The 136,481-nt window shown below is 44.3% G+C and overlaps 1 protein-coding gene across 3 annotated transcripts; it reads right to left on the bottom strand.

The window, feature by feature from the left end:
• Positions 1-18,869: 18,869 nt before the first annotated feature.
• ZNF831 (zinc finger protein 831) lies at positions 18,870-130,804 on the bottom strand. Of its 3 annotated transcripts, XM_065523359.2 has the most exons (7): positions 130,470-130,804; positions 115,366-123,934; positions 83,298-87,029; positions 82,051-82,187; positions 70,934-71,085; positions 24,817-24,977; positions 18,870-24,053 (listed from the first exon to the last, which is right to left on the bottom strand). In XM_065523359.2, the coding sequence occupies exons 3-7, from the start codon at positions 86,991-86,993 to the stop codon at positions 23,208-23,210; spliced, it is 4,992 nt and encodes a 1,663-aa protein (XP_065379431.1). In that variant the 5' UTR covers positions 86,994-87,029; positions 115,366-123,934; positions 130,470-130,804; the 3' UTR covers positions 18,870-23,207. The 3 variants fall into 3 exon arrangements, with proteins under 3 accessions (XP_065379431.1, XP_073859351.1, XP_015285506.3); XM_074003250.1 differs by having other exon boundaries at positions 115,366-130,804; XM_015430020.4 differs by lacking the exon at positions 115,366-123,934.
• Between the last annotated feature and the right edge of the window lie 5,677 nt (positions 130,805-136,481).

Below are 136,481 nucleotides of genomic sequence, written 5' to 3'. Positions count from 1 at the left end.
CTGTACTCCAGCCCAGGCAACAGAGCAACACTCCACCTCAAAAAACAAACAAACAAACAGCAACAAAAAAAACCTGTCAATGTCATCAAGACCAAGACAAGTCTGAGAAAATTGTCACAGATCAAAGAGGCCCAAGGAGACAACTAAATGTAAGGTGGTGTCCTGGATGGGACCCTGGACCAGAGAAGGACATTAGGAAAAAGCAAGTGCTGTTTGAATCAGCCATGGAGTTCAGTTAATAGTAATGTGCCGTTGTTCGCTCTGCGGCTGTGGCAGACGCACTACAGGAATGTAAGATGACGTACATACAGGAAGAGAGGAACCTGTGTGAGAGGCTTACAGGAACTCCCTGTACTTTCCTTGCAACTTTTCTGTAACTCTAAAGTGACTTTAAAGTTAAAAATTTATTTAAGTAAAAACATTTGCTAAAAAAAGAAAAAATAACCTTCTAAGGCAGCTACCATTGTTTTTCGCAATTGATGGGTAAGGAAACTGTCCAGGTGAGTTCAGAATCATTGTCTCCTAAGCTGATGATCATTCTAGTAACTTCTGGGACCCTGCTCTGAGGCTCCTGTTTACACCAGCGCTCCTGAGAATTAGATCATGAAAGATATCCAAGGGATAGTTTCTCTGCTCAGAATAATGAGTGACCCAAATTGCTGGGAGGGGAGAGAGGGAAGGACCTTGTGAGGTCTGGCTATGAAAGTCTGACACCGTAATTGAATCATTCGAACACTCCCAGGGAAAAAATGTCTGGAGATTGATTTAGAGGGGCATTTGGAGACCTCCTTAGAACCCCTGTAAGTCTTGGATGTCTGAGTGGGATGAAAAATGGTTCCAATTCAGTGGGGCCCAGGAGGCAGGAAATCGTCGGGCATAACCTCTAATGCCATAAAGACACCAAACTTTCCGTCCCTCCTAAAAGTCAAAGGACCACAGCTGCTTCCAATCAAGGAAAGCAAACTATCCAGGGCACCACATTCTCACACATTCCCACTGCTGGCCCTTCAAGCACGGTTCCTTCGTACACCCAGTGCAGGGAAAAAAACACATCCTTTCAAGATCCCTGGCCCATCTTCCTCCCTTTCTTCTCCTCACTTCGATAACGCTGTTGCATTCCTCATAGTGGGCAGAGGGAGGGTTCCCCAAGTCCTCGGATGCCTCTGGCATCACACACAGGGACTTCACGAAAGGTCTCCTTCGTCCCAGTGCTCACCTCTGCCAGCTGGATTTCCCCATAACATTCAGCCTTATAAACTCCCATGCTATCCAGATATGCAGTGGACTGCAAGGCAGGTGTCTCTGCGTTTAACCTTCCCAGCATCTGTTCTCCCTGCCTCCCAGAGCAACTAGGTCAACACTACATCCCCCATGAGCTGGCTCTCATCTCTGAGGTTCTCATAGAAAACGTCCCACCTCCGCTGTCCAGTCCCAGTTTATTCACAGTCCTAGTGAATGCTGGACTCAGGGAGAGGGAATATGAACCAAGCATATTTGACTTGGATTTTCCACTAACAAACAAGAGTCCTGAGTGCTCCACGACCAAAGGGTAAGTCCCCTATGATGTCTCCCAGATTACCTGTGTGGCTGCAGGTCAGTACCCGTTGCACAGCTTTAGCAAAGTGCCTGCCTCTTTCGTTCCCTGAAGTGCCCCATGTAGACCAATTACAGGACCATGTTGCTTAGAATACCACCTTCTTCCCATAAACTCACCACCAGCTGTTTGATAAACATTCTTCTCACTATGTACTTCTACACTCAAACACATTATTGTTTCTCCCTTATTTCTACAAAAATGCAAATATCTGGGCTGGGCACAGTGGTTCACACCTGTAATCCCAACAATTTGGGAGGCTGAGGTGGAAGGATCACTTGAGCCCAGGAGTTTAAGACCAGCCTGGGCAACATAGCAAGACTCCATCCCTACAAAAAAAAATGTTTAATTAGCTGGGCATGGTGGTGCACACCTGTGGTCCCAGCCACTCAGGAGGCTGAGGTAGGAGGATCACTTGAGCCTAGGAGGTCAAGGCTGCGGTGAGTTGTGATGGCATCACTGCACTCCAGCCTCTGAGCAATAGAGCAAGACTTTGTCTCAAAAAAAAAAAAAATGCAGACATCTTATTAACACTTGTATACACTTTTCTTTTTGGACCCAGTCACCCTTCTGTGCCATACTTATGGATTTACTTGTTCTTTTGAACACTGCAGAGTATCCCATTGAATTAACACACCATGGCTTATCTAACATTGACCTTTGGATGGACATTTATATTGTTCCCACTCAGTCACTGTTATAAACAGTGCTGCATCTTCCTACAAAAGTCTCCACACACTTGTTTCTGTAGGACAAGTGTCTAGAAGTGGATGGGCGTATTACCTGAAAGGGAGAATGTGCAGTACCTCCCTGGCGACAGACCTCAAGTGGCTCCAGTATCACTCACCTTGACCCAGGGTCTCCGTGGTCACTCCCCGCTGGGACTTTGTAGCTTGCCCTGTGAACACAGAGCTCACATTCAGTGGGCACCTCAGCGTGTCAGGCTCTCTGATGCTTCTTTGCCTCTAGAACTTCGTGTGTGTTTAACTCTGTGAAGGACGTGCAATTATAACCCCATTTTACAGATGTGGAACTGAAGGTCTGGGAAGGTAGGTAATTTTCCCAAAATCACATAGATGATACACGGAAAAATACAGACTCAGCTCCCTTCCTGCCTAACTCTGGAGCCTGAGCCCATCACCCCCACTGTCCCCCCGTCAGCTGTGTGCCTTGGAGCTGGTTCCACTGTCACAGTCCCCTCCACTTCCATGAACTCTGTTAATGCCACCTCCAAAACTTGATTAGAAATCAGAGGAATTGGCTGGGTGCGGTGGCTCGCACCTGTAATCCCAGCACTTTGGGAGGCTGACATGGGTAGATCACTTGAGGTCAGGAGCTAGAGACTAGCCTGGCCAACATGGCGAAACCCTGTCTCTACTAAACATACAAAAATTAGCTGGGCATGGTAGCGGGTGCTCCCAGCTACTTGGGAGGCTGAGGCAGGAGAATTCTTGAACTTAGGAGGCGGAGGTTGCAGTGAGCCGAGATCGCGCCACTGCACTCCAGCCTGGGAGACAGACCAAGACAAGAAAGAAAGAAAGAAAGAAAGAAAGAAAGAAAGAAAGAAAGAAAGAAAGAAAGAAAGAAAGAAAGAAAGAAAGAAAGAAAGGGAGGGAGGGAGGGAGGGAGGGAGGGAGGGAGAAAGAGAGAGAGAGAGAGAGGGAGGGAAGGGAGGGAAGGGAGGGAAGGGAGGGAAGGGAGGGAAGGGAGGGAAGGGAAGGAAGGGAAGGAAGGGAAGGAAGGGAAGGAAGGGAAGGAAGGGAGAAAGAAAGAAAAGAAAGAAAGAAAGGAGGGAGGGAGGGGGGAGGGAGGGAGGAAAGGAAGGAAGGAAGGAAGGGAGGACAGAAAGAAAGACAGAAATCAGAGGAATTGGCATGGGGTTGGATGTGAAGGTTTTTTTTGTTTTTTTTTTTCATCTGGTTTGAGTTATGAAATCAGGGTCATATTGATATTTTTCATGCTGTACTCAGATGACAGTGATTATTTTCTTTTATTCATTTATTTTCTTTTTGTATCAGCTTCAGTCATGAAATCCTCCTCAGTACAACCTTCCTGATCTTCCTAAAATTGCACAGGATGAGAAGGATTTGCTGTTTCCTAAGCAAGTCGGCTCCGTGGGGGTGGGTCAGACACTTCGACGGTCTTTGTCTTTTGGTCTATTTTGTCTGCAAACTTTCGGCTCCACAGAGAAAACACATTTCTGCAACACTCCCATAAACTCTTTCACAAACTGGATGCCTCTGAAGCCAAATAAAAGCAAGTTGTGCCCTCCCGGACTGTGAGAAACATGTTCCCAGCCACTGGTTCTGACAATGAAACATAAAGAGAAAACATGAAAGATTTCAAGGCAAACTTGGCTTTACTCTCCCTCACTTTTGTTTCTTCCCTGTGGCTTTCTTTAAACACTTTTCTTAGGATTTCTAAGCTGCTGAGTGTCAGGAAGGATGAGCAGGCCCTCACAGGAAGGACCAGTGAACACTGGACCTTCTTGTGGCTCGCTAGTGTCATCCTGCAGCACGCCTAAGAGGAAGTGGGAGATGCTATGCATCAGATTGAAGGGTGGGAGGAGCATTCTACATCCAGAAAGTAGCCACACCACCTTTGCCTGGGAGGTACTGAAGATTCAGCAAAAACATCAAGGACATAACACAAAACAGGCTCACCCATTAATCTCCCTCCCCCACATCCCCCAGGTTTAAAACTTGACCTTCTGGAGTGTCGGCAAACTGAGAAATCCAGCGGACTCCCATGCATGAGGACTCCGGAGATGACCACAATGCCGTGACCAGCAGTGGAGGCAGCTTGGGGGATGGACGAGGCTAAGCAGGTAAACCCTGCCTGCTGAGTAGCACACACGAGTTAGAAGTCAGGAGTTGCCTAAGGTGAAAACCTAGCAACGCATTGGGTTTTAACAACATAGGGCTTGAAAAATATGAAGAAATAGGCAAGATATATAACAAGACCATGTATGTCAATAAAAAATACATGCCAAAAATGTATCTATGGTGACAGACGTCAGAAAACGGTTACTTCTGGATGGCGGAGATAGTAACGGACTGATGGGGCATGAGAGACATTTCCGGGTGCTGGATGTCTTCTGTGTCCTGATCTGGTTGGTGGCTGTGAATATAGATATATGTGAGCTCCATCAAGAGATACGCTTAATATTTGTATATCTATGTGTATATGCATACAAAGCAATGATTCACATTTTCCAAAAATGAAAACAAATGATTAATGCATCTGTATGGTGGTCAGTGGGGCAGAGGGGAAAGGGAGTGGAGTAGGATATTAATGGGGACAGATAGATGGATGACTGGATGGATGGATACATGGGTGGATGGATAAATTGACAGATAAAGCTAGTTGGTGGAGATGGATAATGTTACCATTCTTGACCCAGCATAGCTGGCAGGGTTCTAAGTTGCAGCCATCAGAACTGACTCTGGCTAGCTTAAACATTGAAGGAATGGATCAGCAGGACATCAATGAGCACACAGAACTGACAAAAATGTTGGTTCATTGGACTCAGAAAGCAAGCCAGTTCCAAGGAAGCTGAGTTGCCACAGAGACCATGAATCTGGACATGGCAGTTGGCTCTTCTACTGCACACTCAGAACTCCACTGCCATGTCACGAGCAGGCTCCAGTGGTCCTGAAGTCTTTACCTGTCACTCCCAAGATTCCAAGTCCTCACTGAGAGTATCAGATTGGCCAAGCAAAGACAGGTGGTTGAGCCATTGCCACAGGGAGGCAGAGAAGGAACAAGAGCCTCTACTGCCCCTTGGCTCTGGTAGGGACTGACACACTAAGGGGATATCCCCCAAAGAGGATAAGTGTGCCCCACTGCTCTGACAGAGCTGGGAAAGGAAGACTGGAGGGGCGCAGGTCCTGGGTTAGGCTGTAAGGCCAGCAAAACCAAATACACTTGTCAAACGTGAAGCACCAAGCAACTCTGCCAGAAGAAAAACCAGGGAGATGAAGAAAAGTGTGGTGTAGACTCAGAGTATGTGATGCTTTCAGGCATTTGTTGCACATAGGATGACCAATTATCCTGGTTTGCCTGGGACTTGGAAGTGGCAGATCCCAGGACACTGGACTTTCCATGCTAAAAGTGGGAAGTCCTAAGCAAACCAGGACAGATGGGTCCCCTCACTGTAGTGAATAGCTCCATCCAATTAAGGAAAAGAATGAAGCTCACAGAAGACTCTGCTTGGATCACTCCCCAAAACTAGGCCTGCACCTCTTGATTCTTCAGGGTGAATTCTCAAAAAGTTTGACATCGTTTGGGAATGCAATTTTAAAAATCATTGAATATTAATGACTTCTCTTCCCAGGTACTTCTGATTAAATCTGGAGTGGTTCTCCATAATTTGGGGCGTGATGGTGAGGAAGTAAAATCTCTGTGCTGTCCTGCTGGCTCCAGCCAGAGCAAAAACTCCATTCCACACAGTTAACAGAGTAAAATCCATGGAGTATAGAACAGGGCCTTGTAAATTGCAAAGCATTGTGCAAATATAAGTAAGTTATCATCATCCTGGCTTGTGAGGGTCTCTTGTGGTATTGATGATCTTTTATATGACAAAGAGCTATGCTTTTTTGCGCTGAATTAATAATTCACTGATGCTAATAAAACAAAGAAATCCAGCTGCCCGTGTCTTAAAAACAATCTCATTTCTTCCCATGAATTCTAATGTGGTTTTCTTCTTCTTTTTTTTTTTTTTTTTCCTTTTTAACGGGCACATGGGAAGAGGTAAGTTGCAAAGTCTGTGGAGTATTTTGAGCTGAAAAGAGTAAATGGTATATGGATTTTTTTTTTAAAGAGTGGGAAACACTCCTGTTTCTGCTTGACGTCCTGGTGTAGTCCCAGATGCAAGCCATTTCAATCAACTCCTCACCTTTTTGGTCACATGAGATAAAGCAGGAGAGGTCTACGCTGAAGTCACATTTTCCACATTCTCCCTGTACCTGCTTTCTTTGTTGTCTGCAAATGTGCATGACAGTTTGGCCTCACCACAAGGTGAGGAGAGCTGCCCTGATAGCCAGGGGATTCTAATGGTTTCTAGGTGATCAGACAGACAGACATGGTCTTCCTCTGTGAGTGGCTGCAGCCCCTGTAGCTGCTTTAGAATGAAACTTAGGCAATCAAGGAAATGTTCAGATTATGAGTGGCTCTTTCCAAAGCCCTGTACATGGATTTCAAAGAGTTATGCCAGTACCTTCGGTAGGAAGTGAACTGACCGTCACAGAATGGGGTGATATCACCTTCATCACAGAAGGACGTCCAGCTGCTCACATCTGCCCAGAGCCTCCTGTGGCCAGCACTGCTCTGGGTTCTCAGCGTGAACCGTGGTATGGTGGTGGGGACACAGACCCTGAGGACAGCCAGCTGGGTCTCAATGCCAGCTCTGCTACCCTTAATTGCGTAGCCTTGGGCAAGCTCCTTAGATGTTTGTGCCTATATTTCCTCATCTATAAAATGGGAATGAAAATAGTACTTACCCTTGAGGGTTGTGGTGAGGAGCAAGTGACTTAATTCAGGTGTGCTCAAGGTGTGACCTGAGGTCCCCTAGACCCTGTCAGGGAGTTTGGCTCACAATTGGCACAATAATGCTAAGATGTAATTGGCCTTTTATGCTCAGATTCTCTTAGGAGCTCAGAGCGGAGTTTTTGAGAGACTACATGAAATGTGATTTATAACAGACATGAAAGAAGATATGCAGAACGTGGAAAACAATGCCCCTATTTTTACTAAATCCTTGTTCTGAAAAGTGTTTTTTTATTTTAAAGCATGTAATAGGTTTATTATTGTTATATTTTAATGAATTAACAAGTGGTTTCAAATGTTTTCAGTTTTAATTTATAACACAATAAATATGGGTAGCTATTTTGTAATAGAGACTGTGTAACAGGAACTCTTTGGGGTTGTCAATCACTTTTAAGGTATCAAAGAGCAGAACTGCCCCCTAAATCATGAATAAACACTCTAGGTTCAATCAGAAGCAGCTGGGGAAAGAAGTCATTAATATCTAACAGTAGATGCAAAGCACTCAGAACAGTGCTAAACAGTAGGCCTTAGTATTTCATTTAATGCAATAAACCTGAGAGATGATTATTCCTGTCCCCATCGTATAGAAGGAGAAACTGAGGCATGGAGACGTTGCAAAGCTAGACAGATTCAGAGCAGAGCCAGACTCAAGTCCAGGTCTGTCTGAATACAAAGCCTGAGTGTTTAGTCAGAGATAGAATTGATTCTAATTCAATCCATTTTTTTAATCTGGTGGCTAGTTGACTATTAGTCTGCATATATGAGGCCTCTGAAAGGCTTGCTGAATGAATAAGTGAATGTGCGAGAGTTCCAGCTTAGGCAATAGAATTCAGCAGACCTTATTTTGTGCCGACACTGGGACTGAAATACACTTTGGGGACATGTCTTTATTGACCTCTAGGACTCCGATGTCCAGCACAGGCTGGACTCACAGTAGCTACTCAATATGCAAATAAGCAAGACAAAGTTGTTTTTTTTTTTTTTCAAATTTTGGGGGGTGGGGGTCTCTTCTCCATGAAAGTAAAAGTATTTCTTGTTAAAGAAAAATCTCAATAATTCTTATATCAACCCCAACACAAAAATCTTGTCTTTTGTTTGAACACTAGAGGAAAAACCTCTGGAAGCTTAACAAAGGAGGATCTTGCAACACTCTATGCTAAAGAATTCCCATGAATTAGGAGCATTCCTTGCTTATGCTACCCCTAATCTTATCTTGACATTTAATGAACTCCTGAAATATCATTTAAGGCCCCACACAATCCACCTTTTGTCCCTCTGAGTTTCAGGTAGAAAATGGTTGAATACATCCAGAGGTATTTCATATTCAAGGCAGATCTGAAATCCATTCAGGCCAGGGCTATTGCAAATGCTTTGCAGGAAGAAAAAGCACATGTGCTTCAAAGAAAGCAGACAAGGTGGGGCCCTCACAGATTAGGGCTTTACCTCCTGCCCATGGCACTCACACCCTGTTCTCTAATTGCATTTTTTACAGGGTGGTGTGGTTCTGCTCAAGTACATACACACATGGGGTACAGCTCCTGGTCTGCATGCTTTCTCCTCTCTAGTACACCAGGTAGTCATTTGAAATTCATATGTATGTAATTGAAAGCTACATTTCCTCTCACTGCACATGCAACCACCAGGCGTGACCACAGTGGTGATTAATAATATAGCTTCCCCTACCCCCCAGCTCCTAGGTTTAGGATAGAAGTCAATTAAATTTCCACCTTTATGTTCTCTGCTGCTCCAAAGCATATTATGTTATTCAATCTGTCAGTAATTTCCAACAATCTGGTTAAAGAATCAGAGCACAATCTGTAGGGGTTTTTTTTTCCTGCTCCATCCTCCTTGTAGGCTCTTTCTCTCCCAGACGAAATAGTAATGAAATCTGCACAACGACATTCTGATTCTTCAGCATTCCTTGCATGTCCCCAGGTCTAGGGGTCTCTCTTGACAGAGGACTGCTTCTTCTCCAGCTCTGTCATTATGGCAGATGTGTTCCATGGGAGGGGACAGCAGCTTGACTTTCTTTGCCACTTGTGAAAATTGAGTTGTCACAGCCCAGGGAGTCCAAGATCACTTATAATCTCCCCTGCTGGGAAGCGTTTAGCTGTAGGTCAGCTGTACAGGCCAATGCAGGTACCAGGACAGCTGGGACAACAAATGCATCTTTGTTACGCGCCGGCTTCATGCTGCCTTTGAACCACTGGGGGTTTAAGATGTTAAATGCCCTTCATTTGCACCAGTTTCCTTAATTAAAGACCAGTAGGCACCTTCTGTTCCCAGCCTCCAAGCCTGAAGTGTTATCTTCTGAAGACACTTTCAGGACAGGACATTTTGAGGTGCTTTTCCCTGATGTGCTCCTTCTTGGTCATGGACCTTTTTCATAAGAACAAAATAAAAGACATCTCGTAGACACCAACCCAGGAATTGGGTTTTTAATGGGATGATCTCTGTCGGGGAGAGCTCAGCTACTAATCGAAAAGGTCAAGCTTTTCAAACTTCATGTTAAATAAGGACTGCAACTGATGAACAAAACAAAGCAGGCCCAGCAGGTGAGGCATTCTGAGTGGAGCCCAAGCAAGACTGCAAAATTGTTACAGCCTGTTCTTCCTCAAGACAGAAGCGGTGTGTTTTTCAAATGCTCCGCCACCATTCTCTCGGTATGAAGAGCGAGTGAGAGACAAGAAGATGGGGGTAGAGAGTGGCGGGGAGAAACACCAGATAAGAATCAAAGTTTCTAAAATTTTATCAGATCCCAAGTCCTTTAAATTCTCTTCCTCAAACAGTTTGGAAATTTCTCAAAGAACTTAAAGCAAAACTACCACTTGACCCAGCAATCCCATTACTGGGTGGATACCCAAAGGAACATAAATCATCCCACCATAAAGGCACGTGCATGCATATGTTCATCACAGCATGATTCACGGTAGCAAAGACATGGAATCAACCTAGATGCCCATCGACAGTAGACTGGATAAAAAATATGTGGTACATATACACCATGGAATACTACGCAGCCATAGAAAAGAATGAAATCATGTCCTTTGCAGCAATACAGATGGAGCTAGAGGCTATTATCCTAAGCAAATTAACACAGGAACAGAAAACCAAATACTACATGCTCTCACTTGTAAGTGGGAGCTAAACACTGAGTCCACATGGACACAAAAAAAGGAACAATAGACACCAGAGTTTTTTGAGAGTGGAGAGTGGAAGGAGGGTGAGGATCGAAAAACTACCTATCAAGTACTCTGCTCATTACCTGGGTGACAAAATAATCTGTACCCCAAACCCCCATGACACACAATTTACCCATGTAACAAACCTGCACATGTATCCCCTGAATCTGAAGTAAAAGTTGGAAACAAAAATTTAAAAAGAAAAAAATAGAAAATCAGAAGGGAATTAAAACATTTCACTGCAAAAAACCAACACAGGTTGGGTGCAGTGGCTCAAGCCTGTAATCTCGGCACTTTGGAAGGCCAAGGCAAGAGGAGTTCGAGACCAGCCTGGGCAACACAGGGAGACACTTTCAGTACAAAAAAAAATTAAATAAAAAAATAGGTGGGTGTGGTGGTACATGCCTGTCGTACCAGCTACTCAGGAGGCTGAGGTGAGAAGATAGCTTGAGCCCAGGAGATTGAGGCTGTAATGAGTTATGATCACACCACTGCATTCTAGCCTGGGCGACAGAGGGAGACACTCTCTTAAAAAAAAAAAAAAATATATATATATATATATATTTATTTATTTATTTTATATATATATAAATTTATATTTATATATATTTATATATATATTTATATTTATATATATTTATTTATTTATATAATATATATTATATATATTTATATATATTTATATAATATATATTATATATATTTATATATATGTTTATATTAATATATATTTATAAATATATATTTATTTTATATATATATAAATATATATATATACACACAACACAAGAGAGATAGTAATGCAGGAAATCAGGGACAAAAAAAGCTATAAGGCATATAGAAAACAAAGCACAAAATGGTAGATTTTATTGGTAATTACTTTAAATGTAAATGAATAAACACTCCAATCAAAGAGATTGACAAAGTGCATTAAAAACATGATCTACCTATATGTTGTCTACAAGAGACTCACTTTAGATCCAAAGACACAAATAGATTGAAAGCGAAAGGATATTTGTACATCCATGTTCACAGCATTACTCACAATCATGAAAATGAAGATCAACTCAATTGCCCATCAACAGATGAATGGTAAAATGCAGTATATACAAACAATGGTATATTATTGAATTTTTAAAAGAAAGGAAGTTCTGACATATGCTATAACATGGATGAACCTTGAGAACATTATGCTAAGTGAAATAATCTAGTCATAAAAAGACAAATTCTATATGACACCATTTATATAAGGGACCTAGAGTGGTCAAATTCTTAGTGACAGAAAGTAGAATGGGGATTTCCAGGGAAATAATTTAAACAACTCTCCAACCCCTCCTTCCTGAAAGGAAAGGGAGGTCAACCCTTTCTGAAAGGAGGGACTGGGGAGTGTGTGGAATACTGTACAGCTCACACTGAATGAAGCTATTTTAATCTTAGTTAGCTCCCATTTTCAAGAACAATACAAATCTTGTAGGTAGGAGTGTACATTTAAATTTTAAACTAACTTTCTAGCTTTCTGGTCCCAGAAGAACCTCATTCCTAGATCTCCAGACACAGTGTAGATTTTTTGGTCCCAGGGTTTAGGATGAAACTCCTGAGCTCTTGAAATCCCCAGATCTCGTCTCATCTCTTCCTTCTCTCCCCTCCCCACTATCCCTGGGCCACCCCCATTGTCAAGCCAATTCCTCCAACTCAAAGCTCCCTCCACCTGGAAAACCCATTTCTCTTTCATCCTAATTCATTCCTCAGAGTTCAGCCTAAACATTCCCTGATTCTGTTGGTTCCTGGTTCCCCCAATTATCTTCTCTCATCTCACTTGGTGTGGTCACTTTCTAGTGTGTATCAAGTTGTAAATAAATAATGTATAATATTTTGTTTAATGACATCTTCTCCATCAGGTTGTGCCTGGCAGATGGCAGACACAAAATAAATATATGTTGGATGCATGGATGGGACAAAAGAAAGAAGGAAGGAAGGAAGGAAGAAGGAGGGAAGGGAAGGAGGGAGTGAGGAAGGAAGGAAGGAAGGAAGAATGGAGGGAATAAAGAAAGAAAATAAGGAAGAAAAGGAGGGAGGGAGAATGAAAGGAAGGTAGGAAGGAAGGAAAGAAGGAGGGAAGGAATGAAGGGAGAAAGGAAGAAAGAAAGGAAGAATTGAGGAAAGAAAGGAAGAAAGAAGGAGGAAAAAGAGGGAGGGAGGGAGGAAGAAAGGAAGAAGGAAAGGAAGGAAGGAAAGAAGGAAGGAAAAGAGGGAGGGAGGAAGAAAGGAAGAAGGAAAGGAAGGAAGGAAAGAAGGAAGGAAAAGAGGGAGGGAGGAAGAAAGGAAGGAAGGAAGGAAGGAAGGAAGGAAGGAAGGAAGGAAGGAAGGAAGGAAGGGTTGGTTCAGTCCTCAACGGAGCCTCACAGTAGTGAATGCTGTGATATGTCACCCAGAGCCCCTTTAGTGAAAGATTGTCAGCAAGCAGCCTTCAGCAATCTGTCCCTTTAGAGCTTGCTTCAGTTGCAGAGAGCTGCCTCCCCCAAGGTCACAACTTGCTCAGGTAGCCCCAGGCAGCCCACATCCAGTGACTGAAGAATGGAGGGGTCTAAACTCCTGGTCTAGCCAACTTTAAAGGCCCATTCTAGCTGCAGAGCATGGGTTGGCCAAGGGCACTGTTGCCTGTATCCACTTCCTCCTCTACACAGATATGGATGCCCATGGTAACTCCCTAATAAACCCCTGGCACACCGAGCTCCATTTCAGAGCCTACTTCCCAGAGAACTCAACCTGAAATACTCACAATCCCTAGTAATCTAAGGCCCTCTCCTTGCAAATGGGTGGCCCCCAAAGCTTAGGATAAACCAATCACAGAGAACTCGGGTTCCCAGGGGGATAAACACCAAGTGATATTCCCAGCTGCACTTCTAAGTTGAGTCAAAACAGTTTTTGCAAAAACCTCAGGAAAAAAAAAAAATGGCCTTTCTAGAGCTACTGTTGGAATCAGTAATGAGACATCTAGAAGTTTCTTTCACATGACTGAAAGTAATTTTAAGAGTAGAAAAAGTCACAGAAAGTGTAGCCTGGTGCCTGGCAACATACTAAATATTCAATAAATGTTCGTTGCAACAATGAAAGCTTCTTTTTTCTTATTCTCAGTTTCTCCCCTAAGAATTTAAAACTAGAAGAAGATTATAAGACTAACACATTCAGCCCCATGCAGTTATTTTCTCCAAATCACTTGTTTTTAGCACAAAAGGGATAACTATCTGTGATGTATTTTTCCATTATTTTCTTTGTGCAGGAGGTTTTTAAATTAATTTATTCTCTTTCTGCATCAGGTTGTCTTACAATTGAAGATGTGAAGTGTTTGTCTTCCAAAGGCTTTCTGGTGATGTCTTTTTTTGCTGTTAACGTCTTCTTTGTCTATGCCTGTGATCCCTGCCAAATTGCCCATGGAACAGTAACTCAAGTGCATAAATTATGAGACCACATAGGCACCAGGCACATCTATTCGAGTCTAAATGTCTTAGGAGAGAAGTTTTCTTTTTGGAAAACAAACACAATCAAACCTTGATTAACTGGAACATTTGGGGGATGAGCAGTCTAGATAATTTGATTTTCTGGGTAATTTTCAGTTAACCAAAAAGTCATCAAAGTTTTCAAACCCTGATACAGAAAATCTTGATAAAAATGTTCTTCTTTCCACTTCTGGCAAAGGCGGTAGAGCATAATGGAAAATTTTGGAAGCAGAAGGTGGTGGTGTCATGGCAAAAATGTTGGACTTTAGGGGTGAAGTCCTGGTGTCAGTCACCACTTTGCCTCTGACTCAAGCTCGGGCAAAACCCTCTGGTCCTTGGTTTCCCCTAAAAGGAAGAAGGTGCAAACCAACGCTCTGGATTTTCTCAATGTGGTGCCCAGCATTGATGTTCATTATTTTTCGTTCCAGTTGGCTACAGAAGTTTGTAGAGCATTTGGGTTGCATCTACTTTCACAGTAAAATCCTATCCTTCCCTATGTAAATATTTCCTTAGTGTCTACTCAGTGTTCAAGTGTGCTTAGGAATGGTAAAGCAATAAACAGCATCTATTCCCATAGACATGTCATCCTTTCTCCTGGCTCTTTCTCCTTGAGGTGGAATGGAGCAGGGCAGGGGGAAGATTTTGGGATTTGATTAAATTATCACCAATTAATGTTGTGCTGTGTGTAGGCTCTAGAAACATGTCCTAATGGAGCTGGGAAGAAATACTGGACTGTGGGCCCTGGACTCTGCCTGTGGTCCTGCCAGGGTACGTCTTTCTCTCCACTCCAGTCTCATCATTAGCATGAGGGCTGAGCTGTTTCTGGGGCCGGCACTACACTGTCACCCTAATGCCCAAGACCAGAGCTTCTCAACCTCAGCACCACTGCACTACATACTGGATGCGTCTTTGTTACGGCAACTGCCTTGTGTTATGCACTGCAGGATGCTGAGCAGAATCCCTGCCCTCTGCATACAGACGCCTGGGAAATAAAATTGCCCCCTCTGAGAACCACTGCCTTAAAGCATGATATCTTAATCTTTCTTGGGAAAAAGAATTTGGGGATAACATCAGGCATCAAATATTTGATGGTTTCTCCCAAGGAAGTTAGGCCTCAAATAGTGTCCACCTGGGTTTCTTTGCTATGTGGGATCGAAGACGCATTCATTTCCTTTATGCTGAGGTGCCTGGAAATTACCTTCTAGCAAAAGTAGTCCCAAGTTACCATGTTCAGGTGGAGAAGACACTGACACGGATTGAAGCTACCAGGAGGATAATAAAAACTATAAGCACAAGACTAGTGGGAAGCATCTTTCAAGCTTCTGTGCTCCACGTAAGGAGAAATGAGGCTGCTGGCATGAAACAGAGGAGGAGACGCATCTTAATGCATAGGATGATTTCTTCTTCTCTACTGAGGACAATTTTTAAACATTTTATTTGCATTAAGCGTTTTGAATTAGGGTAAAGATACACTTTCTAACATTCCCTTAACATTCTTCACCCTTACCACCATCTGATATTATGTAGTTTACATATGTGTCTGCCTGACTCCTGAAATACTTCCTCTCCCGCCCCCAAATAAAAGCTCCATGGATTCTGTGTCTTTTTCACTCTTATATCCTCATGTGCCTGCTACAGACTTAAGCACCCAACAAATATTGGCTGAACTAACAAGATGGAGTAAGTAATGGGAAACAGTTGCTAAATTCTGAAGTGGATGAATAATGCCATTGTTCATCTCTGATAATGAGATGGATCTTCATAAGGAAAGGGGTTGGGGCCAGGTGCGGTGGCACGCCTGTAATCCCAGCACCTTGGGAGGCCGAGGCAGATGGATCACTTCAGGTCAGGAGTTCGAGACCAGCCTGACCAAAACATTATGTGATTATTCATTTGAGACCAAAATCCTTTGATTTGAAATGTCAATTATTTAACTGTACAGTTTGACCAAAGAAACTTATCCAAGAAACCCACAATTCTACTTGTGGTCATCAGTTCTATCGTCTTGGAGAAAAAATGGAGACAGAGCTCTGCTCAAAAAGGAGCTAGAACAACTAGAGAACTTAACTGCAAATATACCGTTTAGGTTAGCTCGATGTTTCCCCAAGTGCACTGGGTAATATGAAGATGATATTTAACTGGCACATGAACAATTTTTAATAGTTTTACATTTTCATGCATATTCAAAAATATACTTAACTAGAAAATTCAACGAGTTTTCATAGACATTATTGCTTAGGACAATAATTGCTTCTTTAACACAGAGATAATTTAAATAAAAGTATTAAATAAACAACATACCCACATGTGGCTTCTTGATACATATGACAAAAAGCGTTAAGATGGTTCTCAAATGACTGAAGTTTGGAACAAATAGATTAATTATAATAATTGCGATTACAGTTTGATGAGTTCGGAAAAAAGCTATTAAGAGCCATCAGTTAGTATATCTGTTCCTTCCATATCCTCAATCCCACTTTTCCCTCCAATGAATTGTGCCCCATTGACTTCATGTGTCTTCAAGAAGTATGTAAATAGACTAATAATATTGTGTTGCACTGTAAAAGTAAGTCTACTTATTCTTGCAAGGAGTACATAAATCACCTATATAAGAAGCTATGATTTTGGTTTAAGGACATGGTGAAACCCCATCTCTACTGAAAATACAAAAATTAGCCCGGTGTGGTGGTGTGCGCCTGTAATCCCAGCTACTCGGGAGGTTGAGGCAGGAGAATTGCTTGAACCAGGGAGGTGGAGGTTGCAGTGAGCTGAGATTGCACCACTGCACTCCAGCCTGGGCGACAGAGTGAGACTCCATCTAAAAAAAAAAAAAAGAAGGAGTTGGGCTATATTATTTATCTTAGACTATTTTTTTCATCCCTGTTTACTCTCGGCGAGCCATTTTCATTTGTTTACTCAGTAAAAGTGCACTAATGCCTGTTATGAGCCAGGCACTCTTCCAGCAGCTATGAAAACCAGGATAAAGACACCATGGGCTCTGCCTCCAAGGAGCTCCCTTTTGGGCCATATATGTAGTCATCTCATTTCCTAACTCATCGGCCCTAGTCCACCCAGTTATTTTAACAAGGGGAGGACTTTTGAGGAAGTTTTCAATGTGTTCTCTCTCTCTCTCTCTCTCTGTGTGTGTGTGTGTGTGTGAGGTTCTCTGTGTGTGTGTGTGTGTATGTGTAAAGGATTCCTTCAGGCAAATATGTCCAACTAGAGTATTCGTATTCGTGGTTTACACATCATGTAGAAAAAGCAAGGCTAGATATCTGACCTTTCACGTATGATGGAGCCAGCAGGCCTCAATCCTGCTGTGTTATACCCCATTGCACGCAATATGTGCACAGAAGGCAACCAGATCTCTGCGGCCACAGGCAGAGCTGGGCCACTCTTTCCCAGGTGCTGCAGGTACAAAACCTCTCACTCCCAATAGGAATGAGATATCCATTCACTCATACCTTACACAGAAAAATAAGTCACCTATTTCTGGGCTGAAATAGCCATGGACTAATCCCAAGATGCTCAACGGTAGAGGCTGTTGAATTTGCCTCTGGCAGAAACTGAAGGAAAGCGAAGGCAGACTGAATCTGTCACCACTGGAAACAAAGGTCCCAGACGCCACTGAGCAACTCTGCATACACAGCCCAAAGATCAACAAGCTGACACTAAAGAGACTTGAAAGGTGCTCTCTGTGGTTCTTAGTACGGCCAAATCAATTTTCCTCACAGTTAGAAGTATGGAAGCAGTTATTTCAGCAGAACTTACAGCAGTGCTTGTAGCTGGGCATGAATTCCTAACTATGCATTCCTATATATCATTTCTGTACTCACTGACTAATCAGCCAACACTCAAAACACCAAAACAAACAAAAAAAATGTTTATGCAACAAAACATTATGTGATTATTCCTTTGAGACCAAAATCCTTTGATTTGAAATGTCAATTATTTAACTATACAGTTTGATCAAAGACCCTTATCCAATAATCCCACAATTCTGTTTGTGGTCACCAGTTCTATTGTATTGGAGAAAAAATGGAGACAGAGCTCTGCTTAACAGGAGCTAGAATAACTAGAGAACCTAACAGCAAACATACTGTTTAGGTTATCTCGATGTTTCCCCAAGTCCACTGGGTACACCACTGGTAATATGAAGTTGATATTTAACCGACACATGAACAATTTTTAATAGTTTTACTATATTTTAATGCATATTTGAAAATATACTTAACTAGAAAATTCAACAAGTTTTCATAGACATTATTGCTTAGGGCAATAATTGCTTCTTTAACACAGAGATAATTTAAATAAAAGTATTAAGTAAAAAATATACCCATACGTGACATCTTGATACATATAGCAAAAAGCATTAAGATGGTTCTCAAATGACTGAAGTTTGGAACAAACAGATTAATTATAATAATTGCGATTACAGTTTGATGAGTTTGGAAAAAAGCTATTAAGAGCCATCAGTTAGTATATCTGTTCCTTCCATATCCTCAATCCCACTTTTCCCTCCAATGAATTGCGCCCCACTGACTTCAAGTGTCTTCAAGAAATATGTAAATAGACTAATAATATTGTGTTGGGCTATAAAAGTAAGTCTACTTATTCTTGCAAGGAGTACATAAATCACCCTCATAACAAGCTATGATTTTGATTTAAGGATGTTTTCTCTGTTAATGAGTAATGCTAAATGTCCAGAAAACATCAATTCCAAGGGAAAAAGGTTCTAGATTATTGCACTGTGGGATCGTGCCCTCCTGTGGCTTCAAAGTTTCGCTACATTTAAGAATTTAAAATTAGATTCCTCAGTTACGGACTATAAAATATGGCAGATAATGACAAACAAGCTATATGTGAAAAGGAAGCATCACAAGAAAATGAGATCATTGGACATGACCTAATCCCTTTGTTGAGTGGAATGGGATACCAATACGGCCGACGAGGCATTGGGTCAATGATTAGGAATAATCAGATGTCCCATTCGTAAAGGATATGGTTTGCAATGGTTTTAGTTAAAATGTTAACAAATCACATGAGACATTTGCATTTTAAGTTTTATTTTTATCAAAACAAAATAATTTAACCATATAAAGAAATTTCAACAACCAACCCAGAAGCCAATCAATTCCCTGATTGTGAACAAGCAATTGAGTAGTAAATCCTGAACAGTCGACCACATATAAAAGACATTCCGTCATCCTCTAGTGCTCCAAGTAGCAGAGGCTGATGTTTTTCCCTGGTTCCTGTTCTTCCAATGGTGAAGTAATGTGCTCGACTGTTCCTATACTTCTTCAGACCAAATTATGTATAAGTGCAAAGCATGGATGAAAAGAATCATACAGTGTATAAATCTAGCACATAATATTTTCTAGGTCCTGACTCTTATATTTAATGGGTTCTGAAAAATAAGGACAAGAAATTGTGCTTAAGTATTGAGAAATGTCGTGTTTCGAAAGCCAAAGTGCCTCCCTACATGAACTATGGGAATAACAACTGAAGTGAGGAAAACTACACAAGCCCAGTTTGCTGCAATAGTAGAAATATGATCACCCATAGAGCCGGGCAGGCCATTTTCTCCTCACCATATTAAATTATGTCTGGGGAGTTGAGCAGCAGCACATTCCGATAATGATGACAGTTTCCATAACTATAAAAATCTGCTGCACCAGACAAATTTTGTGCAAAATGCAAATTTCTGTGCTGGGGGAAAAAAAATGAATAATGTGATCATTCTAAGTAATGAATGTAAATGCAAGGAAATACTTTTTGGCATGAGACTGCAAATTTTTTATCTTTCATGCCAAGAACTGTGGTCACAGTGCGCTTCTACAAGGTTCCTCTTCCGGTCTCAGCTTTAGAAGAGTGATTTCAGGAAGAAAAAGTCTGACTTACCCTAGGTTACCACCATGCTATTGGCAGTGTTTTCATTAAAATTCAGAGACACTCTCCTCCATCTTTTTTTTAATCACTTGGCAAATGAACCATAGGTTCTCCTGGTTACTGTGAGATGTGAACCAAAGGGGTTATTAGCTTTGTCTCATATCTCAAGGGTTAAGCCTAACAGGAGAGATGAGCTGTTTTTCAATGTGTTTTACAAGAAGGAGGATTCCAGTTGTCCACTAAAAATCACATGACTGAGTCACTTAACAATGTAGGTTGCCAAGGAGGGGAGGATTGAACCCTCTTCCCTCCATACATCTTTAACAGCAAGATTTAGCTGGGTGTAGGTACAGGTGGAGAGAGAAACTTGGTGAGTCTTGAACATCATGGGGAAATGTCACTTTTGAGATTGGCAAAAAAAAAATTCAGTGCCCTTTCCTTAGGTCATGACAGCGTCCCTGTAACTACTCTCTGTGGAAGAAACTGAGGCATCAGTTGGTTAAGATCCTTACCTAAAGATACAATAAAATTAACACGGGAAAATTAGCACTGGGGAAAGAAGGAAATCCCTGATCTTTAAACTCTGGTTGCTTTGTTCTAAAATAAATTTGTTTTTCCTTAACCATCATGCAGTACACACTTGCAGAGTATACAACTGCGGTAGTTATCAATTGATAATACTGACATTTTATTTTCATTAACCCAAACTGGGTTCTAGGTTGTTGATGTTACCCTTAAAATGTATTCTTATAATTGTATTTCGCTTTAAGAAACCCAAAGGAAAATTAAGATTTATAAAATCAGAGATTGTTCATTGCTTTATAAAAAGATTCTTCATTAAAAAAAAAAAAAAATCTTTACCTTAGGATGCTTTTCAAGAGCCAGCTCCCTTAAGGTCATTCAAAATACATTTTTAATTTTAAAAAATCCATTGAAATACAGCTTTTTCACAAATTCATGTTGATATAAAGTAAGGTACACTTGTAAACACTGCCAGCCACTAGCCAAAGACCAGCAAAGCAAGGTGGTTTGGCTACCTGTTCTACCTTTGTAAGAGATACAGGGAGTTAGAGATGAAATCAATATTCTGCCATATGTGACAGCCGGCAACGGTGGCTCCTAGAAGGACACAGCTTCCACCATTATCCTGAAGTTGGTGCTATTTGGAGCTATGACTTACTGATTTACAGCCAGTGATCCCGTTCATGCCACAGTAGCCACCCAGAAAGGAGGGGTCTAGAAGACAGATTTTTTCCCCTGACCAGTGCCTCCTAAGACAAAGGAGCCAGTTCAGCCTACAGATAGGTTTTCTCCATTCTTACCGGAGAGTTCTGGTTTTGCTTTTAATTTTTTGAACTATGAGTCACATGTATAGGTTGGATGATTGCACCCTAAAATCTGGAACTCTGGGGAAAAATTAGATGGAGCTTCTTCAGGTTCAGGTTCTTCACAGCAATAATTGGTGGAAGGTGTTTGCATTTCAGTTCCTCACTGTCCCCACCCAAACTTCTTGCATGCAAGGCCCCCGTGGCAACGGTTCCCCATGGGGAATATCTTCAAGCCATTGAGTCCACGCATTTTAAGGAGAGAGCAGCTTCTCTATCAACCATTCTCAGAAAAATTGGAACCTGGAGATACATTCATCTTGTCCAACTCTCTTATTCTTACTTAGGGAAACTGAGGTACAGAGAGACTCTTAACCAAGATTTCCCAGCTAAAGTCAGGACTTCAATCTCCATCCAAGGCTCAGACCATTTGCCTACACTGCCTCTCTCATTATAGTGGCATGAATCATTCAAAAAGGGAGATAATCACCACATCACTTTTGTTGGGTTTAAAAAGTACACTAAGTGAATGTCCAACATCCTTTTTACCTCCCTTCTTATGTTTTTCTTGGCTGGGCCTGAAATCCTTGGATATTTATGAGTGCATATGAAATGGTCACAAATATATACTAAGTAACCAGGGAAGCTGGTCTGGCATTGAAGTTTTCTATGAATAACACCAAAATTGGAAAATTCACATGAAGATACTTGAAATTTGACCATACTTAGTCACAGGCACAGACTGACGAAAGTGTATTCGTATGTGTGAGATGCTCTGCATTGCCGTGTCTTTGAAGTACAAGATGTCACATGAACATCATTACATCAAAGTTAAACCAAAAGAGCTCAGCTATAAATTTCAAATTGTACAAAATCATACCAAAAGCAAGTATAAAATTTTATTGAAATACAGCAATGTAAACCTCTTTAAGTTTCTCCTCTCCCATGGAAGGATGGGGAGAGGAAGGCAGTGGGTCTGAGGCTTTGCTCACTGGGCTGGTTGATGCAGACCTGCTGTTTTCTTCTGCACAGGGGCGCACTGGCTTGGAATACTGGAGAATTTTATCTGTGCAGTTCTGACGTGCACAATACAGAAGCTGATTTAATTTGACAGCAAAGTAACACTAAGCCCCGAAAATAAAATTACTGAGATGTAAAACAGCGTCAAAACTCCAATTAGTTTTGTATCCTTGAAGCTTCTGAAGGAAATCTAAAAGGCTCCCGTCACGATGAGCAGGCATCAGTTTAAGCTGTACAGATTACTAAAATGTAACCCTCTAATTGAAACTGCTCAGAGCACAATATGACAAAAAGAATCAGAGGAAAATAAGTGAATTTTTCCCTCTTAAAAATGACTCATTACAGACAGACAGTTCTATTAACTTTTAACACAATGTTCCTTTGCAAAAACTAGAAAAACCAACGGTCTCAGAGATCTCCACAGCAAAGGCACCAGGCACAAGAGCATGTACTTGCGTCATCTGACCATAAATAAGCATTGACCATTTGTGCAACATTTAAAAGTAATCAGCATTTCACCGGATCATAGGCATTTTGAAGTGTATTTACAACTCCACTAAGGACGTGAATACTCTGAACAAGCTTCAGTTTTTTAATGTATCCGAATTTTGTCTCCAAAATGAACAGAAGTATCTTTGTGCCCAGTTCACACCCCTGTCTCTTTGTCAAGCTACTCCAATTATCCCAAGTATGCTCTCTACCTTGGAAGCAAACCCTCAGTTTACTAACGGAGAAAGCCAGTTGCCTCGACTGTGTGGGATCCACTTGTGAAGAAACGTGTTGATTGTGGCTTTCTTGGTTAGTGCCATTTGATTGCAGAGAGGCAGTGGGGGACAGGTGCAGAAGAGGAGGCTGGGAGTCAAGGCCCAGTCACTGTGCACGTTGACCATTTCCGGAGTTTGCTTCCTTGCCATGTCTGCCCTGCCTGGCACCATGTGAACATAAGCAGAGCACTCCCAAGGAGAGCTGGGGAACACTGTGGCTGAGTTGGGGGTCAGGAGTTGGTTGGAGTTGGCTTGTAAATAACTCAAAATGGCTTTCCTAATCTGTAGGTGTTTCACAGATAGAGTTTAGTTCTTCCGCCAGTCTGACAACATTTACTTGTGAAGCGTCAACAGTCTTTGACCAAAGATACCATCTTTCTCTGGAAGCTTCATATTTCTATAACCAATCGGTCTTCATCGTCGCTGCTGGTATCACTGAACTCCACACGAGTTTGCTTTCTCATTCCTTCCAGACTCCTCTTCTTGAGGGATTTAGAAGGGGCTTCAGGAATTTCTATGGGCTGCTCTGGCTTAGAAGGAACCACAGAATCCTTCCGAGTGATTAATTCAGATACCTGACGTTTCCTACCGTCACTTCCTAAAGAGGGGCAGGGGACGGCCATTTCCCCACACCCATACTGGCCTCTGGAAGGAAAAAATGTCTTATGTCTCTCTTCCTTTTGGTGTGAACTAGCTGAACTTGGTCTTGAAGCTGGTATTTCAAGATGAGTTTTTTCAGTTGACCCCAATGGAACCGAATCTGAAATTCTTTGTCCAGATGAAGGTCTCCCTGGCAAGAGGGTCTGTGCTCTGCCCTCTCCTGTGGCTTTGCTGTCCGGGGAGCTTGGTATCAGAGTCCTCCCTGCAGTCTGGCTGTGGTCTTGTGGTTCAGCACTGTGAATTTCCTGGGCTATGTGATCTGTTCTCGCTGGCAGAGATATACAAATGGCAGACACAGAGGTAGCAATGTCGTGGCGGGGAAAAGTTCCTTTGGACCCAAAGGAAGAAGGCCCTTGAGCATCTGAGAAAATGCATGGTTTGGGATCTGTTGAGACTGGATCCTGGAAGGCCGGCAGCTGAGTCTCCAGCAACCCAAGGTCAAGACTTTTGCCAGCGGGTAGAAGAGCGTCATTAACCACTGCCAGGTAGGTGTCAGATTGCAGAGAGAATCCTGATGTGGCAGCAGTGCTGTGAGCAGTACAGTCACTGTGCTCACTGGCAGATGGAGAAATATCCTACAACAAAGTGCAAAGAGAAAAAATAGGGGGAAAAAAGGTTAATTGGTACAAAGAAAAATGTGGTCAGAAACGTGGTCCTCAATGAAAACAGGTCTTGAGGTCTTAATGATTCTTTACCAAGCGTGAACTTCAATATGACACCCTCAATAAGTTTCCATTAATAACTAATTGGTGCATTAACTCGAATAAAGCTCCCGATTGATATAAAATAGGTTGCTGAGATCCTGTGCTTTTATCTGGCTTTGTGAAAAACAGAACTGCTCAATCATCTAACCAGTTCTCAGCTTCCTTTTTTAAGTCACTACTGCTCATGAAGCGGATGTACTATTTTATAGGACTGTGTATTGAAGGTTTTTGCTTGTTTGTTTTTGTTTTTTTCCAGATGAGTGTTTTTCCAAGTGTGGTCTGGATACATATCTTAGTGGTTTTCAACACGCAGCCCCACAATCTGTCTGGGGGGCTTCATGTTGCAGTGGCACCTGTCAGCCATCTCTCTATTCAGGTGTGCAGTAATAACATACTTGGGTTTTTTAAAGAAACCATCGGAAATCATCCCAATGTTTGCACTACCAAAGCTGCTCAGTCATTTGATACAGAATGTTTTGACTTATTTGTTTGTCTTAATGGGCTTTCTGTGAGGCGAATCTTCATAAGGTGATCCGAGCAAGTTCTGCCACACTGAACAAGAGCAACAACAAGAAGCAGAGCTATAAATCTAGACCAGCAATAGGTAGGGGCAGTTCAAAATCATCACGCCCACCTTCACAGTTCGTTTGTCCATTTCCCTGACAGTCCTTGAACTTGTGCCAAGAGAGAGGGTTCCTGAGGTTTGTCTGCAGTCACCTTCCTTCTTCTCTTCCTTCCCACAACAAGGAGGTGATTCTGTGGTGGCATGAGATGGCTCCTCTTGCAGATTCAGACCTGAAAGGGGAGAGGCACATTTACGTACATCTGGAATTATAAAATTAGCAAAGAGTAATTTCCTGGGAGGTGGTCCATGACTTCATGATCGCCTCTGAGCTCATTAACCCTCATCTCACAGGGTGTGTGCAAGAACTCAATTTATCTCCAACCAATTCACGCTTGGTCAAATAAAATATATCCACTCTATGAAAAAAGGAAATGGCCAAACCAGTTCTCAAAGGAGAAAAATCCCTGAATGATACATATCATAAAATATATCTATATTTCATGTTGCTTCTTCTCATCAGAGTTGTATTCCTGGTCATGTCTGTTTAGGTAAATTTTAGATCAGCTTGAATTCTCTGGACATATTACAAAGTGGTCAGAATAGACATTTCAATCGATGTATAGTGGGAACTTAGAAATAAACCATGTCTTAATTCCCACTAGAGTGCTGGGCAGCAAGGGATGAGGTTGGCTTTTGTGATGCTGTTGTTTTGTTGTGGTGGTTATTGTTGTGATTGTGGAAAGAAAGAAGGGCCCTGACAATATCTGCAAAACAGCATTTCTTGTACCTGTCTTTCCCTCGTCCTTCACCTGCACTAATGACCTGGCAGACCAGTCAAAAGGATCACAAAATTTCAGAGAGGGCAGGTTCCATCATGATATGAGATCAGGGAAATATCTTAAAACGACTGTGTCACTAGAGAAGAAGCACTAGACCCACTTTTAAATTTGCTTTCATTTTGATGAAAGGTACACATGTGCAGTCTGAAAAGTCAAGCCTAACTATGTATTAAGAAAAACAGCAACCCCTGCCAACCCATCCATCTTTTCCCATTTGGGAGTCTTTTGACTTTTATCTCCTTCATGTCTAATAACATTGTTATAGGACTATATCTGGTGGAAGTAGTAGCTGTGACTTCTCATGGGGAGAGAGGAGGGTTTCCCTCTTCTTCCAGCTCCCCCACTCTTCAACCTTCATGACCCCACACACAAGCACACATTCCGCCTCTCTATCTTCTCAACAGTTCTCTAACACTGATGGCCTGTTTTCATTTAGACGAATATTCCGTGTTTATTGTGTGTGTGTGTGTGTGTATATACATATACACATATATATATATATATATAATCTATTATTATATTTTACCTGTCAGCACTGAATCATGTAGTATACTATGATTATGTTGCCTTTCTTGCCAAAACTGCTTTCCCTGGAATTATTTTACTTTTTAAAAATTTCGCTGAGTTTTCTATGGACTTATTTCTAAAATCATTTTCCAACCGCCTCTCCAATTGTCTGGGGTTTCATTTCATTCCCTGAGAAACGTTTCCTTGAAACTTTCTGATTTGCTCCAAGTGGACCATGTTTCTCTACAGCATGGCTGTGCCCTCAGGGTCTCCCTTCATCCCTGCCGTGCTGATTCTCTTCACCTTTTTCCTGGTTCCTGAACCTCTACAACTTCTTTTTTCTTGGTTTACTCTCCTGCTTTCCTAACACAAAACTTCTAGTAGTTTCATGAGAAAGGGTACATGAAGTATAAGTCTTTAGATGTAATTGGCAGCTTGGCTGGGTATGACATTTTGAATCAGAAATCATTTCCCTTTAGGGTTGCAGACATGGTTCTATTGTGTTCTAGTTGTTGAGAAGTCTGGAGACAATATGACTTATGATTCATGATCCTTTGGATGAAATCTTTTTGTTTGTCGCTCTCTGGAATCCCCGAGGCTCTTCCTTATTTCTGGTGTTACCACAGTCTGGGTCTATCTTCATTCATTGTCTGGGCACTCAATCAATTCTTTCAACCTGAATCATGTCCTCAGGTTTTAGAAAAATGTGGTTCTGTTTTTATTTCCTTTTTCTTTCTCATGTACAATGCATTGTTTTGAAATATATACACATTGTAGGTTGACTAAATTAGCTTATTATTAATAACATACGTATTAGCCCATATGCTTATTTTTTTGGCAAGAACACTTAAAATATACTCTTAGCAATTTTTAAGAATACAAAACATTGTTATTAACTATAGTTACCATGTTGTACAATATAACTCTTAAATGTACCTGTTATTTCTGATTTTTTTTCCCTTCTGTTTTGTCTTTTCTCTCTTTCTAGAACTGCCCTTATTGGGTTATTGGATCTCCTAGTATAATCTTCTAGTTTTCTTATCTTTTCGCTCTGATGTTCTATTTCTTGGTCTTTTTGTTTCACTTTCAGGGGAATTTCCTCAACTTTATATTCCAATGAGTTTCTATTTCTGCTATATGCTTTTAATTTCTAAGAGTTCTTTCCCATGTTCTTTTTTTATAGCATCTGTTCTTATTTCATGGCTCTAACATCCTCTCTTTTACCCCCAGCAATGTTAATAATGGTTTGTTGTTGTTGTTGTTGAAGTCCATAGTCCCTCTTCCAAAATTCCTTTGTTTCCATTAGTTTATTTTTATTTCTCTCTAGGTTAGTGGCTTTCCTGAGAAATACAGCAATCTTAGCTGCTTATGTTTAGGAAATGGGCACGAAAAGGCTGACTTGGTGTTCTTTACAAGTGTAATCTGTCAACCATGGGCCCTACTGTTAGGTTATGTGGTTGCTCTGTTTCAGTGGGAACCCTGAAGTAGTTATCTGCAGGTCTCCATGTGTGCTGGTCAGCTTCTACAGGAAGAGTCCTTGGGTCTCCTGACTGTAAAATAGAAGCCAGGCTGCTGGCATTCTGAAGTCAAAATTAGAGAAGAGATTCTGGGGGCTCATATGCAGTATTCACATTTGCTCAAACCCCATTTTCGATCTAGTCCCCTCACTCCCCTGCTGAACTAATTACGCCAAGTGTCCCCCAGCATTTTGTATGCTGTCCAGAGACTAAGCCCCTAGACTTCCACAAGGGTGAAGGAAGTTACCAAGCTAGAAACGGGGTGGGATTTGAAGTCTGATTGCTTCTTAGTCTTTCAATCAATCTTGTTTTCAGCCTCACCTGGTACCATGAATGTCTGAGTTGTGGGGAGTTTTCCCACTGTTAAATCAGGATTCCATTCCTTGGGGTCAGCTACATCAGTTCCCATTCAGACTCTGCACTCCAGCTTTCAAACTAGTGGCATCATTTCTTCTCCAAGTCGTTTCTCCTTGTGAGCTTATACATTACAAACACCTTTAATTACTAACCTCTTGTGAGTTGTTAGAGAAAAGTAGAGGTAAATAAATATGTTCCATCCTCCATCTTAAACCAAAAGAACAGTTCCACTTCTTATATCTAAAGGGGTAAGTTACTAGATTACCAAGTGTGCTAATCCTGAGCAAATCAACTTTGAAAATCCGTAGAGAAGTGCACAGTTTGGGAAAGAAAGCAATGCTTTTTTCTTCCACACAATCTTTCTTGACCCTCCCGTGTACTCTGGTAGTCTAATGGCACACAATGAGGCTTTTGTTATTCCATTCACCTGTTCAACAACCACATCCTGGGCCCCTTCAATGACCCAGGCACCATGCTCCACCTTGAAGAGTCTGAGAAGAACAAAACAAAGATGGCGCTGACCCTCAAGAGCTTCTACTGTAATGGGGAAAGAGAAGCAAAGACAAGGAAGCAGACACATATTGTGATGGGGTCACAAAGGAAACACATCGAGGAGGGGGGTATTACCGAGAGTGAAAATGAGGTATTACAGGCAGTAACGATTAACAGGAGGCTATTCCAGAGACTAATGAGAAATGGAGGGAAGCATACTACAGAGTCACGATAAGCAGGGGGTAGTAAAGAGAGTAATGAGGGGGCTTATTCCAAAGAGTAACTGGGGACGACTTTTATATAGTCAAGGAAGACTTCTCAGAAAGGCGACATCAGAAATGAGACCTTCAGAGTGAGAAAGAACAAGTCCACGAAGGATGTTCTAGACAAAAGAAGGAACAATACAGAGACCTTAAAGGGGAAAGCAGCTTGGGGGAGCAAGGGACTCATGGGGGGCCAATGTGGAAGGAAAGTCATGAATGAAGAGGCAGGGGCAAGATGATGTGGGGGAAGTCAACAGGGACTCAGATCTTGCAGAGTACAAGTGACTGTGGTAAGAAGTTTAAATTTTGAAGCCAAACTTGGGAGAGAGGTGAATAGAGGTGGGAAAAACAGATACAAGCTTACTAGGATAATCTAGGGGCCAGATGAGATGGCTTGACTAGAGCACCAGAAGTAAAAAGGGAAAAAAGAGGTGGATTCAAGGTACTTTTTCATTCTCACCCATGAAAAATTACCAAAAATTAATGGTGATGATATGCATTTCCTTAGCCTCATCGTTCACCAAGCACAAGCGCTCACTCTAAGTGAATTAAGCTCTGTCCCCACAGTGACAAAACAACCAGGCAATTCATTCAATTCAATGAAGAAGTAAAACCAATCAGTGTAGAGAAAATAATCAGATTGGCCAAATGTCTTCCCAACAGGTTGTTTTGATTTTTAAGCTTAAGCAGAAAGGTCATGTACACATTTGACCAATAACTTCTGACTCATCTATGAAAGCAAAGGAAGAAAATCCACTGATCTGATTTGTTTTTGACCCTACAGTCTACAGAGAAAAGTGAGTTATCTTTAATAATTGTGAAAAATGCCCAAATAATGTCACTGAAGTGTGTTAAACTGATTTGGATTATTGAGGAAGGACACTAACTTGCTTTTAAATGAATGGCCCTTTTCAAAAAGTAAGTAGTTCCCTGGCCAAATTTTAAATCACAGAATGTGATTCCGTTTCGGCTTCAGCATCATACTATATGAATCACTTCCTACATCTTCAGAAATTACAAACTCCACTGTCTTAATGCAATCTTCAGAAATTCAATCGCTCTTACACAATTATGTGACTTTTATTAGAGAGACCATCTCTCATCACAGCTCTCTGTGCCGTGCTCTTCCTTCCCTGATTAAAGGCTGTGTTTTTAATAATTTCCCTCAGAAATAATCGCCACATTTAGAGGAAGAGGCCGCTTAAAGTGTTACAGCAATTTTAAATGTGGCCATCTTGAAAAGGCTATAGGAAACTGTAAAATACTTAGAAAGAAAATGAAATAAATAAACAACATGATGAAACTTACAACATGACTGTAGACATCTTTAATGCCAAACCTTCTTCCAGCTGCCTAATGTCTAAGCCATACTAAAATGCTATAAATATACTGCTCAAATATCATTAACTAAAAATGTAAGTAATTTGATATATGTCTTTTGGTTTGTCCCAATACACCAAAACTCCATGAATTTGGATTCCAAAGACTGAATTATTATTTTTAAAAAGGGCTAAAAATGAGTCTACAAAATCAACCTTCTAAGCAAACTGCAAATATGAACAAGAACATAGGAGTAATTTCCTAGACTATTAATTGATCTGTGATTAAATTGTTTAGAAGCATCCCTGGAATTAAAAGATCCACAATGTGCTAGCAATTACTTAAAGAAAGCTGGGCAGATCTCTAAAAGTAATCACTTTGTGGATAGTTAATTATTCAAATATTTTTAAGCCTGTTTTCGAGCCTACGTTATTGAGCCTAAATATTTACTGGGCACCGAGCACAGCCAACAACTGTGCCAAGGACTATGCTAAACACAGGGCATTTGTTCCCTGGAAAATGAGGCAGACACACCCACATGATAATTCTAGTTCATTGGGGGAGAAATTCAGTAAGCAAATAATTATATAAAAAATTCACCAAGCAAATGTGGTAAACAGCATGAAAGAAAAAGCATGAAGGTACTAGGTGGCCATGATATAGGACCCCAACCCAACATCTATCTATGGAAAAGAGTAAAACCATGCGCACAGTCAATCATCTGACATCGCCCCTGTTCTGGACGGCTTTCTAAGTCTGAATCATCTATTCATGTAATTATTCAACCAATTTTCTTTAAGTCTCTGTCGCATACCTGACGTTATGCTAAAGTTTAACAGTAAATTCATTTGTTTCTGCAATCCTATTACATTTTTTGTTTATGAAGCCTCTTTAGGAAAAAAAAATGGCTAAAAATGATGGAAGAAAGAGGTTTTATTCCTCTCAGGCAGAGAGAACGGGAGACATCGGATGTCAATGCCAATCAAAAAATAATCAGAAGTTAGTGGGCGGTAAGCAGTGAGAAGCAGCCCCGACTTCAGCTGCACAGGCAGGGAGGGTTGTGGGAGAGGACCAGAAAGATGGATTTATCAAGTACAGCCTCGGGTATTTCTGCACTATCCTAATGCAATCTTTTGAAAGTTTGCCTCTAAGTAATCATAAACAAATCTTTTATTTCAGCAACCATTTTTCTTAGTAATTCTCATCTCTTTTCTATTTCTTGGATGAAAGGCAATCAAGATAACCGCCCTCCCCTTGCAGAAATCCTGAATTCAGTGCAAAGTGGTGTTTAAAATTTTGCTTTGAGTTAAAAATTCTGTCATGTCCAGACATCAAGAGTGTGCCCTTAAAATACAGAGTGAAAATAGGATTATGAAATTGGAGAAGGAAAAAAGATGATAAAAAAGCAAATGCCATTTGCAAGATTGAACGCCAAAACAGAAACTGGCTGATCTACTTTGTGTATCATTCTTTTAAGTTTCTTGTTGCTAAATGAAAATTGTCTTGCAGGTCTCTTCCCTGGGACATAATCGATATACCTGAAACAGCTTCTCATCTTTCCTCAAGATTTACGCCCTAGAATGAAGGAGGAATTATTCTGTTTCAGCAATTTCAGAGCACTATGACTTAATAGCTTTGGGGAAAGAATTAATACTTCTTCATTAATTCTAATGAGAAAAGATGTCGGAAGTCCTGTCAGAGAAGGAGAGTGAAGGCACAGAGAGAGAAGAGGGCTCTGGAGAGACCCCCCTGACCCATCCCCGGCCTCCTGCTGGCTCCAAATACCTCAGAAATCCCTTCAGAGGAGGATTATGTGAGCCCAAGGAGAGAGACTGTGGAGGGAGAGGGGAGCTTGCCCAGACCTGTGATGAACGAACAAAAGAAACCACTGAAGAAAACCAAAGTGTACAAAGCCAATGTCTACCTTTGTGCCAGAGATGTATTCAACCCTCTTCATACAGTATTTAGAAATTGTATCTTTTATGTGTGTGTAATTAGGTAAAGCTTTTACTTCAGAAACCACCTGTAATCGCCGTCGTCTCTCCATTTCTGTTCCTGAGATGAAAGGAACGTGTTTTGATCACTTTTTCCTCTCAAATACTTTCTCCAAACTCAGTGAATGGGGCTGGTTTGAAACATTTCGGTGACTATAAAGCTTGGTCGTGTACAGAATTCAACAGTGTTCCTTCATCAAGTGGAATAATGAAAACTGCCCAGGAACAGTCTTTGAAAAGTTTATCTCAAAATTGACTGAGGAAAATGCGTTTTGTGAGTTTGTTAAAAACCAGTGGTTCCAAAGCAATGGTGATGTCTAGAGACATTTTGGGTGGTCCTGACTTGGAGTGGAGGGGATGCTCCTGGCATGTTGTGGGTGGAGACTAGTGACCCTGCTACACATCCCACACTGCAACAAAGAATGGTGTGTCGCCAAAAGTCAGCAGTGCCCAGGTTGAGAAACCCTAGTTTAAACCAAAGATCACAAACTCAAATGCTACAGGAGCCAGACAAATCACTAATTCAGGCGCCTGCCTGGGGATGGCCAAACAGCAAGCGCAGGCCCCAGGGGCGGCTGACCCCCAGCTTCAGCCAACTGAGACAATGAAGGTTGGAGGGTCCAGCTCACCAGATCTGTTCGTTTTTCAGGAGAAAAGTCGAAATCTGTATTTCACATGCTTTCAAACATTCATAATTAATTAGTTTTCAAAACAACAGTAGCACTGTGCTACCCAACACACCTGTGGCCTGAATTTGCTAATGAGAGGCCGGTTGGTGGTGACCTCTTGTTATTTAAGAAACTCACATGCGCCGCCCACTCTGAGAGCAAAGCTTCACCCTGGTTTTGTTTGCTGTCTTGCTGAAGCAAAGTTTCTTTTTAAAAATACTGTTAAAAATATTGATGGGAGAGTAAAGCTGTTTTTGAAAAGTAATTTGGTGGTATTTTATAAGGTGATACAAATAAGTATAAAACCATTGATCCAGCAATCGCTCTTTGGGAAATTAGGCAAGCATGTGTACTGCAGCAATAGCTGTGGTAGGAAAAACAATAGGTATCAACATAAACATCCATCAATAAAGTAAGGGTTGAATAAACAGTAGTACATCCAAACTAGGGGATTGGATGCCACTATTAAAACAATCCATATACATATCGGCCTGGAGTTATGTACAAAACATATTAAGAAGAAAAGAACTGCCGATTACTACATCTGATATAAGCCTTTGTATAAAAAACAACAACAACAAAATGTGTCTGTCTGTATTCGTATGTGAGTGGAGAAAGATGTAGAAGGATGTGTGTCAACCTAATTTTCGTGGCCTCAGGGGCAGTGAGGCTGGAAGTTGTCAGGCTTTCCTTGGATAAGTCAATGCTGCTTTCTTTTTTGCAACAAACGTGATTTTGTGTTATCAGTTGGAAAGAAAAATAAGAGACACAAAATCATATTGGTTCAAAAATTCAGACTCAAAATAATGAGAAAACCCCCAAAGTATATTATACCTGAATATGCTCAGGCAAAACTAAAAGTCAAGTCAGTCCTCTTACCAGAAGATCAGAACAGGTTCCTGAAAGACAGAGATAAATCCTCACACATCAGTAACTAAAATTTAGTTTTTCAGGCACAGAAAAACTGAGAGATTCATGAAAGGAAGAGAAAAATATATTTTTTCCATCTCTAGCCAAATCTAGAGTATTTCTGTACTATCCTATTTTTTTTTTTTGAAGCTTTGCCTCTCTAAGTAATAATTTAAAATCTGTCTCTTTTTTTTCCCCCAGAAACCACTTTTCTCTATGGTTCTCATTTGTCTTCTCTTTCTTTGATGAAAGGCAATCAGTTGAAGAACACTTCACTTACCATTTTCTTCAAAAAAACTTCATTTTTAGTGGGGAAAGTATGCTTAAAATCTTTTGATAAGTCAAAACTTTAATTGTGCCCAGACAAGAAGAGAATGCTCTAAAATAAAGGAAGGATAAATTGTAATGAAGAAGGAAAACTAAATGAAGGGAACAAATTACTAATATTATTTGCATTCTTCAGTGCCAAAATTGAATCAGGAGAATCTACTTTATGGATCATTAATTTCAAACTTTCTTAACTCTAAATGAAAATTGTGGAGAGAAAAGTTCAGGCTTTGGAACATAATTGATGTGTTTAAGCAATTGCCTCATCATTTCTTAAGATTTACACCCTGGGGAAGGAGATGTTATCCTGTTTCAGCAATTCTGTAAGCAATATTACTTAACTAATGGCTTTAGGAAAAGAATATCTCCCTATTAATTCTGACAGGAAAAATAATGGTACAGAACCATTACTTCTAGTCAGAGAAACAAGAAGGGAGAGAGTGGATGAGGGAGTCCTAGAGTTCAGGCTGCCATTTTGTTTCTCCTTGGGAAAACATTTTGAGGTGATTTGTGACAGAGAGATCGGGCACAAGAAACACCAAGAGCACTTCCTCCCACCTCCCTCCATCACCTCATGGCAGAGTAACACAAGTGCAAAGGGTAAAAAGAAGAAATAACTCTCATCTACTTGATTTCAGAGAATTACATCACCATCCTCACATAATACTTAGCTATTCGACCTCTTCAACATGATTAGGTAAACCTTTTACCTCGAAAAGTATCTGTCTGAGAAGTTTTCTTTGCTTTTCTATTTTTTCAATGAAAGGCAGCTGCGTTGATAACTTCAGCCCCAGAGGAATTTTCCTAAACTATGTTAGTGGGGGAAAAAAATCCAGTTAAAATATTTTAGTCACTTAAAACCTTAGTTATGTGCTGAATTCAGAAGAAGAGATTCCAGTGAGAGGGAAAGTAAGAAAGACAAGGAGAAAGAATAGAGGTCTCCCTCATCCCCTGCCCTGCCTTGCCCTGGAGTTAAATACAGGTTTATTGCTAATAATTAAGAAGCTCTAATTCTATGTACTTGTTGTAGTATACACGTAGCTGAAGATTAAAAAAAAAAAAAAAAAAAAAAAAAAACAGGACACAACTACACAATGATTGGTATTGTGGTAAATGCCACAGAGGAGATGGGTTATGAATCATCCCATCTCCACACCACAAGGGCGCTTCGTCTGCTTTGAGAGTCAGAAGTGACCAGCCTGAGGAATCGCCACTTCACAAAACTATCTAACGAGGGCTGACTTGGTGATGAAGCCTCAGCCCTGGTTCCTCAGAGAGACGTGGCTGAAGGACCCATCGAAAGAGCAGAAAAATACATTTATCAAAATCGAGCAACCCATGCCAGGGTATTTCTCTTTCCTAGTGCAATTTTTTGAAAGTTTGTCTCTTCTAAAGTAATCATGCATTTTCTTTCAGAAATTATTTTTCTTAGTGGTACTTATTTCTCTTATTTCTTTGATAAAAGGCAATCAATTTAAGATTTCCCATTTAGAGATTTTTTTTTAATTTTTCTAAACAATATTTAGTGGAAAGTCATATTTAAAATCAATCCTTAAGTTAAAATTTGTGCCCAGACCACAAGTGTGTATCGAAAATTTAGAGAGCAAAAGGATATATAAGACGAGGAGAAACAAAATATGATTAGTGAAAATACCTCTTGAAATATATAATGCCAAAATTGAAATCAAGAGTATCTACTGTTTGAATGATTATTTTCAATGTTTCTCAACACTGGATGAGTTCATAAACAACAGCCCATTTCTTGAAATATAATTAAGGTATTGGAGATTTTTCCTCAAGATTTGCATCCTTAAAAAGGAGAAATTGATCCATTTCAATGATAATAGCTGGGAAGAAAGATCTCCCCTTCTCTCCTTCATTAATCCTGAGAGGGGGAAAAAAATGGGCTCTTGTCAAACTAGAAACAGAAACAAGAAAGAAAATATTAGAGTTGGCATCATCAATTTTGGTTTTCTAATCACCTTAGGAAAGAAAACTCTCTAAGTCCAGCCTTTGTGAAGCGACAAATATTGAAGGAGTATTCAGGGCTTCGCTCAAACCAAGACTTCAGACGAGTAAAACTTAATTCGACGAGAAAACCAGCAAAAGATGATGGGGGAATACTGTTCTGTTTTCATAACGCGTTTAGATATTCTATCTCGTGGAGTACTTAGGCGATTGTACTTTTCTTGCTTCTCTTTCAGTTCTCTTATTTTTTGTGTCGTAGAGGAAAGTGAAGCATTTGGAAAGCAGAAAACTTCCTTTCACCCAGTTATTTCTTCTAAACAATACTAGTGGAACAGTCAATTTGAATATTTCAGTAATATAAAATCCTGTTCAGGTACCAAATTCAACAGCATTTCTTAAATACTGTTTAAGACAAGAGGACTGAGATAAAGAGGAAAGAAATAAATATCGCCCAAAATACTCTTTAAAAACTTTCACACGCAGAAATGTACTCAAGAATCTATGCTTTCTGGCTTATTTCACAAGTGTCGTTTTCTTAATAATAAAACAAACTCAACTGGGTGGACTGTGGGGGTCACTGAAATACTTTCAGCTTGGCTTCTTTTCTCAAGATTTCCACCTCAAAAGAAAAGAGTACCCCGGGAACTGCAATCCTTAGCAATGCAGCTCAAGTGGCGTGTTTTTTTGTTTTTTTTTTTTTCCAGCAAAAGCCTCTTGATAGTTTCTATGGGTTCTGATAAAATAAATAAATAAAATAAAGTGGGCCGGTTATGAATTCTTTTAGACCAAAGCAAGGAATAAAATATCAAGAGTTAGATCTGCCCTGCTATGAACAGATCATGGAGACTTGAGCCTCAAAGTTGCGTATAACTTGGAAGCTGAGACGTGGGGTAACAAAGAGGAATGGAGGAATAATAGGAAGAGAGGGGCCACATTCTTACAGAATTCTGAGAAGTCGCTCATTTGTCCTCACACCAGTTGTAGAAATTATTTTAAAAATGAAACTTAAATTATAGGACTTTTTTTCTTTTTTACCTCAGAAACTATCTCCTAGACGCACAGTAGCATCTCTGTCTTCCTATAAATTTCATCAGTCTGGTTAAAATGCATTAAAAATTTACAAGCTCAGTCACGCACAAACCCAAAAGCTTACCTGAAAATACAGGTAGGACGACAAAAGCAACATTTAGGAAAGAGAGGAAATAAAAAAGGAAGAGTACTTCCCTAGAAATATATATATATATATATATATATATATTTTTTTTTTTTTTTTTTTTTTTTTTTTTTGAGAGTGAGTCTGGCTCTGTCACCCAGGCTGGAGTGCAGTGGCGCAATCTCGGTTCACTGCCTCATCCTCCGGAGTAGCTGGGATTACAGGCACCCACCACAAAGCTGGGCTAATTTTTTGTATTTTTAGTAGAGACAGGGTTTCACCGTGTTACCCAAGATGGTCTCCATCTCCTGACCTCGTGATCCGCCTGCCTCAGCCTCCCAAAGTGCTGGGATTACAGGCGTGAACCCCTAAAAATAATTTTCAAACCAATCTAATCAATCCGTAAATCTCATTTCTAGATGTTTTTAAAAGAGTAGCAATTGATGTATTGCTAGAACTGCCCAGAAAGTCCAATTTTTGAGGCATAGAAAAAGCCTTTACGTCTTTCCTGAAGAATTCTACTCTACCACTCACAAAAGGAGTCTCTTTGGCAATTCTAAAGCAATATAGGAAAGGACATCCATGATCTGACAGAAAATGGAGGTAGCCATTAACTCTCGTCCGGAGAAGAGTGTAAACAATGTCAGGCATCCAGAAAATTCCATCTGGAGAAGGGGTAGAGGATGCCGCAGGAAGGGAATCTTGTGGCAGGCACACAATTCCGCACAGAAGACAGACAGCAGCTGGGGGGGAGGGGGGCGCGGGGCGCGGGGCGGGGGCGGTGAGAAGAACAGAATAAAAAATACGCAAACCTTCCCCAAGGGGAGAGAAGGTAATCTTTAGAGTCTTCCAGCTTGCACTTCCCTGAATCCTCCCCTGGGGGTGGTCTTGGGCCGGGGTGAGGGCTGGAGGAACGGGTTCACCATAGCACAGGGTGTCTACCTGGGTATTTTCTTGAGTGAGACAAAACTGGAGAAGTAAGACTGTGCTGCCCCAGAATCTTCTCTCAATAGAAGTCACAAAGTCTGCTTAAAATGCTTACAGATGGCCAGGCGCAGTGGCTCACCCCTATAATCCCAGCACTCTGGGAGGCCAAGGCGGGCTGATCACCTGAGGTCAGGAGTTCAAGACCAGCCCGGTCAACATGATGAAACGCTGTCTCTACTAAAAATACAAAAACTAGCCAGGTGTGGTGGTGCATGCCCGTAATCCCAGCTACTCGGGAGGCTGAGGCAGGATAATTGCCTGAACCCAGAAGGAAGAGGTTGTTTGAGCCAAGGTCATGCCACTACACTCCAGTCTGGGCGACAGAGCGAGACTCCATCTCAAAAAAAAAAAAAAAAACTTACGAAAGAAATAACTAAATCAAGGATGTAAAATAAAAGTCAAAGTCAAATAAAAAGAGATGAAAGAAGGAGGGAAACTTGAACCTTAAGCAGTTGTCATCAAAAATGTATTCGAGACATCTTCTTGGCTTATATTTTAAACTATGTTATGACTAAATTCAAATCACAAAAATAATACACAGCTTAAATGATCACGGAGTAAACTAACATAATGGTTTTGAAATAAAGTAGTTTACACTGTTTCTATGAACACTGACAGAAAAATAATGAGAAAATTGCGTGAACATCCAACAAAACCTGAGGGCTGGAAGCGCTGGGAGTGGGTTCTGTTTGGTTTTCTCACTCAGGCCATCATAAAAATTTATTAAAAAAAAAAAGTCAATGTGGAGAAAGGGGAAGAAAATGGGAAGTGGGCCTGCATCCCAAGGATGCTATGTGGGGGGAGTAAAAGAAAAATAATTGTCATATCCACATGCTTTCTATCACTTTATGGAGCTTCAACTTCTCTATGCAAAAGCAACCTTCAAAACTTCTATTCGGGGAAATTTATTCGTCCATTTTACCTCCAATATTCCAATATTTCTCTCACAGAGAGGAAAACAAAGCTACCATTTTCCTTGCTGAACCTCTTCTGGCCCCACGTCTGCTGTGTGTGACTGCCAAGTATACTTCATGATTATGAAGGTTATCTCAGGGAAAGAAATCCATACCCAGGCTCTAATAAATACAAGGGGGAGAGGACGAGAGGAGATGAAATAGCATGAGGTGGATAAGAAAATTTAAAATAGGTTTTAGCGTAGAAATGTACCCTGTATATAAGATCTCATCTCGGTACTCATTATCGCTTCTGGGTGTATTTTCCAAGTCAGAAGGGTGCAGTTTTGATGCTGTCTCCCTCACGAATTTCAAAGAGAAAAGAAAGTTAACCCTTTTTCTTCCATGTATTAGCTTTGAAAACAAAGAAAGCAAATGTGGCCTTTCCTTTGTGGCCAAGTCAAGGTTGGACAATCTAGGCGACTGGCTGCTCCTCTCCTCTGGTCAGGGTGTTTGGTTAAAATGCCCCAGGTCTTGAAAAGGCCAGGCCTTACCTAAGCCAGGCAGCCCCACACAGAGGGGCGGGCAGAGACCACATGAGAAATAGAGAGGAAGAGAGAGAGAAGTCGAGATGGACTGATTCCAGGGGAAACTGGGAGGTCAGGACACCTGGTAGATGGGAACAAGCTTCCCAGTTCTTCAGAGGTAACCAGTTTAGTATTTGAAAAACAGAAGGCCCAGAAATCAAGCCAGCTGTGAGAAGGGCCCCAGGCCGACTGAGCAGGGACGAACAGGAATGCCCAAACTGATCAGGATTAAAAAGAAACAATCAGAATTGGGTAATTTTCAAGCAGATGAAGTCCCCCAGGGAGGAATACGCCAGAAAGGACAAGCGTCCGAGGTCTCTACCGCTTTGCCATAGGGAAGGGTTGGCAGATAAAATATGGATGCCTGGTTCCCGGTGAACATCAAATCATTTTTAGCATAAGTATGTCTTACGCAATGTTCAAGGCATACTTATGCTAAAAGAAATTATGTATTCTGGGAGTTCTCTTTTTCTATTTGCAAAATCTGGCCATCCAACTTTAGGGAGGTGGAAGAGGAAGCAGGGCAGGGACTGGCCGAGCTTAGATAAGTCAGTCTGAAGATGTCAGGCCTGGCAGTCGCCACCTCCTCCCAGCTCCGGGCACTATAGCACTACAAGCTGTACATGCAAGGATGACCGCGGGCTGCGGTTTGGGATGAGTAATTATCATCAATAAAGACAGCTCCATGGGGGGAGCACCTCACAAATATCCCAAGCATGGAGATGGCCCTGAGAGCCCTCAGAGAATAACTTCCATGAGCTCCCGAAACTCAGCAGAAAAAGTTCACAGCGGCTCACGCCCATAATCCCAACACTTTGGGAGGCCAAGGCAGGTGCATCACCTGAGGTCAGGAGCTCGAGACCAATCTGGCCAACATGGTGAAACCCCATCTCTACTAAAACTAGAAAAATTCGCTGGGCATGGTGGCAGGCACCTGTAATTCCAGCTACTCGGGAGACTGAGGCAGGAGAATTGCTTGAACCCGGGAGGCAGAGGTTGTAGTGAGCCGAGATCACAACACTGCACTCCAGCCTGGGTGACAGAGCAAGACCCTGTCTCAAAATAAAAAGCTCACAAGCAAGAGGTAAGACAGGGACAGGTCTGTGGAGAGAACCAGCATCCCACAGCCCTGCTATCCTCTTAGGAAGTTTTTAGGACCACCACGAAAAATAACCTTCTAAAGATCTACTTTGAAAAATCATTAGTCTATGATCATCTCAAAAATACTTCTCCCACTCTATCCATTTTCTTCCCGGAATGGTCCCCTAACTAGGAAAGGCTTTTAGGTATAGTTCACTATTATGAAGGTTCTTTCTGGGTGAGAAACCTTAGCTAGCCTCTAATAAATGAGAGTGGGAAAGGATGAGGGGAACAGAAATGGCATGATGTAGATAATAACCTTTAAAAGGGACATTATGTGGAAATGCGTCCTGGTGTTCCGGATGAGGCGGCCACACTCCAGTAATTGCAGGTTCGGGAACATTTTCTAGATGAGAGTTTTGTTATGCTCATAACTTCTCCCTCAATTTTAAAAGGAAGAAAAAAAAGAGGGAAAAAAATCTTTTTCTTCTTGTCTTAAGCTGGGATGGGGGAGAAAAAGAGCATAACCTTTGGCTTTTATTATTAAAGTTGTCAATAGCATGGCCTTCAGAGAAGGGCAGGAGTTGACTTTTTTCTACCAAAAACATCTTTGTCATCCACTTGAGGGCAAAGGGCTCATAGGAAAATGGCCCTAAGCCAGGCATGGTAGGTGGTTCCTGCCTGCAATCCCAGCACTTTGGGAAGGGGGATCACTTGAGCCCAAGAGGTAGAGACCAGACTGGACAACATGGTACAACCCCATCTCTGAAAAAAAAAAAAAAAATGCAGAAAACTAGCCAAGCATGGTGGTGCGTGCCTGTAGATTGCACCATTGCACTCCAGAGTGGGCCACACAGTAAGACTCTGTCTCAAAAAACAAAAAACAACAAAAAAAGAAAAAAGGAGAAAAGAAAATGGCCCGTCATGCAGGGAAAAGGAATCAGCCTGAAGGCGAAAGCTCTTCAAAGGGAGAAATCAAGCAAGGCAGGAAGACCCTTCTATATTCATTTGTCCTCTGTACCTGGGAGAGGAGAGAGATGAAATATAAGAGGACAAAAGGGCATGTTGTTTGGCCCAAGAGACTCGTTGGCTGGGCAGGGATGGACAGACACCCTGCGCTTTTTGTTCCTCACCTGGCTGCACAGAGGCAGAGAAAGGTGCAGCCAGCCACATCACCAGTGCCTCCTGACTGGGGAGGGATCTCGAACAGACCAGGAAGGAAGAATCAATTTACAAGGATGTCAGACAGACTTGGGAGGCCACAGTACATTGACAGAAGGCAAGGGACTGACAGAGGGCCAGGGTGAAAACCTGGTATCCTCTATCCTTCTTGTCTGTTTGAGACATTGTTAACCTCACTGTGCAAAAGCAACCTTCAAAAATTCTATCTTAAAAATTATTACTCTATTTACCTCAGAACTATTTCTCCCCTACATGTGAGGACCCAAGGCTATCTGTCTTTCAGCACTGAGCATCAGCTGGTCTTCTGCTCACTGGAAGAGAATCGGCCGTGTGCTGCACTCTTTTGGAAGGTTCTCTGAGGGGGAGAAAGCTATGCCCACCTGCTAATAAATACCAGGAAAAGAGATGAAAGTTGATGAAACAGTACAGGGCAAATAATAAAATATAAAATAGGTGTCAGTACAAAAGTCTACCTTATGGTTCTTTTTTTTTTTTTAATAGGTAGCCACTCTCCTCTGATTATAGGTCCAGGGTATATTTTCTCAGTGAGGATTCTAATGTAGCTCATCTCAAATATTTTCAATGAAAATAAAAGTAAGTTATGCATCCAACAAAGTTCTGGTTTGGGTAAAGACTATAATGAACTTGGTCTCACACAGCAGCTCTGATAAGGGTCTGGGTTAACTCTGCTCTGGAAACACTAATTGCAGCCTGCATCACAGGAAATACAAGTGGGGTGAATGGGGAAACTCCTGGGGGCAGGGGGCAGAGGTTACAATGAAAGGAAACATGTGCAGCAGCAGAGAGATGAGGCAGGCGCCAAATACACTCAGCAGAGAAAAGCAGAACCCCTGTGGGTCAAAAGTCTCACAAGAGAAGCAGAAAATGATCGTGGTTGGGTGTTCCAGGTCAGCATCACAATGGGGAAACATCATGTTGGCAAAGGGGACCTTGGCTGTGGCACGATGACAATGGTACTTCATCCCTGTGGTCTTCCTCCTCAACACCCACAGCCCCAGACTCACCATGAGGAAAATGTCAGACCTACCTCAGCAGAGGGACATCCTACAAGGCACCTGACCAGTCCTCCAAAGTGCCATAAAAATAAGGACAGTGACTGAGGGCCGGGTCTGAGAGGAGCCTTAGGAGCCATGATGACTAAATGTCATGTGGGACCCTGAATGGCAAGAGGAGGGCATTAGGGAAAAACCAGGGGAATCTGAACAAATGGTGAGTTTAGGTAACAATGATGGGTCAACAGTTAACGGTCATTAATGGTAAAAAATGTGCCATACGAATATAAGATGTTAATAATAGGGGAAAGGAGGCGCAGAGTTTATGGGACTTCCCTGTAGTATCTTTACAACTTTTCTGTACATTTAAAACTGTTATAAAATTAAAAGTTTATTAAAAACAACAACTGCCCAATTCCTTAGGTGGTCTTCAAAAGATCATGAAAACTCCTTTGTCTTGGGGGAGGGATTTGTGTTTGCAGGGGGCATCTTTCACTTCTGTTGTTTTGAGTGTCTCAAAACCTAGACTGTCTCTAAAACCCTGGAAGTCTACACGTTCTCCTTTATTCTCTGGGACTTGGACAATACAGCTCTTCTTCTAGGATGTTGCTTCAGGGTATCTTTCCTTCCCTGATAGGCCGTGAAATAAACACATTATTTTTTCAGTTCTCTCATTTCAAGCCACTTTCTTTAACAGTATTTGGGGTATTGTACTGTCCAGACAAACGATCTAATTGGCAGAGCCCAATGCAAATGAAAATGGAGGGCCTTGGCCGGGCGCGGTGGCTCAAGCCTGTAATCCCAGCACTTTGGGAGGCCGAGACGGGCGGATCACGAGGTCAGGAGATCGAGACCATCCTGGCTAACACGGTGAAACCCCATCTCTACTAAAAAAATACAAAAAAACTAGCTAGGCGAGGTGGCAGGCGCCTGTAGTCCCAGCTACTCGGGAGGCTGAGGCAGGAGAATGGCATGAACCCGGGAGGCGGAGCTTGCAGTGAGCGGAGATCCCGCCACTGCACTCCAGCCTGGGTGACAGAGCAAGACTCCGTCTCAAAAAAAAAAAAAAAAAAGAAAAGAAAAGAAAATGGAGGGCCTTTACTCAACATTATTAAGAATTTCAAGCCCACAACAGGGGAGCATCAAACTGAGCATGGGACCTTGGTCACACACCCATCAAGATGGCCTTGGATATTGTTCTAAACTCTAGTTTGGAAGATGTTTATTTCTTATTATGAAGCAGTTCTTAATACCAACCATGACAACCCATCCAACAACCGCAAAGACAGGAAGAACCAAGGAATGAAACTCTCGTGGAAGTGCTTGCAGCAAGGTGAGGCTGCTCCTTAAAGACGAGCCCTGCCCGCCAACAGCACTGTACCCCTCTGTGTTCTGTGGCTACCCCAAGGTGGCCCACCATGACCCCTGGCTGACTTCTCTTCTTAGAAAGGAACCCAAAAGCCCATTGTAGAAAAAGCTGCTTATCATCAGAAGTAGAAGAAGCAGACAGGAGAGGATGGCCCATCGGGGTTGTTTTCTCTTCTGCTCCTTTCGAGTAGGTGGGGATGAGGGCTGCCAGATGCGTGTGTGCGCGTGCATGTGTGACCAACCCTAGGATCAACTCCTCAACAGCGGGCATGCAATTGTCAGATGAGAGTTCTCAGCTCTGATCCCCAGGAAAATTAGGGAGGGCTTGAGAAAATTCTTTAAGGTTCTTGTCCTGATTCCTGTCATGAGTTTGGGATAAAGCAGAGGAGTGACGTAGGTCTGAGAAATAAAACTTTCAAATGGCCACAGTCCCCTAAAGGGGACATGATACTTCCATATTTATTGAATACAAGGTATTTCGGATGGAGAAGAGGTTGGATGGCCACTTGTTTACTCTCCTTCCACTGAAACAATCATCTATGGAGGCTTTGGCTTTCATAGAATCTCAATTCTTTGCTGTTTCCCGATAAGACTGAGGTTTTTTTCGTGTGTGTTTTTCGGTCTGTCATTTGCTTTGCGTTTTGGCTCTACTACTGTCCAGTGGGGAAACAGACCTATTGAGTTCCCCTTCATTCTCAGGCCACCTGTGTTCTTGCTACTCAGACTTTTTTCTCCCACTGCACCAGGAGGGACTCAAAGGCAAATGTTGGGAGAAGAACCTTGGCCATCATTTGGGTAAGCTCGCTGCGCCAGCCACTGTCCTGTGCCCAGTACTGAATGGGAAGGGAAGAGACAACAGCTCCTGTGTCTCTAGGTTGTAAAGACAATGGTGACTCTCACCTTCATGCAGAGGCAGGTAACAACGCAGCCACTAAGAACTTGGACCTCAGAGTTGCCGGGTTTAAATCCTGCCTCTGCCACCACCAAGCCATGTAACCTGGGGCAAGTCTGTCTGTCGGTCTCGGTCTCTGTCTCTGTCTCTGTGTGTGTGTGTGTGTGTGTGTGTGTGTGTGTGTGTGTGCACGCCTCAGGGTCCTCACCTATAAATGAGAGGAATCCTAGAACTTCCTGCAACGAAGGTGGGGAAAGTTAAATGAATTGATACTACAAGCACCAAGTTTAGGATCTGAAACATAGTGCTCCAAAAACGTGGGGCTGTTATTCCTGTTAGTACTGTCTTTATGACATCATTGTATGTTGTTGTCTGATTCATTCACTTGTGGTCGGTGGCTCATCTCCCACTAGCTGGGACATCAGCTCCATGAGTAATCTGCCATGATCATCAGTTTTTCCAACACCTAAAACACTGTGTGGGGCGCATAATAGATGCTCATGAGAGAGCTACTAAAATTAACGAATGAAAACTAGTCTGTCTGACTCCAAAACTTATACCATTGACTACTTTTCCAGTTCATTTATCAAAATCTCCAATATAATCCCTGCACAGGGATGTTTTCTCCTTGAACATGATGTAGATCCTCTTGGAGGTTCATCAAAGGGTTAACTCAGTGCCCAGTGTCTTTGGGGTCCCAGGGCTGAACTGGACTCTGAGGAGGATTCACATATGGATAGGCTTTACAGAAACTCTCCTTTTCTGATTAATTCCCAGCAGTTCTTTCCTCCCACCCCCATGAGCAAGATCAATCATGATTTGACTCTGCTCCACTATTCTGATTACAATCATATTTTAAAACTCCGATCATTTTTTAAACTCCATTTAATGTCAATTTGCACTTATCAAGTGGTTTTTTCTTCTTTAAAAAGGTAGTTCTCTTTAAAAGCTAAATATGAATTTTGAAGGTATTTCCAAGAAGAAACGGATTAAAGGTGCCCATAAATTTCAGCCCTGTTTCAGCAGGGGCTGTTGCTGTAACGGAAAGTGAGAGCCAACCCAGGTTTGTGTATTCCTTGTGCCAGAGTTTCTCTTCTCTTGTTACATACGGTATTAACTTTCTGGAAGGGTGTATAGGTCTATCCATAAGCTCTCCCTCAGTGATCAGTGGGGTCTACTGGGAAGGAACAACAAAATATATACAAATAATGGGACGCTTTCATGCAGTGGTGATGGTCTCTCACGCCTTGTTCTGTGTCAATCACAGCATGGTGTTTTTACTTCTCTTATTACTGTAGCTCACCATATAATTTGAGAATTCTTCAGTGAGCAATAGTGGAAAAGCAGCAGCAACTGACTGGAAGTGACAAGGAAGAAAATTAACCTCCCCAGGTGCAGCACCCATAGCTGGGAGACCTTGTTCCTTCTTTTACAAACGGCAAGGGGCGGGTGGTGGGGAGAATGTGCAGAGAGGTTTCAAACAGAAGTGTTTGAAAGCAAAAGAAATTGAGAGCAATGTGCATCTCCAGGCTCATAAGCATGAACATGGAACACGGGTGCTTAGGCATAAGACTCTTGAAACAGGATCATTTGCTTTCTTCAGATAAACAAGCAAAAACATATTTTTCTCTAACAAGAATTTTAAAATTTGTCATTTTTTTTTAACTTGACTTTTTACACTGTGCTGGGGAGCGCAATAATGAGTAAGATTTTACTACTGCCTCGAGAGACTAATGGTCGAAGCATAAGGGAAATCTTAGCCTGAAAACAGCACCTGGAAAATGGCATTCCGGCATCAAGACTAACTGAAATTATTCTTTGTAAGGAAAAAAACATGTGGATTTTCACCTTATCTAGATCTCTAGCTCATGTGGCAGAGCATGCAAGTTGCCTATTTCTGATCCTTTTCCTCAGTAATAAGAACCTACTTTCCAGCTAGAGTACATTGTTGTTCTGCTAAAAACTACATTTCCCAGGTCCCCTTACAGCTAAGTATGACCGGGTAACGCATTTCTGGCTAAAGAGATATGAGAGGCAGTGATACATGCAATATCCACCACATGTCCTTACAGGGAAGTAGGTACTCTCTCCTTCCTCTTTTCTTCTTTCTTTCAGCTGGAATGCCGATCTAATGGCAGGAGCTGGAGCAGCCATTCTTGACCACAAAAAAGTAAGGAAAACCTACTGTGAAGAGAGCAGAGGAATAGGACAGAAGAAACCTGGCCTCCAGTACACCATGGAGCCTCCTTAATAGACCCAGACTGCTCTCACCTGGTGGTTATTTGCGAGAGAAACAAATTTTATGTATCTTTTTAAACTCATTGGCATTTTCAGTCTTCATGAGACTGCCAAAACTGTATTGTACTTAACACCATGGTAATGTGAAAGGTTACAGTGTGAGCTCTAAATTTTAGCCTAGTTCCTAAACTTTGGCTCTCCCCATATAACCTTGGTAAATTTGCTATGTCTGTCAACCACCAAATATTAGGACTTCATTGTTTTGTTATATCTGCAAATTATCTGGACCAGGCATAAGCAAACTATAGCCTACAGGCCAAATCTTTTTTGCCTTCTATTTATGTAAATAAAGTTTTATTGAAACACAGCCATGTCCATTTATCTTTAAAGTTTTATTGAAACACAGCCATGTCCATTTGTTTTTTATAAATAAATCAATAAAATATAAAATTGTTTATATTTTATTTATTTATTTATTTATTTATTGAGACAGAGTCTCACTCTGTCGTTCTGTCATCCAGGCTGGAGTGTACTGGCTTGATCTCGGCTCACTGCAACCTCTGCCTCCTGGGTTCAAGTGATTCTCCTGCCTCAGTCTCCTAAGTAGCTGGGATTACAGGCACCCACTACCATGCCCAGCTAATTTTTGTATTTTTAGTAGGGGTGGGGTTCCATTTGTTTACATTGTTGTGTGTGGCTGTTTTCTCCCCACAATGGTGTTGAATAGTTGCAACAGGATGGCATGGCTAGCAGAGACAAAAAAAATTTAACTCTCTGGCCTTTTACAGCAACAGTTTGCCAACGTATGATTTAGACTAGTAATTACATTCAAGTATTTAATGAATTCCTTTTTTCACTTAAATAAGATTATTTTAAAAATAAATTTTATATTACTACCTCAGATGGAAAACTAGTATTCCATGCTGGGGCAGACACTGTGAGATGTCAACCTACTCTCATTCTCCCCTTTCTTTCTCACCAGCAAGACTCCAGTGATGTTTAGTGTCACTCTGGAATACTCTTTCTCCAGGATTCCCCAAAGCCAGGGTAGTCTTGTGACCCAGTTCTAGACAATGAGCTGTACAGAGGAATTGCTGGAAGCCCTCCAGAGTGCTTTTGAAAGGCATACCCCTTAGGGATTCAGGTTCTTTATTCCCCGCCCCTCCCCACCACTTGAAACACGAGCATGGTGCCTCACCCTGCTGCTGCGATCATGCTACCCAAAAAATTAAATGAAAAGAGTAGGGGTGGGTACGGCGGCAATAGAGAAGGATCCTAGGTCAATGGTGATATCCTGGACCAGGCATAGTAACCAGACCACCTATACCCAGATGCTTTGTTATATGGAAAAATATATCCCTCGTTTATTAAAAGTTTCTAGCAAATGTGTTCTAAATTGCTACACACGTCTAAAGTAGAAAGTATGATTGACTGATTGGGGGAAAAGAGCTTCCATTCTTCACCACTCCCTGTATTCATGCCCTTTGCAATGCGATTTTCAGGGTCTCCCATCAGGACCATCAGGAGGTGGGGCTGATTTTCCCACGCCTCAGATCTCAACTGGTCTTGTGACTCTCCCTGGCCAGCAGAATGCAACAGAGTGATGCCATGCCAGTTCCCAATCTAGGTCTCAAGAGCCTTGTGCTGCTAGGTGTTTAGCCAAAAGACGGGAAACCGTTATACCAAAGAGATACTTGCACTCCCATGTTTACTGCCACACTATTCACAACAGCCAAGGTGTGGAATCAACCTAAGAGCCCATACCTGAATGAACAGATAAGGAAAATGTGGTACATATACACAATGGAATAGTATTCAGCCATAAAAAGGAATACAGCTCTACCATTTGCAGCCACATGGATAGAACTGCAGGTCTTTATGTTAAGTGAAATAAGTCAGGCACAGAAAGAAAAACGTCACATGTTCTCACTCACATGAGACTAAAGAAGTAGATCTCACAGAGGTAGTGTAGAATGGTGGTTAACAGAGGCTGGGAAGGGAAGGAGAGGGGCAGATAAAGAAAAACTGGTGAAGGCATACAAAAATATAGTCAGAAAGAATAAAATCTAGTATTTGATAGTACAGTAACAAAATTCGAATTACACAACAATATATTGTGTGTTTCCAAATAGCTAGAAGATTTATAATGTTCCCAACACAAAGAAAAGATAAACATCTGAGGTGATGGAAATCCCAATTTCCCTGACTTGGTCATTACACATTGTATGCAGGTATCAAAATATCACATGGACTGCAAAAAATGTGCAACTAATATATATATATATCAATTTTTAAAGAGGCCTTTGTGCTCCTGTGCTCACTCGCTTGTCCTCTCTCTCCTCCCTCTGTCATCATGCCTAGCCTTCATGGGAGGATGGAAGACATAAGGTTCTTTCACCCCCACTGGCTGGTCTAGGATGGCCTCACTAGGCCTAGGATGTTCCCATTGGCTGGTCTTCTACCCCTACTGGCTGGTCTAGAATGGCCTCACTCACAAGCATGGAAGTTGGTTGGCTGCATGGAACTTGGCTGGCTATCAGCAGCCAACTAACTTCCATGCCTGTGAGTGAGGCCATCCTAGACCAGCCAATTCCCCATCAACCTGCCAGCATTTCCCCCAGCTGGCTCCACAGATGAATGAACAAACCCAGCAAGATCAGCCGAGCCTGGCTCAAACCAGTGCAATACCTAGCTGACTCAGAGATCCATGAGCAGAAATAAACACATGTTGTCATGAGACACTGAGTTTTGGGGTGGTTTGCTATATAACATCTAACTTACATAACAGGTAAACATACATTTGATAGAAAGTAGACACTGCTGTGTTACAAATATACCTGTGGTACCTTTGATATATAACATGTGGATGTTATATATTTATGGTGATTAATATGCATATTTTTATTAAATTTTTTTCTGAATATTTATTTGCAATTATCACTATAACCTATGTGGTTGAAATGGAAAGCTCAGTGTTTCATAACAAGGGTCTGGAGTCAGACTTCCTAGATTCATAGCTCTTGCTTTTTCTGTAACCTCCAGTAAAGTCACTTAACTTCTCTAAGCATGTTTTCTCATCTTTAAAATCACTATCATTATGGCACTTATATTTTTTTCAAAGAGAGAAAGAAAAAGGGCCCATAAATAGTCACTGATCCATCATAAACACCTCAGTGGGGTGTTTATGATGGTGTTAGCTAAGATTATTCCTACTATTATTCTTATTACATAATATAAGACAATGGAAACCAATTATAATATGAATGAGGAATCAATATAACTGAAGTTTGAGGGTATTTAAAACACTGAAGGTCAAAATAAATGATTATTTTAAATAATGCATGAGGAAATAGAGTTGCTCCCAAATATCCCTGTATGACTGGATCCTTCAAGTAGATACTAGGTCTTTTTCTACTTCTGTTTGTATTAAAATAAATAAGGCATTTCTCCATGTCCAGCCAAATGTTATTTTACTTTCCAAATGTTATATCTGAGTCAAGCAAGTGGAGTTGGTCCCATTTCAACCCCTCTAATGAGATCTCAGAGCATCTATTATACTAAGGAGCAGATATGCCTCAGTGTAAGAGATTTTTCCTCCAAAATTTATCTCAGAAAATAGTTACCTTAAAAATCGAATTCATACAAAGGCTCCCATTTTACAGAGAACTCTCTCAATTACTTCATTTTGAATTACAAAATACTGTTTGGGAAGATACATTAGCCTGAAATGACGCCATTCAGTGCTGGTCTGGGTCACTTATAGACATCATCTGAGAAAATTGGTTTAGAAAAAGGTGATGGAAGGGGAACCTTTAACAGAAATTTAGTCATTATTCTTGAGCATTTGGGATATAATTATAAGTAAGCATTGGATGCTATTGTAAACAAATCTCTTAAAAACTGATTTAAAAAGCAAAAGAGAACATGTTTATTTGCTGGAAATTGCAAATAGGCGCCTACAGGAGAAATGAAAGTGACTGTCCTAATGTCAGGTGAATGGGTGCTTATGGCTGTGGATAGATTTCTATTATGGCATTGTACTTGCATTCTAAAAGGACTAAATCTCAAAGAGCTGGGATGAAAGTGAAATGCTATGCTCTGAAAACTCTATTAGATGACTCAAACAAGTGGCTCTGGTAATGACAAAGACATTATCAAAGATGCCTGCTACAAGTTCAGCTAGAATTACTTTGCAAAATGTGAGCAGAGAACATAATGTCCCCAAACTAAGATTTTATGTAATGCATGATTTAAAGGGACATAGGCAACTAGATTGATAAACTAAATATTATAAGTAGAAATTTGCCTTTTTCTTCTACATCTTTATATTTTCAGGTTGGCCCCCAAATTTTCAGTCTTTGTGTTGAGAAAATAAGGGATAGCCTTATATCTGGCATGAATGAGAAAGAGCTGCATTTCATGATTTACATATAACTTGGGCTCTTGTGAAAGTGATTTATTAAGGGGGTACTCCCAAGAAAAATGTGGAGGGAATAAGAGAAGCAGGAAGGGGTGAGACAAAGATGGGAATGGGTGGAGGCCTGGCCTGGTGGAGAGGGGTTCTAGGCAGGACACCAACAGCATCTACTACCAACATCACCTGTAGCACAAAACATGGAGAAGGCAGCTTGCTGGCTGAGCAAATCACTGAGCACCTCTACCCATTAGGAAGCAGATCAGGCTGTGATCAACACTGTGCTGTGTGTTCAGCAGCCACGCCCCATCTCAATTCTCCTTCAGGGAACATCCCTGAAGGAGACTTAGGACCACTCCTTTTCATCTCTTGGAGTGAGCATATTTTACTTGCCTGGCCAAGTAGAAGGTTTGGGGCCAGGCATAAGACCCACACTGATGCTGGGATTTTGAACAGAAAGTAGGTAGGATATAAGGCAGGGCCATGGGGCCACCATGTGCCTAGGGATGAAGGCAACCCAGAGGGAAGTCTACTCTGATGTGAAGAGGGATCAACAGAGTCCTGGTGACAATGTTTACATCCCTGGATCCAGCTGGAGCTACCCTGGGCTCTTCCATCACATGAGCAAACAAATTCCCTTTTGTGCTTAAGCCTTTTTGAGCTGGGTTTTAGTCTCTTTCTACCAAGAATGATAACCCATACCAAAACATTCTCCTAACTCTTACAGACATTGCACGATTTCCCTGATGCCCCACAGAATGAGATGGGTGAACTCCATGGAGGCCTGCTGACCCGCACCACCCTCCTAACCATATTAAAGGTGGACTAAAGTTTACCTCATGTCATCTAATGACAGACCTAAAATTCAGAGTTTGATTGTCTGCTCCTGCCCCCTGGAAAACCATTTAATGTGTCTGCATATGAGCCACAAATCATGACTCTGATGAAAGAAGCCAGTCTTTTCTATAAAGAGGCATTTCCAACAGACATTGATTAATCTAGTTTCTCATCCTTCTAAGCAAAATAATAGAGAAATAATCATTTTCTGCCTTATCAAATTACACAGGTGACTGCTTGGTGACTCCACAAATTTATTGAGTGGTGAAATGGGAAGCAAAGAAGAAATATGCCCTGCGTCCTCAGAAGCACTGAAAGACTCGAGCTGTCAGGACCAAAGCAAGTCTTGCTAAACCAGCCGTGGAAAATCCAAGGCAAGATTGGGAAAGGTAAATACAAAACCTAACAAAATAAAAAAGAACAACGTCTTCAAGGAGACTTCCAGAGTAAACCACGTTAAGTGGGTTTTCTTAGCTTTAATGCAGAGTTACTTAAAACTGAGCAAAAAATGTTCCCCATTTCTTAAGTTAAAAATATATATATATATGCATTGAATCTATAATGGAATATTACTTAAATGAATCCAGATTAATTGAAATTAAACACAATGGAACACAACAGATATAGACTAATGAAAAGACTAATAAAGAGCTTTTCCCCCACCACTTAGAAGCATGCAGTATTCTACTCTACAGAATGAAAAAGGAAAAAAAAAATTACAAAATTTAAAAACCCTACAAATCCAGGAAGCAATTTTTAAAAATATTGTTTTCATATTAAAAAATACACAACCAACTACTTTTCAACAATTAGTGTATGGACTCTTAAAAATCAACAACATATTTAATTTGTTTGGACAAAGATAAATGAGAATACATGTCTCTCTGGGCTGCCCTTTTGGAATCACTGTAGCAAATAATTCTGTTGTTGTTTTCTCTATTAGATTGAGCAACTCTTAAATCTTCTCTGTTAAACTGTAAAGCCTCAACATTTTAAGAAACAATGGGAAGTCAGAGAAATGTGCTTGATTTGCCCCTCAAGAAACAATGTCTAATGCCCAGTAGTTGCCTAGCAAACAGCTGCATTGAATGCATGGATGCTTGAATGAATGAAGCTACCAGAGCTGGATGATGTGCAAAGAACAGTAAGATCTGTCAAGACAATTGGGCAGTTAGAGTAGATTAGATGATCAGGGCATCAGGGTAAAGCCATCACGAGGGGACGAAGGAAGGCTGGGATGGGATGAGGCAGAAGAGGCGCCCCCCACCCAGTGCTCTCCTGCCGTAGGGTGCAGGAGAGTGTTGGCCTCCTGGAACACATGAGAAGTCAGCCTGGAAGAGGATGCTACCAAACCACGGACGAGAAGCCCACAGCACCTCGAAGCAACCAGGTGGCGAGGTACCTCGGCTGGTGAGAAGCCGGGCATGCAGGGCCCATACTTGATAGGAGGGGAAGCAGGGTCTCCAGGAATAAGAGGAAGTCCCCCCACCCACCACGCACCATCACATTTCCAAGGCAGCTTCTGAAGGCCTCCTGGTGCGAAGGTACTTAAAGTGGGTGCCCTCCTATATTCTCCCGGGGGAATGGAAAAGGAGGACATGGTTCCCCGTAATCCATCTACCCCCAAAAGAGCGCTGGCCACACTGGTTTCAGTGTTTGGCTCAAGGGACCTGGATGCGGGGGTGGCGGATGACAGGGAGAGGTGACTCCTTCCTTCCTCCCTCCTGTCCCGTGGCCTCCTGGCAGCCTTTGAAGTAAAGGTCTCAGACTAGCTGACTGTATTTGGGCCCAGATGGGGTATGTGTGCAAGTGCACATCCGCGCGTGTGTGTATGTGTGTTTAAATTAGCACCCTATAAAAACTGAGAGATGTTACTTAACGTAAAATTCTAGGTTCTGTCTTCCCTGTAGAGCTAGATGAATACCAGCCAGCTGGCCTTCTCACCACACAACAGCCAAGGCTATATGATTCAAAGCACTCTTTCAAATTCCAGATGTATTTTGTGTAGTGTTACCATCACCCCCATTTTAAAGATGGGGAAACCGAGGCATAGAAGAGCTGAGACACATCCCTAGGACCACATGACTACAGGTGGTAAGACTCTGCTGTGAGCCTGAGTGCTTTTCTCCGAGGCCCGTTCCCATAGCTGCTGGAACACCGCTGCCTCTGCTGGGAGGCTGCTGCCGGCTCGCTCCTGCATCTCTCTGTTAAAACGTTTGCTTGTTAATATTTTTCCACGTGCTTTTTAAAAACATGGCTAGTTCTGAAAGAGAACCGGTGTGTCTGCAACATGGAGAGGAAGGAACCATCGCACACACTTGGCAAGCGAAGGGTCCGAGAGTCCTGGTCATTGTGCAGCGATTGGGAGCCTGCATTTCGCGGCAGAATCCTGGATTCTGCTTTACATCCCTGCGGACAGGCAGCACCCAATACAGCCTTCGGCACCCCGTTTTGTCCTTTTTCTTCTTTCACCCCCATCTCTCACCCTTTGGTCCTGGGAAACTGAAATCATGCCCCTCTCTCCGACCTCCTCCAAAGCCCCCTTCCTGCTTCCTCCTGTTCTCAGCTGGGGCTCCTGCCTCCCTTCTTCGTGAACATTCTTACTCTTGCATTTCTGGGCGGTGTTTATGTGAGGGCAGTGAAATGTTATCCACAGGCTGGGGTCGTCTGGTGCGGAGGTCGTGACGACAGTCGCTTGTTCAGCGGGGGTCCCAGCCGATTTCCAGAAGCCAACGAACTGGGATCCAAACCCTGCTCTCCCTTCCTTCGGCTTCAGCCTGCCACCTTGGTTCTACCACGGAAACCCCTACAAACATAAAATAAATTTGTACCGCCAGGTCCCTGGTGTTCAGAGTAGGTGCCCCCGATTGCACGGGTCTGGGTCTGGGGTCCGCCCGCCTCCCTCCCAGGCCGACCCCAGGCCCTGCGGCGCAGCGGAGCGAGGAGCGAGCCGGGCGCCGGCAGTACCCGCGGCGGGCGCTAGGGGGCCCCCACGGAGCTTGGAAGGCGGCTTTGCTGTAAACCCCAGCCCGCTGCGCTTTTTTCCGGGTAATAAATTCACAAGGCTTGTTTTTTAACCCCCACCAGAGGTTAAAATAGTTTCATAAAAAGTTTTGGTAAATTCATGGGTAACTTTTGAGGTTATGTGAGGTTGTTGTCAAAAAAAAAAAAAAAAAAAAGGAGAGAGAAAAACAGAGCCTTTTTCTCTGCTCCTGCAAGACTGAGGCTCGGCGCCGGCGGGGGCGGAGGGGGCCCGGGCTTTGTGTTCTTCCAGAAGCGTCCACGTGGATAGGCGGCTCTCCAGGCCCCCAGGCGCCCACCCACCGGGGTGGGGAGGTCTCGGGAGCACCCAGGCAGGGGTCGGCGCCCGCCTCGCCGCCCGCCCGGGCGCCCTGCAGCCTTCTCGAGGCTTCGCTGAGCTCGACCCCCAGCCCAGCCCAGCCCAGCCCAGCCCAACCCGTGGGGCGAGTGGGGTTCGGGGCTCTGCGTTGATCGCTTGCTGCCATGCCATGAGAATACAGCAAAAGTTACAGCCCCTGAGTAGGGGTTAAAAAGAACTTTATCAGATTGATAAGCCAGGAGACAGGAGGAGGCAGAAAGAAAACAGCGCAGTTAAGGGAGGGGGCGTCGCACATTAACTATGATTCAGACTCCGATGCACTGAGTTCATTTTTCAATCTGCCTTTAGCTAGGGGAAAAAAAATAAGGAAATTATGGAAAATTGAGAAATAAACATCTCTGAGAGTGCTTTGCACCCGGGGGTGCTTAATGAACACTTAATAATTTCAAACGCTAGTACTTAGAAAAATGGCTTTTGTCCGTTCCCGGCACGCCAGGTGCCTCCTAGCAAAACCGGAAAACTGAAAACGACTGAAAATGATCGCTAATGTCTATATGGAGGGTGGTACAAAAATCACTTTTCACGTCCTTTGGAAGTTAAGGAAATAAGCAAGCCAAAAATTTAAGAGTTTTAGCAAGGGAAAAACCTTGGAACTGAGCTTGCATTTCTTTTCCTCAACGTATGAACTTGGGCAAGACTCCTAATTAGGACAGGGCTGGCCACACATCACCTCCTGACCCCACGGGGCCATACTGAAAATTAGATGAGGAAAAACATTTGGAGGAAACTCTCAAAATGCTACTGCAGGAAGCAGTGGTTGTTTTTGGAGCAGATTTCCCATCTCCCTGCCAGCAACCAGCAGTGGGGTGAGGGCCACTGTGAACCGTTTACCTAGAGGACGATGGGGTCCCTACCAGAGCACAATATTGCCAGGGAGGCCGCTGGAATGAGCTGGAGCTTGGAAGATTATTCCAGTTTCGTTATTTTCTCAACCTTGAGGGCAGGTCTCACCCCCGCAGGAAGAGCACAGTAGGCATGCATGTAGCACAAACTCAAGGGCCCCGAATGTACTCCCGAATCCCCAAGAGCTCCCTGCTCCGGGAAGTATAGACCTGCACCGTTTACTGACTCCTTCCTTAGGCTTGAAGACGTCTTATCCAGACCTGGGGTGAAAATTCAGCACATGCTCACCCCTGCCAGCTCCCAGCCATGATAACCACACACTGTAAAGCCCTTTGTAGTTCACACAGCACTTTCACAGTCACTGTCTCATGTAACTTGAGCCTCTCCTCAGTCTTAAGGGCAAATGAGTCAGGTATTCCTAGACAGGCTTCATGGAGTTCTTGGGCATCAGATTAAATGAATTATGGACTCAGAAACTCCAGGCCCATTCTACAGATGAGGACCTGAGACAAGGAGAAGGAACAATCCTGCCCAAAGAACTAGTAAAAGTCAAAACTCAAACCAATTCCTCTAAATCCAGAAAGCAAAATTATTTATCCTGTACCCACCTTGGCCTCAAAGGAGGCTGAGAGAGAGAAAGGGAAACATTTGGCTTTCCAAGGTTAATGGAGTAAGATGGTTGAGGAGACTTTGGAGTGTCTGGCATCAGAAGGAGCCGATTCTTCTGTAAAAATAACAATAAAAGCAGAATTGTGTTCTCAAACTCTAGCTAGATGTTGAGACCTAACCTCTTTCTCTCTGATTAAAAGGAAAGTTAGGAAGGGGTTTAGGCAAGTGTTAAAGATGGAATCAAAACAAGACTTTCTCCATGGCATGATCAAGAGGCTTGAGAGGGAGCTGAGAAGAGAATCGCCTTCCCATTATGAGTCAGTGTCACTGAAGGTTTCTCTCTGTAGCCCCTAAAGTTACTTCTCCCCTAGGCTCCACTCACACCTTAGTTAGAATTAATCCTACAGGCTCATCTGCCTCCAAAACCAAAAGGGCCTGGTCCCTTGTGAAGCCCAGGTAGCAGGTGGGTGTTGGGGAAACAGACCCCGCAAGGTATGCCTGGTGCCTCTGTGATTTTGTTGAGGATGAGTCATGCCCTTTGAGTCCCATTTGTAGCCTGTTGAGTTCCATGCCTGAGATCCTCATTTTTCTTCCTGCCTCATCCTCTGATTCTATTTGGCTACTGGTTCCAGCACGTTGCATAGGAAAATTCCAGAACAAAACTCAGGATTCATTTGTGGCTCTCTGCTGAGAAGGGGGTCTTCCAACTCAAATGTGAGAATGGTTTTCAGAAAGTCTTTCCAAAGCAAAACCGTCCCCATTTCAGGTATGGGATTGAAGAGGATTAGAAGAATTTCTCTCCCTCCCTCTCCTTTTTTTTTTTTCTCTCTCTCTCTCTCAACTTTTAACATAAACACATATTTATCTTTAAAATGCCCATATTTCAACCTTCTCCTTCAATGACTATATCATCCTGCCCACCCACCTCCCCACTGAACCCATCATTAGTGCACTACCTATTGTTGCCTTCCCACCTTCTGTCGGCACAGAAATCAGAATTCTAATCATGGCACTCTGTTTCTACAGGAATCTATTAGTGATTGCTAAGGGAAACACTTAGCATTTTAGATAAATAAGTACATAGTAGTTAAGTGCTCCATTCCCAGCAGTTTAGAGTATATGGCAAAAATTCTTTATGATCGAGGGACGAAAGAAGGCATGATAAAGAGTGACAGCCTTCGGTTCTCCCACATGCCCTGTTGACACTCCTTTCTGCAGTGGGGGGCCGGATGGAGAGGCTTTTGGGGTGAGCGTCAGAAGGGTGCCCCTCCCCATGCTCCTGTTTATGCTAGCACACTCTCCCTTCTCCGCTCCAGCCGGCCTTGTCAGGATCCCTCATTTGGAAGCTTAATCATATCAGCAAGCTCACCGCACTGCATTTGTAATGACTTGTTTACCAGTCTGTGCCGGCTCCCCTTGCCACACTGGGCCCTCCCTAAGGACAAGGGCCATGTCATGTTCTCGTCTGCCTCTCTTCCTGCTCCCACACATTGCCTGGCGCAGAACAGGCCCCAGTGATTGCCTGGGACCCTCAGGCCGCGTGACTCTCATCTGTCTCACAAAGGTGTCTTGCTCCACCAACTGTTTCCTAAGCTCCTTGAGGTGAGGGCTCAAGCCATCTTCTGTTCCTTTCCTCTCATGGAGCTTCAAAAGATACTCAGTGGCTCACAAATGCATACCTAATTGCATTAAGCCATGAGTAAGATGGTTTCCCCAGGTCTGCATGAAGGAAGAGGGGACATCTGCTGTGATTACCTGCCTGACCCCCCTTCTTTAGGGGGAACCATCTCTCATTTACTCTTTTTATTTTGTATTTTTTATTTTGAGACAGAGTCTCACTCTATCACCCAGGCTGGACTGCAGTAGCACGATCTCGGCTCACTGCAATCTCCGCCTCCTGGGTTCAAGCAATTTTCCTACCTGAGCCTCCCAAGTATCTGGGACTACAGGTGCATGCCACAGAGCTAATTTTTATATTTTTAGTAGAGAGGGGGTTTCACCATGTTGCCCAGGCTGGTCTCAAACTCATGACCTCGGTGATCTCCCCTCCTCAGCCTCTTCTTAATGGCTGTAGCAGAGATGGCCCCAACTCAACCCTCAGTACAAGGACAGGTGCAGGACCCATACCTGGCCACTCAACATCCCCAGTGACGGGGTCAAGGACAGGCACATGACTAAACCAGGCCAGTCAGACTGAGTTTGGGGACTCAGTTATTTAAAAAAAAAAAAAAAAAAAAAAAAAAAAAAAAAGGTCACGCTAACATAAGCATGGCACAGCTGGGCAGGACCAGAGCTGCCCAGAGATGGAGAGAGACGAACACCCACCTACAGAGCCTCTGGACCCAGCTGAGCTTGAAGCAATTCTCATTGTTCTGTGAGATAATGAATTGGGTTCTGTTTGTTTGTCTAAGCCAATTTGAATAGAGCCTCTTTTCCTCACACCCCAAAGAGTCTCTCCTAATACAGGCATGCCGAGTTTAAAGTTCTGCCTCCAGTAGCAACATTTCAAAATAAGATAACCAGGGAATCTGTTTGGGAATAATAAAAGCTTGAAAAAAGAAACACTGCTCTCATATTGTAGCCCCAGCTTTGTGAGCCTTCTCATTTTATCCCAGGAGTCTGGACGGTGGCCCCAAATCCCACCCTAACCCAGGAAGGGCTGAGAAATTCATCTCTCCAGCTTCTGTTTGTAACGAGGAATAATGCCTCTGCTCAGCCTCTGCCTAAAGCCTTGCATATTAGTGTTTGCTCGCTCAGGCTCCCGGAGGCTGGGGCTTCTCTGAGCTTTCTGGGAGGTAGCTGAGTAACACTGGGCCTCAGCAGCCTGCAGATCAACTCATCTCTTTTGCAAATTGCTAACCGGGTCTAATGAATTGGCTGGGCACAGAGGAAGGCCTTGTGTCCTTTGCAGTGACAGAGTCCCCCCAGAGCAGGCTGATCCGTCGTGCCTCTGCCGAGGAACAAATCTATTAATATTTGGTGAGAACATCAAATTGTGCCCAGTGGACATAACGTCTGGTCAAGAGAAACACACTTCTCTGTTATTTAAAAAAAAAAGTCTTATCGTCCCTCCATGTTCTTTTTTCTACTAGAGAATGCCAGCCTTCCACGGACGGAATGGATAAGAGACCCCTAGTGAGAAGCAAGGAGGGCTGGAAAGGCCCTCCCGTCCATAGGCATAGAAGGTAATATATTTTACTCATCCAAGGGGAAAAGAAGAAAAAGTTTTATAAGCTGGAGGAAAGGAGTGGTATTTAATATGCTACTGGTAGGCGTATAAACTGGGAAGCAATTTGAAAATGGCTATTAAAAATGTGCAACACAACACTTAAAGACCCAGCAATTTCTCTTCTTGGTTATCCCCTAGAGCAAACCCTGCCTGGGCTAAGGAGATATGAACAGTGTGTCCAAAGAGCATCATGCGTGGAACACTGGTGATGACCAAACTCTTGATTAATAGGAGAATGACTTCATAAATAAGAGCATTCCCACCCAGAGGGACTCTGTCCCTGCTCAGGAAGTTGAGATAAATCTACATGTATTCATAATGTAGAACCACAAAACATTTTTGAGTAAAAAGAGCAAGTTGTGCAATGAGATATGCAGTGTGATGCTGCTGTGTTACACACACACAGAAGGGGGGGGGGAGAGAGAGAGGAAGATCTGTCAGATGCACTCCAGACTCCAAACTGTCATTTTACCTGAGGATGGTATTGGAATGGGGTAGTGGTGAAACTGAACATCAGCCTTATGTATTGCATTTTAACGGGTTAAGATAAATATTATTCATGATTACATGTGTAATTAAAAACTAATAATTAACTTTTTTGCTCCCCTATGTGGAGCATCACTTTTTCCATGTTTTTTTTAAGAACAAAGGTGCTCCGCCTGTCAGTGATCTTCTAATCCGTCACCTCATACCCACTCTGTTTACCCCAATTCTTGCTCCACTGCGTGTCTACAGTGAACTTTAGAAAACCTAAATGGGATTAGCTGCACCTTGCCCTTCACCCTTCAGTGGCTTCCTGTTCTCAGGAAAAAAATTTCAGGCCCCGACTGAGGCCTGAGAAGCCCTGCAGGTGATGCCCCGTCCTGTGAGCCTCCGCTGCGCCTGCGCCCGTCCCCCATGCACCCTGGCACACTGGCCGTCTCTCTATCACGTGTGTACCACCTCCTCCTGCCACAGGCAGCATGCCCACCATGGGCTCCCAATCAGTGTCCCAGAATCTCAGAAATGCAGAGTTCCCGGGAACCAGAGGTTACAGTGAGCCGAGATCACGCCACCGCACTCCAGCCTGGGTGACAGAGTGAAACTCCATCTCAATCCATCGGCCAATCAATAAGAAATGCAGGGATTTGGGCTGACTCCGAAACTCTTGGCGAGTGTCCCTCACGCTAGCCCAATGAAGCAGAGAAGGGAAGGGTCTTCCAGGAGGGTCTGTGCAGAATGTTGCCCATGGCCTCTGCAGCCAATTCTGCTGAATTGGTTCAGTGGTTTAAATTCATACAGGTCAAGGCCTTACAAAAGTTGAGGAAATTCTAGATGAAACAATGTAAGTCAATGAGGATCCTACTGACAGAGAAAAAGGGGGTATGGCCCTCCAAGAGTGGGGGCCCAGGGAAGGGTGTGGGGGTTGGTGGTTATTTTAGGTGATTCATAAGCAAAAAGTTAAAGAAAACTGAATTGCACAATGATGAAGCTGTTCTCTCTTCTATTCTCTGTTAATCTTCTGATTAAGGAAAGAAGAAAGTCTTGACTAGGTGCTAATGCATCTTGAATGCTTCCCTAACACTTCCAAATCTCTTCTTAGCAGGAGTATTCCTAGGGCTCACGGACTTCAGCTCACAACAGATTCTGTCTGGAACTTATATACCAAAAGCATTGTAGTGTTTGTATTTTTGCAATGTTCCCTTAATGGTGCATAATATTAACTTTTCATTTTCAGTCTCGATAAACAGCTTCTCTTTGAAATAAATGGACCTAAGTTTTTTTGTAAGTGCACCTAGGGGTAAAAATAAGAATCACATAGGTGACATGCAGATGCTACAAAAGTTCTGAAGGTAGCACCTAGATGATTTCAATTTAGGAATCAGTGCTGATCCCCAGATCAATCATCTGGGTGCCTCTGGGCAAGTCACTGGACAACTCTCTAAGCCTCAGTTTCTCCATCTGCCAAAAGAGGATAAAAGTCACTCATCACAGGTTTGCCCAAGGGAATAAATGTGTCTGACCTTCCTAAATTGAAAGCGCCTCCTGATTTTAGTTATTGAGAGAGTTTTCTAAAATCTCCATTGGAAATATAGCCCTGAACCTCGCCGTGTTTACTGTTATAAACCATGCCAGCTGCAGGAAATTGCAAAACCATAAACTCAATGTAGTTCTTATCGTTCAATAAAACATCTCCCTCAATCAATATGACTTCAGATGTGTCATCTGGGCACAGGGCCACGCTCAGCTCCTCTTCACTGTTCCAATTTTAGTCTGTGTACCAGGAGAAGCGGCACGACATCCAATGTGCCCAGCAAAAGCCCAAATAATTAACCTCAACCACATCAATGTTCTCCATTCAGTTCCGCAAAATGTGTTTCTAAGGAAATATATAAGAGCACTCTTTATACCACGGAATGTTTTAATGTACCCAAGCATTCAAGTAAATAGAACAGGTCTCAGTTAATGGAACTTTTAGCACAGAGGTTTTCAATAATAATAATTTTTTACAAAGCTGATATGTCATCAGCTAGAAAGAGATGTGCACATAAATATAAAAACAGGGCAAATCTATTTATGAGGCTACTTTTTGCAGCCCAAGGGTCAATAACTATCATATTAGGAGAATGATAATAAGGCTGTTTGTTGATGGGCATTAGGATCACAGAGAACAGGACGTCCCAGTTGAAATACAAACAAAATCAGTGATGTTGCCTTCATCCCCCCACCTCCCCACATTCTGAAAAATAATCATTTCAGAGCAGTGACCTCATCAGAAATTGTGTAACCACAACCACAGAGAATCTTCGGCAGCTTTTGCTTAGGTAGCGTCGCCCTTCGTATGGATGTGTAATTTTCAGTTGCTTTTTCTAATGGAAAAATGACACAGCAGCACGTGAGCACGTGCAGACACACACACGTACATGCGAAGCTTATCTTTCTAAGCGAGACTCTAACTGGGAAAATAGTGGAAAGAGCATTTTCAAGACATGATTTGCTGTGAATTTCTCCTTAGGCTAGAAGGCATGGCTTTTGACTGAGTGGCACCAGCTGACCCAAGATGACATGGAGTAGCTGTCCGGGGGAAAACTGCCCCCAGCTCCTATGCTAGAATAAGAAAGGCGTTCCAGGTAAGAAATGAATCGGCAGCACAGTCCCATCACACATGCATTTAACCTACACCCTGACTGTTGAAGCTCACCCTTCCCTGACCCAAGAAGACACAACTCCACTCTCTTGCTTAATCCTCACCACAACAACTCAATCCATTAAGCAGTTTTAGAGGTTTAATGCTGCTGTCACAGCAGTTTTAGAGGTTTAATGCTAAAACAAAATGGCACACACCACGCAATGAAGCAGGGATACTTGGGAATTTCTCATACCCCTCTCCAGTGGGAGGATTTGCTGTTTATCTTCAAAGCTGCCTACATGGATGGATGGCCTTTTTTCTTTCCTTCTTTCATCTCAGCAGTCCTCAAACATATTGTGTGCGAGAATTTCTGTTCAGAGTTGTATACACAAATCGTACCCTTATGATAGATTTGCAGGATTCTCAAAGATAATTTTGACAATAGGGATTGTGCCTTGGGGGCCAGCTTTGGAAATGAACCTCACCACCCTTTACAACATGACCCCACTTTAGTGTGGGAGAGGACGTCAGGTTAAAAGGCATGGAAACGACATTAGCAGTTCCATTACTACTTTTACCTCCCCAGAGCTTCCATCCATAAAACAGAGGTGACATAAGATGACTCCTAAGATTGGAAATGGTGATTCCATAGAGTTGAATTTTACGGTTCCTCTACTGCCATCCCACTGGATACCCACTGGGTTTTTCCATTATTGACACAACGCACACTCAGAAACCAAGACTCCAGGTGGCATGCTCGCTCTTGTTCATGCTCAAAGAAGATTTGGGGGCTGGTCTTTGCTTGTGCTTTCATCTGAGACTAAGCTTCAGGAACCTCAAGGTAAAGAAACTTATGTTTGTTAAATTGTTCATTCAACAAACATTTATTGAGGACCTGCTACAATGCTAGGCCCCTGGATGCACACATGGAGGAGATGACCTAACAGCTTGGTAAATAAGGTCTTCTTTAGTTGACATCATTGCTACAGGGGAAAGGCCACCTAAAATTAATTCATTCACAATTCATTCGCAATACCACAATTTCACAGTGAATAGTATTAAGGACTTTGAGAATTTCTCTGGAAAAACGACCAAACCAAAAGTTGTGAAAATAAGTTAATATGCCTACAAAGATGAAAATAAAACCTCCATTTTGGAGGTTATAATGGCAAACTATGAGCTAATTGTTAAAAATCAGCAAAACTTAGTCAAGTATTGATGAGGACATACATTTTTACATAAAATTGTAGGGTAGACCAATGGACTATTTACCTTGCATTTACTTTAATTGCTAGGTCATCAAGAAGGATACCCCCCCAAAAAATATTATAGAGCTTTATCAATTTTTCCAAAGACTTCTCTTAAGCCTCTGATATTCAAGTCACTCTTCTAGAGTTATCAACTTTGTCACTCTTCTCTTGTTCATTTGTCACCTAGTCTGATTCTGCCAGTGGGTGTGAATCAGCAGGCTGCCAATGGTCTTTTCTATCAATTTCACAAAATGCAACATCTTGAGCACAATTTGCAATTTCACTTAGCGATCAATTTACATGATATTGCAAAAATTAATCTGAAGGGCATGGATGGATGTGATGGTAGGCAGGGAGACAGAGAATTGAATGGGGTCTATATTTACCAGCAGTCTATTAGGGAAGGTTATCATATTCCTACCTAACCAGCCAACCTTATGACTGGAGTGTTCCATAAAGAACATCTGGATTTTAAGGTAGACGCCTGTTTTCCCTGGCACATCAATGACTTGATATCTAAGAACTTTTTTACCAATCCCTTCAATGAGACAGCCCTAGTCTATGAGATTAAATGCACCCCTCAGCCCTTATCCTAAAGCGAATGTGATGAGGAAGGATGTTCTTTAAAATAGCAAAACTTCTGTCCATTCTTAGTCACACAGCCTGAGGTGCCTGGGAAATACACCTTAGTTGATACTTTAAAAGAAATTTCAAGTTTCCTGCACCAACTAGCTGGAAACTTGGATGGAATGGACTACTGGATTTAGGATTAGGGAAAAAAGACTCCGTTGTCCGGGGAGTCTCATAGACTCCAATCAATGTACAATCTTATACATTAGGTCTTTATCCCTCATAACTCCTCTGGCCTTCTGCTTTCAGATGACTTCACTGCCAAGCCATCTGTTAATTCAAATGATTAGAACCATGCTTTTGGAATAGTTTAGGAGTGAAGAAAATTAAACATCTTTTTAAAAAATATTTTTTAAAAAAACATCCTTTCTCCATCTTCCTCTTAAGTTATTGACAGGAAGTGTCTCCAAAAAATAAAGAAGAAAAAATTATCAGTTATCACATCTTATTTCAGTCCCTGGACAAAAGCATTCATGACTTCTTATTTCTGAATGTTTTACTGATTCTAGTTGGCCTATAAGGATTAGGATCTAAAGTTTTTCTCTACCTTTAAATTGAGAAATCCCACCCACCCCCACCCCGTGTCCCGCCCCCCCAACACACAAAGATCCTTCTCAATTTCTTTGTTGGATTCTACCAAGTTTCCCCAAGTTACAGCCCCTTGGGTCACCCAAAACAGATTACCCCATCACTGTACCGCCATGGAAAACAGGTCATCTCTCCTTCAGAAAGAAAAAAACACAAGCACACTCACAAGCACACCCATGTACACGCGCACGCACACACACACACACACAAGGTCAGCTCCCTCACCGAGGACCCAGCTCTGATCTCTCCATCCGGGACGTGCCAGGTCAAAGGAGACTCGAGAAAGTTGTTTGTAAGCAGTGGACCGCCAGGCTCAGCTCTGGGTTCCTTTGAAGTGACAGTGCTTTGTCTTCAAACACCCAGTGCCCTCAGAGTGCCTGTCACTCCACTGTGAAATATTGGTATTGGCTAGGGCTGGTAATAAAACCCCTATGCCCCTTTGATTTCCAGTGGTATTTATTTTAAAGCATTCTTCCACCCTCCGACTCCATGGTGTCCATCATGATCTGTCAAGTCCGGCTTGCTGGTTTGCCCTACCAGCCTTCCCGGTCCCCTCTCTGACACTTCAATAAGGAGCAGTTGGTGATTGATATTCTCTGGGCTGGGGCTTCTACCACGTCCTGCAGCTCACAGCTGCCCTGCAATGGACACCCTCTACATCCTTCCTAATTGCTGGAGAGGAGGGCCTCTGAAAATGGGAGCCAGGGCCCTAGGCCCCTGGTTCAACTTGATGCTCAAATAACAAACATGAAAGCATAGACATTTGTCACCATTCCAGGCTATTCCTGGGGCCTTATTACCTATGTAAGGGGATGGGGTGGTAGAGCTGTGTTCCCAGGAGGAATCTGAGCTATGGAAAGCCGCTTGTTTCTTAGATCTATATTCAGGTTTTGTTTCTGAATTTTTTTTTCCTTGGATTTGGTTTTATTCACCATTCATTGGTGCCCCCAGTTTGCTCTTGGGATTTAAGTGTGAAGAAAGCAATGCAATGCTGATGTTGAAACAGGATGTGTATGGAAGTGGGATTTCCCCCGCATGGAGGGAGCTCAGGATCTCTGGGATTCCTCCATTAGTCCGTGGGGTGAGTGTGCAGGACCCTTCCTGACACTGAAGGGAAGAAGGGGTGAAAGGGCTTTTCATTCTGGGCTTTCTGCTCACACCGAGGCCCCCAGGGTCCCCATGAGCATGCAGGGTAAGCTGCAGATGAGGCAGGGGCGCCCGCTTCCATGGAGCATGTTGGGAACTGTGTCCCCTGTGGAGGGGAGAGAGGAGCAGGTGTTCCTGCTGCAGCTGACACAGTCTCATGCTCAGGGCCAGCGTGTGAGCCGGACAAGTCAGGCCACAGCCAGATTTCAGCTCCAACAAACACCATCCACATACATGGCAGCCCCGTCAAGCCCCATCCCACCAGCCACTGGGCTTTTTTCCTGAAGGGAAGCCAGTGGGCCCCATAGCTATCAGCATGGAGGCTACCCGTGGTCACTTGGACAACTGTTCCCCCAAGTGTGGAGCATGTCCTGCTGGCAGTGGCTGGGGCAATTCTGTTTGAATTGTATTAGGTTTACAATAGAACTTTCCTGCAAAAATGGTTTACAAACAATGAGAGCCCAGATTATGTGCATTCTTGTGCACTGAGTATCCATGTGTGTCCCTGCCTTTTTTGTTTACAAACACATTTTAAGGTCACTTCTGTTGGTTCAGAGATAGGATAAAACCTGTAAGGATGGTTGAATAATGGCCCTCAGGTCCTAGTCCATGGAACCTGTGGATGGTTATGACCTGAGTTAGAAAAGAGTCTCAGAAGCAGTAATCAAATTAAGGGTCTCAAAATGAGATAAGCCCATGTTTAGTGAGGCCCCTAAATCCAATGACAAGTGTCCTTATAAGAGAAAGACAGAAGAAGATATGACCCACAGTGACACAGGGAGAAGTCCACATGAAGATGTAGGCAGAGGCCACAAGATGTAGCTCAGGCCACAAACCAAGGAAATAGTTGGAGGCCCCAGAAGCCAAAAGAGGCCAGGAAGGATCATCCCCTAGAAAGTCCAGAGGGAGCATGAGCCTCTTGGCCTCCAAAACTGGGAGAGAATCCAGTTTTATTGTTCAAAGCCACCACGTTTATGGCAATTTCTTACAGCTACCTTAGGAAACTGATACAGGTGACACCCAACTGGAGACACTGTCATCAATGGCAGTCCCACGTCTTCGGGCAGCCCAGCATGTGCCCAGCCCACCTACACTCTATCTGACCTTCCCATGTTCCCTCTTCCTGACCCTGAGCCTTTATCCACTCAATCCCCAGTCCAGAAAGCCTCTGTCTGTTCTCCCTACATCCAGATTTCCAAAAGAACCACCATCTTTCCAGAAAGAGCCTCCTTTTTGTGTTCCCCCCCACCCCCGCCCAACACTAATGAGATGACCTCGTCCTCTGCTGAACAACAAGAAAACACTCATTACCCACGTGCACACTCATGGGCGCTCAGCATGTGCTAACTGTCGTGCACCTGTGTTTATAATGCTGAGCGTATGATGATACTTGGCCATCTGTGCTGGAGTCTGCAAGGCGTTGCTGCACCTTGAATCTCACACTGACAGACCACTGACATCCTAGACAGACAGACAGATGTCCCGGGGAAGCAAACTGATCTGCCAATGTCATTCCCAGTGGCATTTGAGCTAAGGGGTGGTCAGTGGGTCAGTCTGTCTGTCTTTGTCCTGTACCACATTTATCGAGAGCAGGGGTCGCCTTTGTTCCCCTCCCTGTCACAGTGCCTAGTCCAATGCCTGGGAAGCTAAGCAGGGAGGCTGATGGGGAGTTCCAGGAGCAGCTCCATTTGGCTGTCCTTAAGGTGCTGGGAAGAGAGCTGGTGGTAAGCTCCTCCATGGGGGCAACTGGCAGAGCTCTGGCTGATTCTGTTGGATTCTACCAATGACCATCAGAACCTCCTAGGTAGAGGGGCTACCAGCTGTCTGCCAGCATCTCAGCAGGGGTTCCATCCAAGCTCTACTCCATAAAGGAAAATTCGAGAACTGGAGCTGATGGGGGCAAAAGTGAGGGAAGAGTCCATGGGAACAGGGAACGAGGAGTCAACCAGCAAGTACCATGACCCCCGGGAGCTCACTTTGCACTTGGAGTTCCCACACCTCTGGAAGTCACCCACACACACACAATTCTGTGCACGATTCCCAGGTGCCCTGAGTTGGCACTTCAGAGGGGATTGGGCTGGCCCTGGATTCCCAGCTGTGGGTTATACATTGGAAAACTCTTAAGGAGAGAGGAGGGGCATCCACAGGGCACCTGGAGAGCACAGAGGTGACATCAATGGCCCCTGTGGCTGTCACAAGAAGGCCCAATGATAAAGCAGAAAGCTGCATGGCCCCCTGGCCTTTGCACGGGGGAGCACACCCTCTTGTCCTGGTGGTACAGACCAGCATTTAGCCCTGAGATGCCCTCCATGGGGCGTGGCAGCATCAAGCACAGCTCAATGGGCAATTCCGCTGGATATAGAGGAGGGAGATGGAGGTGCAGATGAGAGGTGCAGATGAGAACCACAGATGAGGAAGAGAGCTCAGAGCCAGTTCCCTGATGGAATTTCCACCTACCCACCCCCCTGCATCCCAGCCTCTCCCACATGGGGCTTGACCCTTGACCTTCCTTAACAAAAACAACCTTTCCTCTTCAACAACTGGCCCCAACTGTAAGATGAATTCCTGACTGGATTTAAATTCTCTCTGGGAAGCAAGACTAGTCCTTGTCCTTGCCTACCCTGGAGGCCTTTGGGGGTTGGGGAGCAGAGGTGTGGGGAGAGCACTCAAGTGCCATCTGTCTGTAGGGGGCACTGGAGCTACACAAAGGTGGAGGCGGAGTTGCCCCAGCAAAGGATCCCCTAGGGCCAAAGACCTCAAGCATGAGAAAAAGCCCAGGGTTAGCCCTTGAGCCAGACAGACAACAATGAACCACAGAAGGATGGTAATTCAGGCACTGCTGGCCAGATGGGACCCTGCAGCCTTTCCCACAGGGTATTCATTTTTCCCAATCAACAATCAAGCAAGGCTAAGGCTGAGCTCCTTAATGCTGGGGAGAGGGGAGAAAGGGAGAGGAAATTGAGGTCCAGAGAAGCTGAGCCATTTGCCCCGGTTGCCCAGTGATTGCAGCTTAAAATAGCCATTTTTTCCAGGAAGCAGCCCCACTTGGTTCGCCCTTTATTTATTTCCGAGCATGGTGAAGAGTGTGCCTCTTACCACTCCACATGTAAGCAATGTACCCTGCAGTTTCACAGAACTACTCATCCTTCTACTTCACATGGGCTCTCAAGCCCATCCACAGACCCACTTTAGCTTTACAATAGCCCTGCAGAGAGAACTAAACAAGCTTTCTTTTTAGAGATGGTGAAAGCAGAGGCACCAAGAGCTGTGATTCATGTTCTCCTGAGTCCCAGAGGGAAGCTGCACCTGGTTCAGAGCTTGGCACAGGTGGCCAGTGCTCAAGGATGTTGATGACTTCTCAATATTGAATTCTCCGTCTTCTACCGCATGCCCTCCCCACTAGTTTAGGGTCACTTCGATTGTCTCATAGACGTCACGCCTCTGTTACTCTCCCTTTTGGGCCTGACCCTTGCGGCACTTGGGGCTGACTCCTGCCCATCCCGAATCCCCAGTGTCTATGCCTTGGGTGGGTGCCTTCGAGTGCCCAGTCTGGATGCACCTCCAAAGAGAGCATTACCTGCTATTTCTGAAGAGGTCTGTCCAGGGGTCCTGCATGGCTTCACTCCCTCGAGTGGGGGAGGGTGGCGGCTTCTTCTTCGCACCCAGGTTGGTGTGCGAAGTCTACTGGCTCTCAGCTGAACACAGCTCTGCAAGAAATTCCTTTTGTACCTGTAGAAGAGAGAAGCACACTTGCAGCAACCAGCCTGGAGAGCACATGCCTGGAAAAATCTGGAAAGTCCCTGCGGGGTGCCCAGGAGAACACGGGGCTCAACCTCTAACTAGCTGGTCAGCTCTGAGCAACTCCCGATCCCTCCATACCTCACCCCCCACCTCTCCAGGACAATGCGCCTAGCTTCAGAGGTTGTTGTAGGAACTAAATGAGGTGGTCACAAAATGCTTCCCAGGATGCTAACTCATAGCAAGGGCTTAGTCAAGGATAGTTGCTGCAATTAGGTTTTAAGCTATGTGGTCTTGACTACTTGGTTCACAGACTGTCCAACAGATTATTCTTCAATGATGGAAATGTTCTGTAATCTGTATTGACAAATACGGTAGCCATTAGGCCCATGTAGCTATTGTGCATTTGAAATGTAGTTAGCGTGTCTGAGAAACTGAGTTTTAAATTGTATTTCACTTTAATGAATTCGAATAGCCACATGTGGCTAGTGACCACCGTATTGGATAGTATTCTTCGTAGACCTTCCATCTGGAGGAGACCTACGGAATCATCTGATTTATTTATCTTCAAAACAAAGTATTCACATCTCAGAGGGAAGGCATGATGACAGTAGAGAAAGAAAAATACTAGAGCTTCTATTTACATTTATTTTCATCTAGTCTTTCTTATTTCTATTGTTTCATGTCATTTCTTATTTCTATTGTTTAATGTCATAGAGTAGAATATATGTATAATCTGTAAATGAACAAATACACATTTAATAGAGTGCAGGCTATAAATTATTTTACTAATAGGACTGTGCAACCACAAACAGGCCATCAATCTAGTCTAGCACCCCCATTATACAGGAGCAAGAATGAGACGAAAAGCCAGGCCTGTAATATGCCTTAAGCTCTTTTAGAAGATCTTTGCACTGCTTCTAACTGCCTGGTCAAGCCACAAATAATCCCTTCCCTTTACGAGCCTCAGTTTACAATATTTCTACTTCACAGTGCTCCTCAGAACTGGCTATTTTCCTTTCTCATTTATCTGAGCCACTGCCAAGATCCAGCCGCAGTCCCGTAATCACCAGGGCTGCTCACAGAATTTTAAATAAGATCTGCAGAATGCAGTATCCTCTTGGGCGCTGGTTTTTCCTGGCAGCAACAATGAGAAAGTGACATTTTGTTCATCTTTTCTGGCCTCTGTGTTTGGGAGAAGCTCCCCTCATCTGGGCATGATTGCCTCCCCTGCCTGGGGCAGGAGCTGTTATTCCCGGGGGGCGGTTGTGGGGTTTGGGGGGCGGTGGTGGCTGGTTTGTTCTTTCATGCAGTTGTCAAGACCACAGGTTCCTGAAAGAGCTATCTGAGCCAGGGTGGGGACCGACAAACCCCTGAACCAAATCCTGCAGGGCCTGGGTGGAGAGAGATTTCAAAGTGCAGAGACAAAAGGAGGAAGGAAGGGGTGGCACATGGAGAGAATTCTTCTACCTGCTGCTGGGTCACCTTTGCACGAGTCAGTGGGTGGCTGCCACACACTTGCAGGTGTTAAGAACGGCACAGTTTGAACTGCAGGGAGGTTTTACTTTTAGAAAATTAGGAAACCGGGATCTTTCTACTCAAGCAAAATAATGAGGAGAGAGCTAGGAAAGGCCCAGCCTCTGAATTCACACTTCATCAAGGTGGAATTTCAATCCTTTTGTCTTCGAGAAGAGCCCAAGTGGACCTTGGCAATGTCTTCAAAGGACTGTTTAGTTTAGTCATGGGCAGGGTAGGTTTCTGTCTTTCCTGGTTCTCCCAGAACGTTCTGTGTGCAGCCCCTCCTGGAGAAGCAGCATCCTGGCTTAGGAAGGTTTTGCAAGCTCATCTCCACCACCAGCCATGCAAGGCCCCTCAAGGTGTGGCTAGTGCTGTTGGGGCCCCATCCAGGAGACTTTCGCCAGGCTGCACCTCCACACCCGGTTGTGAGGGTGACGTGCTCCTCACCCCGCTGACACCTTCATCAGGCTCTCTCAGGGAGGGACAGTAGACCCAAGGACTGGGTCTGGCAGGTGTATGCAGCCCACGACACACACATTCCTTTCTGGGGCGAAACTATGAGATCTGACATGCTATTTCCCTCACTTTCCTCTCTTGACCCCACAAAGAACAAAGCAAAGAGAAGTGCAGTGGAGGTGTGGATGGCAGAGCCGCTGTATCCTGCTAAACAGGACCTGGGACTGCTGTCAAAGCTCTGGGGCTGTGGCCAACATGACAAAGAGTCTCAGCCACGTGTGGTGGGGGCCACATGCAGCAGAGGCCACGAGGACTCAGGGCCACATCTGTAGGCCTTTGTTTTTACCTCACTGCAGAGATTGTGTTCTCATTACTGAGAGTGCTATCTCATTGAATAAGTAAATTGTGTGATGACTAAAGTGAATAGACACATGGCTTAGACAGATAAACATCCACTCCATAAGGAAAAGCACTAGCTACTAATAGAATTGCATTCTCAAACCCCAGGATTTTTTCTTCTCTACTCTCCCCTTCAATGACTAATGTATATTTTAGGGTTTTACAGGGTGCCCTTCTCCCATACAACCCGCAATCTTCTCCTTGCTCATTTCCATTCACTTGGGGCTTCACAATTCATTGTTCCATTTGTTGGAAGCTTCCTAGGCACAAGTCTCTGAGTGTTTCATGCTTCATACAGCACGATACACAGCTACAAATTAATCAATAAAATCCAGTTCCATGGTCCTGCGCTTGCTTTGGGCAAGGCGGGGAGGTATTTTGTGAGTGCTCCGGATCTCTATGCCTCTAGTTTAATGTCAGGGCAATTAGTCTTCTGAGTATGAATTTTCTGCGTTTTTCCATTTCCACTCTGAAAGTGGATCCTGCATTTTCTAATCTCTCTCCTTTAACTCATGTAGTTTTGTTAATGAAAACAACTGTTTTCATTACAGTGTGGTATTTGTAGTTGGCAAAAAACATAGAGATGAATGAAAGCAGAATGAAAGGCCCTGAAAGAAACTTCAAGTATAAACAAGAAGTTAAAATTTAACATGTAAGTGGCCAAAAGTGCATTAATGGAGGGGTCTGCTTGATTTTTACGGAAAGGTGCAGCTAATAAATATTTTAGGCTTTGTATGCCACAGACAATCTGTGCCACATATTCTTCTTCTGTTTTTATATGGATAAGCTTTTAAAAATAGACAAACCAAGCCAGGCGTGGTGGTGCGTGCCTGTACTCCCAGCTACTCCAGAAGCTGAGGCAGGAAGACCACTGAGGCCAGGAGTGTGAGACTGTGGTGCGCTATGATCACACCTGTGAATAGCCACGGCCCTGCGGCCTGGGCAACATACTCAGACCCTGTTGATCAAATATATATATGTATAAATAATGTGCTGCTCATGGTTAAAGTAAGTTAAAAACCATATTTAACCCATGGTCCATAGTTGTCTTTATAAACAAAAATAGAAATAAATATTTCTCTATATATGAATTCATATAAGAAGAAAATATAAGAGAACATATCTGCATATTTTTGAAAGTAGGAAATTGAGACTAAAGAAATATTTCTTAGATATACCAAAAAGTAATAACCATAAAGGAAAAGACAGCCCCATTTGACTACATCAAAATTTATAAATTCTTAATGAAAAAACCGTGATTATCAAGGTTAAAAAATAAGAACTCCATTTCCAACAGCACAGTGGACTCAATACTCTGACTGATTACCACCAAAATTATCCTTATACTGAAAATAATTAAAAATGCAGCATAAAATGTAAAAATTTTTTAAACTTATATTTAAATTTATTTATGTTCTGATTAAAAGGTAAGAAATAGTTCAAAGGCAAAAACCAAGTGAGAGCTGCACCCTGGAAAAGTGAGACTGCTTTCACTTCAAGGAATCTGCCAAACCAGGTGAGGATGACCTTCCCATTTTCGTGCTCTGGTGCAGTTGAGGGTACAGGACTCAAAGCCCAGAATGTTCTTCAGTGAGAGGCAAGTGGAAGACCCAACGTCCCTTCCTGCATAAAGCTGAGACCTCTGAAAGGCATACTCTCAATATGTGGGTGAATTAGAATTAAATACTCAGTACCCCTACCACCTGCCCAGGGAACATAACAACAAACAAACGAGCACCCCCAGGCACCCAGGGGAAGCAAAACAAATATTTATTGGAGGAATCCACCTTCAACCCACATCTCAAAGTTCCAAAAATATCAACTAACTGTCAAAAATTTTAACACAAACAAGGAAATAAGTTAACATATGTGACAGCAAATATATAAAACAGAGTCAGATGTGCCAAGACTTCATATGTTGTCATTGACAGATGCAAAACATTAGATGTGTTTTAAAAAAAAAAAAAAGGTTGAAAATCAGAGTCAAGGGCAAGAGACTATAAACGTGATCAAGCAAATTAGAAAAATAATTAAATAAAACTTTTTGGAAATAAAATATAATTCACATAAATAATTAAATTTAAAATTTAGCAGACCAATAAAAGTAGGGGAGATCAACTAAGAGGCACTGCAATAGGCCGGGGACTTCTGACCAAGACTTTACAAAAGTAACCAACTTTACCATCCCAAGTAAAAAACTGAATAAAGATACAAAACAATAGTGTTCAGGGCATTGGACATTGAGCAATAAGGGCAGTGATCCATGAAAGAAGAGAAACAGATGAGGTAAGCCTGATGACACCTCAACTTATTGATGAAGAAATTTTCCAGGTCTGGAACCATTTGTTGAAAAGACTATACTTTTTCCACTGAATTTCCTTTGAGCCTGTATGAAAAATCAATTGACCACAGCATGGTCTATTTCTGTATTCTCTATTTTGCTCTACTGATCTGTGTATCCATTTTGATGCAAATACCACACTCTTTGGCATACCTTAGCTTTATAGTAGGTCTTAGAGTCAAGAGGCGTAATCAAGTCGGCGTGCTATTTGCATTGAAATAGACAAATAGATCAACAAATGATGCTGGAACAACCAGATAAGATATCCACAGGCAAAATAAGAACTTTGATCCATACATCACACCATATGTAAACATTAAGTGGAAATGTATTATAAACCTAAATATAAAACTTAAAGGTATAAAACTTTAGAGAAAAAATTAGAAGAAAAGCTTTGAAGCTCTGTTAAGGCACACTTTTCTAAGCTATGACACTAAAAACATAATCAACAAAAAAAGGTACATTAAATTTCATCAAAGTGAAAGACAGTTGCTTTTTAAAAGATGCTACTAAAAGAAAAGAAAGATAAGCCACAGACTGAAAGAAAATATTTACAAATCACATTTCTGATAAGGAACTTAGAATATATAAAAAAATTCTCAAAACTCAATAAGAAAACAACCCATTTTTGATGAGCAAAAGATTTGAAGAGACGCTTGGCCAAAGAAGATATACAAACGCTAAATAAGCGCATAAAAAAAGACGCTGGATATCATCACTTGTTAGGGAAATGCAAATTCAAACTATAAAGAGATACCACTACACAACTATTCAAATGACTAAAACTAAAAAGAATTACCACACCAAGTGTTGGCAATAATGTAGAGAAATGGAACTCTCATACACTGATAGTGGAGATGTACAATGATACAACCACTTTGGAAAACAATTTGGCAGCTTCTTAAAAAGTTAATAATACATCTACCATATGGTCCAGGCTTTTCACCTCTAGATATTTTCCCAAGACAATTTAAAGCATATGTCCATCCAAAGGCTTGCAGACGAATAATTGTAGTCATTTTATTTGTAATAGCCGCAAACTGAAACAAACCAAATGTCTATCAACAGGTGCACTTATATACAAATTGTGACATACTCACTCAATTGCATACTAGTTAGCAACAAAAAGGAATGTGTTATCGATAAACACAACATGGATGAACCGCAAAATAGTAATGCTAACTGAATAAAGCCAGGCAAAAAAAAAAAAAAAAGAGAGAGCATATATTGTATGATTCTGTTTCTACAAAATTCTAGAAAAAGCAAACTATCCCTATGTGACAGAAAGCACATCAGTGGTTACCTGGGGATGGAAGGACTTCAGGATGGGCAGAAAGGAGGAATTACAAAGGGACAGGAGGAAACTTTTGGACTTGACAGATACGCTCATGATCCTGGTTATATTGTTTCACAGGCATATACATATGTCAAAATTTATTTAATTGTATGTTTTAAATATGTGCAATTTATTAAAATTTAATTATACTTTAATAAAGCTTTACAAAAAATAACTCAGTAGATTAAAAAACTGGTAAAATTTTAAAGACAGATTTGAACAAAGTATCCAGATTATAGCACAGAGAAACAAGGTTATTAAAAGTATTAAGAGACATGAAAGATAGAAAAGGCCTAATATATACTATATCAGTATTTCAGAAAGGAAGGAGAGGGAACAGGACAGAGGCAATATCTGAAGAATGATGGCTAAGAATTTTTTATAGAGAGACACCAATCCACCAATCAAAATAGCCCTGTGGATTCCTAATGGAACAAATAAAAAGCAACATACATCTATATATATCAAAGTAAAACTATGGAACACCAAAGGATAAAAGAAGATCTTAAAGTTAGCTTGAGATAAAAGACTTTCAAAAGACAGATGAGTAGCCTAAGAACTGCCTTCTTTACCACAAAATGGAAGCTGACGGATAGTGCAATGATAGCTTTGATGTGCTGAGAAAATAACTGTCAACCTGGAATTGTGTACCCAGCAGACATATTTTTCAACATCAATGATGAAATAAAGATATTTACAGAGTAATAAAAACTAAGAGAATTTTCTTCTCTAATAAAGGAAATTCTAAAGAATATGATTTAGGTAGAAGAAAATAATCCCAGAAGGAAGATCTGACATGCAGAAACAAATGAAAAGACAAGAGATGGGCAATTATGTGGGTACATATAAATAAATGGGCTTAAAAAGACAAGTAATAGGCTTGGAAACATATTTGCAGTATATATAACAGGCAAATAATACATATGAATCTAGGATATATATAGAATCCTATAAATTATATTCATCACTTTAAAAATTTGATAACAACAAATATTAGGAAGCATATGAATGAAGGGCAAACTCTCACTCATGGATGAGACACTCTGTAGCAATCAGAATGAATAAATTTAATCAGTATGTCCTGACACGATGAGATCTTCAGAAACACAATGTTGACCTTAAAAATCAAGCTGAAGAATGATAAATAACTATGATACTTTTATATGTACTTTAAAGACACCAAACAATATTATATATTATTGGTGATTTGCAAAGTATGAAAACACAGATTGATACGATTTGTGCCAAATACATAAAACAACATAATCATCTTTTAAATTTTTCTTTTCTATGTATTGTTATATAATATTTAAGGTAATATTTTACTTAGAAGAGAACTTTATCATTCTCTGTGAGCTAAGGACTATAGAGCAACCTCTGCTACAGTATTTCATTTTCTGTAGAACATTAAAACAACTGAAAGTGGGAAAATGAATCAAGTACTAGGCTTCCTTCTTGTGGAGAGAACACAAAGGTTAGATGATAGATAGACCGAAGATAGACAGAGAGATAGAGAGATAGATATGTAAGTGGATGGGTGGGTGGGTAGGCAGATGGATGGATAAATATCTACAAACATATGTGTATGGGTGTTTGGATAAACAGTGTGGTAGGCAGAGTAATACCTCCCCTCAAAGATGTCCATGCCTAGATCTCCATGCCCTCGTGGTGCTGATTCTTTTTCTGAGACAGGGGAGCCAGCCATGTGAGGAGCAAGAGGAGGAATGTGCAGGTGGAGGTAGAGGGACTAGCAGGTGCAAAGGCCTTGAAGCTGAAATTAACTCAAAAGACAGTCATGAGCCAACAAAAGGATCAATGATAAACAAATCACGATCAACCAATAAATGTTTGTGGAACAGCTTCCTTCTCATTTGACCCAGTCAGGAGCTCTTGGTTAGAGCTCCAAGTCCTTGTTCAGACTCTTTCCTGTTCTGTAATGCCCCTGCCCCCCTCCTATGCCCATCCATGGGCTCTTGTTGTGATTTGTTGAGTGGAGAGGGTGTCTAGTCCCACAAGGCCAAAATTTGCGAACTCAAATCCTATGGGGGCCAGGCAGATAGCATAACTGAGAGAGGCTGGCCGAGGGTAAGACATTAAGGAGAGGTGAGCTACAGAGCGCAGAGGAGAGCAGAGCTCTTTTTTTTTTTTTTTTTTTTTTTTTTGTTGAGACGGAGTCTCGCTCCGTCATCCAGGCTGGAGTGCAGTGGCCGGATCTCAGCTCACTGCAAGCTCCGCCTCCCAGGTTTACGTCATTCTCCTGCTTCAGCCTCCCAAGTAGCTGGGACTACAGGCGCCCGCCAGCCACCTCGCCCGGCTAGTTTTTTGTATTTTTTTTTAGTAGAGACGGGGTTTCACTGTGTTAGCCAGGATGGTCTCGATCTCCTGACCTCGTGATCCGCCTGTCTCGGCCTCCCAAAGTGCTGGGATTACAGGCTTGAGCCACCGCGCCCGGCCAGGAGCACAGCTCTTACCCACAAGGTGTGGCCACTGCTCATCTCCAGCTGGCTGGTGCTATGTAAGGAGGCAGGCCCAGTGTCTTCAAAGCTTCCCATATTTCAAGAAAAGTTAGAAATCCAGATTTTTATGAGAAATCTTTACATCTAATTATGTGGCTGCTAAATGCCAAAAGTTTTAGAGCACTGGCCTAACAAGGGTTTTACATGCACTGTGTTTGGCCCAAGAGCTGCTAGTGGGTTTGCAAGGTGTCCTGGAGTGATATCTCCATGCCTCCTGGGCTCTAGTCTGGGACCCTCAGCCTGGATAAGAAAGTTTTCTCGGCCACCTCCAGGTGTGGGCACCAGGCGCACAACAGGTACATGGTAAATATTTTCAAATTAGTCAAGCTGAAGTCTTGGGAAAGTGGGAGCTGTTAATGAGGCAACTCATCCTCTCCCCTCTCCCCACATCTTTCCAACGATGCCTGGAGGCTTCAGGCTCGTCAGCTGTCAGTCAGATGTAGTTGAGCCCTTCCTCCTTATTGGTGAGATACTGAGGAGGACCAACAACCACGAGCCAATGTCCCTTGGTTCCCAGAGCCCCGCATGCAGCTCCTCCACCTGGATGGCATGCATTCCCCTTTCCTCCAAGAGCAGACTCGAATTTTCCTTTGGAAGACTGTCCTTCCCACAGCACCAAGTTTGGGCCAGGGCTGATGATAAGGCTTGGAGGTCCCATTACACAGGCAGGCAGACCTTCTTTTGTTCAGACTACCTTGAGTCAGGCTTCTGTCTCAGGACCCTGAGTGATCCATGAGCAAGGAGGGACGCTAGAAAGGAAAGCCCCACTCCTCCAAGCCTGCTCTCAGAGCCACGCCAGCACCATCACCTGGCTGTGTCAGAAATGCAGAATCTCAGGCACTGCAAGAAAAATCTAGAAAACGCCAGGCCACGAGCGTGCCCAGGACAGGCTGGGGTGCACCAAGACAAGCCACTAGTTGGCACACAGGCTATGGAAGGAGACTGGCTGGTTCAAATCTGGGTCCTTGGGGAGGTTATCTAAGCTCTCTGTGTCTCCATTTCCTCATGAGAAAAATAGGATAATAATACCATCCACATCGTGGGGGGTACTTTGTGGGATCGCCTGAAACGACGCACACCAGAAAGCAATTAGGGAAAGCCTGGCACACAGCAAGCGCCTCATAATGTTAGCTCTGAACACATGGTCCCGGAAGACCATTGATAGAGGCGGAAGGGGGAGCCAGAAGAGAAGAGGTCATCTCCAGCCACTGAGGGTCTGAGCAGCTACAGGGGATAGTTGGGAATTTGGATTGCCCCTTAAAGAATGTCCAGGTTTTGGAGAAATTACTGACAGGCTATGTGCAGTGGCTCACACCTGTAATCCCAGCACTTTGGGAGGCCAAGGCAAGAGGATTGCTTGAGGCCAGGAGTTCGAGCCCAGCCTGGGCAACATGGCAAAACCCCGTCTCTACTAAAAATACCAAAAAAAAAAAAAAAAATAGCTGGGCATGGTGGCCCATGCCTGTAACCCCAGCTACTCAGGAGGCTGAGCAGGCAAATCGCTTGAACCCCTGAGGCAGAGGTTACAGTGAGCCGAGATTGTGCCACTGCACTCCAGCCTGGGCGACAGAGTGAAACTCGGTTTCAAAAAAGAAACAGAAAGGGGAAAAAAGGACTGACGGTCTAGAGGGAGAATGTTGACAGTTGAGGTGTGGAGTATAAATGCATCAGGGATCTGGGATTAGAATGTGGATTAGAGAATGCGGTGAGGGTGAAGGGCGAGCAGAAGAGAAGGAGATCACAGGGAAAATGATGGCAGAAAGAGGACAGGGGTTAGAGAATTTGCTTTTTAGCTTGTATGCAATGGGCAGCCTGAAGGGTTTTGAGCAAAGGAGAAAGACAATCCAAGAAAGACACAATGAAAGAGTGGCAGGAAAATCCTCATGGCCGCCCGTTTGTTGGGGGTGGACATTTGCATATGCATACCGCAAAGAAAAGCCTGGAAGGGCACACTCCTGAATGCTCACGGTGATTATCTCTGCGTGGTGAGATTACTAGGATGTTTTATTGTCTTCTCTTTGCTCATCTGTATTGTCTAATTTTTCTGCAAAAGACTTTCATTGCTTGCATAATTAAGAAAGCAATAAAAGCTGTAAATAATTAACAGGCTCTCTCTTCCGGACTTAAGTTGAATGGATGTGTTTTCCACCCAGTTATTTCAAAGATTTGCTGGATTCCTGGCCTTAGAAAGGTGCCATCGAAAAATACACAGGCGATGAGTTGTAAGGGGTGGGGGACTAACGGGGAAACAAATTCAGTCCTTTAATCATGAAACTCTAAACCCTAGCAAACAGGAACTCTTTCTCTGGAGCACACGGATACCTTTCAAATCCCATAGTAAATTCTTCTTGGGGTTTTGCGGAAATGACCGAGGTGGCCACTCACCCTACCTTTTAGGGTTGGTCCTCAGTTTTCTCTGCTTGCCGTTCCCATGAGACATCTTTGCCCTCCGAGGCAGGCCTTTCTTCCCTTCTGGCTCAGACGCCTGGTGCTGGGACATCACCCCTGGGACTGTTGGGTAGGAGAACTGAAAACACCAAGCATGTTGGCATCACATTACTCAAAGTCCTCATGATGAGGAAAACTCCAAAGGGTTCTCACTCTGCAGACAGGATGCCTGTCTATAGAAATCAAAGCGGAGATACTGCATCACTAAATGGCCTGAGCCCCTGCAAAGTTCAACCAGGCAAGGGCAGAGCATTCCTGGACAGAACCTCCTGAAACCCTGCCTGGGCTCGATCCACAGAGGAAAGCCTATACCATCGGTGTTAACTGGAGGCCAAAGAAACACGGTGACCAGCCCCTTTACTGTCCCCTAAATCCACCTCCCCAGGAGCCCCCGCACCTCTGGGGCCCTCCTGATTAACCCACTACTCTCAAGATGAAAACAGCATTCCCCACAACTTTGGGTTCCACCTAGGGAAAGCTGAACAGCCTGCAAGACTCTGGTCTCCAGGCCTTTGTCACTGTCCACAAGGGTTAAATTACAGCTGAGCCTCCAGCACCTTCCTCAGTGGCCGTGGCCCAAGCCACCCCAGAGCAGGACTAAGCTCTCAGTCATCACAACCAGGTGTGTGAACTCCCTCTCAAGGTGGAGCTCGGCATTATCAGTTCATCACCAAGTGAGAACAGCTGTGAGCATCCACCACCTTCCCCCTTTTCTCTCTGCTCCCAGGAACCTGAGAGGGAGGCCTGAATCCAATCAACAGTAATTCCTTCTCCAGAATCCCCAGTATAATGACTCTCTCAATTATTGGGAGTCTCTGGTTTATAATCTTAGAACGATCCAGAGAGCTCACCTCTCTGCTGGAGTGTTTCATTTTACTTTTTGCTTCTGTTACCAGGAAGCTCAGTTAAATTTTACATTTGGTTATGAAGACTATCTCACCTAATGTCTCGAGGATAGTAATTCTTTCCTTTGGAATTTATGTTTTCCACAACTCTGTTAAGGTTCGCATTTGGGCCTTTATTCCTTCCTGCCATCTCTGTGGTATCCCCAGTCTGCCTCAGGAACAAGTGAGCAGTGAGCAGCAGATGCTACATAGGATGGCTTCAGACTTCCCTCCCACACGAGAGGTCCTGCGGGGTCACGACACACTCTCTCAACCCTGGGCCCTGGGGCAAAACCCAGCTTTACCTTGGACATCTGCGCCAGCCCTCCCTCTCCAGGGCTTGTCCAGGTCCATCCTCCACTGCTCCCAGGAGGGCCACTGGGACCCTCATCTCGGAGGCTGCTACCGGGAAAGTGCGCCGCCAAGTACACAGACGCCGCCCTTGCCTTCTGCTCCGCGGGCAGAGGGACGCTGCGGCTCAGGCAACACCACGTGAGCCGCGGCTCAGCCTTCAGTGAGGGAAAGGGGTTGTGGGGGCTGTGGGGGCTGTGGCTCCGGGACGTCCCTGAGTGGGAAGACAGGGCCAGCTCTGGCCAGCCTGGGGACACACCCTGAGGCCGAGTGAGGGCAGTGAGGAAGGAGCCAGGCTGGAGGCGGGAACACGGGTCGGGGCCCACCAGGGGCCCTGAAGAAGGATCTTCTGGGGCATTCTCAGGAGGCTCCCCCAGCTCCCAGTTGGGTACCCAGGGATTTGGGACATCCCCAGAGGGCCTGGCCGTTGCCAAAGTGCTGCCCATGCAGAGGCGATGGATACGGTCGCTGTCACCCTCCATGTCCTGAACTAAGTGTGCCTCACACATTGGAGTGGGCGGGGAGGAGGTGGCCTCCCTGGGAGCCCCGGGTGCTGAGATAGGCGACTCCCTGGCTGCTGGCCTGTTAGTGGCCATCCTGTCCCCCTTGTCCCCCCTCAACTGTGCCCCTTTTCTCCCATCCCGTGGCCTGGAAGAGCTGAGGTCCTCCAGGATGCTGTCCGCCTCACCTGGGGAGGGGCCTGAGGCTGGGCTGGGAGAAAGAGGGGTCCCCAGTGCTGACCCAACAAATGATGCCCGTTCCTCAGGCCACCCACTGCTGCAGAGAGAGTCCTGGCTGTGCCTGGGTCCCCGGGGAATGGGCAGTGGTGAGGGGGTCTCTGCCTGAGGTAACCTGAGGAGGTACTTCGGGGAAAAGGCATTGTCTGCCAGGGCAGAGAGGACTCTGGGAGCCTGAGGTGGGGTGGCCAGTGGGGGGTGCTCCCCAGGGGCTGGGACTGCAGGATGCAGTGGGGGAGCCTTGTCCCTTGGCCCCACCCTCTTCAGGGCAACAGAATCAGCAGCCAAGGAGGCTCCAGAGGACTCCAGAAGCTCGCCCCCCTGCCTGGCACTCTCCTTCGATCCCCCTGGCACTTCCCCAGGATCAGCGTCCTGCTTCTGGGATGACAAAGAGGCAGCCTGCACGGGCCTACCCGGGGTCTCTGCGCCCACAGGCTCTGGTTGCTCCCAGCTGTGCAGGTCCTCCACTTTCAGCTTCTTCCTCTCCGAGGGGAGCTTGTCCTCCCCAGAGCCACTGCTGGGCCATCTCAGGACAGTCTGGGCCCACGGGCAGGTCTCCTGAACATCCCCCACACCTCCGGCGCCTCCTTCCAGCTTGGGGTCTGGCAAAACTGGCCTGGGGGCCTCTAGGTCACCCCCTTTGAGGGGGCCAGGTGCTGGGGTCAGCTGCCACCCCAGTTCCAGCCTCTCATTTGGAGAGACCAGGGGGCTCCGACTGCCTGAACAGGGACTGTCTCTGCCACCCAGTGCAGGAGATGACACAACCTCTTCCACCCTGGGTCGGTTCCTGTCTCCTGTCCTGGCCACCATCTCCCCATGCTTAGTGGGCTCAGTCACCAAGGAGGCCTCCGGGGCTGGCGGATTTCCCCAAGGCTCTGGCGTTGCCCCTGTGGATGTGTCCTCATGGACAGGGGTCCTCCTGTCTTGGGTGGGGACTGTGCCTGAGCTCCCTGCTGCCTCTTTCTGCAGGGGAAGGCCCAGTTCTGTCCCACTGCCCACTCCCGCCTCCCTGGTTTTCTTGCCTCCATGGGGACTAGCTTTCATTTTCTGGTAGATCCTTTTGAATGTCTCATCCCCGTACACCTGCCACTTCTCCTGAGAGAACATCTTCAGCCTCCTCTGGCCACACTTCCTGCCGCCTGCTCTGCCCTTGCCGGCTACGGCCTCCCGCGCAGCAATTCTCTTTACATCTGTGTCCTCTGTGGGCACCGGGGCATCGCCAGTGGGGATGCCTGGCAGGTCCTCCACCGCGGCCTGTCTGACCAGGGCCCGGGGATGCCCACCAGGAACGTCAGTCGAGCTCAGTCCCGAGCGGCAGCCAAGGCGGGCTGGGCTGGGCCTGGGGCTCAGAGGCTTCTGCGTCCTGGGCCAGGGGTCCCGGGGCTCCAGCCATGTCCTGGAGCCCTCGACGAAGGGCAGCGAGTTGCTCCTGGTGACAGGGACACATTCCACGGTGGTGGAGAGCTGAGTGGGGACGGAGTGGAAGAACAGGGGCCGAGACTTGTCTGGAGGCGTCCAGGTGGAGCGCGCGGGGCCCAGGGCCCTCCTACGGCCCGGCTCCAGAGCGCGAATGTCAAAGTGGAAGGAGTCCTTGTAGGTATAGGGCGTGGGAAGGTCGATGCTGCCCTGTTTGGACAGCCCGGTCTTCCGGGGCCGCACGTTGTCCAGCTGGGCATCGTCCACCACCGCCTGGTTGTGGGAGATGAGCCGGGCGATGCGCTCCTCCAGCCGCTTCTTCTCCAGCTCCAGGCCGGCTCCTCGCGCCCCGGGCTCGGCCCCCGCGCCCCCTGGTCCCGGGCCCGGGCCGCCCTCCCCCTCGGACTCGGCGCTGTGCTCTGAGAGGCTGTGCAGGGGGCTGCAGGGCGCGGGCGGCTGCTCCGCGCTGTCTGAGCGTGACAGGTACCCCGAGTCGGTGCTCTCACACTTCCGCAGCCGGCCCTCGGGGGCCTTGGCATCCCAGGGCTTCTCAGCTGCTGTCGCCTGCTGCCGCTGCAGGGCGCACGGCTTCCCGACGGTCGGAGACTTCTGCTCCGGCAACTTGCGCCAGAGCTGTGTGCTGGCTGTGAGGGCAGAGTCCCAAGGAGCCTCTCTGTCGGCAAATGCGGACCCTGGACAGGGAGCAGCTTCGGTCTTCATATCCAGGTTCTTGGCAACTAGGGGCACGTGGGCACCTGGAGAAAGGGGTCTCTCCGAGGCCCCTTCGTGCATCTCCTGGCTCCGGCTCTCACCCCTGCAGTCTGTTCTGGGAGGCTCTCCGGCCTTGTCTCCTTCCTCCAGGAGGCCGCCCCCACCCCCCTCGGACTCCGAGGACAGCCGGGAGTTGTTGAGGTGCGTCTGCGTCCTCCTGTGCTTGTAGAGATTGCTCTGGGTCTTAAAGGCGATTCCACAGGTGGCGCACGGGAAGGGCCTCTCGCCCGTGTGGGATCGGATGTGCTTCTCCAGAACACTGGGCTTCAGGCAGTCGCGACCACAGTGTGGACACAGGTACTTGCCAGCATTCCGCACCTTGCCTGGGCTGCCCAGCGTGGGGCCCAGGCCTGGCGACAGGACAGGCAGAGTGCCCACGATGTTCACCGTCAGCGTAGGGGCCGCCGGCTTCCCCACCTGGGTGGGGCCAGGCCCTTCAGGCTGCAGCACAGGGCTAAGTATGAAGGGCACGTTGCCCCCATCCAGGCTGCCCGTCACCAGCGGGGCGCGTGGCTGGAGGCCCCCGGGAGGCACCGTGTGGTACAGTGGGATGGGCAGGGCCTTCAGGAACACAGTGGGGGCCAGGCCCTGCTCTGGCGGCAGAAGGACGGGGCCCAGGGTCAGGTGGGGTGAGGCCTGGCCACCTGGGGCCCCTGGAGGGCCAGGAGTGGGAGCTGGCTGGTCCCTCGGAGGAGGGGCAGGGCAGGTGGGTTCTGGAACCTCCATTCCACATCATCTGGACGGCCCACGATGCTGGAGAACCTGCAGACAACAAGCAGACTTTACCATCGGCACCTCTCCTCTCTCCTCATGCAGTAAATCTTCCCCACCCCGCACCAAGCACTTCACCACCCAACAGAAGCCTGACGATCGCCCTACGAATGTACTCTCATCCGAAAGGGAAAGCTGAGGCTCTGAGAGCAGAAGGAACTTGTCATACAAGCGGACACGCGGCAAAGCGGGATTTGGACCCAGATCCATCTGAATCCTGCCTCTTATTTAACATGCCATCTACACAGGTCCATGGCAGGTTTGCCACCATCATTCCCTGGCACCAGCACAGTGCCACATGCAGAGACTCAGAAAATGTGCTGACTTCACGAAAAAGTCATGCAGCTTGTCAAGGTCCTCGGAGTTCACAGTGATTCCATGCATTTGCACAAATCCCTTTTCTTCTCTGGGACTGTTTCCAGATCTGCAAAATGGACAGCGAATCAGGGCCTTCCCACTCTGAGGTTCTGAGTCTCCACTGCAGGATGAAGACAGTAAGAAAAAAATTGACCCAAGGAAAGGCTTGCCAGATTTAGCAAACAAAAATCCAAGACTCCCAGTTCAATTTGATACACAATGCATAGCTCTTTAGTGGGAGTATGTCCCAAATATTGCATGAGAATTACTTTTGGTATAAGTGTGTCCCAAATCTCACATGTGCCATGCTTATACTGAAACACTGAGTGCTGCTTATCTGAAATTCAAATGTGGCTGGGCATCCTGTATTTGATCTGGTGACACCACCAGGAAAAGGAGCACTTCCTCAGCCTCAAGACAAGACTTAGATCTCTGCTTAAAAGTGGGGCTTCCAAAGCCCCTCCACATTGAGTTAGGACAAAACTGGTTCCCTCTAAGCCAGGAGGAGTAGCTTGGCAAATGCTAGGGGAGAGAGCAAGAGAGGTCCAGCTATGCTGTTCACATCACAAAGGAAAAGCCAGATGCAAGAAGGAAATTCTGGACAGGCCCATGACTAGAGAATCAGGGGTCCCCAGATCCTTTTTCCACAGATACCCATTGCCAAGGAACTCCATAAGCACACTTCACCCATCCCCAGCTCCGCTCCCCAAGAAAACCACATTCCAGCCATTAGCAGCAAGGTGTTCTAAGCAGGGTGTGGTAGAAGTAGTAGCACGACTGGACATGGTGGCTCACGCCTGTAATCCCAGCACTTTGGGAGGCTGAGGCAGGCAGATCACCTGAGGTCAGGAGTTCAAGACCAGCCTGGCCAACATGATGAAACCCCATCTCTACTAAAAATACAAAAATTAGCAGAGCATGGTGGCAGGAGCCTGTAATCCCAGCTACTCACGGAGGCTGAGGCAGGAGAATTGCTTGAACCCAGGAGGTGGAGGTTGCAGTGAGCCAAGATCATACCACTGCACTCCAGCCTGGGTGACAGAGTGAAACTCTGTCTCAAAAAATATATAAATAAAAATTTAAAAATAATAAAAAACATAGAAGTAATGGCACATTAAGCTGGCTCATACTACTCACACTGACTCGAGAGCTGATTGTTAAATTTTCAAAAATTATGCAAGCCAGTTGTGAAACACAGCCATAATTAAAAGATACATTATACAAACTTACAATTAAATAATATTAAAAACAAATAAATGACAACTGGATAATTCAAAATTGATTACAGACCTAAATGTAAGCGCTAAAATCATAAAACTCTTAGAAGACAAAGGATTAAAACTTCATGACTTTTTTGGATTTAGCAATGGATTGTTTTTTTCTTTTCTTTCTTTCTTTTCTTTTCTTTTTTTTTTTTTTTTTTTTTTTTTTGAGATGGAGACCTACTCTGTTGTCCAGGCTGGAGTGCAGTGGCACAATCTCGGCTCACTGCAACCTCTGCCTCCCGGATTCAAGCTATTATCCTGCCTCAGCCTCCCGAGTAGGTGGGATTACAGATGTGTGCCACCACACCCAGCTAATTTTTGTATTTTTAGTAGAGACCGGATTTCACCAGGTTGACCAGGCTGGTCTTGAACTCCTGACCTCAAGTGATCCACCTACCTCAGTCTCCCAAAGCGCTGGGGTTACAGGCATGAGCCACCACATCTGGCCACAATGGATTTTAAAATATGACACCCAAAGCACATGCAGCAAAAGAAAAATAAATTTTACTTCAAAATCTAAAACTTTGGTTCATCAAAGGACACTTTCAAGAAAGTGAAAAAACAATCCACAGAATGGGAGAAAATATTTGCAAATCATATGCATGATATACCCAGAATATATAAAAAAACTCTTACAATGCAACAACAAAAGACAACCCAATTAATTAATTAATTAATTTTTTTTTGAGACAGAGTCTCGCTCTGTCACCCAGGCTGGAATGCAGTGGTGCTATCTCAGCTCACTGCAACCTCCGCCTCCCATGTTCAAGTGATTCTCATGCCTCAGCCGCCCGAGTAGCTGGGACTGTAGGCATGCACCACCACACCCAGCTAACTTTTGTAACAACTCCATTTAAAAATGAGCAGAGAACTTGAATAGATTTTTTTTCTCCAAATGCCCAAAAAGCATATAAAAAGATGCTTCATACCATCAGCCATTAGGGAAATGTAAATCAAAACCACAATGAGATAGGACTCCAACCATGGCTATAGTAAATAATAATAATAAACTAATAAGCAATAAAATAACAAGTATTGGTGAGGATGTGGAGAATTTAGAACCCATAAACACAACTGGTGGGGATGTAAAATGATGCAGCCACTTTTAAAACAATTGAGTAGTTCCTCAAAAAGTTAAACATGTATTACCATATGATCCAGCAACTCTGCTCCTAGGTATATATCCCAAAGAATTGAAAACGGGTATTCAAACAAAAACTTGTACATGCATGTTCGTAGTAGCTTTATTCAAAATAGCCAAAAGAGAGAAATGACAGAAATGTCCGTCAGCTGATGAGTGGACAAACGGCAATATACAGTACCGTAGAATCATAATCAGCCATAAAAAGCAACGAAGTGCTCGCACATGCTAAAACATGGATGCACCTTGAAAACGTCATGCTACGTGAAAGAAGCCTGACACAAAAGATCACGTGTTTTATATGAAGAATATATAATTCTTCATATAAAGAAGCATTTCTTCTTTGCATTTGTCTGAAGAACCTGGAATAGACAAACTCATGGAAACAGAAAACAAATTACAGTGGTTGCCAGAGGAGGGGGAGAATGGGAAATGAGGCTTTAACTGGGTATGATGTTTCCTTTTGGGGTGATGAAAATGTTCTGGAACCAGACAGAGGTGATAGTTCGTAAAACTATGAATGTACTAAATGCCATAGAATTGCACACTTTCAAATAGTTAAAATGGTGAATTTGATGTTATATGAATTTTACCTCAATTGTAAACAGGTACTGTCTCAATTTTTTTTTTAAAGTATTGTCTTCATTGAGCACAGGTACTCAATTTTTTAAAAGTACTCTGGGCTGCTATAACAAAAATGCCCTAGATTGGGTGGCTTAAATGACAAATATTTATTTCACATAGCTCTGGAGACAGGAAGTCCAAGATCAAGTCCAAGTCCAAGACAGGTTCAGTGCCTGGCAAGGGCCTGCATCCTGGTTCCTAGATGGCCATCTTCTTTCTTGCTGCCCCCTCACATCATGGAAAGGCCAGTAGCGCTCTCTGGGGTCCCCTTTATAAGGCACTTGTTCCACTCATGAGGGCTCCATGTCAGGACCTGACCACCTCCCAAAGGCCCCACCTCCTAATACCATCACATGGGGAGTGAGGATTTTACATATAGATTTGGAGCTGGGGGGAAGAAACATCCAGTTCATACCAGCTCCTACATACTCAGAGCTCACCACCTGCTAAGGATTCTATGGCATCTTCCATTCTCAGGGATCTTGGGGCCATTTATGTGGAATGTGCTGGTGTGGTGGGAACGCTCCCTGGCAGTGTGGAACGTCACACCTCTGGCTCTTCCCAACCTCAGCGTCAGGAGCATCATGTCCACAGCTTGAACTGGCCACAGTGGAAGCACTGACACCACAAAAATCTGCAAATGCTACAAGTCAGTCCTTTTTTTTTTTTTCATCCTGAAAGTCAGTCTCAACGTATACCAGCACATCACTGAGCAGAAGGGAGGACCCAGAAGACCATTGCACCCACTCTCTGTCCCTCTCCTAAACCTCTGGTCTCATTATGAATCTCACCACACCACACCGTCCGCAAGAGCCCCTGGCTTCAAAACAATCTGAGACGTTCTAATTTTTTAAGGAAAGATGTAAAGGCAGGAATCTTTTGAGATTAATAGGTGGCTACTAGAATGGATAAGAGCTAATAGTAATGGAAGATAAAGGCTTACCTCAAGACGCTGCAACCTTTCTACTAGTTAAGAATTTCAGGAATCTCCCTAGGAGACCAGTAGGCCTGAATTCTTGTCCCTGCTTAACCATCTTGCTAGTGGGTGGCCCTGAGACTGCTTCTTCATCTCTAAGAACAATGGTATTGGGGCAGAGCCACCAGGAGGATCAGATGAAATAAGTTATGTGAAAACACCAAGTGCTGTGCCCAGCACAGAATAAGCGCTCCATTTATTTCACTTTTCAATTATACGCCATAATATTTTGAACTATTAACTACCGGTTCCTCCCCCACCCTGTCTTCCTCCTACCCTTGTCTCTTCCCCCATCCGTCAGCTCAGCAGTCTCCATGCATCGCCTCTAGCAAGGGATGCTGTCTCAGGGTGGGTTCCTGAGAAAAGGATTCCATTCCAAGTATTTTATTTGGGAGGTGATCCCAGGAAACACTTGTAAGGAAATGGGAAGGCTGGGGGTGAAGGAGGCTACAAAATGTCCAGCAAGTCCCCACTGTGGGTGACTGGAGCTTAATCCCACGGGGGACACCAGGAGATCGTGTAGAACATGCACCCCAGGGGCAAGTGAGCTGCCTGCATCAGGGCTGCCTCTGGGAGCAGCCGTGTCCTGGCATATCCAGGTGCGTGCATGAATGCACGGGGCAGACTCTGGCCGCAGGGAGCCATCGGACACAGAAGCACTGCCTGCAGTTGGCTCTGAAATGCTGAGTCGGGGAATAGGTGGGCAGAGCTTCTGTCTGTTCCTGTGGCAGAAACTCGGTAAAGGTGTTTTCATTCCAAAAGCCCTAAACCCTAAGGAAACTGGATGAGTACAAGCCTGTTGTCCTGATCCCCTGGTTATAAGGGTCATGGGTGGGGAGGTCATGGAAGGGAGGAAGGGAGGAGTGAGTGCGTCCAGCTCCTGCCTCAGTGGCAATTCCTGCTCCATTCCCCAGGGCAGTCTGGAAAGAGGGGTGCCAGGACACAGAGCATCAACGGCCCAGAGCGCGCATCCAGACAGGAGGACAAGGCACACGCAGAGCTCTCGCCGCAGGACGAATTCCAGAGCACCCAGGAAGGCCCTGAAGTGGCTGGGAAAATGGGGCCAAATTGAGGGGGTTGTCACCTGAGGGATGTCTCAGTGAGGGCCTGCCTGGGGAGCTGAGGGCTGAGCATCACACGCCCCCCACAAACTTTAGCCCAACCTGGGGGTAGCGGGAGGAGGAAAAGGAGCCCAGAACTGACTCTCACAGGGTGGGAGACTTGAGGCTTCAAAACAGAAATGCCAGGAAAGAGCGCCACGCTTCTGACACACCTGCCACGATGATCGTTTTGTGCTCTCTGCAGCCTGTTCTGTGAGCACAGCAAAATTGACGCCTTTGAGTAACAGCTGATCCCTGCTGGCAAGATGACAGCTGACTAACACCTTCCTCCAGGGAGATGACGCTTTTCTCAGGAAAACCTCAAAAGGTTGCAGATAATTTTGCTCACTCTGAATCAAGGAGATGGCAGGTCCTATTGTCCCCATTGGACTGATGGGGAAGCTGGAGGCCAGGACTGGGAAGGCAGTCGCTAGAAGGCTTACCTCTTTGTGTGAGTGAGGGAAGGGTCCGGGACAGCCCCTTGATCACCTGGACTGAATGCCAAGTCCTCACCCTGTCGCCATCCCCAGACTCCCGCATGCAGGGAACTTGGCACATCCCTCATCTGCTGCGTGTGCAGCTCCCCACCTCCTCCCAATTCCCCCCCCGCCACAAACAGTCATATCTTTCGGCGCAAATGTGCAGCTTTATGGAAGAGAGGGGGAGCAAAGAGGTGGGAGAAACTTGAAGAGAAGAAGTGACAATTTCCCAAGCCCTCCTTTGCAAAAGCAACCCATAAATGAGCCTGGGCCAAGAGAGAACACGAAAATGCCATAAGTAGGTTTTTAGAATTTACATTTAGGGCCCCGAAAGAGAAGGCCATGGAGAAGCATATTGGACACATTAGGCAGACAGAACTTGGGTGCTAAGACGGCTGGTGTAGTTACAAGTTTCCCAGACTTCCGTTCATCCTGGACCAACGTCACCCACTCCGCTGCGTATGGGGCCCACTTGCACTGTTACTCCGTCCCACCCTACCTGTAGAGAGCCTTGTGGCTGGAACGCCATTGCTTTAAAAGGAATGCATGCAATGTGAATGTACTTCAGGCCACTGAACTGTATGCTTCACAATGGTGAAAGTGTTCTATTTTATGTAAATTTTATCACAATTTTCAAAAAGTAAAAGAAAAAAAAAATGGGAGGAAGGGGAACTATATCATTGCCCAGTGAGTTGAAAACTGACGTTCACACAAAAACCTGCACACTGATGTAAACATCAGCAATTGTATTTGTAATTGCAAAAAGCAAGATGTCCTTCAGTAAACAAACATCAGTAAACACACAGCCCGACAATGGAATATTATTCATCGATAAAAAGAAATAATCTAGCAAACCACAGAAAGACAGAGAGGAACATGAAATGCATGTTCCTAAGTGAAAGAAGCCAATCTGAAAAGACTTTGCATTGTGTAGTCCCAACTGTATGACCTTCTGGAAAAGGCAAAACTATGGAGAGAGTGAAAAGATCAGGGGTTGCCAGGGGTTGGGGGAGGAGGGGATGAAGAGGTGGGTGGAGTGAAAGGGACTGTTCTGATCCTGTAACACCAGATGCTTGCCACTATACATTTGTCAAAACTCATGGAACATGCAACACCAAGAGAGAACCCTAGTGTAGACTCTGGACTTTGGTGTCTATCAATGGGTTCACCAATTGCAACTAATGCATCACCCTCATGCAAGATGCTCATAACAGGGAAACAGTGGGGGCATAGGCTGAAAGTGGCAGATGGGAAATCTCTGTACTTTATCCTCATTTTTCTACAAATCTAAAACTACTCTTAAAAATTGTCTATTCAAAAATTGTTTTAAATCAAAACAGTATTTAAAAAGAAATGTGAAAAGATATTTATCCCGACCAGCCAAGAAATGCAAGGTATAAACCATGATGTCATGTTTTGCCTATTGCAGGAACAAGGGAGCCAAAAGAAATAAATACTTGTAATAATTGGGCATAAAAGTGGGGAGTGGGGATACTAAATAAATCATCATCAAAAAGAGAAGACCGTTTTTCCCTATGAACCATTAACATAAATACCTATTACATTTTTAAAAATATGTATCTGTAGGCCACCATGTATGCTCTCGCACACCTGAGTGCTATGGTCCTCTACTTTGAGAAGCACCTCCCTAACTTAAAATCTTCACCTGATACACCCTTGGCATAGACCCTGTACCTGCAAAGCTGTAGCAACATGCTCCCTAGTCCACTGGCGCCCAGCGAGGTTTGCCCAAAGGGAGGTGCTGGCAAGTCAGGGGAAGGAGAGGAAGGTCAGGCCTGGCTCCAAGGTGGCCTTTGTCCCTCTACTCGGGCACAGACTTTCGCTAGGTGGTCCTCTCTAGGTCCAAGCACGGTTCCCAGGCTGGCCTCTCATGCCTGGGTAGGTAACACTCCCCCACTGCTACCAGCCCTCAGGTACCCCAACATCCCAGAACCAGGCCCACACTTTGTAAATGGCCCCTCATCTAAACCCCTCTCAATTGCCTACCCACTTGAATGTGCATCTAGGCTAGCCAGGACCCAAAGTGAAATTACAGCTTACGTTATGTGTGTAGGTGAGTGTTCCCGGAGAGCAAGAGCAGCCCTAACTTTTGTCAGATTCTGGAAGGGTCGAAAAGGGTCTCTGAGGGTGAGAGTAGCTGGTTAGAAACGACACCTCCCTAAAAGCAGGGAAGGCTGCCCGCTTCCTGTCAGGGCCAAATACGTGTTAGTTCCCACTACGACTTCACCCAAATTCATTCTGTTTAGTGACAAAATATGTTTTGCCTAAACAATTACGATAAAGAAGCAGGCCAGAAGAGAGTTTACAAACACACAGTGTGCAGAAAGCTTAGGCAAGTTGGAGGAGAAGAGTGTCTCCAGCAATTGCCTAATTTTCATACACAAATTACGTGGTTACCCTGTAGATGGTCAATCGGTTGCAGATGTGTGGAGGGAGAAGCTTGATGTCAGGTTGGCTTTGGCAGGAGGGAGGGCCTGCCAGCTGCACTCAGCCGTCCCCGTTCCCTGTCTTCTTGGTGGAAGAATAAAAAAACCTGGGTTTGAGTTCTGGTTTTGCCACCTTCCCCCTCCCTGTGAGGCTCAGCAAGTTCCTTAACCTCAGGATTTTCATTTGTAAAATGGGGAAAACGAGGATTAAACAGATGCTACCTACAAGCACTGATCACAGCACAATGCAAAATGGGAAAAATCTGCTGAAAATTATTCAGATAATTTTCTCTTTTTCTTTTTCCCAAGCCCATCAGCATTACCTTGATCTGTCTAAGACATCTTCTGCCTAAGCTTTGCAGGTTCAGAGCACAGGGAGCTGACCTTTATATGACACCATGTCCAGGCCACAGGCCCAAGGTCTATACATGCCCTAAGCCATCTAATCCACACAGCAGGGAAGTTCTGTTTTTATTCTAACAAGAGGAATAAGGCGCTGAGAGATGGAGGGATTCACCCAACATCAAGGAATTGAGGAAGTATATTCCTTCTAGTGAAGAAAGACAGAGAGAACAGGGAAGCCTGGGCTGGCATGCAGAATAAGATTGGTGTAAAGGACCTCTTCAAGCAGAACTACAAACCACTGCTCAAGGAAATAGGAGAGGACACAAACAAATGGAAAAACATTCCATGCTCATGGAAAGGAAGAATCAATATCGTGAAGATGGCCATACTGCGCAAAGTAATTTATAGATTCAATGCTATTCCCATCAAGCTACCAGTAACTTTCTTCACAGAATTAGAAAAAAACTACTTTAAATTTCATGTAGAACGAAAAAAAAAAAAAAAAAAAAAAAAAGAAGCCTGTATAGCCAAGACAATCCTAAGCAAAAGAACAAAGCTGGAGGCATCACGCCACCTGACTTCAAACTATATTACAAGGCTACAGTAATCAAAACAGCATGGTACTGGTACCAAAACAGATATATAGACCAGTGGACCAGAACAGAGACCTCAGAAATAACACCACACATCTACAACCATCTGATCTTTGACAAACCTGATAAAAACAAGTAATGGGGAAAGGACTCCCTATTTAATACATGGTGCTGGGAAAACTGGCTAGCCATATGCAGAAAACAGAAACTGGACCCCTTCCTTACACATTATACAAAAATTAAGATGGACTAAAGACTTAAATGTAAAACCCAAAACCATAAAAACCCTAGAAGAAAACCTAGGCAATACCATTCAGGACAAAGGCATGGGCAAAGACTTTATGACTAAAACACCAAAAGAAATTGCAACAAAAGCCAAAATTGACAAATGGGATCTAATCAAACTAAAGAGCTTCTGCACAACAACAGAAACTATCATCAGAGTGAACAGGCAACCTGCAGAATGGGAGAAAATTTTTGTAAGCTACCCATCTGACAAAGGTCTAATATCCAGAATCTGCAAGGAACTTAGACAAATTTACAAGAGAAAAACAAATAACCCAATCAAAAAGTGGGCAGAGGATATGAACAGATACTTCTCAAAAGAAAACATTTATGTGGCCAACAAACATATGAAAAAAAGATCTTCATCACCGGTCATTAGAGAAATGCAAATCAAAACCACAATGAGATACCATCTCATGCCAGTTAGAATGACAATTATTAAAAAGTCAGGAAACAACAGATGCTGGCAAGACTGTGGAGAAATAGGAATGTTTTTACACTGTTGGTGGGAGTGTAAATTAGTTCAACTATTGTGGAAGACAATGTGGCAATTCCTCAAGGATCTAGAACCAGAAATACCACTTGACCCAGCAATCCCATGACTGGGTATACACCCAAAGGATTATAAATCATTCTACTACAAAGATACATTCACACGTATGTTTATTGCAGCACTATTTACAATAGCAAAGACTTGGAACCAACCCAAATGCCCAGCAGTGATAGACTGGATAAAGAAAATGTGGCACATATACACCATGGAATAATATGCAGCCATAAAAAAGAATGAGTTCATGTCCTCTGCAGGGACATGGATGAAGCTGAAAGCCATCATTCTCAGCAAACTAACACAGGAACAGAAAACCAAACACTATATATTCTCACTCATAAGTGGGAGTTGAACAATGAGAACACATGGACACAGGGAGGGGAACATCACACACCAGGACCTGTTGGGGGATTGTGGGGGGGAAGGGGAGGGAGACCATTAGGACAAATATCTAATGCACGCAGGGCTTAAAACCTGGATGACGGGTTGATAGGTGCAGCAAACCACCATGGCACATGTATACCTATGTAACAAAGCTGCACATTCTGCACATGTATCCCAGAACTTTTAAAGTAAAATAAAAAATAAAAAAGATTTCTGGTAAGATGATCATCTTTGCTTGAGCCCGGGAGTTTGAGACCAGCCTGGGCAACATAGTAAGACCCCCGTCTCTACAAAAAATAAATAATTAGGCGGGCATGGTAGTACATGCCTGTGGTCCCAGCTACTCAGGAGGCTGAGGTGGGAAGACCACTTGAGCCAAGGAGGTTGAGGCCACAGTGAGCCAAGATCGCACCACTGCACTCCAGCCTAGGTGAGAGTGACATTCTGTCTCAAAATAAAATAAAATAAAATGATCATCTAGAGAGCCAGATATTGTTTATGCGAGTGAAGAGTTTTTCAAAATTACCTTTGCTCTTTGTTTAATGTTTCATGCTCCAAGGAGGGAGGACCTGTGCCCAGAACTCGCCTGTAGAGAAGATGCGCCTCTAACAGTGGCACAGCAAAGATATGGGCCTAGCTGCCTGATAGGTGAGGGCAGCTTTACGTAAGGGAAGCAAGGTGGGTTGAATTGCATTCTCCAAAACAGCATCCAAGTCCTGCCCCTACTACCTGCGAATGGGACCTTATTTGGAAATAGGGTCTTTGCAGACATCATTAAGGATCTCAAATGGTATCACACTGGATTTAGTGGGGGTCCTAAATCCAGCAACTGATGGTGTCCTTATAAGAAGAGGAGAGGATGCAGGGACCCAGGGAGTAGGCCATGAGAAGACCTGCATGAGGACAGAGGTAGAGATGGGGCACAATCCAGCCACAAGCCAGGGAATGCCTGGAGCCACCAGGAACTGAACGAGGCCAGGAAGGACCCCCCGCCCCGCACCTCCCCCGCCCCCAGAACTTTAGAGGGAGGGTGGCCCTGTGGACGCCTTGATTTCAGACCGCTGGTCTCCTGCACTGTGAGAGAATCCATTCTGTTGCTGTGAGCCTCGCAGTGTGTGGTCATTTGTTACTGTAGGCTCAGGAAACAAATCCAGGATGTGAAAGGAAGCTCTGCCCTTTGCTGGACTGTAGTGAGAAGCGGATGGGTGCGGAGGAGGAAGGCAAGTGGGAGGGTCAGGCTTCAACCAGGGAGGAGCAGGTATAAGTGGGGGTAACACTACGGCTGTCCCCCAACTTCCCATTGATGGACTCTACAAAAAGTCATCTTCACAGGCTGTCCATGTGTGACCTGGTATGAGGCACGGTCAGGCAGTGGGGGCCCCAGGGCTGCACTGTCCTGAGCCACCATGGTCCTCCCATGACATGAACAGAGTCTGTCGTGGAGCTCACAGGGTACCAGGGCAGGGACAACTAGTGGGAAGAGATGCTCTATAATGAGGGCTCCAGGGTGGATCCCCCACCCTTCAAGGTCTTCATGCTGGGGGTGGAGGATGGGTGAAAGGACACGACATATGGGACATAAGGAGACTGGGTGTTTATTTCATTTGCTCTGCAGAGTGTTTAGAAGAGAGCAGGCTCTGGACGATGACCCAAATCCCACCACGCATTTCCAAGTCCTGTGACTCAGATGAGCTGCACGGCCTCCCTGGGACTCAGTTTTCTTGTTTGTAGAATGGAAAAATATTGACACCTCCCCCGTGGCATCATGTGATACTCAAATGAACTGTAAACGTGCCCGGCCCGAAGTAAAACCCTAATGGAATCAATCAATGCATGTTTTTTCTTCCACTCCCACTGATCTTAGAGAAGATCTGATCAGCTATGGAAGAGTAAAGGAATTTTTTTTTTAGTATGTCCAAGTTGTAGAGTGAGTTATTAATAGATTTTTTTCAAGGCATAAGACTCTTTCTGAACCATTACACTTAATGGCTGCATAGTATCAATCACTGACCCAGGATGGCCCAGGGCGCTGTACACTACCTGGCACATAGTAGGTGTTCAATAAATATTTGTTGAGTGAATGAATTATAGCCTTAGATAAGACTATAAAGAAATGGCCTGACTTAAATTATCACATTTGAGAAACAGGGAAGGCATTTTTACATGAAACTCCTCTGAAGAGTTTCCTCACTTGTTTGAGCCAAACCATGCTGTTCCATCTAAGATTTCTCAGAAATTCCCAAAGTTTTATATAGCAGAGTCCCTTAACATGCAAATTTAATTCACTTGAATTCAACCTCACAGACTGCACACAAAAAGAACAATCTCCATCACATGGTAATGCTCCTGGCTGTCAACTCCTAATGCCCAAGTGAAAGGAGGGGGCTTGAAGCCCTGGTTCCCTTAAGCAGGCTCAGCCCCACATCACCCTCACAGCTACTGCTAAACACCATTCCAGTGTTTCCAGCATTTTTGGTACAGCATGTGCCAAAAATACAAGCTTCTCATCGCATCTGCTGATTAAACAAGGAAATAAGACAAAATTCAAAACCAAAAGAAAAACTGGCTGAGTTGGAGGTACTGAGAAGTACTGTGAGCAGATTGGAAAAACAGCCTCACTTCTTCAATCCTCTCTGTTTCTGTGGCCTCTGCAAGGGCACTTTGCTACTCCTCCCATCAAGATCTGGAGACTTTTTCTCCACTCCTCAACTCCAGGCAACACCGTGTCACATTAGGAATGGTGTGCCTAGGTGTCCCAAGAAGCTTGCACGCTTCTGCTCTGCCTCTGCCATGAGAACAAGCCCAGGTGAGCTCCCAGGAGGATGAGAGACCACGTGGAGTTGGAGCCGAGCAATCCCAGGAGAGACCCTCCTCATCCAGCCAGTCCCCAACAGGCCTGGCAGCTGACCACAGACACAAAAATAAGCCTAGCCACAAGAACCACCTAACTAAGCACAGCCTAAAATACTGACCCCTAAAATCATGAACCAAATAAGCAGTTGTTATTCTAAGCCACTGTTTTAGGGGTGATGTATGAGACAGCAAGAGGCAACTGAATAGCATGACATGCTGGCTAATAATATGATGCATGCCTGAAGAATTTTAGGGTTAATTTTGCCCTGTGGTGATTTTTGTCTTACCACCATCCCTCATAGCCTGTGACTCTACGAACAGCCCACTTTTCCCAGAGTGCATAACTGGAATGAACAATTATATCAGCATTGAAAGGAGTCATTATTGATTCATCCCTCCGGAAATGGCACTGTGCTTTCACTGTCTTCATATAACACCTAGGCCTTGACACAGCTTAGACCAGAGTTTCTTCTGCTTCCCTTCTGGAGCCTACTTGTGGTCAACTGGTTTTTCCGCTCTGCTTTGTCATCCATTTCTTTGAAGAGCCTGGACAGTCCACAGATTTGCATTTTAACACACAGTAAAACTTTCTTCCGTCGTTTGTTGGGTCAGTTCAGCTCAAGCACTTGCACACTTTTTGACACCCATTTTAGGTCCAAACTGTTGGCTGGAATGCAAAATAAAGAGAAAGCAAGGCCACACGATGCTGGATGGTACAGTAGAACCCTCACTGGCTGAGAGAGTGGGCATGTGGAGCCTCAATTCTCCTTGGCTTAGAGGACACTGCAAGGTCTGCCTCTCCAAGTCTCACTAGCTGGGGGCTGTACAATAGTGCTTGAGGCACCCACATTAACAAAGCAATAGGTTTGATTTAGTAATAGTAGTAAATATAGTAGTAAACTATTTCAAAGGAAAACTGGCAGAATGAATTAACACTGTTTAGGATGACATTACATGGAGCATAGGACCATTGCAAAACCAAGGCAATTGTTCTAGCTTAGTTTCCACCTATTGAATATTTATTTATTCATCCATTCAAATGTTTATTGAGCACCTACTACATGCCAGGTGCTGTTTTATGTGCTAGAAGCTACAGGGTCCTGTTTTGCCTGGGACAAAGGGGATTCCCAGAATGCAGGACTTTCCATTTCAGAACCAGGCAAGTCCAGGGCAAACTAGAATGAATTGGTCTCCCTGGGTATAGTACATTGGTAAGTAAAAGAGCTTATATTATGAAACTTACATTCTAGTTAGGAAGACAAACAAGAAAGTTTTTAAACATAAATTATATAATGTATTGAAAAATGGTAAGTATTATGGAAAAAAATACAGCAGGGGAATGGAGGGTAGGAGCACGGCACAGGAACATCAGCAGGGCCAGGAAGGAGGGAAGAGTGCAATTTTAAATGAGATGGGCCAGGGGAGCATCCCTAACAAGAATGTCAGCTCTGCAACACATGCTCTTTCATTTACTGGTGTACTATACACCAACTCGTCCTAGTTTGCCCCAGACTTGCCTGGTTTTAACATGGGAACCTATTGGTAGAATGAGCCATGCTGGTACCTGGGATAAGAGTGTTTCTGGCAATGCAAAGGCCAGTGGATGCAAACAGCCACTGCAAAGGCCCTGAGGCGGGAATGTGCCTGGCATGTTTGCGGCATGACACACTAAATCAGAGGAACTACATCCACAAACGCTGGCCTGCTTAACAATATATTTTTTTAATTCTTTCTGGGCAAGCATTCTATTTCCCTGGGCCTTTGTTTCCTCATCTGCAAAATGGAGAGAACAATGTCTGGGCACCTAATGACCTGAAATTATGGATACTAGGGATGCCATGCTTAATTAAATGACAAGAGGCCTGTCTTGATTACTGCTGTGACTGTTACTCTCCTCCATGGCAAATGGAGAAAGCAAAGCCTAAAGCTTTATTGCCAGATAGAAGACAAGGCCAGCACAAGGATGAGAACTGCCATCCAGAACTGCTCTCCTTCCGCCACTGAGGGCCACTTGGAAGGTGACCTCGGCTGGCTATCATGTGTGCCAAGGGCAGATCTTCCTAGTACGGGCCTGGCTATGTTGAACGTTTATCTTGATTCCTCGTGGCTTAGAACACAAAATAAAATGCTACATAGCACACAATTCGTGATTGCCTAGCAGGCTATCAACAGATTTGTTTATGATGTGAAATAATGAATTCAGAATATTGCATTGGTGATGGTTATTCTTTTATATAATTACAACAATTATCCAGGAAAATAGCAAACAGATGCAATGCTGAATTCAAAGAAAGGGTAGGAAGAAGTGTCCCAAATACTGACGTGATTCAAAATATTATATGAGTTAACCCTACCTCTTAAACTGCCCATGTCGGAACTACAAGATATGGATAGGCACTCTTTATAAATGGACATAGCGTATGCACGAAAGCAAAATACACATGCATGTTACAGAGGGTCTGCGGGCGTTACTGAGAAAAGGCGTGTCAGTTAGGACCCAACATCATTCTATGGCTAGAGACTGAGAGGTGGCAAGAGATCATGTTCCTCAAATTTTCCACCTCTCAACAGGATGTATTTTTTAAATTAAGGTACAATTTACATACAGTAAAATACACCCTCTTTAGTGTACAGTTCTGTGAATTTTGACAAGTAAATACAGTCATGTAACAACCAACATAATCAAAATGAAGAAGGCCATCACGCCCCCAAATCATGCCCCCCCTCTCTGGTCAATCTCTTCCTCCACCTCCAGCCTCTGGAAACCACAGAATCTGTTTTCCGTCCCTATAGGTTTGTCTTTTCCAGAATGTCCTATAAATGCAACCACATATTATGTGGCTTTTTTGGTCTAGCTTCTTTCATTCAGGACAATACCTTTGAGAGACATCCAAGCTGTTGTGTGCTCCAATCATTCATTCCTTTTCCTTGCCAAGTCCTATTTTACGGTGTGGGTGTGCCACAGTGTGTTAATCCACTCCCTCTTTCTGTGGGAGGCATTCCTAGCTCTTCCAGACAGGGAAATGTCAGTGAAGGCCTGGCAGAAAGCCAGCACTACTATCCTTCCCAGGAGGTAACAGGGCCTTCCCAACGGGTACCAACAGAGGCTAAGTGGGGAACCTCGACTTCCACTCACCTCTTCCCCAGCCAGAGCAGTAGCAAAGGAAGCCAGCTAACACAGAAGGGTCACTAAACCCAGACTTGCATACCATAACGCCCAAAGCATCCAAGTCGCAACTAAAAATCACTTGTCATATCATGAACCAAGAAGACCTCAAACCTAATGAAAAAAGACAATGCACAGACGCCAACACCAAGATGCAAAAGATGCTGGGATTCCCTGACAGCTGTGAAGCAGCCATCATGAAAATGTTTCCATGAACACTTACAAACATGCTTGAAACAAAGGAAACCTAGAAAGCCCCAGCAAAGACATAGAAGATAAAAGAAGAACCACATGCAAATAATAGAAATGAAAAATACTATAATCAAAAATTTAAAAACTCAGTGGATGGGCTCAACAGCAAAATGGACAGGACAGAAAAAAAAAGAATCAGTGAACTTAAAGATAGGACAATAGAAATTACCCAATCTGAGCAACAGAGAGAAAACAGGATGAAAATTTCAAAAATGAACAGCCTCAGGAACCCATGGCACTAACAAAAGGTCTAATATTCATATCATCGGAGTCAGGGAAGGAGAAGAGAAAGAAGACGGGCTTAAAAAGTGCTCAAATAAATAATGTTCAGGAGCTTCCATTTGGCAGAAGGCAAAAAGCTACAGGTTCAGGAAGCTGAGAGAATCACCTACCCCCTGCCCCCCACCAGAATAAACCCAAAGAAATCCACACCAAAGCATGTCATAGTCAAACTCCTGAACTCTACAGATAGAAAATATTGAAAGAAGCAAGTGAGAAACAATGCCTTAGCTACGGAGAAAACAATGCTAATGAAAGCAGGGTTCTCATCAGAAACTTGGAGGCAAGTTGAAAAGGGTACCATATTTTTCAAGAGCTGATGGGAAGGAAGTATCAGCCCCAAATTTTATATCCAGTGAAAGTATGAAAACATCCTCCTGGAATGAAGAGGAAATCAAGATATTCTCAAATAAATGAAAACAAATAGAATCTGTCACCAGCAGGCCCACCCTCAAAGAATGGAAGTTCTCTGAACAGAAAGGAAGTAACAAAAAGAGAAACTTGGAACATCAGGAAGGAAAAAGAACAATGGAAAGAGTAAAAAAGTGGGTAAAAACATTTCCTTTTGAGTTTTTGTTTTTTGTTTTGGGATTTTTGTTTGTTTGTTTTGTTTTTTGTTTTTCCGTTTTTGAGATGGTCTTGCTTTGTCACCGAGGCTGGAGTGCACATACATTGATCAGTGGTACGTACATGGATCACTGCAGCCTCAACCTCCTGGGCTCAAGCAATCCTCCTGACTTCGCCTCCCAAAGTCCTGGGATTACAGGCATGAGCCACCACTCCTGGGCAAGTTTTCTTAATCACGTTTGGTGGTTGAAACAAAAAATATAACACTGTCTGATATGGTTCTAAATGTATGTAAAGGAAATATTTAAGATAATTCTAAATGTGAGTGCATACATGGAGCTGAGATTTCTACTTTCCACTCCAACTGGTAAAATAATGACACCAGCAGACTATGATAAATTCCATATATATATATATATATATATAGTAATACCTAGAGCAACCATTATGTGGGGGTATCTAAGAGAACTAGCCAGAACCGCAGGCTGCAAAAGTGCTCCCTGTGCAGCCTACAGCCTTGGATCAGGGATAATCCATCTGCACCCTTCCAGACAGGGAAACTAAAGCCATGTACAGCCAGCTAGCCTCCTGTGCCAAGAGTCCACACACAGTGGCCGTTTCTTCTGCAAGCCCCACTTCCTCTATGCATGCCACAATCTCCAAAGCCTTCTATCCCGCTGGTGCCGAGGCTCCCAGATGCACACCTGCATCTCTGCTTGTGCATGGTCTGCTCTCCAGCAGCACCCCAGAGGGCTGTCAGCTGTTGGCCTAGCAGCTCCACACAATCTCAAGTCTAGCTGAATCAGTCAACTTCTCTGCTATCTGGTGGCTAAAATCACAGCTTCTCCGATGAGACCTGAATGCCTTCCAAATGTGTTGTTCCTTGAGTACTCTCCCTCAATCTTAGGGCACTCTATAGAGTTTCCTTGTACCTAATAGTCACTCTTTCATTGTACCTAATCATTCCTATGCTAAGTTTCCCCTGCATAACCCACTGGGTGGTTTCTGTCTTCTGACTGGGCACAGAATTCTACAGAATTGTCTCTGGGAATGGTCCCAAGAGATCCCTAATGATGGGATTTAGGGACTGGTGGTGTTGTGCTTTTGGATGTGAGCACAGTGCTGAGCTCCTTGCCAATGAGAAATGTGACTCTTGTAACCTGTGAGGTACAAAAGCATCACAATTAATAAAGCCATCACCTGTTGTCGATTGTGGCAAAGTGCCAATTTAGAGCACGTGCCTTGGAAGCTCAAGTGGCTTCTGCTCCTGCTGTATGGCAGGAATGATGACCGTAAGGGATGTGGTATGAAATGGATTTCTTTTGGTGTCCTTGAGTGCTTACAGAGAGCAAATGACAAGCTCTGGTCCATTAATTCCCACTTTGAGTCATGGTCTGAGAATCATACAGCTTCCATGATAGTCCTAAAAGAATCTCTCATTTTTGTAGCCACAAGGCTGACGTTGCTGAAAATCAAACAAAAAATTTAATGGTGCAAGTTACTGAATTAAAATGGCAGTTGAATTCACAGTCATGCCAAGCTTCTTATGTGAAAATCTGGGCAATAATCAGGAAAAAATGGGATCCTAAAACTTAAGGTGAGGACATCTTGTTGGACCTAGAGAAACTGACAACATTGACCTCCAGGTCATTCTGAGCCTCCTGTACAAGTGGCAGCAGCTTCCCCCTCACTGTCCACAGAGGCCAGACTTCCTGAGCTGGAAAACCTTATGATGCCTTCACATAGGGTAGATGCCTTGAAAGGGGATACTGATCCTTCTCAGAATCCACCACAACCAGTCCCTGCTCCCTCTATCTAGACTTAACTAGATTTAACTAGAGTCAAATCTCAGCATGGCCCAAGGAGATAGGTGCTCACTATGACCCAGGAGGAAATGGCTCACACACCAGAAGAGCTGAATGCCTTGGCTAATATGTCAGCAGAAACCTAGGGAACTTGTGTGTGCAAATGAATTCCATGGGTTTATACCAAGGAGGGCAGAAAACACCACCAGCCATTGGACCAAATTCATTGACAGGAGAGCACTTACCAGAGAATCTCAATTTAATGTATTAGTTGTGCAGCTGGATATGGCTTTAAAGCTTCCTAGGTTGGTTGACTGAAACCTGGAAATGATGGTGACCCGCATTTAGTGAGGCTGGAATGCTAGAGCTTCCCTGGCATGACACAGAGGAGGGGATCTAAAGACCATGATAAATACACCTGCTGGGCCAGGTGTATCACAGGCAACCTTCAACTCTCCCAACGGCATGCCTCAAGAAGACCCAGAAGGCCCCTCTTCAGGAGGGCACTGAGAAATGCATTAATGAGGGAAGCACCCGCATCCCCAAAAAGATTTGCGGTTGCTCTTTTTCCAGGCCAGGAAGAGCTGTAGGGGACACCACTATTGAGACAGGCTCCCTCATTTCACTGTGGTTGTTGGGGGGTCCCAGAATAGCAGAGGACCAAGTGGCGCCACTTCATTGCCAAAGACAAGGAGAGCATGTCAACCACAAGAGCAACAGGGAATGGCAGGAATTCGAATTCTTTGGCTGGCAGAGATCTTAGCAGTAGCTAACTGATCACGTTGTCCCTCGGAGGGAAAGACTAGTCAGTCTACTAAGATATCACCTGATATCATAGGAAATCATAGGAAATAATAGGAAAAGTTCTAAGTGTGGTGGCAAATAACCTGACTCAGTCATCGAATGGAGACTCACTGCCCTTTACCCACTTTTCAGAACTAAGGCAGTTTGCAGACCTACGGGCCCTTGATTGAAGGGAAACCCAGGTTCCCTTGAAAAGGACACTCTACTATTGCCAAAAGGACACCTTGTAAATCTTTATTTATGCCTTCTCAAAGGGACCTATTGCCACATACTGGAACAACTGCAATTTGGGAGAAAAGTAAATACTCAAACTTTTCAGGAGTTAGTAGATATTCCAAGAGGTAAAGAACTCAGAGCAGCTGAGGTCAAGGAAGATGTGGAATAGGTGGTGGAAGAAGAAAGTCACAGATATGAACTACAACTTCTTCATCAATTATATAAACGAGGACTGGAGGGGCTTCGTGTATGGTCTCTACATGTGTTATATGAATGAGTTTTATTTTATCTTTACTAATCATTCTCTACTTCTTTCTCCTACTTCATGTTTTAAATTTTTATACATGAGTTATTAGAAGTTAACTTTACAATGTAGGCTTTAGGGAACAGAATATTCAGTGATATCTTGTCTGAATTTGAAGAGCAATTGATACAGCCTGTGCTGAGTACAATGACTGCGTCTGCTCATTTCGAACAAGTGAGAACCTCTTCACTTGCTAGAAGCATGGATGTATCTTGTTAGGTGGAAATATTACTATAAAATATTCTGTTGTAAGAAAGTTCAAATGCATGTAAAGGGTACACATGGGGCTGCATAGGCAAAGGGATAGACTGTGCCAGGTAGAAATGTATTGCCTCTCAGCTCCAAAAATGCCATTCAATACATGCTGTATGATGAAAGATGCAAACTTTTAAAGCTTTTCTCCTTTAAAGTGGACACAGTGCTAAGTTTTTCCAACACAGGATGTTGGAGGGTCATTGCAGGAGGAAGAGGCTTCCTGCAGTTTCCAGGAGGGGCCCAGGAGAGGGCCAGTGGTGTGGGTATGAGGACATGCCATGGAGCTCCCCCTCCCAGCCACAGGCCCCAGGACTCACTCCCTCTGCAACCTTGCAGCCTCAGCCCAGCAGTAATCTGTCTGCAGCCCCCACAACATAAAAACCAAAGTTCTTGCACAGCCTGCCTGTGGCTGGGGGGTTCACATGGATCTGCTCCTTCTGCAACGACACAGCCAGCACACTGTCCTTCTGGGAGCTCTGGAGACTTCTGTCCTACTAGTGCCACACTCCCAAAACACCCCCACGTCTCTGGATGCAGATTGCCTGCCACCTCCCACCTGTACTCCGGAAAGTTGCCCATTGTTTGCCCAGCAACTCCAGATAAGCTTCAGTCTCGCTAAGCCAGCCAACTCCTCTGCTATCCAGTGGCCAAATCACATCTCCTCCAAGGAGGTCTGACTCCTTCCACGTGTGCTCTTGCTGGGAGAACTGGAAGCTATCTCTCTCAGTTGAGAAGCTGAATCTCAATCCTACGGTGCCACATGGAGTTCCCTTATGTCTTACAGTCCCTCTTCATTATAGTTACTAATTCTTATCATCAGCTTCTCTCATTTAGCCTATTGTATGGCTCCCACTTCCTGATTGGACCCAGACTGTTACATCAAGATAGACCACATTCCAGGCCATAAAATCAACCTCAACAAATTTAAAGAACTAAAATCACACAAAGCATGTTCTCTGACCACAGTGGAATCAAACTATGAATCAACGACAGAAAGATAACAGGACAGCTTCATATACTTGAAAACGAAATGGCACACAGTTCTAAATAATCCATGGGTCAAAGAAGAAGCCCCAAGGGTAATCAACAAATACACTGATGTGTGAAAACAAAAATACATCTCAAAATTTGTGGCACACAACTAAAGCAGTGCTGGGAGGGAAATTTATAGCACTAAATGTTCACATTAGAAAAGAGGAGTATTTCCCACAATGTGATTATTTCACACTGCATGCCTGTATCAAAACATTTCATGTACCCCACAAATATATACACCTACTATGTACCCACAAAAATATTTTAAAATAAACTGCTATTAACTGTTTAAAAAGAAAAAGAAAAGAGAGAGGGTTTCAAATCAAGACTCTAGACTTCCACCTCACTGTAGTAAAAGGAAAGCATAATAAATCCAGAGCACGTGGAAGAAAGGAGATAATGAAGGTAGGGGAAGAAACTGGCCAAATCAAAACAGAAAAATAATAGAGAAAATCAAGAAAAAGCTTTTTCTTAGACAAGATTAATAAAATTAGTCTTTTAAGACAGTCTCACTCTATTGCCCAGGATGGAGAGAAGTGGCATGATCTTGGCTCACTGCAACCTCCACCTCCTGGGTTCAAGGGATTCTCCTGCCTCAGCCTCCCATGTAGCTGGGATTACAATTGTCTGCCACTACGCCCGGCTAATTTTTGTATTTTTAGTAGAGATAGGGTTTCACCATGTTGGCCAGGCTGGTCTCAAACTCCTGATCTCAAGTGATCCTCCTGCCTCGGCCTTGCAACATGCTGGAATTACAGGTGCACACCACCACCCTGGGCTAATTTTTGTATTTTTAGTAGAGACAGGATTTCACCACATTGGCCAGGCTGTTTTCAAACTCCTGGCTTCAAGTGACCCACCCATCTTGGCCTCCCAAAGTGCTGGGATTATAGGTGTGAGCCACTGTGCCCAGCCAAAAATTGGTCTTTAGAATCTCTACAAAAACCGACACAGGACAAATGAGAGAAGACACAAACTATTGATGTCGGGAAGGAAAAGGGGCTATCACTACAGACCCTGCAGACATTGAAAGGACCTCAAGGGAATACTGTAAATAACTCAGCTCACATAAATTTGATGACTTAGATGAAGTGGACCAACTCCTCAAAAAGCACAAACTACCATGATCCACCTAATGTGAAACAATCATTTGAATCACATGAGAATCACACTATAACTATTTATCAGATTGAATTTGCAATTTTGAAGCTCCCTACTAAGAAGTCTCCAGGCCCTAATGTGGAGAATTATAACTTTAAAAGAAGGATTAACACAAATTCTACACAACTTTATGCAGAAAACAGAAAAGGAAATAATACTTCCCAGTTAATTTTAAGCACCTAAGTATTACCCAGCGACCAAACTAGACACAGACAGCATGAAAAGACAACTACAGACAAATATTCCTCATGAACACAGATTCAAAACCTCTCCCAAAATATCAGCACATAGAATTCTGATAAGAAAAAAATTATACACCTTGAATAAGGATTCCAGGAATGCATTCAATGTAATCCACCATATTAACAGGGTAAAAAGAAAAATCACATAATTGTATCAATTGATGTAGAAAATGCTTTTGGCAAAATTCAACACCCGTTCATAATAAAATCTCGCTGGAAAATAGAAATAGAGGGAAATCTCTTAATGTGATTAAAAGCATCTACAAAACACCAAAGTTTACATTATACTTAATGGTGAAAAACTGAATGTTTTCTCCCTAAGATCAGGAAAAAGAAAGATGTCGACTCTCATCACTCTCATTCAGAAGATGAAAGTTCTAGCCATACAATAAAGCAAGGAAGAAATACAGAATACATACAGGGAAAGGAAAGACTTGCAAGCAGGAAAAGAAAAAATAAAACTATCCCTATTTGCAGATGAGATTATTGTCTACATACAAATTTTCAAAGAATCTACAAAAAAATAAAAATAAATAAAATAAAATAAAACCTTCCTTGCACTAATAAGTGAGTGAAGCAAGGAACACAGGATACAAGATCAACATGCAAAAGTCAATTACATTTCTATACACTAGCTGTGAATGATTGAAAACTAAAATTAAATGAAAAATGAAATATGTATTTGTAAATCTAATAAAACACGTACAACACTATTACACTGAAAACTACAAAACACTGATGAACTAACTCAAAGAAAATCTAAATAATAAAGAGGCATATTGTGTTCATGCATTGGAAGATGCAACATAGTGAAAACGTCAATTCTCCTTAAATTGATATATAGGCTTAATGCAATTCCTATCAAAATCCTAGTAAGATATTTTTGTAGGCACAGATAAGATTATTCTAAAATTTATATAGAAAGGCAAAAGAACTGGAATAACTCAAACAAGTTTGAAGAAAGATATTAAAGTGTAAAGAATCAGTCTACCTAACTTGAAAACTTATTATATAGCCAAAGTAATCAAGACTGTATTGTCAGAATAGACACACACATGAGTAGAATTGAATAATAATAAAAACAAAAAACAGAAATCAATCTGCACAAATATGCCCAACTGATTTTTTTTTTTTTTTTTTTTTTTTTTTTTTTTTTTTTGAGATGGAGTCTTGCTCTGTCACCCAGGCTGGAGTGCAGTGGCACAATCTCAGCTCAGTGCAACCTCTGCCTCCTGGGTTCAAGCAATTCTCCTGCCTCAGCCAACTGATTTTTGACAAAGGTTGAAAGCAATTCTGTAGACAGAGTGTAGCTGTTTCAACAAATGATGCTGAAACAATTGACTTTCATAAGAAAAGAAAAAAGAAAAAAAAAAAACCTTGACCTAAACCTCACATCTTACTTATATAGAAATGAACTTAAAATAGTTAAAACAGTCTTAAATGTGAAATATAAAACTGTAAAAGCTTTAGGGGAAAAAAGCATAGGAGAAAATCTTTAGGATATCTAAAGTGGGAAACAGTTCCCAGACTTGAAACAGAAAGTATTAGCCATAAAAGGAAAATATAATAAAATGGACCTCATCAAAGTTATTTTTTTTTTTTTTTGCTCTGTGCAAACCCCTGCTTATAAGAGAATAAAAAGCTAGCTACGGATCTGGAGAAAGTATTCACAAACAACGTATCTGACAAGGACTTATATTTAGAATCTATAGAGGACTATGAAAATTTAACAGTTAAAAAAAATCCAACAACAATCCAATTAGAAAGTGAGCAAACACATGAAGAAAGTTATCACCAAAAAAAGGTATACAGACAGCAGATAAGCACATGAAAAGGTGTTCCACATCTTTAGCCACCTGGGAAATATAAATCAAAGCCACAATAAAATATCACTTCACACCTGTCAGAATGGCTAGAATAAAAAATAGTGAAACAGCAAATGCTGGGGAGGATCTGGAAACACTGCCCACGTTGCCAGGATCCATTTCGGTGTGGATGTGAAGTGGCACAGCCATTCTGGAAAAAAGGGTGGCTGTTTCTTAACAAATCAAACACAGAACTATTATTCAACCCAGTAATTGCACTCTTGGGCATTTATTTCAAACAAATGAAAACTTATGTTTACACAAAAGCTTGTACATAAATGTTTCTAAAGCTTTATTTGTAATAGTCAAAAATTGGCATCAGCCCAGATGCCCTTCAACAGATGAATATTTAAACCAACTGTGGTACGTCCATATCACAGAACACTACTGAGCAATGAAAAGGAGGATGCTGCTGACACATGAAACATTCGGATGAATCTCTAGAGAATTACACTGAATGAAAAAAGTCAGTCCTTAAAGGTTACATACCACACTGAATGATTCCATTCATATCACATTCTTGAAATGACAAATTATAAAAAACTGGAGGACAGACTAGTGATTGCTTGGGGTTAAGGGGTGGGGTGGGTACAGAGAGAGGGAGAGAGCAGGAGGGAGTTGGGGTGGCCACAAGGAATCCTTGCGGTGATGGAAATGTTCTGTATCTTGACTATATCACTGTCAATATTCTGATTGTGATTTGCAAGATGTTGCTGTTGGAGGAAATTGGGTAAAAACTACATGTGATCTCTGTATTTTTTTCTTACAACTGCAGGTGATCTGCAATGATCTCAAAACAAAGAGGCTAATTTATAAAAATAATAAATACATAAATAGAATCAAAACAGGAACAACCTTCCCAGTGTGTGAGTCAGTGTTATTTACCGCAGCCTTCATAGTGTATCTAGAACCGACACTAGCCATGAGCACCACAGCCTATCCTTGGAGAAACACTGACTCCGCACAGACCATTTTCCTTTCATTTTCTTTATATCAACTCACTTTTCCTTATGTACCCTTATATATTCAAAGGAAAATTGACATCACTACCATTTACCATATCTGGAAAAGCTCCAACATTCCTATGAATACAAAGTGATCATAAAGAAACTACAAGGGGCTGGGCGCAGTAGCTCATGCCTGTAACCTCAGCACTTTGGGAGGCCAAGGCAGGTAGATCACCTGAGGTCAAGAGTTAGAGAACAGCCTGACCAACATGGCGAAATCCCGTCTCTACTAAAAATACAAAAAAATTAGCCAAGTGTGGTGGCGAGCACCTGTAACCCCAACTACTCAGGAGGCTGAGGCAGAAGAATCGCTTTAACCCAGAAGGTAGAGGTTGCAGTGAGCCAAGATCATGCCACTGCACTCCAACCTGGGTGACAGAGCGAGACTATAGCTCCAAAAAAAGAAAAAAAAAAAAAAAAAGAAGAAAAAAAAAAAAAGGAACTACAAGGAAAGCAATGAAAATCTGCAAAGATCTCTCACTTGGTGACAAGCCTGTGCTGAGAACAAGCTTCCTACCTATGCCCCAAAGTCGCTCTGCAGAAATCCCTGAGTGTGACCTTCCAGCATAACTCAGTCTTCCCTGCCGTGCCACACCCAGACAGGCAGCACGGTGGGTAAAGTGCCCAGACCTTGGAGATGAGACCTGCCTTTGAACCTCTGCTCTGCTACCTACAAATCCTATAACCTGGAATAATTCACTTAAACTCTCCACGCTGTGTTTTCCTTATCTGAAAAGTGGGGCTCATGTTCATTTGTTCGAAGGATTGGATAAAACTATAAATGTGATTTGTCCAGACATGGTAGACTCTCCCTGTGTCTGTTCCCGCCCCACCCCTCTAACCAAACAGCCTACCCTACCTCCCTTTTACAGTCTTGGTTCTCTGCGTACATGGTGTTCATGGTCTCTACCAGGAGAAAAGTCTCTCTAGCTGGTAACTCCGTGGCCCCTGATGGTGAGCCCATTTTCCCTAGGCAGGCGCTTTTGGGTAATCCTGCTCACATGGCACTCCTCCTTCATGACCACCCCTCCCCAGCTTCCCAGCAGAAGCACAGCTAAGGAAGCAAATCTCACAGGACCCAACATTGCTACAGAACCTAAGCATTCTCTCTGATTAATATTAGCTTATGGTCCTAAATACTTGCTCTTAGCTGGGGCAATAAAGCGAGGGTGGTTAAAAAGCATATTATTTTAAACTGGCCCTGACGTTGATTCTGTTTTTCCCAGTCAGCTAATGTTATCATTTTTCTAAGTTGCATCCTGTCCCTCGTTGCATTTTGGTAGATAACATCTCTGGTTTCATTCTTACAGAAAGATTTGCTACGGGAAAGGAGAAACACGTTACCTCTCAGAGCATGGCTTCCATGGCTGATCTGAGATAGCCTCTAGTTCTTTGCTATTTTGGACACTGGGAAGTCAGATATGTGTATAAATACATGGTCTATTGGCCCTTGTAAATCTAATTGAAAAATGCTACCCTTGGGTGGCTGATCAGTAGAATTGCTATAAATAGTAGCTCTATCAAATATCTTGATATTTCAATTATATTATATATAAATAAAAATGGGCTAATAAAACATATATATATGTATATATATACACACAAATACTTGGGCTAATATGTTTCTAAACAATTCACACTTTCAGTTTAATTAGGTCCATCATTGGAGGAAAAAAAACAGTTTATAAAGCAATAAATTTTCTTCTAAATGTTCTTCTGTTTAGTAGAACGTGGATTGTGGACCTGGTTTTTGACAGCCATTATGAATTGTAGCAAATATTTTGACAAAATCTACAGCGGTATTAAGCACACAAGAGAATTACTTGAACTGGGTCACACAGTTTTACGTAGCATTTTCCCTTTAACTGCGTGCTTGAAGATAAATATATCATTAAGAACACAGAGTAAAGAGTTTGTTTTTTTTTAACTGACATTTTATATATGCTTATGTCATGGAGCATGTTACATACCTTTGTAAAGAGTGGAGTGTTTTCAGCCAGTGATGCTCTGATTCAAACACACTGATCTGGTTGCCCAGAGAAGACAGCCACAGGTCCAGAAAGGACCATGGGGCTGGCCCCGCAGAGGAGAGATGAGTTCAAGAGGACCTGCTCACACTCTCTGTAGGGAGCCCGCTACTCTTTGCTGAGAGGGCATTTTAGTGTTCTCTCCCAGTTCCTGCTCTGCAGGCAGCATCTCAGAGAACAGAGAGATGCTCCCTGAGCCTTAGAAACTAAAATAAAAGAGGGCAGCCTCCTGTGGCTTGGCCTTTTTGTCAAGTCCACGTTTAACTGAGAAAAGCACCATTTCAAGCAACCTGGAAGAGACTCAAGCAGAGATAAAACTTGGTATGGCCCAGAAATAGGAAGTAAATTATTTCCTATACATTACTTAACGTCACAATAGCAACCCTTAGAAAACAGGAAGAGATAGAAGCAGAGAGAAAAAAAAAAAGCCACAGCTCAGCTCTTTAGTAATTGTTACTATTGGCCTAACTACCTATAAACAGAGCCTGCTGCCCAGAAATGTAGGTGTGCAAAAACCATTGCATTAGAGATGAGGTTGTTCTGCGCAGGGAAGTAAGAATTAGAGCCTGGGTGGTTGTTTTCCTGGAGATGTGGATGGAACAAGTGTTTGCAGAGCCTCCACATGTAACCCCAGAGGTTCCCGAGGGCCCAGAATGAGCATTTCCACTGCAATTGACAAAGCAATGGTGATATTTTGTTCAACATGGATGTGTTTGAATTAGTTTTTATTTTTAAGACATGGCACTGATCACTCTATTCAACATAGTACTAGAAATCCTAGCCAGAGCAATCAGGCAAGAGAAAGAAATAAAAGGCATCCAATGAACTAAGCATGTGGCAATAGTCACCAAAGAAAAAGAAAACTAATTCCAAAGAATTGTTAACTTGCTTTCTCAGGCCCTTTTTTCCAAAGGAAACAAACAAACAAAAAGATGTCTCTCTAATTTGCCCAGAGCAAGCCTCATTCGGAAAACTGAAGTCTGCATCGACTGTTCTTTCAAACAAAACTACCTCATGCAGCTAGAAAAAAAAAAAAGCAGGAAAACCAGGAGGAGACATGAGATATCCTGTGTGTCCGAGGGAGACTCACGGGTAGAAAGGATAACTCTCTCATCGGCCATGCCCCTCCGGCTCTGCATCGTCAGACACACATGCCTGTGCAGAAGCTGCGGTCAGGAGGAGCAGGGACACCCCTCGCCTTTGCAGTTCAGTCCCTGGGCCCTTCTCCAGAACCCCAATGTGCAGTCACGTGGCAGGAAGCCCCAGGGAGAGGGGCTGGAGCAGCACCCTGAGTGGAGCCATCTGGCACACTCAGGGCTAAGTGTCTGGCTGGGTCTCAGCAGGAAACGGGGGCTTGGGGAGTTGACGCAGCCTCACAAGCAAGCTGGGGATGAAGGAGCACCTCTGGGGCCTCAGAGGAGTGCGATCAAGAGCAGCCATAAGACCAGCCCCCTGGGCTCCTGCACGGCCCCTCACCACAACCTTCCTCCCTCCATCATCATGACCCTCTTCTGAGGATCGAACTCATGGCCCCAAGAGTATGTGTCAAATAAATGAATGGAAATAGATGAATATTTCTTGTGTCTTGTGTCTCTTGTATATACCAAGGAACACAATTTGTGAAGACCCAAGTCCTCCCAAGGTCAGCCATGATGGGTGGTCCTTTCTCCTCTTCCGGAGGCTCCCCAGGTCTGGGCACCTGGCAGCCTGTCTCTCGTTCCTGTGGATCCGTCCATTCTCTGGTCTGTGGAGTCTGGTGTCGTGAGTGACTGTAGGAATGCTCATCTCTGCCTCAGCTGTGCCTGGTCTCACAATGGAAGCCAGCATCTGGCACGGGGCCTGGCACAGAGCCAACCCTCAGTCCACACCTGCTGAATGACAGAGAACTGCAACTCCCTCACTTCCCTGAACTTGCTGGAGAGACCATAAACTTACACACCAGGTGGGAGCTGACGCCAAAGGCTCCAAAGCACAGTCTATATTCCAATGCAGGTGCTGTCACACCTTGTGCTGTGGGGCAGGCAGCAGAACCCAGGGCTCCTCTCTGGGGCTCAGCAATGCCCTGCCTTGGGAAGGCACGCGCTCCACTTTCCAATGAAGCTGGTTCCCTCTTGGGGTTTGGTTCCCCTAACATCCTCTGTATGCTCTCTCCATTGTCAGAAGAGGTTGATCATCACCAGCCCTATGCTAGGGAACAGGAAGCTGTACCTAAGGAGCCCCCTCAGGAAGGAACACTCCTCAGATGTGCGACATTGTGCTGAGGGCCACTGCTCTCGTCTCCGTGCATATAGAAAACTACCTCCCCCTGGAGTGTCATTGGATGAATACCCCATGCAATTATCTGCTTGCACATCCTCAGGGCCACTTCAGCGATGTTTTTAAGGCATGATGCATCCACCCAGTTTTTGATTATCCATAGTAATGGGGGTCAAGGATCAGTTGAATAATTGAAATGGAAACTTTATTCGCACTGAGGGTTCCTCTCCTCTCCACGTCCTTCCTCCCTTCCACAGCATCCAAACAGGAAGAGGGGCGCTGTTGGGCGGTGGAAGGGGTACTGGGTTGCTAGTCCTTATCCCAGCCCCACCAGGAGTTCGTTAGGGATTTGCTTGGTGTTCAGCAAGCCTGAGCTTCTTGGTGGGGTCTGTGAAGTAAAGGGCTGTACCATGTCATCTTTATTTATTTTCATAACACACTTCTTCAAATTGACTTGCTTTTATCATTTAATTTGTCCCAAGCTATAATAATCGATCTGGTATTTTTTGTAATATTCATTAAAATAACTCCATAATTATGGCACTTAAAAAAAAGTGATACGAAAAGTGACCACCCACCCTGGCTTAGATCCTAGGACAGAAAAAGACATCAGTTGATAGACTGGTGACACGCACATAAAGTCTGGAGTTAGTTCATAGGAATGTACCCATATGCGTTTCTTAGTCATGACAAATGCCCCATGAGCATGTAAGATGCTACGGGGGGTTCACTGACTGAAGGGATGTGGGAATTTCTGTGCTAACTGTGCAGGTTTTCTGTACATCTAAAATGATTCCAAAATAAAAAGTTTATTAAAAAGAAAAAGTCCCTCCTAATGTCAAATAAATGAGGTAAAAAGTTAAAAACCAAACAAAAGTGCCCCCTGGGGGCTGCATGCCAGCCTTTGGGCATGCAACCTGCAGGTCTGAATGGTCTGACACTTTGAACAACAGGGATGGCCTGGGTTTAGGTTGATTTCTCCAGCCCAAACTCCTCCGGGGAAGGCTAAGTGAGAAAGAGAAAACGGATGATCCACGTCGCCGTCCCCTGCGGCTCAGTGGGCACAGAGTGGGCAGAACTTTGCCAAGACAGTGTCCTCCTGACCCACAAACAAGCTCCCTGCATCCTGCCCTCCCCTCACCTCCGCTGACCTGCGGCCTCATCCCCTCTCCCTGTGCAGCACAGGCTGTTTGGGAAATAAATGCCCCCGGACACTTTCTGGAAATGCTCCCGTCACATTGACGGAGATGGCTCCATCAAGCTGGTTTCCTGCGCACGCCAGGCTGTGACTGTGGCGTCCTGGGGAAAAGGCACACAGCCTCTCAGTGCCCAGTGTTCCCCTGGAGTAATTGCCTTCTGCAGCTCCCTGTCGCCGCGGGCCAGTCTCACCACATCACACAGATAATGAAAGCGCCTGAGGAACAGAAAACAGAGCCAGAGGAGGGCAGGGCGTGGTATATTCCTGCTTAGGAAGATGTGATGTGGCTCTGAGCACTTGGCTACCGACTTTTAATCATAGAGTGTGAAAATGAAATCACTTCCAGCACCTGAAGTGATTTCTTTGGTGTCACCTACTGTTTTTGTAGATTAATTTTTCAGACCAGAAAGAAAAAATGTTCATATTTCAACTACAACAAGAAAAGCTGGTTCCCCCTCCTTGTAGCCCCAAAAGTTTCTTATGTAAGGAGTTTGCTTTCTTATTTGTTTTTTTTAAAGGGAAGAGCTTACTGGCCCAGATGGGGAACAAAATGCCAGGGATGGGGCCCTGCCACACCCATCACTCGGGGGGCTGACTAATCAGTGTCTGTTGGATGTATTTTCAAAAACAATATGTTTAAGACTTTCAATAAACAGATTTAAACACAGATTTGTATATTGGCCTCTGCCAACTCTTCTCCAAGCCAAGAATCCTTTGTCCTTATGAAACCAAATAATGACTGTTCCTTGAATCCAAGTCCTGGCCCGAGAGACCCTGGCCCTTCCCGGGGTTTGGTTTTCTCTTCCTTTTGGTGGCCTCTGACCTCTCACTCTGGCTTTATTTCCCACTGTCTATCCTCTGGGTATGTTCTCACTGTAAGTCCCCTCAAATCCTTTTTGGAAGGAGGCAGGGCTCAAATGATAAACCACCCAACTCGCCTCCCAAGCCAGAGTTCAGAATCCCAGCCACAGCAGGAGGAAAGAGCCAGCCTGGCTTCATTTTCCTCTTCCCTTAGCACAGGGATCCACCCCCACACTTTCAGTAGGACTTGCTTTCATTTTAGTTTTTAATTTTGTTTTCTTCTTTCTCACTCATTTGTGGGAGGTAAAAATTAAAACAATTGAACTCATGGAGATAGAGAGTAGGGGAGTGGGGGAAAAATTGGGGATGGTTAATGGGTACAAAACTATAGTTAGAATGAATAAGTTAGAATTTGATAGCATAAAAGGATGACTCCAGTCCACAATAATTTATAGTACATTTAAAAATTAAAAGAGTATAATCAGTATGTTTATAACACAAAGAAATAATAAACGCTTGAGGTGATGGATGCACCATTTACCCTGATGTGGTTATTAAACACTGCGTGCCTGTATCCAAATACCCCACGTACCCCATAAATAAATACACCTTCCATGTGCCCATAAAAAGTGAAAATAAAAATAAAATTTTAAAGAATTTTTTTAAAGTTCTTTCTTCTTTTAAAAAAAAAAAACATTTAGTTGAGATGTTTATTCCGCCTTTGAAGAACTCTGCTTTGCAGCAACATTGAGGGACCGGAGGACGTTATTCTCTGTGAAATAAGCCAGGCAGAGAAAGAAAAATGCTATCTGATGTCACTTCTATGTGGAATCTAAAACAGCCAAACTTATAGAAGCAGAGAGTACAGTGGTGATCACCAGGGAGTAGGGAAGGAGAAATGGGGAAGGTGAGGGTTAAAGGGTACAAAGTTTCAGTTATGTGAGACGGCTAAGTTCTGGAGGCCTAGTGTACAGTGGAGTATCTGTATTGCATACTTAACATTTTTTTTCTTTTCTTTTTCTTATTTATTTATTTATTTACTTTTGAGACAGAGTCTCACCCTGTCACCCAGGCTGGAGTGCCATGGTGCGATCTCGGCTCACAGCAACCTCCACCTCCTGGATTCAAGCAATTCTCCTGCCTCAGCCTCCCGAGTAGCTGGGTTTACAGGCGCCCACCACCATGTCTGGCTAATTTTTTCTATTTTAGTACAGACAAGGTTTCACCATGTTGGCCAGGCTGGTCTCAGACTCCTGGCCTCAGGTGATCCGCTTGCCTCAGCCTCCCTGGGATTACAGGCGGGAGTCATTGCACCCAGCCCATGCACTTAAAATTTGCTAAGAGAGTAGATCATATGTTACGTTTTCTGGCCACACATAACAATAAAGAAGGCAAGAGGAAACTTTGGGAGGTGAATACGTCTACAGCCTTAATGGTGCTGATGGTCTCACAGGCGCATATTTATCCCTAAAGTCATACAGTGTATGTTAAATATAGACCACTTTTTACACAACTCGCTTTTAAGTGCTGGGAATTTCAGTCTTTAGTTGAGCATGAGGGGAAGCACACAATTCCTCATGTACCCTTTAGGTGGACCCTACTTCTTCCTCTCTAGGAGGGGTTTCCTGGCACATGTCTCAAGGCCAGCCTCTGAAGATGAAGTCTTCCTAGAGGAGGAGAATTGTTCCTTTCACTCAGGGTCTCCAACCCATCTCTTACCGTTCCCAAAGCAGGGGAGACTTTTGGAATTTTAGAGCCAACAGTGCTTCGGGGATTATCTAACACAGCCACATCACAGTACGGTGCCCCCTCTCTCCTTCCTACACTCAGGGTGGACAGTGCAGCCTGGCCCCAGCGGTTCTCCCTGCTGTGCTGGGCAGCGGAAGCCAGCTTTACCTGGACTTCCAAGGCAATCATTGCCAGTAAGATTTGACACCTGAGCTAAAACCAATTTGCTACCCCCTCATTCTAAAGATCACAGAGCAAGAAAAGTTGACCAGCTAAGGAGCAAGATGAGAACAGACCTACGTCTCACCAGAGCCCAGCCAGTTACCCAAAACACCAAATTCCAGCTGCTCCCACTCACATCAGAGTGCTCTAGGCATGTATGTGCAGACACAGACTCAGGTGCACGCAGACAAAAATATGAGTGCATTTCTGTGCCCAGCCTTGTCTGCTTTCCCACCTGCTAACAAGTGTTCTGGCTTTGTCCAATCTCTTCCTTCCCTTCCTCCTACCTCTGAGAGGTTTTGCCTTTACTAGACTGTTCTATAGTCTTTTGTATGATGCATAATCAAGATGATTGGGAAATAATGACAAAAGCCAAACAGGCAGATTGTAACGAAACAAAGCTATGAAAGAGGAAGACATTATCCCTTCCAGGTGTCAGGGAAACTGTATTCAACAGTTACTCACTTGTCCAGCAAATACTGACTGAGTCCCCAGCACATCCCAAGTTTCATTCAGGGCTGCAAGACTGGGGGAGAATAAGAGAGTGGCCCCCTTGCCCTCACGGGGCTGAGATTTCAGTGTGAGACACAGGTATAAATAGGAAAATACATACATGAGTGAAGTGATTTTAGAGAACACTGCAATGAAGAAAAGGAAGAGAGTGGTATGAGTCACAGGGGAGGGGTCGGAGGCTGTCTATGGAGACAGACCTGGGAGATAAGAAGGATTCAGCCCCGGGCACATCTGGCTAAGGGTGAAAGACAGAGGGTACGGTGAGTGCCAAGGCGCTGAGATGGGCACTCTTCCCTGTGATGCAGAAACCAGCAGAAGGCTCATGAGTTGTCAGGGTCACCACAAAGTGGGCAGAGCCAGGAGAGAAGCCAGGCAGCATGCCGGGGACAGGTGACACAGGGGTTAGGCCACAGGAGAAGTTTTGTTCCAAGTGGCATAGGACCTGTCTCTGAGAGAAAGTCATCAAGAGAAGCAGCGAGGGCAGTGCGGAAGGAGGAACTTCTCACGGAGTCTGAAGAAGAGGGACACTGGAGTTGCTGCAGGATGGCAAGAAAGTGGAAGGAAAAGAGGCACCAATCGCAGGGGATTGTGGTGGAGCCTGCTTCGGTTTCACAGGGTTCGAGCAGAGAGCTTGAGTTCTCATGGTGCTTTCTGCTTGCTGCTCTGAGTCTGGGGCTCGTAAAGCTGCTCTGGGACTGGACCACCTGGGTCCCGTCCCAACAGGGTTATGTGTGCCTTCTATGCGGGTTACTAACACGTGTGAATGAGCACGTGTGTATTCTTGGACAAGCACTTAGTCTCTGCATGTATATCTTTCCCCAGTTCTACATGGGAAGACCAAATCCGGATCTCCCAACCCGCTGCGAGAAGTGATCTCCCCGCTGCCGAACCTCAGCAGCAGGGTCCCTATGACACTTTTAGGTGAATCTTGGCTCTTCTCACATTGTAGCGGATTTAGCTTAGCTCTCTGGACTCTAAGATCTTCAAAAGTGAGAGCTGCACTTTTTTTACGACTAGCTCTTTCTAGCATCCTCTGTGAAGCGTGACCCACCTGACAGGCTGCAGGAGTCTCCACCACCTCTAGGGTCCCGTGCCACCATAGTCACTCCTCACCACCTGAACAGGACAGTGCCCTGTAATGACTGGTTTATACATCAGGCTTTCTCACCAGACCATGTGCTCCTTGAAGGAGTAGATGAAAATTTCTCTTTCTTAGCCCAGCTCCAAGTAGGTACTTGGTAAGCAATTGTCCAATGGAATCTCTCAGCTATTTTGGGAGAGCAAAAAATTGCTGTGGCTTTTTCAAAGAGTTTGCTACAGTAGGAAGTAGCAGGACAGTAATTCCCTCTCCAAGACCATGCTGGCCAAAGTCCCTCCTGCCCTGTCCTTGACCTCCTGGAGTTCAACTTGATGGAGTCGCCAGCTCCCATTCTCATTTGCCCTTCATAGGGTGTGCTGGTGAGGCCCCAGGACCATTGAACATGTCTGTCCAGCCTTCCAATCAGCTCTTGGCAGCGGGGCACCTAGGCTGCCAGGGCAGCTTCCAGCACGAATAAGCACTTGGCCCTGTGTGCCTCGGCACTCACTCCCTCGGTGAGGCAATCCACCACTCCTTCCAAGCCTTCCGTTCCCAGGGGTAGGCTGTCCCAGGAAGATGCGCCCAGCCCAGGGAGGAGGGACAAACAGAAATCGGGCCCTGACCTTCTCAAAAGTCAGGCAAGGGGTCTGGAGCAGGCTTAAGATCTTGTTGACTCCTTCCTGTTCTCTCCGGGTCCAGTTCCACAGGAATTGGCTCTGTTGGGAAGAACACAGAGCATGTGGGCTGGGGGCCAAGGCACGTGTGCTCAGCAGCAAGGGTGGTGGGGAAATCAGGTGGGTGCTGAGCTCAGGAACAGGGACTGGATGAGACACTGCTCAGGGGCGAAAGAGTGAGGTATTGAGTGTGTTGGGCTGAGGATGGTGGCGATGGCAAAGTGGGATTTTGATCAAGTTGTACAGTCCACAGCTGGCCAAAGTCCAGTTTCCTCCCTTCACCTTCACTCCTGCTGTATACAAAGCCTTCTCCACCACCACCAGAGGGATCTTTTTTAGACATAAAAGTCCACCTACACATCCCCACTCTAGCTAAAACCCTGCAGTAGCCCCATCACTCTTGGGACAAAGTAATGTCCTCCACCTAGCAGGGCCCATGTAGGCTGGCCTCTGCCCACCTCCTCAGCCACTTCCCAAGCCCCACTTCTTGTTGCCTGCAGCACAGCCACACACTGGCCTTTTGGCTCCTTGGATGCCGGCCCATGTCAGGGGCCCCAGGGGAGCTGTACTCATGGCCTGAAGTGCTCTTTCCATTCCCAACTGCCTCCTACTCAAGCTTCACTTATGTCCTCAGGGAAGCCTCAGGCGCCTGCTCCCTGACCAGCTCAGATTCAGGGTGCTCATCACAACTACAATTAAAAAATTTAATGTATCATTACTTGCTTAACGTTGCAATCCCCATAAGAGCAGGGACTTTGTACCCTATTCCCCAGCTCAGATCCCACTGCCCTGGCATGCATGGATGGATGCATGCACCCTCCAATCAAACCGAAGGCCCCCAGGTTCTCCTTCACGCTTTGCTTATGCTGTTCCTCAGCCAGGAATTCCCTTCCTTCTCTTGATCCACAAACCCAAAATCCACCTGTCCACCTACTCGCTGCCTCCTCAACAAAGGCCTCTGGGACCCCCCAACCCTCTGTGAGTGGTGATCTCCCCGCTCCCGAACCTCAGCAGCAGGGTCCCTGTGACACTTTTAGGTGAATCTCTGCCTGTCTCACATTGTAGGGGATTTAGCTTAGCTCTCTGGACTCCTAAGATCTTCAAAGGTGAGCGCTGTACTTTTTGTTCTCATTGCTAGCTCTTTCTAGCACCTAAACTGGTGCCTGGCAAACAGCAATGAGTAATAACTATTATGATTGATCAGGCAACAGACCAGTGAAACCTGGTGTGTGAGGGAGATGCTGTCATTACAAATATTACTTAACAGATGAGGAAAGGAGCTTGATAGCAGTGAAGCAGCTCACCCCAAACCACTCAGCCAGAGACTGGCAAAGACAACCTGTGGCCAAGGCTATCTGGCCCCACACCGGCATGTTCAACCACTCAACCAAGCCCCACCTTTGGTGTACACCTTCCCCTCGCACTGCTAGACAGAGGGGCTGGGCAACCACCTCCTATGGGTCTCCCAAAGGTTCAGCGTTGCCTCGTGGAGAACATCTCCAAATGGGGCTCAGTCGGCAGCAGTATTTGAGGCCAACCCTGCTAACTCTAAGAGCGCAAATCCCCAACAATCTTAGCTAAAAGCACTACAAATCTCCATAAAGGACTTTTCAAAACAGTGCTCTCTTCAGAAAGTCCATGCCCAGGAGCTGGTGTTGAAAGTCATCCCTCATTCACCTGGCAGTGATTCACCTGACCAGCCTGCAGAACTCAGGTGGAATCTTGGCTCTGTATCTCACCAGTTGTGACCAAGTTACTTTACCTTCCTAAGCCTCAAGGTTTTCATCTTCAAGTCAGGGCCACAAGAACCCCAGGCACGTGGGAGAATTAAACACAAGATGCTCAGCACTGGGTAGGGTGTATCATAAACACCCGGTTAACGCTCACGGTAGCATCACTGTGGTTAGGATTATTCTCCTCAAAGGTCTGCAGTCCTGTGGCATCTCAGCAGGAAGGTGCCCAGGGAAAGGGCCGCTTCCTTCTGTCCAGAGATGGGTGCTGGAGCCTCAGGAAGGATTACCCCAGGGAGACAGAAGCCATGTGGTTTGCTGGGAATACACAGATCAGGGTGGCGGGTCACAAGCGCCTCAACACACCCCCTCCAGCCTTAGGCATCCACCTCCACACCAGCCCCTTCGCATCCTCATCCACGCCAGGAGGACAAGTGTGTGCATGTGTCCCAGCAGCCCACATGCACCAGGAACATGGGCCTCTCAGGAGACCCAGCCACTATCAGCCTGGTACCCCTGCCCTATCAGAAACCCATGGACGGCTGGAGGCTGTGCTCATGGGTCTCCCATCTGGGCAGGCAGGCCAAGTGTATTTGCATATAATTTGCGTGTGTTGACACAGCCGTTCCCATCTCTGCAAGGAGCACTTCCAAGCTAACCTGTTATTACTGCTCCTCTGAAGCTGGCACTGCCTGCCCGCCCACAGCCGGCGAGTACTATGCAGAGAGACAGGCCGGGAGCTGACTGAGCTCGGGCTCGTCCCGCTGACTTCCCTGGGCCTCTGTTTCTCTCCTGGACAACAAAAAACTACACACCTCCGTTGGGCAGACTCAAGGAGAGCTCCTTGCCCACAGAATGTCAGCGTGTGCTGGCGCGGAGTACTGGCCACAGCGTAGTGGGCTGTTTGTTATTCTCAGAAGATCAGGAGTTAATCTGGATGGAGAAGTTTGCCTCAATGTTTTTCCCAGATGCTGGTTCTGAGTCTCACATGGTGGATCCCCTGTGCTATGGTTACTATTCATAGATGATATATAAAAACGTAGGATTGCCCAGTTAAATTTGAATTTCAAAGACATAATAAATGTTTTAGCATAAGTATATCCTGTGCAGTCTTTGGGACACGCTTCTACTAACAAAGTTTTCATTGTTCACCTGAAATTCCCATTTTAACTGGGCATCCTGTATTTTATCTGACATCCCTACCTGTGACCCGAGGCCCGTTGGTTTCCATTACGACTTATATCCTGTTTTCTCACAGTTTTTACCTAAACTCAAAGGAACACAGTCTCCATTTCCTAAATGTGCAGCTTCCCAATCTAGAATAGGGAGGGCAGAGGTTACATGTGAGGAAAATTGAGACTTGCTGAGGGGAGAGAGGGAGGGGAGGAGAGAGAGAAAACATGTGTTTCCTAATTGAGGTAAAAATCTAAAATCTGTTCCTCTTTGGTTTCTGTGAGGAGCCTGGTGGTTACCATTGTGAACGTGAGGCCACATTTCCTGTGGCAAAGGGTATGTGTGTTTTTATCAACAGAGCCCGTTTCTAGGGCTCCTCTCAGGATGTGAGGCCCATGGCAGGTCACAAAGGAAGAGGCGGGCCACGGCAGGGCGAAGGGGGCTGCCCTGGCGCTGGTGTTGGATGGGGGTCCAGCCATTGAGGCTCCCTGGAGAGCCTTAGCCCTGTGTGGGACGACAGCCCCCCTCAAGCCCTCGACTCAGATTCCCCTGTACACACCGGCCAGCTGGAACATTCCACAGAGAAACGCTGTGGAGACTGGGCCTTGCCGGATTCCCTGGGGCCCTCAGGGCAAGTTCCAGCTCTGCCATCCACACAGTGTCAACATCACAGGGACAAGGCTCAGGCACGAAGCGTGTGTCGGGGGCCCTGTGGAGGGCGTCTGCTCACCACACAGGGGCTCTGCAGCCTCTCTCTCCGACAGGCTAAGCCCAGGCTTTTGGCACTCACTCAGGAGGGAACCATTTTCCTTCACAATTTTTTTTGGAGGAGGGAGATCTTATTTTATAGTAAGATCAATAGATATATTATGGAGTGTAAGGTTAAAGTTTTATATCTTTAAGATACAATGCAAAAAGTACAATGAACTGTATAAGACTCCATTTCTTCCTCCATAAAATGGTATTGGTGAAGGTGCCATCCACACGGGCCCATTACAGAAATTAGACAAAGAGACGTAAGCAAAGCCCTTCTTAGGCACAGCCCCAGGCCACGGTCATATCTTCTTTAATTGGAACTTTGCCGTTCAGACTGGGCCCAAGGATTAACATCCCTTCATCTTATCTGGCTTATCAGACCTCTACACACAGAAAGAAATCGCAAAGCAGCAAAGGGAGTCTAGGTTTTGAGCACCAGAGGAAGTTGGTTAATCTTCAGTTGATTTTCTGATGGCACCTCTGGTCTGATCTCAAACAGGGGATGGGGTCTGACAGTCCTTACCTTGTCTGACCCATCAAAGTGGGCACCCATCCTATTCATCTGTGGCCACAGACATGGCCAGCCTGGAAGGGATGGAGACCTTCATTACCAATGGAGACACTATCCCCTGGCTCTGTCCCTCACGGCCTTTGGCCAGGGCTGAACTCGAGTGCCCCCAGCCCAGAACACTGCAACGGCACCTGCCCTCCAAGGCACAAGATGCTTTGGGGAAGGATGTGGTAAGCTGTGTCCAAGGTGCAGGGGTGTGGTCAGGAGGGCAGAACTTACACCAGGTATGTGGGTCTGAGGTGGGAGGCTGCAGGACCTCTGAATCTCCTGGCTGGGTGAGAGGAAGGAATTGAGCCTCAAGACACAAGACCCAAGGTCAGCACCCTGCTTGCTCTCACACTCTGTTCTAACCCATCTTCAGAACATCAGAAATGTAGTGGTAGTGATGCTTCCTGAGGACTGAACAGGGACTTTGCCGCTGGTCCTCGGAACTCATGTGCGCCCCTTGGATTTCCCCCCTCAACAGAGAGGCCAGCCCCATTCCATCATGGAAACCCTCCCAGCCTACTCTGACGAGATTGTCCATGCCCCTGTCTTGGATGGGTTGACCACAAATGACTTAGGAACTAAATGAAGACTATGCATTGGCCTTGACCAATGACACTGAACGATTAGCATCGATGGCTCCATCAGGCTCTAGGTTAGTAGGAGAATATTCTCAAAAATGTCATCATGGACTCTAAAAAATTAGAGTCCATGATGTAGTCATACTTTCTCAATGATCTAATAATTGGTACAAATATACAAAAACAGCTATCCCAACAGTGTGCTGCCATGTGGCCTTGGGTTTTTCATTCTCGCCTGTAATCCCCCCTTACCACCTCAGAAAGCAAAGCTTCAGGCGTACAATAATGCCTGTATTTCAGTTGCTCTTCAGATTTACAGCCTCACCTCTGAAATATGAACGGGCTTTTTGGAGATAGTCTCACACACAATTTCAGCCAACAGCTGATCAACCCCAGTCATATAATGAGTTCTTGCTAACATATTACACTTTGCCTAAACTATATTGGAAGATGTTCTCCAGTTATGAAATCTGATTTGTCAAAACCAGCCTTGTTTGGAGATGAGGGGAGCCTCATTCTTCTTCCTTGCAGTGGGAAAGCGGCCCTCAAAGCCTTTTCTTTAAATTCTAAGCCATGATCCAACATCTTTGTCTTTTCCCAATTTCAGCTTGTACAGCCTTTCCTTTTAAAAAACAAAGTATAACAATTGCAATTCTCCCTTGGCCAGTGGCCAGACATCCAAGGGCCAGAGCGAGGAGATTAACGGATACACCCAGAGGGGACAAGGTCAGAGAGCAGAACATTCTGGACACATGTTTGTGTCAGAGACCAGACCCCAAAGGACTGGAGAGCTCCCATCAAGACGGGCTGGCACCTCCAGCTATAGTGACACGCGAGGGCCCTTCAGAGCCTGTGCATGGAACATGCCTGTGACATTAATTAATGCCAGGCAAAATGCAACAGCAGATCTTGGAAACTAAAAATAGATCTTTACTAACTGATTCATCCCCTGACTGCACAGAATTTGGAGCTTTTTATCTGCTTCTCTTCTACATGTATATTATATCACGGCCTTTTTCCCCCTTTTCTCCATCTTTGTTGTTCTTCCTTTTTCCTCTCCTTGGTGAAAGGTCTAAACCTTTCAGAAGCGATGTTCCCACTCAGCTCCCCTCCGACCCAGAGACATGCTCAATAAGCAAGGAGATCACTGCTTCTCCTGCTCCCATCGTTGTCAGCCATGTAATTTGTACTTAGTATTTTCCATGCCGATGTCCCTGCCTGTTGCATTCCACACAGAACTCTGCAGCTTCATTTCCTATTACAGTCCCTTCTATTTTAGACTTTGTTGATTTCTACTAGGAAGGAGGCCTATTTTATACAAATTAGCTGGACAGCTGGGTCTGATTGCTTCTGATTACTGGGCTTGGGGCCACTAGGGAAACAGGCTTCCCAAAGCCCCTTGGATGGAGGACCATTTCATAGGCCCCCAAAAGTGTGAGTCACTACTCACTCTAGAGAGGAAGGGCCAGCAGCCCCGGTTGGAAATCAACAGGTCAAGTCAAAGGCAGGACGGCACCTTCATCCACATCTGAGGTTTACAAGGCTGTACTGAAAGGTGGGGAGGAGGGGCTAGAAGCCCCTTGGTTCAGAAGATCTCACGGGGACCTGAGTGGGGCTCGTGTCAGAGATAACTGCGTGTGCTTGGAAGGAATCATCCATCATGCTTGCCTGATAGAATCACTCGGGAGGCAACAGACCAGGCTCAATGATTAAGATCCCTTCATCTGGCCTTGCATCCCAGACCTCCAGGTGCACAAAGAAATCACAAAGTCCTCTCTCACCTTTAAGTGCTCAGTCCACAGGCAGGTGGGGGCTGCCGCTCTCTCCCGAAAACCGGTGGCTCCGATGAGGCAGGAGCATTCTCCCTGCTCGTCCCATCTCTGCCTCTGCTTCTCTTTATGCCTTCTCTAGAGAAAAACCGACTGCTGGAAATTTAAAAAAAGAAAAATTGTGTGTGTGGAGGGTGGTGGGTGTCGGGGGTGCCGGGGCGGTGGGGGTGGCAGAAGGACACCGGGGGTAGGTGTGCAGCCTGCCCTGGTGTGGGCTCGGGTTTAATGGCCGACGCTGGTGATATGGTTTGCCTGCTGAAGCTCAGTGCCACGGCAGCTCTGTGTGTGGGCGGCGGCAGCTACACGGCTGGGTTTCAAACCATTACACTGAACATTTGCAAACAGATAAAAAAACAAAACCATCCGGTACAAATGGAAACTTCTGTTCTCCTTTCTCTTTCTTCACTCCTTCCCCTTGCACCTCTCCTCTTCGGTTGAGGAGGAGGAGGGTGAGGGTGGGCATTTCTCTCGCTGGGCTCCCTTGGCCCCCTCTTTTCCGACCACACCACTCCCATGGCCACTCACATGGACAGGGAAGTCAGGTCTTCCAAACTGACTCCCCCAGCTTTGGGAACGTCCAGTCATGTGAGAAGGACTTTCTCTCCTCCAGGGTCCTGCTCAGAATCCAGCCACTGAGAGCCACCAAACCAAAAGACGGTGTGGGCCTCCATATCTGACAATCTTTCATCCTTCCTAGTTTCAAAGCCACCTTAGAAATGGCCAAACACAAAGTGGGGCGAGGTGTACTTTCATATCTAGGTGACACTTTTTCCCGCAGAATATTATGCACACAGTGGAATGTGATACTCCACGAAAAGAAAAGAGGTCTTGTGGTCAAATTACTTTGGGAAATGTTGCATCCTGTATTGCTCTGGAATAATCATAGAGCACATTACCAGGTAAAGGCTCTGAGAAGTCCTGCAATAAAGAATCTTGTTTTACTTTGTTTAATCCAACATTTTCAAAATGTGTAAGACCTTAAAGGACCGACCCCTCCTCTCCCTTAACAAAGACAATGACACACACAAACACACACACAATCTTCTGTCCCTCAGCCCAATGGTACATGACCCAAGTCAATTATTTTCACCAGAGAGCAAGATTGGGCAGGAAAGGATACATGTGGGTAAGGGGTCAGGTCAAAGTTCACCATCTAAGGACACTATCAGCTTGGAATTAACCAAGGTGCCACAAATGGTTATCAATGAACATAAGACTGCGGCTGTGGTTCATGAACAGAGTGTGAACTGAACCATCCACAAATGATTTCTCAGAACTATGGGTCACTGTCAGTACATCTTCCCTCCCACCCCAGCAGGTCTACTCCTCACTGCTCCTGACCACGCATGGCGGGCAGCCTATGGCCAGGCAACAGGAACAAGTACTGTGGGACAAATTAACTGGGCCTCCCTGCCCAAGAGCCCTCCAGACAGCCTTCTGGACACTATAAAAATCAAATGAGATGTCCTCTAGGACACGAAACTTAGGAGGCAGAAGAACAGAAGCCTGAAACACATCAACTGCAGAAGACACATTTGCGGAAAACAGGCGCTTATGCTGGCAGTGACTCTACCAGGAAGAGAGGCAGCGAAGTTGACACAGGGGGTAGGAGAGGAAAGAATGGTGCCTCTGCTGGGTTTGAGGGTTTCTATGAGTCATCAGTGCAGCAACAGAAGAGGCTGACAGACCCTCCACAGCACGCCATCTGTGGGGCCTCGGGCAAGCCCTTCCCGTCACCATCTCCTCATCTGAAAATGGGTTAAGTCAACTGTTCTCAACCAAGAGTGATGTTTTCCCCCTCTGGGGACATTGGGTAATGTCTGAGGACATTATTAATTGTCATGACTAGGGCAGAGTGCTAGGCCTCTAGCGGGTAGAAGCCAGGGATGCTGCTGAGCACCATACAATGCCCAGGATGCCCCCACCACAGAGAACTGATCCAGGCTTCCATGTCAGGAGGGCAGAAGGTGAGGAATCCCAGCCTCAGCAGCCCTTCCAGCCTCCCTCTGTGGGGCTCAACTGAGATGACACCTGTGAGAATTCTGTGCACATCGAAGGCAGTTATGTTCTACTGTGTGTGGTAAGGAAGTGACTGTCATATCATTTAAATGGCATTTAATTTCTTGTTGGGTGACAAGATGGAAACAGATGGAAAGTAGAGTAAAAACTCTGCTTCAGACCAAAAAAAGAGAAAGCTGGCCTGCCTTATAAACACTCCAAATTATATGATTTAAAAAAAAAGAAATAGAAAGAAAGAAAATGCCTCCCCTTGCTTAAGTACATCAGACAACTTGAACTCTGTGTGAACAGAGTGAAATGGGCACAGAAAAGCTTTAAAAAGCTTGCGAGCACTCAGCGGATAATCACTGGTAATTAGAGCATTTTATAGAATCCATTAAAGAGGCTTTAAACAAAGCTGAAAATTATTTGTTGACCTTCACTCTGAAGGAGGCTAACGGTCATGCTGACAACAGTAATGCGTCCAGCCTGGTTGGGGATTTTCTTTTAAAGAAATCCTTGGCCAGACTTGCAATATAATCCTTAGCACACACTGAATTAATAAAGGCCAAGAAAAGGAGAAAGTGAAGTTAAAGTTCAGACTGATCCTCAGGCTGACCATCTAGCCTTTAAGAAGAAAATCTGGCCATGTTCTGATCGGGCAACCCATCCTCCTCCCCAGAAGGACCCCAAAGGTGCAATTCCAAGTCCACAGGCCCAGGACATGGTTCTTTCTTCCATGGCAGAGAAGTCCCAGGTGGGTGCGAGCTCCAAAGAGCCAGGTAGGGCCAGGCCTGCCGTGGCTGGAGCGAGGTCAAGGCACAGCCCACGAGGGAAGGGAGAGAGTCTTGTGTGAGGAACAAGTACACAGCTCACCGTTCTCCCAATGAGGCTTTCAAGGAAGGGACAACCAGCCAAGTTTCTGACATGGACTCTGAATGGGACTCACACTAGCCAGTTCCATCAGCTACCTCTGGGCATCAGCATAGAGACCAAGCCCAGCCTGCTAGACTTGACTTTCCTGTGTCTTCTCCACCTGCCTACTCACTCACCAGAACAAGCAATGGTTGTGTATTTGAGCACTTTTCTAGGTCCTAGGAGCAAAATGGCAAAGAAAAAACAAAAGCAGGGCCAGGTGCAGTGGCTCACGCCTGTAATCTAAGCACTTTGGGAGGCCAAGGTGGGAGAATCATTTGAGACCAGAAGATGAAGTCCAGCTCCAGCAACAGAGCGAGACCCCATCTCTACAAAAATCAAAAAGTTAGCCAGGTGTAGTAGTGCACACCTGTGGTTCCAGCTACTCTGGAGGCTGTGGCAGGAGATCGCTTTAGCCTAGGTGGTGGTCGAGGTTGCAATAAGTCATGATCATGCCACTGCACTCCAGCCTGGGCAACAGAGTGAGACCCTGGTCTAAAAAAAAAATGAAAATGAAAATGAAAAGCACAGTCCCTGTCTTCAAGGAGTTCACAGTCGGTTGAGGTTAAAAAGACAAAAATCAGAGAATAATGAAAAATAATCAAATTAATTCAATGGCTGAGAGTTTGAACCTCTACGATGTGCTAGGCACTGAAAATATGAGTAGGCAAATTACTGTCAAAAGCGATAATGAAAACAGAAAAGCACTGTGAAATTTTTGCTAGAGGCATTGCTCATCAAATGCTGTAAAGGCAGGGCCACCTCTCTTTGTTAAAAGGGATTAGGAAGGACTAGGTGTTAACAACCTACTCTACTGAGATCACTGGAAAGGGAGTAGCTTGCTGATTCTGTGATGTGTTGTTATTTAATCCCAGGTTCTGTGCACCCTAACGTCATCTTGTGCTCTTCCATGGCTATGAATCCCAAGCTTTGGAAACACTACCTTAAATGTGGGGGTGGGAGGTATTGGGGAAGAAGAGAACACAAGCCAGCTTCAGGCCTTTCACAGAGAAAAGAAGGCTGTTCAGGACCTAGGACAGCTCCAGTGCCCATCGTCTAGTTTCCCATCCTTCCCAGGCTGCTGGCAGGAGGAAGTACGGCTCCCAGCTCAAGTGCTTCCCACCACGAGGAATCAGTTACTCTTTCCACGGGAGTCTACTGATTCCTTCATGCCTCACTCCTTCATGGCTCTGCTCCTTCATAGCTTCCACCCTATTCCCACTGCAAACTACTGACTCTACTACCCATCACGCAACTGTGCTGAGGGAGGATCTGATTGGTTCACTTAGTCCATATGGCGCCTCACAGTTGGGCAGAGCTTGCCCTGTGGGCCAATCCGTTAGCTGCAAGCCATCCATAGAGGATTGCTGTGGGGCTACACAGACACCACTGAGCCAGCACTGAATGAGGCGGCCAAGCCACGTGAGTTTCCCCAGATAGGCAGAGCCAGCAGTTCACCGCAGAGTGCTCTTCCCAACACAGGGGTGCTGGGAGATGAGGGTCCAGGCCAGTTTGGGGGTTCATGGGATCATTTCACATGGTTCACAGATAGTTTTTTAAACTATAATTGTTATATTTTTATTTTAACTGACTTTGACAGTACAGCTCTAGCTGACATAGCAAACGCATGTGTTTTCCTTTTAAATAAAGTTGTAACCATCAATTTAAAGAAAAATATTAATTTTGCTCCAAAATTTACATGGAAAGGCAAAGGAACTGGAATAACTCAAGTATTGTGAAAAGGAGAATAAAGTTGGAGGAATCACATGACCTAATTTTAAGACTCACTCTCTGGCAACAGTAACCCAGAGAGGGCCATGGAGAAAAACACCTAAATCAATAGAACAGAATAAAGATCCCAGAAATAGACCCACACAAATATGTTTGGCTGATTTTGACAAAGGTGCAAAAGCAATTTAATGGAGGAAGGATAATCTTTTCAACAAACGGTGCTGGAGCAAATGGACTCTGTGGGCAAAAACGAAAGAAAGAAAAGAAAAATCTATTCTACACCTCACACCTTATACAAAAAGTAATTCAAAATGGATCATAGATTTAAATGTAAAACTATACAACTTTTAGAGAAAAAAATTGGAGAAAAACTTTGAGACCTAAGATCAAAGCAGATTAGATGTCACACAAAAAATTACAATCAATAAAAGAAAAAAATCAATAAATTAGACTTTATTAAAATTAAAAATGGCTGGGTGCAGTGGCTCATGCCTGTAATCCCAACACTTTGGGAGGCCAAGATGGGCAGATTATTTGAGGTCAGGAGTTCAAGACCAGCCTGGCCAACATGGTGAAACCTCGTCTCTACTAAAAATACAAAAATTAGCCAGGGGTGGTGGTGCGTGCCTATAATCCCAGCTACTTGGGAGGCTGAGGCAGAAGAATTGCTTGAACCTGGGAGGAGGAGGTTGCAGTGAGCTGAGATCGTACCACTGCACTCCAGCCTGGATGACAGAGTGAGATGCCACCATAAGTAAGTAAGTAAGTAAATAAATAAATAAATAAATAAATAAATAAATAAATTTTAAAACTATCACTCTGCAAAAGACCCTGCACAAACCACATATCTGACAAAGGGCCAATATGCAGACAGAGTATTATAAAGAACTTTCCAAACTCAACGGTAAATGAAAAAGTAAAGTCATGATAAGATATCACTGCACACTTGTCAAAATGGCTGAAATTTAAAATGACAACACCAAATGCTAGCAAAGATGTGGAGAAACTAGGTCACCCAGACCCAGTTGCTGGTATGAATGTAAAATGGGACGGTCACTCTGAAAAGTTTGTAGTTAAATAAGATGTTAGCATTGGAGGAAACTGGGTGAAAGGTCCCTGGGACCTCTCTGTACTATTTTTGCAACTTCCTGTGTATCTATAATTATTGAAAAGTAAAAGGCTTCAGAAATGAAGAATATTAATTAAATAGTAGTCAGGTGATTTATGAATGCAGAAGAGACATTGCAATGGTGACAGACATGCCTAAGTTCTGTGGTTTACTGTTCCCATGGGGTGGAGGGCCCAGTCTCAACCAGGAGC

This window comes from Macaca fascicularis, chromosome 10 (genome assembly GCF_037993035.2).
Source record: "Macaca fascicularis isolate 582-1 chromosome 10, T2T-MFA8v1.1".
NCBI lineage: Eukaryota > Metazoa > Chordata > Mammalia > Primates > Cercopithecidae > Macaca > Macaca fascicularis.
Note: the sequence above shows the minus strand (reverse complement) of the source record. Positions and strands in the feature narration are given on the sequence as shown.

Bases quoted from the DNA above. Each gene is read 5' to 3' on its own strand.
- ZNF831 (XM_074003250.1), bottom strand. From the start codon at position 86,993: ATGGAGGTTCCAGAACCCACCTGCCCTGCCCCTCCTCCGAGGGACCAG. The intron at 71,086-82,050 runs GTAGGGTGAGTG...TCTCTTCTACAG, and splicing joins CTGAGGACCAACCCTAAAAG to GTACAAAAGGAATTTCTTGC. The intron at 24,978-70,933 runs GTAATGCTCTCT...CTCCCCTTTCAG, and splicing joins GACCTCTTCAGAAATAGCAG to GTCTGAATCTGCAAGAGGAG.